At 44.9% G+C, this 131,847-nt stretch overlaps 1 protein-coding gene across 3 annotated transcripts; it reads right to left on the bottom strand.

The window, feature by feature from the left end:
• Nucleotides 1–12,089: 12,089 nt before the first annotated feature.
• ZFYVE27 (zinc finger FYVE-type containing 27) lies at nt 12,090–99,561 on the bottom strand. 3 transcript variants are annotated; one of them, XM_066601090.1, is made up of 13 exons: nt 99,502–99,561; nt 90,344–90,556; nt 86,841–86,911; nt 83,234–83,420; nt 82,379–82,474; nt 81,329–81,441; nt 61,790–61,929; nt 52,860–52,931; nt 50,639–50,755; nt 48,568–48,712; nt 23,393–23,439; nt 14,970–15,051; nt 12,090–13,839 (listed from the first exon to the last, which is right to left on the bottom strand). In XM_066601090.1, the coding sequence occupies exons 2-13, from the start codon at nt 90,553–90,555 to the stop codon at nt 13,775–13,777; spliced, it is 1,347 nt and encodes a 448-aa protein (XP_066457187.1). In that variant the 5' UTR covers nt 90,556; nt 99,502–99,561; the 3' UTR covers nt 12,090–13,774. The 3 variants fall into 3 exon arrangements, with proteins under 3 accessions (XP_066457187.1, XP_066457186.1, XP_066457188.1); XM_066601089.1 differs by lacking the exon at nt 99,502–99,561 and adding an exon at nt 90,658–90,747; XM_066601091.1 differs by lacking the exons at nt 50,639–50,755; nt 99,502–99,561 and adding an exon at nt 90,658–90,747.
• Between the last annotated feature and the right edge of the window lie 32,286 nt (nt 99,562–131,847).

Below are 131,847 nucleotides of genomic sequence, written 5' to 3'. Positions count from 1 at the left end.
ATCTTGTATCCCTAATAACAGAGAGGAATCCTGCAGTCATTTCTTTGTTGGCTACAAGCAGGTAGGAGATTGGCAGAAGAGCAGAAATTACACAAGTGCTTAGATGTGGCAAAAAAAGAAAGCAAAAACATTATATAAACTGATATTATTACAGAAAGAGGACAATTTTAAAGGGGCAGCCTGCCTAATGTTTTAAAGTTAGAAAAAGGAGTTTATTTTCCCCCCCCCCCAGAAACAGCGCCACTCTTGTTCACAGGCTGTGTATGGTATTGCAGCTCGGGCTCAAAACTTGAATGCTGCAATACCACTTAAAGCCTATGGGTAATAATGGCGCTGTTTCTGATTTAAACTATAGGCTATAGCATCAGGAGCCTGTACGGTTTCTTTAGTATGAAGCAGTACAGCCCCTACTGGGTAATGCTGTACATTTCCATCGGGCATCCCATAGAGGCAGGGTTAAGCATACCTCCACCCATAGGAGCCGGAAAGAACATGCCCACATCTGATTCCTAGGAGTCTTGCAGGAGCACTGGCAGGAAGGCCAGGCAATGCATGTGCCTAACACATGGCAGCCAATCAGAATGAAGTGTGCTGTATTTAACACGGTAATGCACTGGTCTCCCTACCAGTTGGAGTTGGTATTCATTCCAGTTTGGTTGGTGCCTAAAGGGAACATTCACATCTATGATGGAGGTTCCGTTTGGAGCCTGCGGTGCAGAACCAGCAGAAACTCCCAGGCACAATAGCACAGCATGCTGTGCCACTTTGTCTGCTAAAGATGCCAGCAGCTGGACAGACCCCATTATAGTCAATGGGGTCTGTTCAGCCGCACAGACCTGCTGTGTGCCAGACTTAGTAGGTCCAATATTTTCACTGTTCACTCAGATGGAGTCAAACAACAGAAATCACCCAAAGCCCTGGCGCAGATGGGGCATGAGTCTCTTGTTGCTTATTTGAACTTGAACTACCGTTGGGACTCGGCTTTCTTGACTATACTCTTGACCTCCTTACTGTACTCGATATCTTTGGTTTAACCAAGAACGCTCGCTCTTACATCCCCCTCAGGTCTTCCCGACTTGTTACGCACTACTGGACTGTTTGTGCTACCTTTTTCTAGTACATTTTTGTGACTTTTAGCTTTCTCATTGGCCATAGGAATAGCTAGAGGTAATGTTGCTAACTCGTCTGGCTTCACATCTATTAGACATTTGTCCAATCAGCCAACCAACCTGCTAGCGGTACAAAAGTCCTGGGGCCAGCTGAGTACCTCGACTCTAAAATTATGGGGAGTTGCTATGTGTGAAATTGCGTTTGTCTGCTTGATTATTTTCCTGACCATCATAGGCACCTGATCATTACAGTTAAAAGCTGATTGGTTTGTCGTGTGATATTGCCGTTACAATGAAGTACTAATTTGAAGTTCCAACCCTTAGAGATAGATACATGCCTTTAGACTCTGTCATGATTAATTTTTTTAGTTTTTTTTTTGTAACGTCAACTAGTGTTAAGCAAACCGAACCAGTAGAAGCTTTTATGGCTCTTAGTATTATATACCAGTTTTAGGTGTTTTGGTGAACTTCCAGTTTAGTTCAAACTAATTTGGACCAAACCAAAACTTTTTGCTAAAGTTTTCAGAAACTTCACCCATCCCTATTGTCAACATTACAGGTTTAGAAATAGACGCCAAGAAGTGAATTAAAAGAGTGACAACCAATATGGCTGCATTTTCTGTTGTCCCTTTTCTAAAATAGTCACCACATAAAAAATAAATCTCTGCAAGTAAATGAAACATTGTAGTGGCCCAGCATTAGAGTCTCTCTCTGTGACGTTTGTCCTTTTCTGGTGTATAGTAATGTCATCTGTGTACATGTCTGTCTGTGTTTGGTGTTGGTTCAGCCTATGTTTGGTTGTGTGTTTTGTCTCCCTAACCTGCTGGATGTGTGACATGTGTGGTTGGGCAGGAACGTTGGGGGAGGAGTTTTTAGTGAGGGCGAGTAGTAGTCAGGACTCGTAGGAGAAAGGAGGTTTGATGATGCGGTGGTGCAATAGCCAATGTTCCCGTATAAGAAAGTGGAGATGGTAGTCGGTAGAGGAGGACATGTGAGGAGGAGACAGATGATCTGGTGCTGGTACCCAAACCGAGTCTCAGGCCTATCTCTGTGGAGAGCAGATCCTGCTTTCCTGGGAGACGGCGGTGGCGAGCGCATAATCTCGCCGCTAAACTACTTCAATGTTGAGAGCGAATGAGGACTGAGTAACCAAGTTGTTAAGTGTGACTTGAACGGTGAAAAAAAAAACGTAATAGGAAAATGGAGGAGTATGTGGTGTGTTCCCTTCAAGTAACAGAAGCACCCCCCTCAGGGATCATCCATCAGATAACTTACACTGTGGATGTTCAGAGGTTGGGTATGAGAAGAGTGACTTCTGGATACAAAATTGTTGAGGTGAAGAATAGTACTAATGTGCTTGAAATGTCATGCCTAAGACTGTTGTAACACTTTGTCATGGAAGAAACTAAATTGTCTGCACAAGTAATAGAAAACAGTTTGCCTCCAGTTTAAAACTGTTCTGTGGACTCTGTTATTCAGTTTGCATACTGGAAAAAGGGGCACTGGCGTCACGAGAACAAACAGGTAATAAAATTATCCAGCACAGTTGCTGTTACCGAGTCTTATGCACGGCTGGGCCGACTACGCTTTGGATTTCTTGGGGGGGGGGGGGGGGGGGGATGGTAGACCCACCCGTGACATCAACAGGTTTTACCCCACCATCTTCCCTGGCCAAAATTACGGACCCTGTCCGCTGCAATATCATTACCAAACACTCTCTAATTATCTAACTTGTGATGGACAAATATACAGAAAACTGTACATCTTAGGTGGAAATCCACTTTAATGATACCAGGTTGGGAAGTAATTGACAGACAAATAGTTGAACTGGTGATATATTTATTGATCCACATGTAAAGCAGAACAGAAAGAACAAAAACAATGAACTTTTGCAAGATAAAATTATAAAAAAAATGGTACATTTGCATGAAGAACACAGAAAAAACATAATAAGTCTCAGATTCGGCGACAATGATCTTTTTCACCTTGTGTAAAGAATAAAGTGTATTATTGATGACCTATACTCCCCATAAGTCAGCAATACTCGATTGGCTGGGGTCTTCCGCTCGGGATCCCTGCCGATCAGCTGATATCGGGCACTTGACACTGTACATAGAGCCAGAACAGACTGCTCTGTCCATAGTTAAGCGACCCGGCTTGGTAATGCATGAATAGCTCCCATTGAATCTAGTGGAGCTGCGTCTGCAATAATAGTCTGGGCCACTGCACTACAGACAGAGCTGTTTGCTTCTGCCCCTGTCCACAATGACAGTAGGACCAGTGAACAGCTTATTGGCAGGGATCTCGAGCGATGGACCCTCAGCAATCAAATATTGATGCCTTATCCTGTGGATTGGACATCAATAGTAAAGGCCTGGAAAATCCTTTCAACAAAAGGCAGCAATACAAAAAGTTACTTGGCTGGATGCTCAATGTAGGCCATGTACATGATATCAAATGAAGGCTTTACTAGTGTGAAAATATGTAGTTGCCTGCTGACACCACTAGGCGGAGCTTACTGTATATAGAGTTCAGTATAGAACCAGAATGCAGCAAGCTCCTGAGAGCTCCCTCTTGTGGTGGCAACAGGCAGACAGAATTTTATCTTTTAATATAGTCTACACATGGCATTTGAAGCTCTGTACTAGAAGAAGGGAGCTCCAACACCTATAAAGATACATTAAGAGATGATATAGCAGGAAATATTTGACTTGTTAAGGTTATAAAACCAAAATGGAATTTAAGGGTGGAAATAATAGTGACCCTCTGGTCCCAGTACAAAATGTTATCTTATTTATTATCACATAGCTGTCAATTTGCCAAGTCCTGGGGCCCTGTTCTGGTGCTCCATGATAGCCATGCTGTTTCTTACAGCACCCAATGCCTACTGTACATCTGTAGTGCATCGGTAGTCTAAGACACTGCACGTTGCTCTGATTGGCCAGTGCTGCGCATGTGAACAGCCCTGGACAATTAGCAGCATGTAGTGGCTGATCACCAATGCACAGTGTGCATTTATCAGCAACCACAGAGCCCCCAGGAAGACTTGGGGAGGGGGGGGGGGGGGGCGCTTTAACCTTATAGAGGAAGGAGAGGGCACACTAGTTCAGCTTTGTTAAGGCATGTGATACATACCCTGAATCCAATCATAGGAGTTGTAGTTTGTATTTATGTCAAGCAGCCCCAATTATCATCTCTCTTTAAAGGGGTTGTGTTATAACCTTATCAGTGGGGGTCCAACTACTGAAACTCTTACCTATTCCAAGAACGTGGAACTGGTCTGTCCCCAAGTGAATGGAGCAGGAGTTGCGCAGGCTTCATTGGCAGAGCTGAAGATTACCAAGTTCAAGCGCTTCGCCAATTTCAGGGACTGTCATTCAAGTGAGTGGAGCAGAGGTGCACCTGCGCACACCCTACACTCAATTCTCTCGTGGACTGACCAGAACACAGTTCTCAGGATCGGTGAGGTTTCCAGTAGTTGGACCCCTAACAATAATAAAGCTATCTTCTATTGAGTCGATAGGGAATTCCTCAATTTTGCACAACCCCTTTAACCCTTTCCAATCCAATTTTGGATTTAGGGTTTCCTAAAAGGCTTTCTCTTTTTGCTTTTATACAACGGTGCCATCTGATGGCTAAAGCCAGTGTGTGTGCACCAGTGTGTGTGCACCAGATAGGCTCAGACAGCGGAGTGGCTGGCAATAGACGGTAAGAATACCCTGTCAGACGTCTTCTGACTTTGGAGCTGTACAAGCTTCAATCAGAATGTAAGAAGACGTCAGACAGTGGATTGGAAAGGGTTAAATCCAGTGAAGAATTTCCCTATCTTAGTGTATATGTATATATATTAGAGACTATTTCCTCTCAAGGGTAAATGGGAGGTAATATAGACAAAAAGGCAGGTTGCGTTGCTTTAAACAAGGCATAAAGAACAACAAATCCAATAATACTACGTTGCAACAGTACAGTATGTATGATTCCTGGTTACATAATAGGAAGCTGCGCCGACAGACATGTAGAGTAATATCCCACTCCTCCATTGGAATGCACACGTAATGGTTGAGGGAAAAAAACACAGATTTTGTCTTTTGTGCGGATAATGCCCATGTTTAGAGAGGTTGTCTAGTGTGGATGACCCCTTTTTAAATTGGTGGGCCACTGCAGGGTAACTAGAGAATTACATGGTACGCAGTTATATCAGGGGGCAGTCATTGATTACAATGGACGCTGCATTCTGCTTTGGGTAACAGACAGGGCCGCTAGGTCATATTAAAAGGACTTAGCTCAATAAAACAACCCCATCCATGTGCCATAAGATATACAGGGTTAGCAAAATTAAAACTTGCCCAATTTAGAGGCCATTGTTTACTAATTTTTTTTTTTCCATAAAGGCGAGCACATCGTCTGAATTGTCCGTTGTCCAAATTTTGTCTCATTGGGGGAAGCAGGACGCCATCCAGAGGCCTCGGAGTTGGGGAAGTTTAGTTCCACTACCCTTGTATATAGATGTTATAGAGGGGTCCTAGCGCTTTTGGACCCAGCCTGTCCATGCACCAGTATTACATGGTTGGTCATTGATTTAAAGCAACCCTGCAGTCCCGGGACAAAATTCTGTCCGTATACCGGAGGGGGGAATTATATCATATTACCTGCTGTTGATTTTCTGTGCCCTTGTCCTGAAGATCTGCTGGTTCCAAGACCCGTTTTTTGGTCGTCCAATATAGCCGTCGCAGTCTTCTGACTACCTAATCCAACAGAGCATTGTAGTGTGTTGGACTACTGATGCACTACACCTGTTCTCCAACAGGCCAGTGCTGCTCACGTGATCAGCGCTGCCCAAAAATACCGCAGCACAAAGATGCAGTGTGCATTAGGTAGTTAGAAGATTGCAGGCATCCTGGACACCTAAAAAATGAGGCCCAGAGCCGATAGATCAAAGGGACAGAACAAATTGCAGGGTCACTTTAAATGGTGGCATGCAATACTTGATTGCTCCCAGCAGGGGCAGCTGCAAGGAAAACATGCAACCAGCTGCAACACGTGATTCCCTGAGCAGCTTCAATTCTAAAAGGGGTTGTCATAATGAGAAGGCGTATAAGAAGGAATGAGGACCACTGAGACTAATAACACATGACAGTAATGACTCTACATACACCAATACCAAGGCTGCTTTCACACCTGCGTTAGGGTCAGTTCAGGGTTTCAGTCTCTCTGCTCCGTTTTTGGAAACAGAGCAGAAAGATGGAAGCCCTGAACTGACCCTAACGCAGGTGCGAAATCAGCCTAAATTAATTATTAACAATAAATATAATAAATAAAACATCAAATTTGTAACAAAGAAACATTAGGGCAACAAGTGGCTAAAACATAACAAAAAGGCATAGTAGACATAAAAAAGAGAATATAATGGTACACGATCCTCCTCCTCCACGCATTACAAACATCTGAGTAGTAGAGGGCACCGTAATGGACACCTACCCCACCACCACCATCTAGACAAGGACAGGGGATAACTTGCTTTCCTCAGCCAACCCCTTTAAAGGGATTGTTCAGGGTTAGAAAAACACAGCTGCTTCCTTCCAAACATAGCGCCACCCTTGTCCATGAGGTGGGCTGTGTATTGCAGCTCCATTCTCATTCATTTTAATGGAGCTGAACTGCAATACCATGAAGAACCCTATGGCGCTGTGTTTCAAAGAAAGCAGACATGTTTTTCTGACCCTAGACAACCCTTTTATTACCAAATATAGCAGGGATAAATATTTATAAATGTAGCAGAGCCGAATTTGTTATTTGGCACCACTGACCATGATGTGCTACCTTTGGCTTTCCATAGGACTGTAGGTAACACCTAGTTGTGATGTGAGCTATAAGGGAGGTACAAAGACTGTTTGAAGACAAATTCAGCTCTGCTACATGGCAACTGGCGTCCCACGTAAACACAGGGCCCGACAGGACAAGTGTCGAGCATCTATGAACTACTGCCTGTTCACAGTGAATGGACATGGGGTCGGGAGAGATCTCCGACGCGCTCCGCCTCCAGAGTGCGATAATCATTGGGACGGCTGTTGGGCGCCTGGCAGTCACCCTGTGTATGAGTACCATGACTTGCAGGGTGACAGCGCCCAAACAAAGATCTACATCTGCCAACCAGCTGGCAAAATGGATCTTAAATGTGTCTTGCTTATGCAAATGTACCCCAAAATGGGCATTCCTGATATCTTTGGGGCTCTTTCTACACTGGTCTTGGCGCGGTTTAAGATGGGATTCAAAGTTTTGGTGGTATTGAAGACTGTCTGTGTAATACAATGGTGAAGCAAGGAAATATAAAATAGCTGTATCCCAAGTAGAAGATCCAGACACCAAAGGAAAGGTGGTACCAAAATGATGACCCCCTAAGACCATCCACAGTACATCTGAGTAGTAGAGGGTACTATGATGGATACCAACCAATGATGCCCCCCTAAGACCATCCACAGTACAGCCCCCAAGTCAAGGTTTGGGATGAAGGTGTGTCTCACTTCCAGATGGCAGAGTGATGTACCCGTTTAGGGGGCAGTAAAGTGGGTACTATTAGTGCTCATTAATTTAAATGATCACTTCAGCCAAATCTGAAGCCCTGTCAAAGAGGGTGGAGGATAGGGGACAGTGTCATGCTCCGCCCCCTCAGGCCTCGCCCGACCTAACACAATGTATCGGTTTTGCCTGGAGTGTTTAGCAAGTTATCCCCTATCTTGTGGAACAACCCCTTTAACTCTCCGTAAGTGCCAAGGCTTAGAGTGCCCCTACCTCATGAATGGCGCATTGTAATGCAGATACAGTTTGCTTACAGACATGGGACCTCATTTACCAAAAGTGTCTAATTATACGAATGTCCTTGTTGACCATCACAACCAATCGGGAGCTCAGCTTTAGTTTCAGAAACTGCTGTGGTAAATTGGAAGCTGCGCTGTGATTGGTTGATACGGGCTACAAGGACAGTCTTAGTTTTAGACAATTTTGATAAAAGAGGCCCAGAGTAACTACAGTGTTATGTATACAGATATATATCTATACGAACAAAGTATATACATGTGCAAAGACAAAACAACAAGACGGGCCTCATTTATCAGAACAGGAAGTTTGTTCTTGTTGCCCATCGCGACCAATCAGAGCTCAGCTTCCATTTGACCACAGCAGTATAAGACATGAAAGGTGTTTTCTGATTGGTTGCTATGGGGAACAAGGACAGATTTACTTTTAGACAGTCTTGATAAATAGGGGCCCATTGTTTTACCTACCAAGCTTGTTTTATGTGTTTCCTATGATCTTTCTGCAGCTATTACAGTCCAGTGTAGCGTTTATAATACATCTTATACTCCTAAATCTATAACTCTGCCTTAATAGACACAACAGTCACCCCCGTACAGGTAACCAGCACCTCCAATCATAGAGGGGTGTCATGGCATTATATGAGCGACGCTCAATAACTCAGTCTATTACAAGGCAATAGAATAATGTAGCATCAATGTATCCCACAAACCATTGCACATAAGCCCAGTACACGTCCACAAGGACATGACTTGGTCTTAAAAAAATGTAAATTATATTTTTATTCAGATTGGTGGGGGCGGGGCGTCGCTCGAGACCCCCACCAATCAACTGCAACCTCTTCTCTGGCGAATGGCGTCATGCTCATTTGTTACATGGCTTATATGCAACTTAGTCCCAGAATGTGTCTAGTATGTAATAAGGAGGCTGTAGCGCCTGTGGCCTCTTCAATCAGCTGATCCATGGGGGTACTGAGCAGTGGACCCCCACCAATCAGATATTCAGGACCTACCCTAGGGAAAGGTTATTAATATCTTAGTTCTGGAAGACCCCTTTAAATCTGTTTTTGTTTATTTAACCATTTCACTGCTCTGATGCATCTTAAACAAACAATTAAGCAACTTTGCAAACAGTCTTGGTTAAAGAACAAAAAAAAAAAAATCTACCGTTTGGGGTCTACAGCTCCTATGCAGATCTATGTGTCTACCACCTTTCCTACAATCTGTAGATTAATAAACGGTTGGGAGTAAGTCAAGGCTGCAGGATCTACACAGGCTTTGCTTGTAGTCTGTTATCATGGAGACACATACAATCTCCTATCAAAAGTAATTTGACACCTGAGCAAGTATCAAAAGTGTTTAGTTCCATCTGTTAATACTTAGTGGGGCTACTTTGGTCCTAATGACATTGGATACTCTCTGTGACATACTTTTTACTAACATCTGGTACATTTCAACTGGAATTTCCCTCAATTCATCCTGCAAACATCCGGTGAGTTCTCTCAAAGAAGATGCATCAGCCTGTCTACATTGGTGCAAGGAGTATTGTCATAGGACAGTTGAGCAATGGAAGAACATTCTATGGAGTGATGAATCACACAGCTCCATCTTCATATCAGATGGAGGTACCCGAGTGTGGAGTATCCTGGGGAACATCTTCTGCCCAAGTGTGCTCTGCCAATAGTATGGTGGAGGTTATGGGGATGTGTTACATGGCACGGTCTGGGTTCATTGGTTGTAATGGCAAGACACCTGAACATGAAGGTGTACCCCGACATACTAGTCAATAATGTGCTGACAATATGGTAATACTCTGGGAATGGTCGGCCATATTTACAACCAGACAACGCGCCTCGTTACAAATCAACATTGTTTTACATTGGTTTGAGGATATGGATGTTCCACGATTAGACTGGCCTGTACAGAGTCCCGACCTGATCCCTACTGAACATCTTTGGGATGAACTAAAACGTGTTGGGAAATATGGGCATCATTCATCTTCTTAGAGAACTCACCAGGCATTTGCAGGATGAATGGAGGGAAATACCAGTTGAAGCGTATCAGCTGTTAATAGAAAATGTGCCACAGAGGGTATCTGATGTCATTAGGGCCAAAGGAGCCCCACTATGTGATAACATATGGAAATAAATACTACTTCTGATTCTTGCTCAGGTGTCCAATTACTTTTGGTAGGATCGTGTCAGTCGGCATAGGGAGCTGTATATACAGAATGGTAGTTTTTTTTCTATTTTAGACACACTGGGGCAATAACGTGAACATATCCATTACTGGAAGTCTTTCCTAAGTTTCTCCCCATCTATGTATTCTATCCATAGGATAAGATTCATTGATGGTGAAAATGGGTGACATTCTTCATTTAAGTTGCCATTCCACTGAAAGCCAAAATTAATGCTATACAATATGACCGCCATAATGTGCTCAGAGACATCATTACTTCCCTTCTCTCACCAGGCATTATGAGCAGGAAGAGGAACATGAAGGCTATAACGTAGCACTTGCCACGATGCATCATAATCCAGAACCTCAGGACATAAAAATGCATACCTTAAAATCTTCTTTTCCTATATTTACTTCTATACAGACGAGGATTGTATCCGCATATAACTAAAACATGGGTGTAAAATGCTCTGTGCTGGTATGAGAAAGTTTACTTCATTCTGGAGGACAGCTAATTTGCATATTCTTTTCCCCATGGAGCATTGCCTGTAAATTGGTCTCCATAAGCTAGTTGTGTGTCTACTACGAGAATTAACTCCTCCTCCCCCTGAAATCATAAAAGGGTTAACATTGAGCGTATTTTGTGCCGCTGATCTAACACTTTGTGCCCTGCTCAGCTAAATATCAGCCCGGCAGCCGGCAGACAGGTGACAGCCACCGAAATAATTGCAGGTCACCGCTGCGCTCATAAGAGCCTCCATTCATCCTGAAGCTTTCTGCATACTCGGCACTTCCAGCACATGGCTATTAGCGGCCTAACAATGATGTATTAAGGGTACGGACGCAGCAACTGAGGGCGCATGGTGGCAAATTAGCAAAAAAAAAGGAAGCTGTTCAATTCACAAGGTTGCAGACACGACTGACACCAGCAGCTGCTGAGGACTGAACTCAGAAGGAGCTAGAACTTAGAGAGGACCCGTCATCGCTTCTGTCGGGGTTGTTTAACCAATACTTGTATTGCTTATAAATTAATTCTGGAGCATCTAAGAACTCTGTATTGTGTCGGTCCTCTGTTATTCCTCCTGGAAACGTATGAATAAAGCTACATGGCAACTTTGGCCGTAACACTTTGCTATTGCTTTGCTACACCCAAACCAAATATAAATGAATGCGGTTGCATTGTGACTTGCAAGTTGCTGTGACCCTACAATTGCAAGAAGTCCAAACCTGCTGGGCGTCTTGTGATTGTTGGGTCTCAAATTCTACAACTTGTGAGTCTCAATGTAACCACATTCATGTAATTAGGTTCTAATGTAGAACGCCAATACTGCGGAGTCTATGGTGACTAAAATCATCATGTACCCTTAAGCCTTAAAGGGGTTGTGACAAGAGATAAAGTTATCCCCCATCCACAGGAGGCTCTGACCGCTGGGACCTCTGCCAAGGAGGAGAACAGGGGACCTTAAAGGGGTTGTCTTGCGCCAAAACGGGTTTTTTTTTTTCAATAGGCCCCCCGTTCGGCGCAGGACAACCCCAAAGGATGTGTTAAAAAAAAAAAATTTTTATTACTTACCCAAATCCCCGCTCTGCGACATCTTCCTTCTTCCTTCTTCTTCCTTCACCAAGATGGCCGCCGGGATCTTCACCCACGATGCACCGCGGGTCTTCTCCCATGGTGCACCGTGGGCTCTGTGCGGTCCATTGCCGATTCCAGCCTCCTGATTGGCTGGAATCGGCACACGTGACAGGGCGGAGCTACGATGACGACGTTGGACCAGCTCTCCGGCACGAGCGGCCCCATTCACCAGGCAGAAGACCGGACTGCGCAAGCGCGTCTAAAAATGCCAGAAGACAGCGAATTTAGACGGATCCATGGCGACGGGGACGCCAGCAACGGAGCAGGTAAGTGAATAACTTCTGTATGGCTCATAATTAATGCACGATGTACATTACAAAGTGCATTAATATGGCCATACAGAAGTGCTGAACCCCACTTGCTTTCGCGAGACAACCCCTTTAATGAATGGAGCAAAGGTCGTGCATGCATGCTGCCACTCCTTTTATTTCAGTGGGAGTGCTCAGCAATCTCTGATGCTCCCATTGAACTGAATGGAGCTACAGCGCACATGTGCGATCTTTGCTCCACTCATGCAGGGACATTTGGGGATCCTTCCAGGGGTCAGACTGCACCAATCAAAGTTATCCCCTATATGTGTACTAGCACTTGCGATCTCCAGCACTCTCACTGAAGTGAATGGAGCTGCATCACGCATGCAAAACCTCTTCTCCATTCATGCCGGCACCATTGCGATCCCTATTCTCAGGATCATTTGGGGGTCCTAGTGGTTGAAATTCCACCAATCAAAGTTATCTCGTATCCTGCGGATAGGGAATAATCTTATATCTTGGCAGAACCCCTTTCAGTTGCCAACTGGCTTTTAGGATTCCACCTATGAATGGCATATATCTCTTCCCATTCTGACATGAACTAATCAATACTGACAAAGTCAGATTACGTAGTGACGCCCCCTATTGACAAAGGGGAAAGGTCAATTTGTCAGATCTCGATTTATTCATACATTTCCAGGAGGAGTAACAGAGGGGCAACAAGTGAATAGTTCCAAGAAAAGACTGAAAAACATTGTTATTTCATGGGTAATAAAAGCATTATACCCACACTTATTAGGAGAGCGGACAGGTCCTCTTTAAGACCAGGTCTTGTTAATAAAGGCCATTGCGTTATTGGTGCTTTTATTTTTGCAATCCTGTTAATCGAGTTGTTTGCTTCATTTACGATTTAATTTAAAGGGGTTAAACCATCTAAATGGATTGGTCATAGATATATGTGAGAAAATAACATTGGTGTGGTCTGTGATCTCAGCGCTTCGTAGAATAAAAGGCCTTTATAGAGTGCAGGCCCCTTTAACACGACTCAGAGACTTCTGTTACCTTGATACATTTCTAAGCAAAGGACCAATGACAGTAGGTATAGGAAAGATGGAAGTTGATTGGCTGCTATGGACTTTTCCATTAGGCAGTTTTGATCATTCAGGAGCAACAGGTCTACATCTTTCCAATAACAGACAGCTCTGAGCAGTGTCAAAGGGGTTTAATTGCTTTTAGGCAACCTTGCATCCTGCAAATCATTAGTTGGTCAGAGATTTCACCAGTGTCACCTTCCTGCCTTTATCTATCACATATCAGAAGACCATTTTGATTGTGATTTCCCCTTTAAATTCAATCGCCACCATCATCATCATCACCCTCAGTCTATTGTAGCAGCACTATTGTTACATCCGCTTATACAGCACTACCTGAAATAAATAGTTAAGAGGATCATTCCAAGGAAACCACAGTCTGCATATTAGGTCACGACCGCCCTTATCAGGGCGAAGAGTTGGTGATCCTTGGATTCTTCTTCGCCTATGCAGATGAAGGTCCCTGGAGGGAACATTATGGAGCCCCTATTGTACATACCTCTTGAATAAAGCTTTGAGTCTATACAGTAATAGCTAGTAGTTGTCTTCTGAGCAGTTGTAAGGGCTTCGGAGTATACAGAGATCTACAAGCTGTGTACAGGACATATACTACCATAGCTACAGCTGTACAGATATGTCCGAGATCCTCTTCATATGTAGAAGACATTCCTATCCCACGTCCATAGCAAGTAGTCCGATCTTATTTGCACAACGCTTGGTTGCAAAGGGCGCAGACAAATACAGTTTCTCTTTGTGCATCCGGAGCTGAAATGACATAAATATACAGGATGCGTAACGTTACTTGCGTCTACGTGACAGCGTTTACCGGCAACCGGCGTATATTACATAGGATGGCATTGGCCATAGACAATAGCACTTATAGAAACATCGCATTTGGCGCTCTGAACCGGATGATAACACAGAGATAAGCGGCGCTACATGTACCGCTTTTCTAGCCTGTTACAGATCGCTTTTGTGAGATGTTCCGTCTCCTGCGCCGACCACTGTAATAGGCGACATCTAGCTATGCTATGATCCACAGGATAGGTCATCAATGGTGGATCAGTGGGATCAGCGGCTACAGACTCCCAGCAATCAGCTTCCGTCAAGCCATTGTAAGTGTGTATGAAGCCAACAGCAGCCAGCTCCATACACATTGCGCTGGCCGGCCTGGTGTTCCAGGCACAGTTTCTATTGAGAGCAAATTGGTCACCAAATTTTTGCAAATCTGGGTATTAAAGGGGTTTTTGGTTTTACGTTAACCCATTTATGACCTACGATGAATATATCTGTTATGGGTCACAAGGGAAAGTGTGAAACCAGCTTGGGAGAAGATCGGATGTTTCTGACAGCTGTCCACAACGGCACAGTTGGAGATAGCTATGATCATGGCCGTTTAACTGCTTAAGTGCTGCAGCCAATGCTGACCGCAGCATCTAAGCTGCTGGCTGGAGGGGGTTGTCCCCCTCTGGCATCCCATCAGCTGCACTATGGTGCAACTACAGGGTGCCGATACATTGCCGTGGTAGCCTCGGGGTCTTGTGAAGGCTCGCAGGCTTGCCATGGATTACAGCCTTTTCAGCCCTGCCTGTGGACTTAATAAGTTGCAGGTAACAGAGATCAGAAGATCATAGGTTCAAGTCTCTTATGAGGACTAAAAAGAATAAAAAAGGTAAAAAAAACATATTATAAATGCCAGAATTGGGTTTTTTTTGCCACCCTGCCACTGAAAAGAAAACAGAATAAATAGATCAGAATGTCTTTAGATGTCAGACAATGGACTGCAAAGGGTTAAAGGTCAAAGAAAATAGCGCTGTGTGTGTTAATGCAAATATGATGATCAAGATGAGACTTCCTACGTTTTTCCTGTATGTAATCACAGAGATAGGACTTACCTGTGGCCCCCATCACCGACTTAGGGACTTTGTAAGAACAGCACCGTGAACAGAAGCTATTGCCGCAGTTACTACAGCTTCTCTGCAAGACAAAACAAAAAGCTGCTCACAATGACCTGATTATCTCAGGAGGACAACTGCTATGTGATTAACCCCTCAGTAGTACCAAAATTACAAGCTATCCCTGTCCACAGGATAGGGGATAACTTGCTGATAGGTGATGGCTTCACTGATGAGACTCCTGTGGTTCTCGAGAACGGACGGGGGTTCATGTCCCCCATTCTCCTCACTGCAGGGTTACTGCACCCCTGAAAGGGTCACCAGAGCTCAGTCACCAGAACTTAATAAATGATGAAATTACATGGACTGTACCACACAGATTTTTCACCGGGATGGGAGGAGGGGGGGGGGGGGGGGGGGGTACTATCAAAGTTACTGTTGATGATTATAGACTCCTGTCATAAAGTTATACCAGAGAGAACAGTTGATCCTCCTGACTGTATTCTGGTGGTCTTGAACTTTTTTAGATAAATGTAGGGGTTAATTATAATCACACTGTTCTCCCAGCAGGCAGAGATGGTATTGACTCTAGCTGGTGACATGATATTATGTTGATGCATCGTGGGATTGATGGCATAGCACAGAGAAACCAGGGAGAAATCTAAATCCCAAGACGGTGATTGATAAGAATCAGACAGGAGGCTGCACTTCATGGAAGGGACTTTGTGATATGAAGAAGTTGCAGAAGCAAAGCGGTGCAACATTTTTAATAAAACCCTATTAAAAAAAGGTTGCCAGCCCAAAATACATGCAAGTAAAAAAACAACCTGTTCCAACCCTAGTAAAGAGAGGAGTCCCAAGTATTCAGGAGGCAACGCTCATCTCGCTCACCCATCGGCAGCTCCGCAGCTACTAACACCTTGCCCCATAAGTGACAGACAGCTGTCTTCAGAAAGGGTAGCATACAATACCTGACACATTCCCTTTAAAGTGACCCTCCGGTCCGGGACTAGCAAAGCTGGCCGCACCGCTTCTTGACTACCTGATGCCCACTGTGTAATAGTATGTAGCATTAGTCTAAGACACGGCATGCTGCTCTGACTGTAGCACACTGCTGATATGAGCAGCACTGACCAATCAAAGCAGAGTGTAGCGTCTTAGACTAATGATACATACTAATACACAGTGTACATCTGGTAGTCAGAGAAGAAGATGTAACCATCTTTGTTTGTGCAGGACTGGAGGATTGCTTTAAAGCAGTTGTCCAGCTGTAAACTATTAACAGCCTATCCACAGGTCATGAATAGTAGATCGTTGGGGGCCAGGTGCCCAGGACCCCTGCTGAACAGCTGCTCGCTGGGTCGGTGCTCTTGTGCACTAAGCTACTTTCTGCAGGAAGCAGACAGCTCCATTCTTACTGCAATGGCCAAGTTTGGTATTGCCGACCAAGTTCCATTCACTTCAATGCCTGCAATATCAAGCCTGGTCACTGCAGTCTACAGAATGCAGCTCAGTGCACAAGTGCAGCACCCCAGCAAATGGCGGATCAGCGAGGTTCTTGGGTGATGGACCGACAACAATCTGCTATTAGTGACCTATCCTGAGGATAGGTTATAAGTAGTTTACAACCAGACAACCCCTTCCAGTCAGCCCCAGAGATCGTATTGCCACCAAATGCATACATGTACAGCATGGTTCATTAAAAGGGGTTATCCCAGGGTCATGTTTTATCACTAGAGATGAGCGAACCTACTCGGCCACGCCCCTTTTTCACCCGAGCACCGCGATTTTCGAGTACTTCCGTACTCGGGCGAAAAGATTCGGGGGGCGCTGTGGGGGGTTGCAGCGGGGAGTGGGGGGGGAAGAGGGAGAGAGAGAGGGCTCCCCCCTGTTCCCCGCTGCTACCCCCCACTCCGCCACGCCTCCCCCCGCCCCCCGAATCTTTTCACCCAAGTACGGAAGTACTCGAAAATCGCGGTGCTTGATCAAGTAATTACTCGAAACGAGTAGGTTCGCTCATCTCTATTTATTACCTATACACAGGATAGATGATAAAAGTCGGATCGGTCGTGGGGTCTTACAGCTGAGAACACATTAAATCTGATAAGAGTTGTCTTGTGCCCTCCTCTCCTCCTCACTGTACCCCTTATAGTGAGAAAGAACTTGAATAGAGTGGTGGCTGAGCTTGCCTTCAGGTAGTTTTGACAGCCCCATTGATATCAATAGAGTGGCACCATGGATGATCAGATGTGGCTCCATTCAAGCTCCGCCTTACTGTGGGTGGAGCAGCAAAGAGCAGAGGGGGACACGGGACCCCTGTTCTTGGAACAGGCGGAGATCCAAGGAGTGAGACCCCCCAGATCAAAGTCTTATCAGGTGATAAAATAGGATTTTGGGAATACCCCTTTAAGGATTTAAAGGGGTGCTCCGCTTTAGAAAACTATTTAAAAATACCCTTTCAGGACATAAAAAACGGAATCCTCAGTTTATAACTATAAGCCAGTGAGGAAAGCATTGAGGATAAGTCAATCCTCAAAGTTGATCGGTGGGGAACTGTTGCTCGGAATCCCCACCGATCAGCTGATCTCCTGACCCAATACTAGTGCTGAGAGAAAGGAAGTCCGCATCAGTGGTCAGGGTCATAAATGTAATAGATAGCTTTACTCACAATAATTTTAATGGGAATGAAGCCATCTATTAGCCTTCCGGCCCTGTTGACTGATAGCAGCATCTGGCGCTGCTGCATGGATTGCAGGCCGCAACAATGACTGATCTGTGGGGATCCCAAGAAGCGGATACCCGCAGATCAACTACTGCTGACCTATTCTGAGGATAGGTCATTCATAGTAACAGCCAGGAATACCCCTTTAATTTTAACTAGAGCTGTGTAATGCTTCATTTCTCCTGTGGTGGTGCTGCAGAAAAAAATGAAAACTTAATGCCCGGTTGCCCCACAGATTACAGTAGATTGCTGGTGGTCTTAGCAACTGGACAAAGTGTGATCAGTATATGGTCAGGGGACCAAAGTAACAAAAAGGGATTATCCACAGCAGAAAACCCCTTTAGTACATCCAGTAAATTCCTTCAGTCTTGAACAGATGAGATTTCATGGCGGGATTTATATGTAAGAACCCATTCTTGTCATAATCTACAGCAGTCTCCTTTATAACATTTCCTAAACAAAACTCCATTAACCTGTATGACATGTCATTATTTCATAGCATCACCCCATGCTATAATGCCAATTTTGGCTCTGGTTTTGTGCTGCAGATAAAGACGGAGCGCTGTGGCAGTGATCAATGAATGCAGAACAGTCAGGAACACACGGGCTGCCAGCCATCATATTTTCCAGGTTGGTTCTGAGTGGACTGGAGTTAATATAACTTACAATATGTATTGTTAGCCTTTCTTTAAACAGAGGTCACAGGGCTCTATTCAAGCCAAAGACCCCCCCTCCCCCCACACTTCATCTTCATCAATGTCAGTCTCTTATATACAATGACGTATTTACAAAACCTACATAAAGCAGCACCGCCCGTCCATAAAAGCCCATTGGATGTTATATTAGCAGCTATATCCTTGTACATAGAGGGCAGTATTATAGTAGTTATATTCTTGTACATAGGGGGCAGTATTATAGTAGTTATATCCTTGTACATAGAGGGCAGTATTATAGTAGTTATATTCTTGTACATAGCGGGCAGTGTTATAGTAGTTATATTCTTGTACATAGGGGGCAGTATTATAGTAGTTATATTCTTGTACATCGGGGGCAGTATTATAGTAGTTATATTCTTGTACAGAGGGGGCAGTATTATAGTTATTATATTCTTGTAAAGAGGGGGCAGTATTATAGTAGTTATATTCTTGTACATAGGGGGCAGTATTATAGTAGTTATATTCTTGTACATAGGGGGCAGTATTATAGTAGTTATAATCTTGTACATAGGGGGCAGTATTATAGTAGTTATATTCTTGTACATAGGGGGGGCAGTATTCTAGTAGTTATATTCATGTACAGAGGGGGCAGTATTATAGTAGTTATATTCTTGTACATAGCGGCAGTATTATAGTAGTTATATTCTTGTACATAGGAGCACTATTATAGTAGCTATATTCTTGTACATAGGAGGCAGTATTATAGCAGTTATATTCTTGTACATAGGATCAGTATTATAGTAGTTATATTCTTGAACATAGGGAGCAGTCTTATAGTAGTTATATTCTTGTACATAGGGAGCAGTCTTATAGTAGTTATATTCTTGTACATAGGAGCAGTCTTATAGTAGTTATATTCTTGTACATAGGGAGCAGTATTATAGTAGTTATATTCTTGTACATAGAGGGGCAGTATTATAGTAGTTATATTCTTGTATATAGGGGGCAGTATTATAGTAGCTATATTCTTGTACATAGGAGGCAGTATTATAGCAGTTATATTCTTGTACATAGGATCAGTATTATAGTAGTTATATTCTTGTACATAGGGGGGCAGTATTGTAGTAGTTATATTCATGTACATAGGGGGCAGTATTATAGTAGTTATATTCTTGCATATATGGGGCAGTATTATAGTAGTTATATTCTTGCATATATGGGGCAGTATTATAGTAGTTATATTCATGTACAGACAGGGCAGTATTATAGTAGTTATATTCATGTACAGACAGGGCAGTATTATAGTAGTTATATTCTTGTACATCGGGGCAGAATTATAGTAGTTATATTCTTGTGAATAGGGGGCAGTATTATAGTAGTTATATTATTGTACATGGGAGCAGTATTATAGTAGTTATATTATTGTACATGGGAGCAGTATTATAGTAGTTATATTATTGTACATGGGAGCAGTATTATAGTAGTTATATTCTTGTACATAGGAGCAGTATTATAGTAGCTATATTGTTGTACATAGGAGGCAGTATTATAGTAGTTATATTCTTGTACATAGGGGGTAGTATTATAGTAGTTATAGTCTTGTGCATAGGGGCAGTATTATAGTAGTTACATTCTTGTACATAGGGGGTAGTATTATAGTAGTTATATACTTGTACATAGGGGGCAGTATTATAGTAGTTATATTCTTGTACATATGGGGCAGAATTATAGTAGTTATATTCTTGTGAATAGGGGGCAGTATTATAGTAGTTATATTATTGTACATGGGAGCAGTATTATAGTAGTTCTTGTACATAGCGAGCAGTATTATAGTAGTTATATTCTTGTACATAGGGGGCAGTATTATTGTAGTTATATTTTTGTACATAGGGGGCAGTATTATTGTAGTTATATTCTTGTACATAGGGGGCAGTATTATAGTAGTTATATTCTTGTATATGGGGAGCAGTATTATAGTAGTTCTATTCTTGTACATAGGAGGGCAGTATTATAGTAGTTATATTCATGTACACAGAGGGCAGTATTATAGTAGTTATATTCATGTACACAGAGGGCAGTATTATAGTAATATTCTTGTACATAGGGGGCAGTATTATAGTAGTTATATTCTTGTACATAGGGGGCAGTATTATAGTAGTTAGATTCTTGTACATAGGGGGCAGTATTATAGTAGTTATATTCTTGTACATGGGGAGCAGTATTATAGTAGTTATATTCTTGTACATGGGGAGCAGTATTATAGTAGTTCTATTCTTGTACATAGGAGGGCAGTATTATAGTAGTTATATTCATGTACACAGAGGGCAGTATTATAGTAGTTATATTCATGTACACAGAGGGCAGTATTAGAGTAATATTCTTGTACATAGGGGGCAGTATTATAGTAGTTATATTCTTGTACATAGGGGGCAGTATTATAGTAGTTATATTCTTGTACATAGGGGGCAGTATTATAGTAGTTATATTCTTGTACATAGGGGGCAGTATTATAGTAGTTATATTCTTGTACATAGGGGGCAGTATTATAGTAGTTATATTCTTGTACATAGGGGGTAGTATTATAGAAGTTATATTCTTGTACATGGGGAGCAGTATTATAGTAGTTCTATTCTTGTACATAGGAGGGCAGTATTATAGTAGTTATATTCATGTACACAGAGGGCAGTATTATAGTAGTTATATTCATGTACACAGAGGGCAGTATTATAGTAATATTCTTGTACATAGGGGGCAGTATTATAGTAGTTATATTCTTGTACATAGGGGGCAGTATTATAGTAGTTATATTCTTGTACATAGGGGGCAGTATTATAGTAGTTATATTCTTGTACATAGGGGGCAGTATTATAGTAGTTATATTCTTGTACATAGGGGGCAGTATTATAGTAGTTATATTCTTGTACATAGGGGGCAGTATTATAGTAGTTATATTCTTGTACATAGGGGGCAGTATTATAGTAGTTATATTCTTGTACATAGGGGGTAGTATTATAGAAGTTATATTCTTGTACATAGGGGGCAGTATTATAGTAGTTATATTCTTGTACATAGGGGGTAGTATTATAGAAGTTATATTCTTGTACATAGGGGGCAGTATTATAGTAGTTATATTCTTGTACATAGGGGACAATATTATAGTAGTTATATCCTTGTACATAGGGGGCAATATTATAGTAGTTATATTCTTGTACATAGGGGGCAGTATTATAGTAGTTATATTCTTGTACATAGGGGGCAGTATTATAGTAGTTATATTCTTGTGAATAGGGGGCAGTATTATAGTAGTTATATTCTTGTGAATAGGGGGCAGTATTATAGTAGTTATATTATTGTACATGGGAGCAGTATTATAGTAGTTCTTGTACATAGCGAGCAGTATTATAGTAGTTATATTCTTGTACATAGGGGGCAGTATTATTGTAGTTATATTTTTGTACATAGGGGGCAGTATTATTGTAGTTATATTCTTGTACATAGGGGGCAGTATTATAGTAGTTATATTCTTGTACATGGGGAGCAGTATTATAGTAGTTCTATTCTTGTACATAGGAGGGCAGTATTATAGTAGTTATATTCATGTACACAGAGGGCAGTATTATAGTAGTTATATTCATGTACACAGAGGGCAGTATTATAGTAATATTCTTGTACATAGGGGGCAGTATTATAGTAGTTATATTCTTGTACATAGGGGGCAGTATTATAGTAGTTAGATTCTTGTACATAGGGGGCAGTATTATAGTAGTTATATTCTTGTACATGGGGAGCAGTATTATAGTAGTTATATTCTTGTACATGGGAGCAGTATTATAGTAGTTCTATTCTTGTACATAGGAGGGCAGTATTATAGTAGTTATATTCATGTACACAGAGGGCAGTATTATAGTAGTTATATTCATGTACACAGAGGGCAGTATTATAGTAATATTCTTGTACATAGGGGGCAGTATTATAGTAGTTATATTCTTGTACATAGGGGGCAGTATTATAGTAGTTATATTCTTGTACATAGGGGGCAGTATTATAGTAGTTATATTCTTGTACATAGGGGGCAGTATTATAGTAGTTATATTCTTGTACATAGGGGGCAGTATTATAGTAGTTATATTCTTGTACATAGGGGGTAGTATTATAGAAGTTATATTCTTGTACATAGGGGGCAGTATTATAGTAGTTATATTCTTGTACATGGGGAGCAGTATTATAGTAGTTCTATTCTTGTACATAGGAGGGCAGTATTATAGTAGTTATATTCATGTACACAGAGGGCAGTATTATAGTAGTTATATTCATGTACACAGAGGGCAGTATTATAGTAATATTCTTGTACATAGGGGGCAGTATTATAGTAGTTATATTCTTGTACATAGGGGGCAGTATTATAGTAGTTATATTCTTGTACATAGGGGGCAGTATTATAGAAGTTATATTCTTGTACATAGGGGGCAGTATTATAGAAGTTATATTCTTGTACATAGGGGGCAGTATTATAGTAGTTATATTCTTGTACATAGGGGGTAGTATTATAGTAGTTATATTCTTGTACATAGGGGGCAGTATTATAGTAGTTATATTCTTGTACATAGGGGGCAGTATTATAGTAGTTATATTCTTGTACATAGGGGGTAGTATTATAGAAGTTATATTCTTGTACATAGGGGGCAGTATTATAGTAGTTATATTCTTGTACATAGGGGGTAGTATTATAGAAGTTATATTCTTGTACATAGGGGGCAGTATTATAGTAGTTATATTCTTGTACATAGGGGACAATATTATAGTAGTTATATCCTTGTACATAGGGGGCAATATTATAGTAGTTATATTCTTGTACATAGGGGGCAGTATTATAGTAGTTATATTCTTGTACATAGGGGGCAGTATTATAGTAGTTATATTCTTGTACATAGGGGGCAGTATTATAGAAGTTAAATTGTTGTACAAAGGAGACAATTTCACATATACAATAAATGCAAAAAAGTTAAAGAAAAGCTCAATATTTCCACTTGGTTAATGACACATACCCTCTTCTTCAGTACTGAAAATGTTGCACTGCATCCAGTACATGTACCTGCAAAATGGAAACAAAACAGAAGACTTGTAAGATTATAAAAAAGGAATAAGATGTAATAAATGTTGGAAACAACCCTTTGGTCAGTATTCATTATCCTACATATACCAGAACATTATCTCTTTTCACATCATACAGACAGGTCTCATGCGTACTGGACCTTTTTGCTATATACAGAACAGGAGGGTCCCACATTATAGTTATAGGGGAAAACCATTGTAACTTCTGTAGCCCTCTATGACCTGGGGGCCCGGCTAAAAGGCATCCCATGAATTCAATATGAGCTCTGTGGGGGGGATTCCAGGTTATAGAAATTTCATGCCGTCCAACAAGTTTGGGTTGTGATATCAGGGCGACTTCCACCAGTACTCTGAAAAGAATTTAACCTTTACCTTCCTTCTGTCACGTCCTACAAAGCAAAAACTGTTTAAAGAAAAGGAATGCAACTTTTTAATTCGTGTTGCTTTCAATTTCACACCATTTTCAAGATCTCTACTTGCTGTCAGAGAATATGAACATAATATTTCTCATGGCAGAGTATGTGCATTGCGCTCCATTTATTTCAATGGGACTGACGGAAATACCCGAGTACAAGCCGGAACTCTCATTGAAGATGAATGATGTGGCATCGCAAGTGCTTCACCGCCACTCCATTCAGGCTACTTCTCATGGCAGGGGATTCAGTGAGGAGGAGAGGGGGTCATGGGACCCCCGCTCTCACAAATGAGTGGGAGTCTCAGCGGTGATGCCCCCACCGATCAGACTTTTGTCACCTATCCTACGGGTCACTGATAAAGGTCAATCTTAGACTTATTTAAACTGTGATATTAGTCTGAAAACCCGCGATTTTGCCTGTGAGCGCGATGTGTTTTGCGTGAAAACTGCATGGCACCGCAGCACACGGCGTCTCCTCACGTTGTTTCAATAAAAACATGTAAAAATCGCAGGACATTTGCAGAAATGTCACATTTACACGGGAGTGCGATATGAGAGCGATGTGGGGTTTTAACCCTTTCCAATCCACTGTCTGACCTCTGAAGACATTATGATTTAAGGCTGTACAGCTCCGATGTTGGAAGACATCTATCGGGGTTCTCTTACTGTATATTGCCAGCCTCTCTGCTGTCCGAGCCTATCCAACGTGTCACCTCATGCAGTACTGGCTTTAGCCAGCAGATAGTGCTGTTGTATAACGGCAGAAAAAGAGTAAGCCTTATAGGAAAACCAGGATACAAATTGGATTGGAAAGGGTTAAAATAAAAATAATGGGCGAGTTTTCTGCGGAATTACAGAAAATCAAGAAATGCCTTTATTTTTGTATCTTGAGTTTTATGTGCCTCGTAACGCAAAAACTCGAATAGGAAAATCGCCCGTGTAAATGCAGCTTTATAATAACATTAACAAGTTTGGCGCATCTTACTCCAGCGCACATCAGATTAAGGCTTCCTACACACGGGCGAACCAGATAGCAGGCCGTGAAATTCGGCCAGATATCACACTCGCCAGTGTGCTGGGTACCCGCGGATGCAAGGCATTTTTGTGTCAAACACCTCCTATCACTTCAGTACAGTCGCGATCCTCTGGCGCAGCTTTCAGTTGCGCCGGAGGATTGACACGTGCTTCCTATTGCTTTCAATGAAAAACCTTGCATCGTGCGCAATGCAATGTGTTTTCCGGCCTCATTGAGAACAATGGATGAGGGTTTCCCAAACATAGGACATGCTGCGATAACCCCCCCCCCCCCCCCCCCAAAAAAAAAATATTCGAGATTTGTGTATCTCGCATTGCACAAATCTTGTGCAATCTTCGCTGCCTAAATCTACATTTACACCGGCGAGTGCGATATTGATCTGAGATATCGCACTTTTAAACCCGCAATATTGCCTGTGCATGCAATGTATTTTGCGAGAAAAACGGATCCTGTCACACGCCATTTTCACGTGCATGAAAATTGCATATTGTTTTAATGGGAAGATTTGAAAATTTGCATTTAATTCGAATAAAACTCACATGCGAGCGCGATATCGATATGCTTTTTTTTTTAACTCGTCCATTGGAAAGAATGGGCAAGTTTTCTGAAAAAAAACATGCTGCCATTGCTGCGAGAAAAAAAGAAAAAAATTACACATGTGAATGGACCCATTGAAAATAATGGGTTCCATTTTTATACGCCTCGCAACGCACAGTCCTCGTACAAGCGAATCGCCCACGTAAATACAACCTCAGACCAGCATATAAAATGCCCGTCTTCGTAAGATCCCCGAAGTCTACTAGCAAGTTAGAGTCCATAAGCTAAAACAGGATAAGTAGCTGAAGATGGCTCGCATTCAAACTGCATGATCCGCGCAGTACGTGAATTATGCTTTCAGGTAGCATGGCAGTTATAATCCAGCATTATGCGTAGGCTGTACCCTACATGACGGGGACCAAAACCCATTACTATGCAGACCAGGGGCGTAACTATAGAGGGTGCAGGGGATGTGGTTGCACCCGGGCCCAGGAGCCTTAGGGGGCCCATAAGGTCTCTCCTCTCCATATAGGGAACCCAGTACTATGAGTAAAGCATTATAGTTGGGGGCCCTGTTACAGGTTTTGCATTGGGGCCCAGAAGCTTCAAGTTATGCCTCTGTGCAGCATGGTTTAGGTATGGGTACGGGTACAGCTACAGACAGAGGAGGGGCCCCAGCTCACCTTTTGCATCAGAGCCCCTGAGCCTTTAGTTACGTCCCTGATGCAGAGTACTCATGGCGCAGCTCCGACAGCTGAAAGGCTCCAACTACGCCGCTACATTCCTATCATTAGCCGGGGGAACTGAGAACAGCAAGTGTCAAGACGCCTTGGCAAGGAATTTCAAGGAAACCCATGTAATGCAGTCTGTGTCATTCAAGGAATCCGCGGCCCCTCCTGGTATTCCTCATGCTTACGGACAGCTTGACAAGCCGATGTATTATGTGTTCGATGACAACCCAAGACTGTGTTCTCTACCGGAGACACTACACAGGCCTCTGCGCACAACGGCGGTCATTTAGCAGAGAGGCCGGCGCACCCATGCTGGTCGTATGGTGATGGGTAGGTAACCGGCAACCCTCGCCTACATTACATACTAACGCGTGATGGAAGCCAATGACAGGTCCGTACGCACTTTGGGTTAAGTAGACACATTCCTCCGTGTTATTTCAGGTGTATAACAATGCTCAGTTCTGTATAAACGGGGAAGCAAAGTATTCAATCAATGTTGGAAATGGTAGAAAATCAGGCAAGGTTTAACCCCTTAGCGACGCGGCTATTTTGGCTATAAGAATGAGACGATTTTTAATTTTTTTTATTTTCATCTCGCAGCGGAATAAGACCCGGCGCCCCCCAGAGACCCTATACTCGCCTCTCCGGATCCTTGGTGAGAGTCTCGGCGAGCGAGCATGCGCAGTGCAGGACACGCCGGCGCTGGAAGGTGACCCGATTTCCAGCGATATTTCCGCTGTGTTCACAGAGGAAGTATCATGGAACGAACGGCTTCCATTGACTATAATGGAAGCCGTTCATGCGATTTTCCACACAAATTAGAACATGCTGCAATTCTCCCCCGCGAGCGGAAAATCACAGTTGATGTCCGCTCATGGGCAGGGGACATTGATTACCACAGCATGTCTATGGACGGTTATTGCTGTGGAATTCGCAGCAGGCGTCTGGCCGTGAAGTCCGCAGCGATAATCCATCCGTGGGCATTAGGCTATAATCATGCAACATGAACGACACGATTATATATGTTTTTTAGGTTTTTCCACTTTTGCACCATTAAAAAAAACCAAAACTTTTTCTGGAGTTATTTTTTATTCTTTTGCATTGCTGCATTCAAATGTTTCTTTTTTTTTTCATGAACTGAGCATTGCGAGAGCTTGGTTTTTGTGAGGAGCTGTATTTTTTTGTGGTTACCATTTTGGGGTACATATAGCTTTTTTGATCACTTTTATTGCGGTTCAGACAAAATGAACAAAAAAAAAACAAACAACTTTTGCTTTGTTTTCTTAAACGTTTTTTGCTGTGCAAGATAGAAAGTGTTTTCAACTTATTATCAATATGGATGTGACGATACCAAATATGTGTGTGTGTGGGGGGGGGGGGGGTTCTGCCCCAATTTTTTTTTTTCACTTTTAAAACCTTATTTTTTTTTGTCCCTATAGGGGACTTGAACCTGCGATGCTATGATTCCTTTGATAATACACTGTAGTACTTCAATGAATTATCGCTTACAATAGCGATCACAGAACATGGCAGACCCCGACATTCAATTACAAGGGAAAGCCATGGTCTCTTCGCCATTACATGGTATGTAAGGGGTTAAAAGCAGGGATCGATGTTCTCGCCGATCCCTGCTGTTGCGGTGGGAGGCCGGCTGTCAATCACAGCAAACAAACACATTGAATTAAATGGCTAATTAGTTCCAGACTAATTCTTTTTCCAGGACTATAATGCAGTGTTTCCCGCATCTCCTTGCCTATTGTGCGCATTTGCTCATCCCCGTTGACTTCTATGGGGAACTTTTATGTGCAGATATAGTAAAAAGAAATTAGAACGTGTTCCATTTTTCTGTGTAAGACCGAAATATGCGCACAAAATACGGAAATGTAAATCAACCCATTGACATCAACGAGTTATGTATTGTGTGCAGCCTGCCCGTGGCTTACACTTACAGGTGGAGGTTCTCTTTAGGAGGCGGCCGGCTATAATCTGGCTCTAGTTTTATAGCTTTAGAGTGGAGTGATAATTCTGTACATCCCAGACGGTAACACTCTTCCCATAATGCAGTGCGACGGCGCGCCAGTGATTGGATTAGGGTTTATAAACCAGAAAATAGTCGGAGAACATCTTTTTTCCATTACGCCCCGCGCTGCTGTAAACAGCTCGTACCTGAGACCTCCCGCCTTCCCTCTCCAGCAATCGTTACATCTATAAATTTTCATGTTTTACTTCTACGGTATTATTTTGATTTACTGTTGGGCCGCGCGCATCAGGCCAAACAGCAAATGTAATCTCTGGATGCAGGCCTGCGGGTGGTCGCTTTATGGCTTTTTACATTTGCCTTGGAAACCAAAAGTTACAAAACTTTCTTCATTTGGAATCTCGTTGTGCTGCTATCTCACGGGCGCCGTAAAGTGAAGCTGTAGACTAAGAGAAAGAAGTGATAAAAGGTCTATATATAACGAAGGGGCATCCGGTTATGTAACAATTCACAACATTCCAAATTTGGGACCCCCACGTGAGGTTCCTTGAATGCCATTGTGCAAGTTGAGATGTTCTGCCAAAGACGATGGGAGTTAAGGAACCTAAACCGCCATTAACACTACAGGCTTCAACCTACTGCTTAACTCCTTCACTCCCAAGCCATTTTTCATATTTTCACATTTGTTTATTGTCCCATTTAGCATGCCATAGAATGTACTGAAAAACTTAAAAAAAAAAATCTAAGTAGGGTGAAATTGAAAAAAGAAAAACAACTTATTTTGTTATTTTTTGGAGGGCTTGTTTTCATGACGTACACGGTGCAGCCAAAATGAAATGATAAGTTTATTTTTTGGGTCAGTACGATTACGATGATCCCAAATTTATAGGATGTAGTTTTTTTTGTAGATTTTTTTTTTTTTAATTGCCTTCTGTCACAGTCTTCGGATCCATATAACCATTTTATTCCCTTGCCGATAGGACTGTGCCACAGGCAGAGCTTAATAGGCAGAGATACACAAGGCCCTAGACTGCCATGACACCTGAATGACACACAACAATCTCAATATGAGGGTGCCGTTTGGGACTCAGAGGAGCGCCTTTACCTCCATTTATATAGAGATTAAAAAGAGAACCCGTTACGTCCTACAAGCACCATAAACTAAGTTTGTGCTGTAATGAGCTCAGTTATTGTTCCTATAGTTATGTAATTGAATGGTATAAGGGCGACCTCTACTGGCCATCACACGATACTCCAGTTTGTGCATTTCTTTAAGGAATATTGTATGTGACATACCATTGGTTGCAGAGGTCAGGTGGGGGATCTAGAGGACTTGAGATCATAGAGAGCTGCAAGCTGGAGAGCAATTCTACTGGTGCTGAGCCTTAAGAGAGACTGTATTGCCAGAAGAGAGAGCTGCCAAAGAAATGAGGAGTTGGCTTGGAGAGCCGTGAGAGACACGTCCTGGAGAGCGAGACAGTAGCACAAGAAAGGAGGCAGCTGGTGTTCAAGAGGTGCTGCTACATAACACACCAGAACTGATGTCGCTGAGAAAACAAAACTGCTACAAAGGATTCCCATCATCCTGCATCCGAGTGAATCTGGATATCCCAACAGAAGTCCAAGGACACATCAGCTGCATTACAGTGGTTCCAACATGTGCACACAGGTAGTAACTTAAATCCAGGCCTGCCAGTTAAAATACGCAAGCTCAAGCGACACCAGAGGAACACAGTCATCCGCCAGTTACATACAAGTCATTGGACAACACTTGCGTTACTTTCGGACTGCGTGTGTGCGACCGCCATTGCTGGGTTGAAACGTTGGGTGGTCCTACCACGTGTTCTACAGCTGAAGTGTGATGCTGATCTTTGTGATTTATGACAGATTGTTACCCACTCACATTGGAGATAAGCATACTCTTAGTTAGAGTCAGATTGTCTAAATTTCGGAATAACCGCATATAGTTTATCTATTAACAGAAACTTCTCCTGCCAACTTCATCGCCAAGTTTACGTCTTAAAATAAAAAAATATATATATTTCTGTAAGCCTGGTGTCCAAATTGTACCCAATTCCTGCCCCTATTGCAACACTTATGTAAAAGGGAGTACCCCCACATTTCCTATATTTTTTATTCCGATTACTGTTGTGCACGGGGTGGAGGTGCGCAGCGTTCCTCTTGAAAGAAGAGATGTCCAGGGTTCTGGTTCCAGTGTAAGAGGCCAGAGGCCAGTCAGAGAGTAAATGCAGGAGGAGTTTGACACCTAAGCCGATTCTTTGAGGACGTAGTCCACACAGATATTCAGCACCACATATTGCCTGCGGTATATGATATCCGGGCTCGGCACCTATCAGGGGGACGCAGACACCTCCTAGAGGGGGGCTTTTTACTGAATCAGTGGTGACACAAAGAATGCTGGTGGAAACGCTGAACATCTCCGCCTTGCTGCTCCTCAAACCGTTACCATGCCTCAGCTGAGTTCTCTCTGCAGCTTTGTTGGGACTGTTTTGTTGGTATTACATTGCGAATGTTGTTTAACTCATATACTAGGCTGTATTATTAACTGCATTACTACTGGGACTCCCTCCTTCATTCTATCATCTCCATGAAACGTTTCATGCAAGTATCTTCACTCCCCCAAATGTGGTCTTCACCGGAATGCCCAATAACCAGTGTTCTGCACATTCCCTATCTAGGATCATCTTGGGGACAGAATAGGCGATGTGAACAGGTAACCCTAGTACTCTGTCCTGCAGCCTGCTGCCCACATTTACATCCCCACCTGGCTGGCCCAAGCTCACCTACACTTATAGGACAGGGAATGTGGAGTCCAGGCGTATACTTACCCAGCTCCCCAAGCCGTGGAAGTTGGTACTTGGTCTGTCAGCTTGACTCCTTTCTTCAGTCAGTGTGCGCGCACTCCCATAGAGAAGACATGAGTCTAATGAGAAGAAAAGTTGACGAACCAAGGGTCAACTTCTTTGGGTGACAGCATAGGTTCGGGGAGTCGGGCGAGTATAAGAAGCACATCCCTGAGCTCCTCGTTCCTTGTCCTATAACCACCATAACTTAGTTTACGGTACTTCTAGGACGTGACAGGATCCCTTTAAGTCTAAAATAGGAAAACCTCATTGATGTAGTAGATGTCGCGTGTCTTTGTTGTAGTAGCAATGCAGCCAACAGCTGGTGAACACTATAGTCAGTGACCAGTCGTTTCATTAGCAGTCGAGTTGTCCCACTACAGGGACTGTACAGGTCTTTAGTGCAAAGACTTCCCAGAATGCAAATCACCAATGCCATCTCTATAAAGACTGCACTTATATAAAACCAGAAACCCCTTAATGCTTTAGGCGAGACGGCCACAAATGTACAGTTCCTCCTTATAGACACCTGCTTTCCAGATGTCATCCCTGCTTTACTATGTAATAGACATTATTTGCTTAGAGAAGCCTACAAAGAGGCTAATTTGCAGAGATCTCCTGTTCCTCGGCCGCAGTATTTAACCAGGTGCAAATCATTTTCATCTCTGATAGAATCCACAATGTTTACACCAACCATTCATTACAAAGTAATTACAACTGCGTAACACAGAACAGCCATCCATTCAGACAGTGCTTCATGTAACATGCAACCGACAGAGGCACCCTACACAGTGAGGTACAGTAAGAAACACTGCCCATTCACATACAGAGGCACCCTACACAGTGAGGTACAGTAAGAAACACTGCTCATTCACATACAGAGGCACCCTACACAGTGAGGTACAGTAAGAAACCCTACCCCTTCACATACAGAGGCACCCTACACAGTGAGGTACAATAAGAAACCCTGCCCATTCACATACAGAGGCACCCTACACAGTGAGGTACTGTAAGAAACCCTGCCCATTCACATACAGAGGCACCCTACACAGTGAGGTACAGTAAGAAACCCTGCCCATTCACATACAGAGGCACCCTACACAGTGAGGTACAGTAGGAAACCCTGCCCATTCACATACAGAGGCACCCTACACAGTGAGGTACTGTAAGAAACCCTGCCCATTCACATACAGAGGCACCCTACACAGTGAGGTACTGTAAGAAACCCTGCCCATTCACATACAGAGGCACCCTACACAGTGAGGTACTATAAGAAACCCTGCCCATTCACATATGGAGGCACCCTACACAGTGAGGTACAGTAAGAAACACTGCCCATTCACATACAGAGGCACCCTACACAGTGAGGTACTGTAAGAAACCCTACCCATTCACAGAGGCACACTACACAGTGAGGTACAGTAAGAAACCCTACCCATTCACATACAGAGGCACCCTACACAGTGAGGTACAGTAAGAAACACTGCCCATTCACATACAGAGGCACCCTACACAGTGAGGTACAGTAAGAAACTCTGCCCATTCACATACAGAGGCACCCTACACAGTGAGGTACAGTAAGAAACCCTGCCCATTCACATACAGAGGCACTCTACACAGTGAGGTACAGTAACAAACACTGTCTATTCACCTACAGAGGCACCCTACACAGGGTTATTTGTAATCTGTAACCATAGAGATCATAGAATCATAGAATGGTAGAGTTGGAAGGGACCTCCAGGGTCATCGGGTCCAACCCCCTGCTCAGTGCAGGATTCAGTAAATCACCCCAGACAGATGTCTGCCCAGCCAGATACATGAGTCTAAATAATTTAAAGTAATCCTCTGGTTTCGGGATAAAATACTGTCAAGAAAGGAAGAGGGGGTATTTTAACTGAGTTCTCTGCCACGCCTCTGATGGTTCCAGGCCTCATGTTTGGCTGTCCAAGATGGTTGCAACAATTTTCTAACTACGTAATGCAGACGGCGCACTGCTTTCTGATTGGCTAGTGCTGATACCATGAGCAGCTATGGCCAATCAGAGAACCGATACATTGGATTGGTAGTCTAGCACTACTAATGCGATGTGGGAATTAAATAGTCTAAAGATTGCATTACACATCTTGGACAAGCAAAAGCAGGATCTGGAACTAGCAAATCAGAGGGACTTCAGAAAAGAACAACTGCGGGTCCCAAAATCAGAGAGTTACTTTGACCGCTTTAAAGACCAGACACTTTTTAGGGATTTTATCCATATGGCGTTTTTTTTTTTTTTTTTTCGTTCTTCAGCTACCAGAATTATTTTTGCTGCATTTTTTTCTGTAAACTATGGGGCTATTTGTATATCCTATTTCAGTCTTTTTTTCCTGTTTTTTTATAATTTTACTGGGGGTAAGCGTTAAAAAAAAAAAGTTTTTTTTTTTTTTAAATTGGTTTTTCACGCTAAAATAAAGTACAGGAATGGGTTCGTCATTTTGTTCGATGTTTTGATATATAATTTGTATAGTCCTGTATTAAAGGGTGCATATGTCAACGGTTTGGGTAGGCCCCCATGATGTCATATATGATCTTAGGATACGATGTATCACAGACTCAACGTACCTTAGTCATCAAAATTGGCAACCCAAAAAACTGGTCTGGTCAGTCATTGCAACCAATGTAATGCAGTATTCAATTCTCCAAAGGCGCTGACATGGACAACAAGGCAAGTGTTATGTTTAAATCTCGTTAGACTGCCTGCAGCCCTCACCTCCCAGGTTCTATGTATGCCCTATAAAGTAACCACCTTTTTTATATATCCTGTTCCATCTCTGCCCATTTTCCATTGTGTGCACAGGGATATTAAATAATTGTAATGGAGTTATACGGCTAATATACGCGGCTTTCTCTGGCGGCTTCAAAGCCTTTCCTTCCCGCATCTCAGTGGACATTTATAATACATGCTACTACTGTTGGAGAAGTCACAAATCCCTGGGTCATTAATAAAGCGCAGTAAAGGTCTGTCACCACCATGTTCTACAGCGCAGTCGGCGGGTCATCAAAGATCACTCCGCAGCCCGGGGCAAGGTTCAGCGCAGCAGCCTCTTGGGGTATTCGCTTTGCGACAAAAGCACATTTGGATCACATAATTCTGTTAAGCCTGTTTATTTAGAGCTCAGAGATGTCACCTCTACAGCCCCGCTAGAAATACAGCACCGGCTCACCGCTAAGTAGCGAAACAGAGTGATGGGAAGTTACAGGATGGGTGGTGACAGAGGCTTTATAACCCAGCATGTCATCACAAATTGATACACCAAGAGAAAGAGATCGGGTGGTGGGTTGTTGGAAATGAGGAAAGGAAAGTGAAAAAATAGAAAAAGTGTCATACAGAGAGAAATAGAGAGAAAAAAGTGATAGAAATAGAGAAAGAGAAAAAATAATAGAAAGGAAGACAAAACAACAAAGAAAGAGAAAAAAAAAAAAAGGAAAAAAAAGTAATAGAAATAGAGAGAAAGAGAGCGAAGGTAAAAAAAAAAGAGCGATAGAAGGGAAAGGAATGGAGAAAGGGGGAGAAAAGGAAAAAGTCATAGAAAGAAGGAAAAAGTAAGGAGAAAAAAAAAAAGAAGGAAGGGCAGAAAGACAAAAACAGTAAAGGAAAGCGTGATAGAAAGGAGAAAGTATGGAGAAAGAAAGAGAATGAAAGACAAAGACCAAACGACAGAGAAAGAGAGAGGGGTATATACATGTACGATTTTCACACATGATATCTGTATGTTGCGAGATGCAAAGTAACCCCATGTGAAAAGAAACCATCGTTTTAAAGGGGCTAATTTACATAGGCAGGGGCGGAACTCTGGACTCCATTGCTGTCATGAACAGGACAGCACAACCACCACCTCCTGTACACTGCTGCAAATCCACATGTGGGACTAACAATTATTCCGTACAATTAGAACCCAGCTACTAACAGGGTGGGACCTATAATTCAACACACAATGTCAAGCTGACGAACAGAATGCAAGAAGTTTGGTAACTACTGACTCACAATGCAGTAAGGCAGAACACCATGGAACTTGTGACATTTTCTTTTGCACTTCAGTTGCAAATTAAGCAGTTATTGCAACTTATGTTACAAATTATACCATTGCAAAAAAAAAAAAAAAAAGGGCGCCATGAAGCGGTTTCTATTAGACATGTCTTCTGTAAAATATGGCCTGTCGAGTACAAAGAGAAAAAAAATATTTGAGGTCTGTTAGTATAATGAGAAAAGCAAAGGGCATGTCAGCGGAGGATTTATGTCGGCGCTCCCCACTCCATGCACAGCTGCTTTACATAGAGACCGTAAATTCCTCATTCCGCAGCTCCTGGGGTTACTGCGCCAAACATTGTGCACCATCCTCCCGTTGCATCGCTTTCTTCATGAGATGGTAACGCCGATAGTAAAGCAATGGCAGCCATTACGGCAGAATACGTTTATCACGCGCGTAATAAAGCTGTGATTGCCTGGGAGTGATGCTAACGGAGATAGATGCTTTCTGTAACGAGATCAGCGGCGCTCCATGAATATCTGACAAGGGAGTTAATCAAAATGTTTTTAGTCCCATCACAGGGATGGCTTTTAATACAGCGGCATGGCGGAGGTTTATAGGGCGCTGGAGCAAACTTTACTGCCGCCTGCGAATGTAACTTCTAGGGAAGCATAAACCTTCCTTATATATAATAAAGCACGTTTATGGAAAAGTCTTTTTGCTTTGTTTTTATTCCGCTTTTATTGACTAGTTTATAGGCCGCGCTCCACACAGCGGATGAACCGCGGGACACCGGCTTACAGGATATTACTACCTTGGCTTCGGTGGATCTTGTAGGCTCTTGGTGAAAGGGGTTGCTTCACTGAAACAAGCTTTTCCGCAAGTCCAATTAGGGTATATGAATGTCATTGGATCTGCACTAGCAGATCCGACCAATCATCTGCAGCGACAGCGGCTTTCCCGGATGGCGCCAGCTGATTGCTGAGGGGTTGCTGAAGCTACATGGGTTATCTGCAGCAATCTCATGGAGATGAATGAAGCGGAGGCGCACATGCTCAATCACTGCGTCAATCACATGGGGAGATGCGGGTACCTTGTAGGATTTACATGATGACCAATGGTGTGCAGTTTCCATGTCAAATCTGCCTCCAGTTTTCCACTTTATGAATAGACCCTTAGGGAAAATCCACATGCAGCAGATTTGTTACAGCATTTCTGCAACCCCCCTTCAGATGTATGGGGCAGTTGCTGAAATTTCTGCAACCAATCTCTCTCATGCAAAATGACAACGTCCAAAGTCTAACTTTGCATATACACATTGCATTGCATTACTTATGCAGTACTGATCCTGAGTTATATCCCATATTATACTCCAGAGCTGAACTCACTATTGTGCTGGTGGAGTCACTGTGCGCATACATTACTTATCCTGTACTGATCCGGAGTTATATCCAGTATTCTACTCCAGAGCTGCACTCACTATTCTGCTGGTAGAGTCACTGTGTACATACATTACTCTCCCTGTACTGATCCGGAGTTATATCCAGTATTATACTCCAGAGCTGCACTCACTATTCTGCTGGTGGAGTCACTGTGTACATACATTACTTATCCTGTACTGATCCGCAGTTATATCCAGTATTATACTCCAGAGCTGCACTCACTATTCTGCTGGTAGTCACTGTGTACATACATTACTGATCCTGCACTGACCCTGAGTTTCACCATGTATTATACTTCAGAGCTGCACTCACTATTCTGCTGGTGGAGTCACTGTGTACATACATTACTTATCCTGTACTGATCCTGAGTTACATCCTGTATTATACCCCAGAGCTGCACTCACTATTCTGCTGGTGGAGTCACTGTGTACATACATTACTTATCCTGTACTGATCCAGAGTTATATCCAGTATTATACTCCAGAGCTGCACTCACTATTCTGCTGGTAGTCACTTTTCACATACATTACTGATCCTGCACTGACCCTGAGTTCCATCATGTATTATACTTCAGAGCTGCACTCACTATTCTGCTGGTGGAGTCACTATGTACATACATTACTTATCCTGTACTGATCCCCAGTTACATCCTGTATTATACTCCAGAGCTGCACTCACTATTCTGCTGGTGGAGTCACTGTGTACATACATTACTTATCCTGTACTGATCCTGAGTTACATCCTGTATTATACTGCAGAACTGCACTCACTATTCTGCAGGTGGAGTCACTGTGTACATATATTACTTATCCTGTACTGATCCAGAGTTATATCCAGTATTATACTCCAGAGCTGCACTCACTATTCTGCTGGTAGTCACTTTTCACATACATTACTGATCCTGCACTGACCCTGAGTTCCATCATGTATTATACTTCAGAGCTGCACTCACTATTCTGCTGGTGGAGTCACTATGTACATACATTACTTATCCTGTACTGATCCCCAGTTACATCCTGTATTATACTCCAGAGCTGCACTCACTATTCTGCTGGTGGAGTCACTGTGTACATACATTACTTATCCTGTACTGATCCTGAGTTACATCCTGTATTATACTGCAGAACTGCACTCACTATTCTGCTGGTGGAGTCACTGTGTACATATATTACTTATCCTGTACTGATCCTGAGTTACATCCAGTATTATACTCCAGAGCTGCACTCACTATTCTGCTGCTGGAGTCACTGTGTACATACATTACTTATCTTGTACGGATACTGAGTTACATTTTGTAACATAACAGCACTCTGAACCAATGAGGAGACAGGAGGTGTGTCTCAGACTCTCTGCAGTGACTGTAGTCAAGCAGCAGTCACAGATTGCACAGCTCTGTTGTAATGGAAGTGAGCTAAAAAAAAGCCATGAGCCAAAGAGCAAGATCTAAGAAAAATATAATAGTGGGTAACCATCCCCTGCAGGTACCAACTTACCTGTCATTTATGAGCTCCTGGCTGGACAGTCACTTTAATAGTTCAGCCATTTGGGAGCCAAGTGTTAGTATGTGTGAGGGCTGTAATGCCAATTATATGGGGGAGAAGAGGATAAGTGCCTGGTTTATCATCTATACCAGAGGTACTCAACAGGCGGCCCGGGGTCCAAATGTGACCATGGTCACCAGCTATCCAGACCATGAGAAGGGGCTGCCGACAGTTCCCCTCCACTAACTCCTTACAGTGTGATCATACTGACAGTACATGATGCTGCAGAGCTTCGCTCCTCCCTCGGCTATGGACTCTCGGTGATCTTGGGAACAGGAGCCGAGGGAGGAGGAGTGAAGCTACGCTGAGGCTCATAGTAGGATGCAGCACAGCGCTGATCTACATGTGTGCACTGGTGAAAGGAGGGGAGGGAGAGTTTTACATGGGATCTGTATGTTGGATGGGGTAGAGGATAACAGATGTGTTTTACCTGGGACTGTACATTACAGCTTTGGAAAAAGAGGGGGAGTGATCAGGGGCGTAACTAAAGGCTATGGGGCCCTGATGCAAAACGTGAGCTGGGGCCCCCCCTCTATCTGTACCCGTACCCATACCCATACCTAAACCATGCTGCACAGAGGCATAACTTGAAGCTTCTGGGCCCCAATGCAAAACCTGTAACAGGGCCCCCAACTATAATGCTATATTCATAGTACTGGGCTCCCTATATGGAGAAGAGAGGCCTTATGGGCCCCCTAAGGCTTATGGGCCCGGGTGCAACCGCATCCCTTGCACCCTCTATAGTTACGCCCCTGGGAGCGATGTTTGACATGGGACTGTATGTTGAGGATCGGAAAATAAGGGGAGTGTTGATTGTTTGACATAGGACTGTAGGAGGAGATGATAGGAAGGAGAGTGTGGTGTTTACATGGGACAATATTTTGGGGTGAAGACAGGGTGAGGTTTCTTTGCATCGGACTGTATGATGAAGGGAGGGAAAATGTGCTTTTTACATGGGACTGTATGATAGAGAAGTTAGTAGAGGGGGGCACTATAACCAAATTGGTCAGAGAGAGGGATAGTATAACTAGGGAAGGCCACAAAGAAGTAGTATAACTAAGAGGGGCCAAAAAAGGACACTATTACTTTGTGGGGCCACAGAGGAGGCACTATTTGATAAGGGATAAGTTACAGAGAGGGGTGTTGGGGTATCAATAGAATGGGAAGAGAGCAGAGATGAGTTGTAGCTGGTCATGGTATTCTGGGCTTAGGTAGTGAAGCAGAACAAAAAGAAAAACCCAAAACACAAGACATCGCCAGTTAGAGAAGACGTCACCTGTGATCACTGGAGGTAACTGCACTGTAATCACTATCACTGCATAGAACTGGTATCCTGGCTCATAAGCGTTCAATCAGTAGTTTGTATCCCAATATGGTATATGTGAGAACCAACTCATTCTGCAAAACACAAGCCCACAGCTCAGCAGAGGAGAAAATGAAGTTATGTCTCTCAGAATATGGCGTGTTAAGTATCTATAAGTAGTAAGGAACTAGAACCCATACATAGTTGGTATAGTCGGAATCGTGCTGCAATCTATATATAATTACGTGCCTTGTTTTCACCCTCATTACCTGGGGGTGCCGGTCCTTCACCTGACGGCTGACCCAGGTAAGTGGCCCTTACAACAACTGTAGGTCCATACATCAGGATGACATCCCGGTCCGCTGTGCTGTTTGTACATCTTCTCTCTGCAGTAGGTCTGTACAGCATAGAAAATAATCAAACCCCAGGCACATGCTATAAGCGGAAGCCTCCGGGGGCAGGACGGGGCCGGGAGTGACAGACTTCACAGTAAAACATAAAGCAAGCAGCCATCCTTGGGAAAACATATCCATCCAATAACATTTTACGCCTCACACAGGAAAACTGGATGTTGTTGTAGAGACTACTGGACGTTAGTGCAATAAACACAGCGCTGCCACCCTGTATGATGGTATATAGGGAACCCACACAGCCACACGCCGCAGACTGTTCACATAGAAACAGGGATTTCTGTCATTCCAGGCATCTCCACTTTATCTCTGTTTTTCTACAGCTGTCAGTCTTACGGGCATGAGTGATGAAATAATCCTCCATGGCGCCACCTACTGGAAGCTAGCTACCCTATGAGTTAATATCAGGCCTTGCAACATGACTAAAACATGTAAGCCAAACCAGAATATCCATGCCTGAGGTTAGATGGCACTGAGGAATTTTATGCCACTTCCCCATCATACAAAAAAAAAACCAGCACTTTTTGATGTGGTCCCCAAGCCGCTGATACTCCAGCCTTGTGAACGCACCCATGCCCGCTAGTACCCACACAGAAGCCAGTCAATAGTGACACCTCCGGTTCCCAGGATATTTGAGTCAGCTGAGAGAACTAAAGTCCAACTTAACAGCAGTGTGACCAATGCCACTACTGCAAAACCTCCGGTAAGCTCCCTCGTCCCCACCACTATGGCGACTTCTCCGGCAGGTCCCCTATACTCGTTTATGCCTGTGGCCCCGGACGTCCATGAGGACCCGTAAACAGGATCCCTGTTCTTGTGATCAGTGGAAGGGTTAGTAGTTGGACCCCATCAATTAGACGTTTACCCACTATTCTGTGGATAGGCATTGTATGGCACTTTTAGTAAGGGGTGGTCTCAGGATATAAACCTACACACTGTGCTCAAATATTACCGCACAGTGTGATAAACTAATAATGCTACACAAAGTCTAAATAACACCAATATCGTTAATCTTTAGTTGGGGCGCAAGGCTGTTTAAGACGCCCCCTTCAGTAGGGGCAGCTGATGTGCCCCGTATGACTGCACAGCTCTACGGCCAGCCCAGATTCATACAACTTACATGCCTAGAACAGAAGGGGAGAAACGGGCTGAACATTCTGCTGTCAGTCTGCACTGAAGTCTACGAAGAGGGATGGATTCTGCCAAACACGCTACACGCATGTAACTAGGCTGGTATTCTCTCTCTGCAGCTATGAAATATAACACAGAATGCAACTCAGGATCAGTACAGGATAAGTAATGTATGTACACAGTGACTCCACCAGCAGAATAGAGAGTGCAGCTCTGGAGTATACTACAGGATGTGACTGGGGATCAGTACAGGATAAGTAATGTATGTACACAGTGACTCCACCAGCAGAATAGTGAGTGCAGCTCTGGAGTATAATACAGGATGTGACTGGGGATCAGTACAGGATAAGTAATGTATGTACACAGTGACTCCACCGGCAGAATAGTGAATGCAGCTCTGGGGTATAATACAGCATGTAACTCAGGATCAGTACAGGATAAGTAATGTATGTACACAGTGACTCCACCAGCAGAATAGTGAGTGCAGCTCTGGAGTATATATACATGATGTACATCAGGATCAGTACAGGATAAGTAATGTATGTACACAGTGACTCCACCAGCAGAATAGTGAGTGGAGCTCTGGAGTATAATACAGGATGTAACTCAGGATCAGTACAGGATAAGTAATATATATACACAGTGACTCCACCAGCAGAATAGGGAGTGCAGCTCTGGAGTATAATACAGGATGTAACTCAGGATCAGTACAGGATAAGTAATGTATGTACACAGTGACTCCACCAGCAGAATAGTGAGTGCAGCTCTGGAGTATATAATACAGGATGTAACTAGGGATCAGTACAGGATAAGTAATGTATGTACACAGTGACTCCACCAGCAGAATAGTGAGTGCAGCTCTGGAGTATAATACTGGATGTAACTCAGGATCAGTACAAAATGGGTTGTGAAATATATTTACAAACGTTACTCAACAGTTTGTGCTGAATATACCAGCAGATTAACTACAAGAGGAGCAACATGTTATATCATGACCCAAATACATTTATCCGTACTGCCAAAGAACAGTCGTGCATCAGATCAGAGAATCTATGCCCTTCCTCCATGCAGGCTCATGGTGTATACACAGTGATGGAAAGTTAACCATTTCAGGGAAGAGTTCACAGTCTCTCGTCATTTCTGGAAACAGAGGCATCAGGGTATTTGTACAGGAAGCGGTCGTTCCTGCGCTAGTCTGGGCAGGCGTTGGATGGTATGGAGTGGCAGCACACAGCATTGAGGGAGGAGGTATAATTTATCCTCCTGCCATTAGCAGGGAGCTTTCCCAGATGGTATCACTGTGTATTCAGCTCCACAATGACAGCAACTTCCTCCCAGGTCAGGGAAATCTTCCAACTCGAATTATAGGAGACAGGTAATTATCACCATCTCAGAACCAAAATCGTACCAGAACTGAGTGATTGGTCCGAATGCATGTCAACATGAAGATTATTACCTCTGTAGCGGAGCTATGGGGGCTCAACCCCCAATTATTAACATGGCGTCTACTTAAAGGAACATTACTGTTAATCAGCAGCCTATACAAGTGCAGAACTGCTAATAGTCCCACATACATGTATGGAAAGAGGTCGAGAGGCTCTCAGGACCGGAGAGGTGGGGGATAAAGCAGTGATTATTTAGTGATTGTTATAAAACTTAACCTTTTCATGACCAAGGGTCATTGATGCGCTTGCGTCCGAGTCACATTCTGCAGTTCTGGTATCGCCATTTTAAAAAAACCCGAAAGAACTCATTTCGAATGCCATATTTACGTGAGGGCTTGTTTTTCTCCTGGGATGATTGTACTATGTGGAAAAAAAACAAACAATCTAGCGTACCAAAAAATGTATCAAAAGGGTTTTAAAAATTGGTAAGTAGCACAAAATGGGGTAAATAGGAAAAACGCGACTGCACTGTTTTTGGTGGGTGGGAAGGGTTACGATGTTCATGGTGCAGTGAGAATGACAGGCTGCCTTTATTCTGCAGGTCAGTACAAATATAATGATGCCAAGTTTATATATGGTAATGCAAAAAAATAAATCGCTTTCTGTTACCAGCTTTTCACTTTCATAGCTTTTTAAAAAAAATTTTTGATGCCTGTGCTGTTTGAGGGCTCCTTTGTTCATGGGGCGACCTGTAGTGTTTGAGGGATCTGTGACTTTTAGGGCTTATTCACACGTCCGTATATCGGCTGGGTTTTCACGCCCGGCCGATATACCGTGTCCCTCTCTGCAGGGGGAGGAGCCGGGCCGGGAGCAGTGCACTGAGCTCCTGCCCCCTCTTTGCCTCCTCTCCACCCCCTCACCACTGTTTGCAATAGGAGGGACAGGGCGGAGCCAAGTTCCGCCCCATCCTGCCCCTCCCATTGCAAATAGTGGCGAGAGGCGGAAGCTCAGTGCACTGCTCCCGGCCCGGTCCGCCTCCTCCCCCTACAGAGAGGGACATCGTATATAGGCCGGGGGTGAAAACCTTGCCGATATACGGACGTCTGAATAAGCCCTTAGATTGCTTTTTATTCAATTTCTTCTTGGGGGTGAAGTGAACAAAAGAGCAGAATTCTGCCATCACTAACCTCACATGGTTATTTTAATAAATTGGAAGTTTTGGGATACAACAATATTAATTTTTAGCTTTTTTTAAATTTTTTTATGTGACTAGGAAACTTTTTTTTTAGCATAATATTTATTTTTAAAATTAAAAAAAATCTTTACTTATTTTTTAGCTTTTAACTCATAGGGGACTAGAACTTGTAATCACTCATGCAGTACAATGCAATACTATGGTATTGCATGATACCATGTTTTAAACAGGCATCCTATTAAAGATGTGTTACAGGCCAATATTATAGTGACCCTCCGAGCCTGGAGAAACAAGATGTCCGAGCCAATGCTCTGACCACCTGATACACACTATACATCAGTAGGCATCAGTAATCTAAGACACGACATGCTGATATGATTGGCCAGCATCGGTTAATCAAAGCAGATGTGTATCAGGTAGTCAAAAAAGCAGAGCGGCCATCTATGTTGCTCCATTGTCGCATTCACTTGGGCGACAAAATGGCACGATTTTGATGCGATGCGATAGCACGAGAAAACACATGTATGTGAAGCCCATGCTTTTCAATGGGTTCCTTCACATTAGCGATGTTTTCTCTAATGCTATCTTGCAAGCTTGTGTTTTGACATTCCTCTGTTATTCCGCCTGGAAATGTATTGCCCTTGTCAGCAGAGTGCGTTACTAAGGCTTTCCGTTCAGCGTCAGACTATGCGTGGACTCGTCCTATTGACAAAGGGGATTGGTAACATCCAGTTGTCAATTCAGTCATATTTCCAGGAGGAATTGCAGAGGAATAACAGAACCTTGATGTGTCCAGTGACTATGGGAGTTCAATTAAAGGGATATTTCCACCTCAGACATTATGAGATTAGATACTTTTTTTTCAGTTACGATATACTTTTATTAACTTTGGTATTAATTATCGCCTTCGACGTTATGAGAGCGCAACGACAGCAAGAGCGTTACATAGAGCGAGACAGCTACAAACAGCCAGAGCGATCTGTCAGAGATGTGACAGTTTTTTTATAATGTAACCCACCCATATTTTCTGCGCCATTACTATATTTCTTCCCCGCGGTTCGTATTATCTCGTTTACGAGAATTCCCTGTCAATAAATTTCTTATCTTCAGCCCGATTGCCTCCATTTTGCAGATTTGCGAACAGCAAGGGGTTAATCCAGTAAGTAGGCTGCTACCAATTATTCCCAATCTTGGTAAACCCGGCTTACTCCATGTTTATTTTACATTCTTTACCCCGTCCAACATGGAAATGCACAGCAGTCGGCTCAGGTTTCCAGCGAGCAGGCTAAGCCTAAACTAAACTCCTAATCCACAGCCACCCGAGTAAAAGGAAGGTTTGTCTGCCGTGGAGCTATCTGACATGCGTGGCCCAGCGGTGTAACGTTACACGTCTCGAGGGATGGCAAGTATGTACGGCCCATGTAGCGGGTTCGACTTGCTGAGCTGGAAGCAGATTTGTTCTGCTCCATTACAGTTAACAAAGTGGAGTTTGTTCCAAAAACTTCCTGGAGACCAAAAATATCCGAGATTCCCAAACAATCTGGACGGTCGTGTATCATTAGCGTTGTGCGCCGGATACTAAGGTTTCCGTTGCAAAACCACCATAAATGTCTTTGGATAGTGCCGCCATAGCGCCATATAGTCCATAGACAGCACCCAGATAAACTGTATACTCATTACCAAGAGATAGGATGTCTAGTTAGCGCCACTCACCCCTAAGGGGCTTCTATGAACATGGGAAATCTTGGGTTGCAGTGACCTCTAGTGGCCATTTAAAGAAAAATCTGCACCAAGGCTGTGCTTTGATTGGAGCTCAAGCGGTCACATGTGGTGAAGGTCCTAGAACTTTCTAGTAGAAGGATGCCAGCACTATGAAAGGGCGACGTCCGGCTGCATCACAGGAAAGAGGTCAGGGAAGTGTGCAAAAATCTGCAAGGAGACTGCTGCTGCTAAAGAGGAAGGTGGTAGGAGTCTAAAGCACCCAATGAGAGAGGGGCTGTCTGAAGAAGGTAGAGCATATTACACACACAGCTCTGCTACATTGTACATCTGTTTTTTATATGCTGTAGGACCTGTGATGATGTCACCAGGGGCGAAGCCATGTCATCACTATGGGCGGAGCATTAGAAGCACTCACATACATACTGACAAGTGGTTGTTAGTAGTTTGATTCATGCTCATTTCTTTGTTTGCAAACAAATACTGTATATTGTTCATATAGTATTATCTAGTTGCAACACCCGGCATCCACATGGTGCCATACGATAGCATACTTTGCCGATGTAGTGCCATACAATACTCACATAGAAAATGCCATACCTTGGTCATATAAATAGGAAACCTGTATTACTGGTGAATGCAGGCACTATTTAAGAGTTGCCAAAACTTAAAGTGACCAAAACTTAAAGTATGTGCACACCGATATGGGACGGATCTTTTCACATGGATCCTGCATCTAAAAACCACAGCAAAAATCGGCCACGGCTATGCAAGAGTATGGCTGTGAATCCCCATGTGGATTTAGCCCTTTTTAAATCGGCAAATCTGTATATGGAATTTATAATGCAGATTCCACTGTGGAATCCGAATCAAGAAGTGACATGCTTTTTTTTCTGCATGCGGGTTTGAAATATGACGCAGATTCCCACTGAAAGTAATGAGGTGCGGATTTGTCACAGATCTGATGTTGAATCGTTGAGTGAATTCTGCGTCAAATCTGTAGCAAAATCTGCCATGGGAACATATCCTTACACTAGCTGTTGCCATTCTCACCGTTCCACCAATGACCCATTACACCAGGTATTGCCATTCTCACCGTTCCACCAATGACCCATTACACCAGGTGTTGCCATTCTCACCGTTCCACCAATGACCCACTTCTATCTGAGCCCCTTTTCCTTATACCAACATGGCCGGGGCGCTGCTGTCAGTTGTCAGCCACTGTGCGTCAGTAGTCAGCCACTGAATGCTGCATTCAGATTGGCCGGTGCTACTCATGAGCACCACTGGCCAATCAGAGTACCCTGTGTTGAACAAGTGTACCAATGCACCAGTTTGCATGGGGTAATCTGAGATCCACCATGGAACGTGTTAGAAGATTGAAGAGGGGTTCAAAAAGAAGCGGATTGGTGGCAGACCTGGGAGAATGTATTTGACCTTCTATGATCCTTGGACTGATCTTGCCCCAGAACCGCAGGGTAGCTTTAAAAGAGATATTTCCATTTTATGCATTTATGGCACAACCACTGGTAGCTGAGGCATTAAGGTGGCTATTCCCATAGCTGTCCCACTTGTTCTGGTGCCCATGATAAGCACTTCTGCACACTATGTGAATTATGCCATCCACTGGTAGCAGCCGCTGTTAAAGCTAGTAATCTCTCATTAATCATACTAGCTTTGCTTTAAAGAAGGTTTTCGAGTTCTGAAGGTTCTCCCATTTGTAGGGACTTTAGGAACTGGAAAGAGCACACAAAGCAAGGCATCTAAAATCCAGGACTATCCTGCTGGATCTGGATAACTCTGGAGGTTTGCATTAAAGGGGTATTCCGGTTACATGAATGGGTGAAAACTGATAGATTGGGAGTCCAACCACTGGGACCCAAACCAATCCTGAGAACGGGGGTGGTCCCCTTTTCCCCCCATCCTCTTCATTTTTGGATGGCTTCTCTACTCCGTAGTGTAGTCACTAGAGATGACTGAGCACACTCGGTAAGGTGAGTTACTCGTGCGAGCATCGCTCTTCTCGAGTAACTGCCTTTCCATCTGAGCGTGCTCGAGGGGGGCGGCGGGGGAGAGTGTGGGGGAAGAGAGATCTCTCTCTCTCTACCCCCCGCCGCCCATCCGAGCATGCTCGGACGAGAAGGCAGTTACTCGAGAAGAGCGATGCTCACTCGAGTAACTCACCTTACCGAGCGTGCTCGCTCATCTCTAGAAGGCACTGAACGGTGCACAGGTCAAGCATGCACAGCCACCGCTTTATTAATTTCAGTGGAGCTTACAGGAATAGCTGAGTGCTTTGTACTTGGCCATCTCTGACAGCCCCAGTGAAAATGGGACCTCTGTTCTCGGAAGCAGTGGGGGTCCCAGGAGTCAGACCCCCACAATCTATCAGTTTCTAAAAAAAAAAACAAAAACATGAAATGTGAGGGGACATTTAAGAAGGCTTTGCAGCTTTGCACCAGAAAACGGACTAGCAAAAGTTGTGAAATTCGGTGCAAGGACCGCTTGCGCAAAAATGTTGCAACTTTTCCTTTCGCTGCGACAACGTTGTCACTTTCTGGGAAAGTGGGTGTGTCTGTTGAAGGGGTGTGGTCGACCCAGAATGACAGATGTATAATTTATGTCAGAGAGTGACGTAAATTATACCAGAAATGTACGCCTGGTCGGGACTAAGCGTATATTTCTGTGAAGGCGCACGGAGCTCCATTTAATACATGAAGAGGCGTCTATTGTGCACTGGGGGAAACTATACAAAGACCGGCATTGGGGATACTTGGCTTATAGGACACCATGGGGGGAAGCACAAGTTGATGCTGTTAGACCCCTGGAGACTGATAGCTGAGCAACTTAAACTTAAAGGGGTTGTCCCGCGAAACAAAGTTGGGGTATACACTTCTGTATGGCCATATTAATGCACTTTGTAATGTACATTGTGCATTAATTATGAGCCATACAGAAGTTATTCACTTACCTGTTCCGTTGCTGGCGTCCTCGTCTCCATGGTGCCGTCTAATTTTCAGCGTCTAATCGCCCGATTAGACGCGCTTGCGCAGTCCGGTCTTCTTTCTTCTGAATGGGGCCGCTCGTGCCGGAGAGCTGCTCCTCGTAGCTCCGCCCCGTCACGTGTGCCGATTCCAGCCAATCAGGAGGCTGGAATCGGCAATGGACCGCACAGAAGACCTGCGGTCCACCGAGGGTGAAGATCCCGGCGGCCATCTTCACAAGGTAAGTAAGAAGTCACCGGAGCGCGGGGATTCGGGTAAGCACTATCCGTTTTTTTTTTTCAACACATGCATCGGGTTTGTCTCGCGCCGAACGGGGGGGCTATTGAAAAAAAAAAAAAAACCGTTTCGGCGCGGGACAACCCCTTTAAGTTGGCCTTAGTCGTGCTACAGAATGAAGACAAGGACCTACCCAGATTATTGGCGGGATATCTTTTGCGCAGTCGCTCGGTCAATTTGGATACTTTACTTTTGATCGCATCATTTCTGCTGAGGAAGCCGTTGTCCTGCATGTTCAGTTCATACTCAGACGGGCACTGGGACACATCATCATCCTCCTGGAAAAGTGACACGGACCCGGTTATAAATCCAATCATTGTGATATATTAAATGGGCCTCATTTGTCAAAACTGTCTCAACAGTGAAGACCGTCCTTGTTGCCCACAACGTCCAATCAGAGCTCAGCTTTCATTTTACTTGAGAAGTTTGAGATAAATGAAAGCTAAACTCTAATTGGTTGTTGTGGGCAACAAGGACAGTCTCCATTGTTGACCGTTTTAATAAATGAGGCCCATTGTCTTTAGGTTACTTTTGTTTCATGCTGTACTGAAGGAAGTGCAGCCACCAATTAATTGGTCCATAATTACAGTTTGAGAAGTTAAAATAGTGCATTATGATACATTTTTAAAGGGGCTCTCCACTTTGAAAATCTCTACTTGTTAGGAGGGTCCCTTGATGATAATCTGATCATAAAAAGGCCCACTTTCCCCTGCTGGTACCGTCAGCGATCGGATGTAATCTGTAGGGAAAACTGACAGTAACTGTTTAATTTCTCTGCAGCACCACTACAGGGGAAGTTATGTATTACACAATGCCCATTCATACCAATGGGTTGTCAGTGTAATACAGGACAAGACAGGTCCTCCGCAGCGAGAGATGCTCTTTATAGCAGTTCTTGCCAGGAAATGAGAATTCTGAGCAGAGGAGCCATCTATTAAAGGGGCTTTCTGATTAACACATTAATACCTTATTCCCAGTATAGAGAATAAATGTCTGATCACTCGGCATCCGACTGCTGGGACCTCAGTGATCCCGGGTCCGGTGTACTCAGATGACCCATGTGAATGGTGTGGTAGTGCACATGCATAAGCATCATTACTATTGCCTTCTATGGATGGAGGATGATTGCTGAGTGCATCGATCTCTGCCTGTGTCACAGAAGTGAATGGAGCTACAGATGAGCATACACACTGGAGCATTTGGGGTGCGCCAGTCTCAGGATCAGTGGGGTCTCAGCAGTCAGACCACCAGTAATCAGACTTTTATCTTCTATCCGATGGATAGGGGATAAGAGTATTGAATGGAAAAACCCTTTCGCTCAAAATTCCTTAAAGAGGTTGTACCAAAATATATATTTATCACCTATGGAAAGGTAATAAACAAGTCTGATTAGTGAGGGTCTCACCGCTGAGACCCAATCGGTGGACATCGACTGCACATTGAGTGGAGAAGCGGATGCACATGCGTGGTGCTGCTCCATTCATCTGCTACGAGACTGCCGAAGACAGCTAAGTACATGTCTTTGGCTATTTCTGTCAGCCCCAATGAAATGAATGGAGCGGTGCAGTGCATGTGCATTCCTTGCTCCCCTCAATCTCCACATCACTGGAGGTAAATTCAGTGAGCCCACAGTGAGAAGAAATAGGACCCTTTTTTCAGGATCGGAAGGAGTCTCATCAGTGAGATCTCCACCAATTAGACTTTATCCACTATACTATGGATAAGTTATAAAAGTCTACTTTGGTACAAAACCTTTAAGAAAGTATCTGAAAATTGATTTGCTATACTAAACTTAGATACTCAATCTGACAATTCTTCTATTAGCATTCTTGTTTGGTATCTGCTTATGGAGCTCCACCCTCCATAGACATTACTGGGCATATTCGGCTGAACCGAACACTTGGCATCCTTCATATTGGGGAAAGCTACAGAAGAATCAGCGGAAGGGTTTGTTTGGCCACCATTAGCTATTCTGGCATAGATACTCTTTGCAGCCTTTGGTCCTATTTTTGGGGAATATTAAAAGTTCTTGAATACAGTTGAGCAAAAACATTGTCTCAAATTCAGATCTTTACAATGACAATAGTCTCAGGTTACCAATTAGACAGCAACATTTCAAGATGGCATCTTTGCCATTTCTCCCCCAGCTATCAGTTCAAGAAAAGCACTTGCACAACATGCATCAGGTCTGATAGTGACATCACCTGAGGAAGAGAATGAGAAAAGTCTTTGGGGAGGAGACCGTGTAACAGATCGGCTGTCTCGGCAAGTTCTCTCTGTGCTACATGTCCACCACTCACCATGCTCATCAGCTGTTGCTCCTTTCTCAAGCAGCATGGACAAAAGAGAAGATAATTAAGAACCAACCCTTCTGGAGAGAAATCTCATAAAAATGAACCCGTTGGAGAAACTCAGACCCGGTATCTACCCATTTTTTCTCCTCTCAGTGCAAATAAATAGCAAGACATTTGCACCAGATTCTCCTTGCTAAGATCTAGTTGGTAGGGTGTCTTTAGGATAATGCTATTGGGTGGGGATTCAAAACTGTTCTCCTCTTGAAGGAAGAAATCTTCTGCCTAGTGCCACCTATAGGTAGCTACCCTGCGAATCAATGCCAAACTTTCCGAAAGCCAGTCTACAATGTGCCTCATACAGCAGACTAAATCTTTACTGTATACTGATGAGGAGCAATGACTCGAAAACCATGTGGTCTACATCTGGAGGTCTCTGGTTTGACTGATAAGGAGCCTTTAAACATGACTTGGGTTAGGGATATGTTCCCTCGTGTTAGATTCACTGCAGACCTACAGCGTAGCCACCTATAGTGGGCACTGGAGAGATGATTTTCCCTCTACTGGAGCATTATTTTGCAGATTTTCCCTCCCAGGGATCATGGTCCCTACCAGCTAGATCTCCACAAGCAGAACAGTATCTTCCAAGCACCACCATTTTAAACATCTCCCTCTATCTTGAAGCTTCTTTTCACATCACACAATCATCCACATTACAGTCCATGGTAGTAGCTGCTATCAAAATGTAAGGATTTTGCTTTGCCAAATATCAACTGTGTGAATGCAGAAGGAGTGGAAGAAGAATGTCCAATTTTCATTCATGATGCTGAACCTACACTACATCACACCTTATTGGAGAAAGATGGCCTTCAATGACCATTCTAAGGCTGCAACAAGATGCAACTGGTGAAACCTTTCATTTCAATATGTTATTGTTATTATGTGCCATCGAGTTGACTTTGACCTTTGAGACTACATCAAAGAGTGTCTCGAAGATTCTGGTCTTCGGTTTGATTCTTCAGGTTTCTCAATGGGGTAATTACAGTTTCAATACAATGCTACAGATCTTCCAAATATATTGGTCTTCTCTAATGATCTGGGTTTTCTTCTTAGAAGTCCTTGAAAGGGGTTCATCTGGGACTACAATACTGATGGCCTATCCTTAGACCATCAATATCAGATTGGTGGAGGGAACAATCAGCTGACTAAAGAGGCCATGGCACTCTAGATACTATTAAAAGTGCAGAGCTTTCCTGGTAAACAATGAGGAGAACATGGCCCCTTCAGTCAGTTGTTTGGTCAGTGGTGCTAGGAATCGAACCCTCAGAGATCTGTAATTGATGGGCTTTCCTAAGCATTGGCCATCAATACTGTAATCCCAGACAACTCATTTGAAGCCTCTGTTTGGTGATCTGTGCTCTAAAATGTTGCTTCATTTGGTCAAGAATATAGCTGGTTTCTGCCAAGGTTGAAAGACATCAGTACTTCTGGGTGGATTTTTTCTTGTCCAACTTCCACATACATAAAAACGATTCAACACAAACACAACGACCTGAAGAAATCAGATCTTCTCGGTCTAAAGCTCTTGTAGGTCCTTCATCATTGCTCATCCAGACAATTTTTGTTGTACGCTTTGATGACTGGGTCCTAAATTTAAAAATTGGGGTAAACAAAAGCTTCTACTAAAGAAGCTGGCCATAAGTCGGAGAGAGCGGTTTGCCAAATGCTCATTCAGCTTACTATTATTTCTCTAACTCCACCGTCAACATGTACTCTTGGCCAAGTGTTAATGTTTGTTTCTATGAAGAGGTGGACAAAGAATTTCAACATATCCAATCCTTTTCTCTACCTAGTATTTGCCACTGGAGTCAGTCAGGAAACTCCATACAGCTGGAATCGTTGGCCGATATGAGCAGATTTGAACAACTTTTACCTCAGGTGTATGGTTAACTTACGGGAAGGCTTTATCCTTACCATTAAGCTTAAATGTACCTCAGGTATTACTAAATACTTCAAAAAGGTACAAGCAAAGCATTAATGACTTCAAAAAGTTCCCCACAAAATAAATATCAGAGAAGAAAATACAAAAAAGAAGAGAAATCTTGATTTCCTCCACATTGCCTCTTGCACCCACCTCTATTGCATCTTTGAATTCCTCATCAGGTTCTGCTTCTTCGGCTTCTTCCACACTCCCCGGAGAGAGATCCTGTCACACACAAGACCATTTTTAGACACTTAATATTTTCTACAAATTTAGAAAAATGTTGTTTTTAGAAACATACAGAATACTGTAGAAAAACCCGATGTAGGAAAACCCCAAACCTCCCTAATAATGAATGAAACAGCCAATGATCAAATGTGTCTTCCAGAATGATGGTGGTTAGTCATGTTAAATTTTTTTATCAGCTAGTTGTCAACTAAAACAGTGTGTATTTATTAGCATGATGGACCAATAGTTCACCAATTCGCATAAGTACATTTTGTTTTTTTAATCATTTTTATGATAAAGCTGGTCTTTGTTTTGTTTTTCAGTCGTGCTAGTTAATTGAAATGTTCATATGAATAATCTGACGTACGATTGACCAGCCATACGATAGCCAATCTGAAAAAAAAGGTTGTCTCATCACAGGTAATGCCCGTGAAGAGGTTAGCCGTACAAAGCTCAAATCTGTTAAAATAACAAAAGCACGGGTACTTACCAATCCACTGCCCCGACGATCCAGTGCTGCGGCCCCACAGTCATCCTAATCTTTGTCGTGGAATGGAAACCACCTGACCACTGTAGCCAATCAGAGGTTGCAGAGATCAGGTGTTGTTCTCCTGGCATTATTGCTCTCAGCTGCTGAGTAGTATGGCAGGAGAATGGCACCTGACCACTGCTGCTCTGATTGGCTGCAGCAGCCGCCAGGTGGTAGTCATTCCACAACAGAGACCGGGGAAAACTGTAGGACTGCAGCGCTGAATCGCTGGGTCAGAGGACAAGTACCCACCCCTGCTTTTGTCATTTTAACACATTTGGGCCTATACTTAAACAAAATTGCCTGTCAACCGGACAACCCGTTCAAAATAAAAAATTTAAAAAAAATCACTGGAGCCGAATGCAATCAACGTCAGCTGGCGTACCGTCTCAGAAGGGGTCCGCAGACATTCATCTAGAACAGAAGTCTGTACTAGTAAAGTCCCACCCACCAGAAAAAGATTCCTGTTTCTCGTGGATACCCCCCTCGTAAATATGTTATTCTATTAGTAGACAACGCCGCTAAGCATTTTTCTGCCTTTCCATAGCACTGACCACTAAAGGCTTCGGAGAGGCCCACGGCTCGGGTGATTGGAGGGATATTACGTGCTTCAGGTGATCTCTTCAATAAAGTCATAAGAAAACTCAAACTCATCGTTCATGGAGAAAAATATCGGAGCTCCAATATCATTATAAAGTCTAATCTTCATCTAATCTGCTCATATATACTGCATCAGCAAAACGGGAACTTGGCTGCAAAGAGCCGACTAGTTTTGAGAGAGATGAATGCTGGACACAGAAGGAAATAAAATGCTCAGGTGTTTAAAGGGAAACATCAGCTAACATTTCCCTGACTGTATTTTGCAAGAGAGAATCGCTTCTGTGCAACAGTAACATAAAGATGGGAGAAACAGTCCTAAATCAGGGACTCTCCAATGAATGACTGGCAAAGTGGCACTCCAGCTGGGGCATTCCTTAGCAATGGAAGGACCAGTTAGCGGGGTCCCTCCATAATATTAAATTTTGTCTTGTGCTATTGTATGGTCAGTGTCTTACATATAGTGTGCATTTGATGTGTGTTGCACCTTTGCAGCACTGAATGAGTTAACGTCTGGGTTATGTCTGGAAAATGTATCTTGTTGTGTGTCATGTCTTATATATGTATGTGTGTTGCAAGGAATGTGAGGGGAACAGTATGACTAGCCTAAGAGTTACCAGGCTGGAATCTTCGGTCAGTGAGTGAACCCCACAGATAGTTGATCGGTCTGCGTGTGGAGAAAATGGAGGAAGCTGAGTAATTCCCCTTCTGCTTGGCCTGGAACAAGTCTACCCGGGATGCGCCAATGCTACCTTAAGTACTGAGTGAGAAAAGGACTATATGGCTAAAGCACAAGACAAGAAGTGTAAGTGTTGACTGGTAGAGAGTTGGAGGGAGATAGTCGCCGGGAGCGGGATCACACAGATGACTAGGACTGTGGATTGTCTGGAATACCCCAAGTATCCTCCCTGTCACATCACCTTCTCTGGTTGTAACTGTGCTACTCCAGTGTTGTAAAGTGGACTGTGTTAAATTTCAAGTAAACGGACATTATCCACCGTTCCCATTTTTTCCAAAAAGTTATCCCTTTGTGTGGACTATTTTATTACATCGTCCAGATTCACCGCAGAGGACGGAACGGTGGCGTCACGAGTGACAATGAACTTTAAGGTAACCGCTAGTTACCCTTTCCCTGTGACCTCCCCCATCAGTAACTTGGTCAGGTACTCTCAGGGGGGGGAGATGGTAGAGCCACTGTGACAGAAATCCTAATCTACCCCGCCATCTCCTCGGCTGTGGGCCCGTTCCTCAGACGCTGCAGTAGGAGTCTAGGGTGCTCTGCGAGTTTACAGCAAGCGGCATCCAGAATTGAACTTCAGATAAGTTAACACGCTTACTAGTTTGAATGCCCTCCTTGCTGGGGCGCTCACTCACGTGGGCACTATTCCTGCTGTGGCCGCTATTTTTTCACTGAGCTGTTCTGGTTTGCTATCTTGCTGCTTTCAGCACAAGCAGAACACAGGCAGACTGCTTATCAGTGCAACATATATCTTTTTTTCCATGATGGGGGCTTCCATGATATTTCACCTGAAGACTGGGGACACCCGCATACACATTAGATGGTCGGCCAATCATGCCGAAACCCCGCATTCGCCCAATATTTATTAACAGTGTTTGTGAACAGTCAGGAATATGCCAAGAGTAGTTATCACTTCCCTTTCAGCAGAGGGCAGCAGTGAGCACAGAAGAAAGCTCATCCAAGGCTAAAAAAAAAAACTAAATAAATAAAATATATTTGTACTGGGGCACAATGGGGAGTTGGAAATAAAAGTATTTAGCAATTTTTAGTAATGTCTCTGCCATGTAATCTAATCATGTGCTCTGCATAGTGACAGGGGCTGTTGTATAGAGTAGAACGCAGTATGGGTCTTTTACATATCCAAGCCTCATTAAGTCAAGAATGTCTCAGCAGGTCACTAACAATGTACTTAATACTGCAAACTGAGAACATATGGTGTACGAGGGTGTAAAACTCATTTATACCCCCCGCCGCTACCCTTCTCTCTAGTAGAACCGTATCCGTATAGCTTTTCTATTTCCAGGAACGGTAGAAGAAAAATTAATTGTGTTCCCAAAATGCAGTGAGATGTTACTGGATGGAAGCCGTTCACAGCACATATATGTAACGATGGACGGAGTGGCTGATCACTGGGGGGCTGACGTCTGGGCCCTCCCTAAAGGTCCTGTGACACAGCCCAAAGATTTGTCAGATCATAACTAGAGATGAGCGAGCATACTCTTTTCGCGTGTTTTTGCACTCGAGCACCGCTTTTTCCGAGTAACTGACTACTCGGACGAAAAGATTCGGGGGGCGCCGGGGGGTTGCAGAGGGGAGTGGGGGGGGGGGGGGAGAGAGTTCCTCACTGCTACCCCCCGCTCCACCACGCCGCCCCCCCGAATCTTTTCGTCTGAGTAGTCAGTCACTCGGAAAAAGCGGTGCTCGAGTGCAAAAACACCCAAACCGAGTACGCGCGCTCATCTCTAATCGTAACCCCTTAAGGACCAGGGTGTTTTGGCCCTGAAGCACCAGACACTTGTGGGTTTTGCTGCCCTATCTTTTTCTTCAGCTACCAGAATTAAATGTTGCTGCATTTTTTCCCCATGACATTTGAGCTATTAATTTATATCTTTCTTTACTGACTTTTTTTTCCTTAGTTTCATTGGTAGCAAAAAAGTTTTAAAAAATTATTATTTTTTAAATTTAGAGTTGTATATTTTTCAAAGAGTACATTTGCGCTCAAATAAAGTACAGGAATGGGTTCCACAATTTGTTTTGGACTATATAATTTGTATAGTGCACACTGATGAAGGACAAACACCCCGAAACAGCTGTCTGTGTATGGATTCTGGCTTGGCTTTCAATTCCCAGTCATTGTTACAAGGCTTGTATAAAGAGTCTAACATTGACTTGCAGAAATGCTGCCTTCCAATAGGTGGCGTTGCAGAGGTATTGTTTCATCTCCCTTATTTGTACAGTAGTGAACATGCATCGATAGACAAGGTTTGTGGATCAGAGCTTGTTACCATGGTCGGTCTAAAAGGACCATTCGGCCCCATGTCCATGAGCGTATATGGGATCTATTCTGTATGGTGCCCTTGTATTCTGTGACAAGAATTTATCCATAGGTACAGATATATTTTTCTATACCTATGGGAGTCTACAGGAGACACAGAAAATAGTCAAGCACTATTTGCCGTTTCCATACCTCTGATTGACCATAATGGACAGGCACAGGTCATATGCGCTCAATTCTCCACCAGGAACGGCGTTTCTGTACGTGAGATGGGGCTCAGCAGGCATACCCCTATAATAAGCCATCGGTGGTACAAGGAAAGACCCTTTTTAAAAGGGGGTATTCGGGTGGCATTAACTTATTCGCTATCTGCAGGATAGGATAGAGAAGAACTAGCTTATTGGATGGGGGATGCATCCGCCAGAAAAGGGGTCATTTTAACGAGCCGGAGATTGCCAAGCGCTTATAATCCGATTCTCGCATTGAGACAGATAGAACAACTGTAAGCGACAGCTGTAGACATGGCCACCATCAAGTTGGCTAGCCAGAAGTCGTTCACTAGTTCCTTTGTTTCAGCTCACCTAAAAATAGTCGTTGGTTGATTAATTATCGTCTCTGTAAGCAGGTAATTATTGATCAACGACTAGCCAACAACTTTGCAGGGAGGTGCGCGCTTGTTCGTTGTGCGCCTCCCACTGAACACCGATTGGCTCCCACCTATTTTTTGAACATTTTGCCCTCCCAATTAATGCTCATTGGTTTCCAAAAACCCATAAATACATGCGAGGATCCTTGACTGAACAGTCCATGAAAGAATCCTCGCTGCTGCCGCCTCTGGCCGGTTTTGGTCTTCAAAGATACGCTCGCTGCACTAACACTGACTGCTCAGTCGAACCAGTGGAAGACCGCTCGCACGTATTTATGTGTTCAGTGGACTCGAAATGCCAAACATATGCCTGCCAAAGAAATTCACTGCTTCCTCTCCAGCTGGTTGCACTGCCGGATGTATAATCGACTGGCAGTGCGACCAGCTGGCCGATTACCCAGCCAACCCGCACAATCAGCCGGCAGTGCGACCAGCCGGCCGATTATCTGGCCAACCCGCACCAATTATGCAGCCGACAGTGCGACCAGCCGGCCGATTATCTGGCCAACCCGCACCAATTATGCAGCCGACAGTGCGACCAGCTAGCCGATTATCTGGCCATCCCGCACCAATTATGCAGCCGATAGTGCGACCAGCCAGCCAATTATCTGGCCATCCCGCACCAATTATGCAGCCGACAGTGCGACCAGCCAGCTGATTACCCGGCCATCCCGCACCAATTATACGTCCGACAGTGCGACCAGCCAGCCGATTATCCGGCCAACCCGCACCAATTATGCAGCCGAAAGTGCGACCAGCCGGCCGATTACCCGGCCAACCCGCACCAATTATACGTCCGACAGTGCGACCAGCCAGCCGATTATCCGGCCAACCCGCACCAATTATGCAGCCGAAAGTGCGACCAGCCGGCCGATTACCCGGCCAACCCGCACCAATTATGCAGCCGACAGTGCGACCAGCCAGACGATTATCTGGCCAACCTGCACCAATTATGCAGCCGACAGTGCGACCAGCCAGACGATTATCTGGCCAACCTGCACCAATTATGCAGCCGATAGTGCGACCAGCCGTTAATGCACTAACAATTGGTTAAGCAATTGCAAAAAAACGGAATGAGTAGTAAACAACAAGTCGCTCCGTGTAAAAGCGCATAAACAGCGGTCATTCAGACGCTTCGTGACCGTTTTGAGATACTATCCAAGTGATCGTTGTCCTGTGTAAAGCCAACCTGCGCGCACATTCACAGCGCCATTGTCTTTTTCCGTCCTTAAGAAAATAAATAAATAATCGGTAGATCTTTTGTGCGATTTTCACACTTTTTATCCGTTTCTGTGATTTTTCTGTACGATTTTCATCCATTTTGCAGCCAATTTTTATTTGCGTTAAAAAAAAAAATTGCATAATGGGCCAAATGATGTAATTAAAGGTTTGACACATTTTTTTTAAAAAAATGGTTACTATGGTGACATGGAATACAAACAGATTGCAATCACATCAAACAAGTGTGACCAGTTTTTTTTTTTTTTTATTGCGCCCGCAGGCTGCAGTGGCTGATTTTCGTCCGAAAATTTCAACAAAAAGAGGACAAGCTGCAGTTTTTTGTTCATCCGATTATAAAAAAAAAAAAAAAAATCTCACACGTGAATAAAACCCTTTTTAGTAGTTTTATTTCTGATCGATTTCGGTCCAATTTTTTCGGTCTGAAAATCGGATAACCGCAACACAGGACGCTGCTGGAGACGCAGCGGAGGCCATTTTGGTCGTCACCCAGCTTTCCCAGCCAGACCCCCGGCCGGTACAAGCAACCAGAACAGGGAAAAAGGGAATAATTTGTCTAAAAACACATTCATCATAGAAACACAAAGTCGTGTGGCGGCCCACGAAGGACGGGCGGGCGGAGGGCCAGGCTCGGACGTGGCGCGCAGGCTCTGCCAGGCTGATTTAGGACGTTCCATCCAGAGCAGGAATACAACTCGGTGGGATCCCAGAATCGCTGGCCAAGAAACCAGATGGGCAGTCGAAGGATTCCTCAGAAGGACGAACACATTTCTTGCATCGTCCAGGGAGTCATGAAGGAATGTGAGGAATCGCGTAACCATAATATTAGGAATATTCTAATGACCATCAGATGAGGGAAGTCGTTTCCCCCGAGCGCAAGATGAATTATGGCGAATGGGAACGATCAAAAGGGGATTGAATGGACGGCTTTTTCTTAATGAAAGACACATTGGCCTCGGCTGCAAACATCACAAGAAAAGACATGAAGAAAACAAGAGAGTTTATTTATTCCGGAGAAGAAAATGTGCAATGGCTGATAACAGGGAGCAGTAGCTTGGTGCCTCCTTGTACAGGGTCGGCCACGGAAAAGTAGGCTGGCACCCCACTGCTATGAAGGCTGTCTGTAAGGAAATCTGTCTTTGCTGTCCATAGCAACCAATCACTACGCAGCGTTCATTTTACTTCAGCAGTATAAGGAATGAAATCTGCGCTGTGATTGGTTGCTATTTCTTATACTGCCGAGGTAAAATGAAAGCTGCGCTGTGATTGGTTGCTATTCCTTATACTGCTGAGGAAAAATGAAAGCTGCACTGTGATTGATTGCCATTTCCTATACTGCTGAGGTAAAATGAAAGCTGCGCTGTGATTGGTTGCCATTTCTTATACTGCTGAGGTTAAACAAAAGCCGCGCTGTGATTGGTTGCTATTCCTTACACTGCTGAGGTAAAATGAAAGCTGCGCTGTGATGGGTTGCTATTCCTTATACTGCTGAGGAAAAATGAAAGCTGCGCTGTGATTGGTTGCCATTTTTTATACTGCTGAGGTAAAATGAAAGCTGTGCTGTGATTGGTTGCTATTCCTTATACTGCTGAGGTAAAATGAAAGCTGCACTGTGATTGGTTGCTATTCCTTATACTGTTGAGGAAAAATGAAAGCTGCACTGTGATTGGTTGCCATTTCTTATACTGCTAAGGTAAAATGAAAGCTGTGCTGTGTTTGGTTGCTATTTCTTACACTGCTGAGGTAAAATGAAAGCTGCGCTGTGATTGATTGCCATTTCTTATACTGCTGAGGTTAAACAAAAGCTGCGCTGTGATTGGTTGCTATTCCTTATACTGCTGAGGTTAAACAAAAGCTGCGCTGTGATTGGTTGCTATTCCTTATACTGCTGAGGTAAAATGAAAGCTGCGCTGTGATTCGTTGCTAGGGGCAACGCAGACAGATTTTCTTTTAGGCAGCTTTCATAACAGCATGGTGTCAGATACTTGTCCGTGTCCCACCCCGTACAATAAAACAGTTCTGCAGCTTCCTTATATGCCATATAGGGGGAAGATCTATGAAGCCATCTTGGTTGCCCATAGCAACTAATTAGAGAGCAGCTTCCATTTCATACCCGGCTTTTGAATAATATAAGCTGCGCTGTGATTGGTTGCTACTTGATAACATTGAGTACCGATTTAGCAAAATCTGCACACAGACGCTTTGACGCATTTCCGTGCAGATTGGCGTACGGCGACATATAACCTCTTCATGAGGATCTGCAGTGAAATTGCAGCCCACAGATTTTGCGCCTTGACAGGGATAAACCTGCATGCATATTTCTACGCAACATCAGAGGTGAAATCCATACTGTAAGACGCAGTATGCAGAGAATAGAAGCCATTAAATTCAATGCGTTCGTTCACATGCGCATATTTTTTTGCGCACATTTCAGCTGCAAAATAGAAATTGAGCGTGTTCTCTTTTTCTGCGTATGTGCGCACCCGATGGAAGTCAATGTGGGGAGCGCAAATACATTGTCTAATTAACAAAGCCTCAGCTGTGCGAGCAGAACTTGCCATGTATGCGTTTTCAGGCTTCTAATGTAAACAATGTTTCCACTCACTGACAACGAGCAGAGTTTGTGACGCAGTCTTAAAAATTATTTTCTAATTAGCAAAAGAAAAATAGCGCCGCACTTGCCCGCAGGATGTGTGTGGTATTGCGACTGAGCTCCATTCACTTCAATACCACAACCAACCCGTGGACAGATGTGGCGCTGTTTATCGAAGTATGCATTGACATATTTGTCAAATCCTAGTATCGCCTCTAGTAAATGGGCATTACTCACTTCTGAGGTGGTAAGTACTGGGGTGGGCGTTCGATCCACAACTGTTACGTTTTCGACCTCTGGCGCCGCTTTAGTTGGTTCCAATGATGCCGCCTCGCTGCTCCCTCTTAGCTGCAAAGATGCTTTACATTCTGCAACAACTGAAAAGAAAAAAAAGAAGAGTTAGGAAACAGCTGTAGGCGCCGGGCGGACCTATAGACACCTATAGACCGGGCCACATACTACAAGTCAACGATTGTTCCTTCCAAGATGGCCAACGTACAAATGACCCTTCTACAAAGCTGCCAGAAACAAGATACAAACTGAAATGTACGAATGTAGCGAATGTTAACTTGACACAAGGCATAATAACCACAAGATAGAGAACAACATATCTAACGGTGGGGGTCCGACCACTGGGACCCCCACCAATCCAGAGAAAGGACACCTGGAGTAGTGGCCGTGCTTGCTCACCTCAGTGGGACCACCAGAGATTGCCGAGTTCAAGTGTTCAGCCATCACGGGAGGTCCTACTGAAGTGAACTAGACCGCCGGAGATTGTTGAGTGCTTGAACTTGGCCATCTTCGGCAGTTCCCTTTGAAGTGAATGGCACGCTGGCATGCATGTGTGGCCGCCACTGTAAAAACTTCAAGAACATACAGGATGCAATATCTCTGGATTGGTGGGGGTACCAATGCTTGAAAGCCTGCCAATCGGTAGGTTATCGTTATCCCCCAGTCTGTGCATAAGTGAGAACTTGCCAAGGTGGCAATATCCCTTTGAGGACGAACGGACATATTGGTTTTCGACTCCTACATCCGTAGGTCTAAAATGTTATGATGTCCTATCATAAGCCAAGGAGCTGGGCAGTCAACGAGCCTAGACATTGGCTACTGGCAGAAGCTTTTCAACTCCAAAATCAAGAAGTAATTCCTACTGAGGTCGGAGAGAGTTATTATCCCTGTGCTCCTTAAAATGTATAAGTGTGTGGTGGAAGTGGTCTACTTGGGTCATGAGGTCTACGGCAGGGCTTCTTGACCCTCTGGGCTCTCAGTCTGAAGTCTCAGCCGAAATGAAAAAAGTTCACTGCTTGGTGCAACCAAAGGAAGGACTGCTCAGTATATGATCAGGTCCATCATAACTGCCCCCCGAACTACTCCAATAACTTGGGGGCGTCTCACAGTGAGGTCCGCCTCACAGTCAGAGCAGTACTGCCAATTTGCCCCTCAGATACCACCTTGAGTCATGCGCACAAACGTTTTTCTTGGGTTATACCCTTACAGTCCGGACAGTTCTCGGTTTGCACCCTTTTACTGATATTTGTGGAGCTTCTCTGATGGACAGGAGCTCTTAAAGCAACACAATTGTGTCCCAGGAACGAAGGGTGGGGAGGTATATTACTTGATCTTCTTGGCAGTCTCTCCATTTTCAGACAGTCAGGATGGCCACGGCTATTTTTGAAACCTATTCACTACTCTGTGATTGACCAGCACTGATCACATGGGTAGCACCGGCCAATCACAAAGCAGATATAGTGCATTGGTAGTCATAACACTACTAATGCACTAAAAGTGATTAGGTAGTCCAAAGTTCATGGTGGCCATATTGGAAACCAAAACCGGCAAAAAAGGGGGGATGGGCAAGAAAATCAAGTACAGATAATATAGCCCTTCCACTCTTCTGTTCCAGGACAGAATTTACTGCAAAACATAAGGGTTGCTTTAAAATTAAAGGGAATGTCAACAGAAAATGACCACTTGCATAAATCAGGTTTTCGTGTTAAACATATTTAAACATTTTTGGTAATTTTATTCAATTGTCAGTGTCACAATCTATATTTTAAAAACATAGTGAACATATTGCAGTTCTCACACCGACCACTAGGCCTAATAATAGTCTGACACTTCCTGTTCAGTAGAGAAAACGTCTCAGCCATCATCTCATTAGCATCATAGGGAGGATTACACTGAGAGGTGACAACTACCAGATAATACAGGAGCCACCATTAGCAATGGGTGATGGTCACAGCTCACCTCCTCTCCCTCTCTGCATAGGTCACAGAGCATGGTCACAACACTCTCCCACAAAAGTCAAGAAGTCATTTCCTGACCGTTGTGTCTATAGTTCATGTGGCTACTGTAAACTGCAGCTCAGGCATTATGGCTGCCCCCATAGTCATGTGCAGACATTTGAATGCAACTGAAGGGGTGAAGTCTTCTGTGGATCCACAAATTCTGCTGTGGCTTTTACTGAGGATTTTACTGTGGAAAATCTGCACAATTTCCGCTACATGTGAGCGCCCCCTAGAGGTCCCCATACACATTAGAAGTTGTCCAAGCAACCGCGGAGATGGACGACTCTCTAATGTGTAGAGTGATGTGTAGCCTAAGTGGTGTAGAGGAGCGATTAGAAAATCCCATCTGTGACAATCAAAATAATTGCCCCCATCAGCTACCCCCCCTATGCAGCCCATTGTGTTTCATGACCATCAAAAACTTTTTGCAAAACTCTTTAGATAAATCCCCATTTTAAACAGCACCTTTATATTATTCTGTACTCTACAATTGATCTATATCCAAGGCACGGCTCTGCCAAGAGCCATTAAAGATCCTGGCAGGCGATGTTCTATAACATTCTTCAGGATCCTTATCACTCGTCTAAATTTGTATAAACCCCAAAGATGACTCAGACTTTAAATAGGGGGGAAAAAAAATCCTTCTGACCCTTTTACATTGGTATGACATACTCCAAGTCGAATGAGCACCTTGTCAGCACCCCTCAAAATATTTACTCATGTTATCACAGTGATCAACAAATACAGGGACTTATCATGAAAAAAGTGTGTCTTCGGAACAGTGTAAGAAAATTAGGGCATCCCTCCCCTTCTCTTTCTTCTCCAAAGTCCTTGATACTTTGCTTCTCGCCTTACATCCAAACCAGAGGCGTAACTTGAAGCTCCCGGGCCCCGATGCAAAACTATAATGCTTTATTTATAGTACTGGGTTCCCTATATGGAGAAGAGAGGCCTTATGGGCCCCCTAAGGTTCCTGGGCCCGGGTGCAGCCGCATCCCCTGCATCCTCTATAGTTACGCCCCTGATCCAAATGTCTACTCTGCCGAACATATAGACGCAAGAACTTTCCTTCCATTCTAGCTGATAAAATGCACTCAAAATGTGCTCTAAAAAGATGGTCAACCATAGAATATCATGCAGGTCATCAGAGCTGGCTTAGAAGGACCCGTCACATGTCCTCATGTCACCAGAGCTGGAGATTGGTGACCCGCCCCTGCTGACTCCAAAATTGTATTTTTTTTTTGTGTATCTTCTCCTTCATTACCAGCTCTCCTGGATCCATCTTCCAGTGCAGAGAATGTGTCAAGTGGGCGGTGCCACCACTCCCTGTCAATCAAGTCCGACATCAATCATTGATATATAGTTCAGTGGTGGGCATCATGACTGCAAAACTAAGCTACCAGTCCCACTGACACGAGGACATGACCGTTTTCTTCAACCCCTTCCCAACACATACGGCTATACACAGCCTCATTGCACATACCCCATGCAGTTAAAACATATATAGATGTCCACAGCATATGCTGTGTATGCAGCATGCTCAGGAGACGAGCCTACTCCATACATAGTGAGTTTGGCTGCCTTTACCAGCCGGCACCGGAGATGACCCTTTGTCGATTCTGCCAGTGGCATTTAGATGTCCCAATCAGACCTACTCACTGGGTTACCATGCAGGTGTCATGGCAGCCTGCCGATGACTGCCATTATGATTTGCCTATTAAAATATGCCTGTGGCATGTCTTTAGTAGGCAGTCTGTAATTCAGCATAATGCAACACCATAGAAGTGAATTATACCGTATAAACCCCAAAGTGGTACCATACCAATGAAAACTACAGGTCGCCCTGCAAAAAAAAGAGCCCTCACACATCCCCTATGGACGGAACAATAAAATTCAGGATTTTTGATAGTAAGAGTACCAGAACTGCAAAATGTGACCTGGACACAGGAGCATCAATGATGCTTGGTCGTGAAAGGGTTAAGCTGGATGGAAAATTTTTGAAAAACTGAGGAGGCTTGGTTCACACGGGGCGAAATTGCCACAGAATGTTTGCGCAGACTTCCCGCACAGAAATTCTGCGAGCATTTTTAAACCTGAGACTAAGCAGCAAAGAGGATGAGAGTCGCACAAATCTCATTCACAGGCTGCTGACAGTCCGCTGCGGACAAGCCGTGTGGAAACGGACATGCGGTGCGGGATTCTAATCCGTGACGTGTCAATTTTGGCGCAGTTTCCACTGCGGACTCGCAGTGGAATACAAGCTGTAAAGCCGCTTCAAAACTCGCACCAAACGGCTTTGGTTTTGAAGCAACCTTTCCGCTGTGGAAATCTTGCAGAATTTCTGTGCGGTCCCGCCTGCGAACATTCTGCGAGATTTGTATCCCGTGTGAACCCAGCCCAACAGTGCCATACAGTTCCCAATATAAAACCACCATAAAACACAACACCTATGTTAGGCCTTTCTCACACGGGCGAAATTAGCTGCGCAACGCGAGTGAGAATGCGGCAATGATGTTCCTGAATTCCGCAACAAAATCTACTGCCGATTTTGTTGCAAATTTGCCGGCAGAATTCTGCTGGTTTCAATTCAGCACCAAAATCTTCATGTTAGCAGTCCAGATTTTGGGGCTGAATATTCCGTCCTGTGTAAAAATTACATTAATCTTCGTGAGATCACAAAATTTGCTTATAAGGTTGGTTCAGCGCCCCCTACAGTGACCCTGGACGTGGGGAGTACATTGAGGAGCAGGGAGGGTAAGATGCTGGCTTGTCATGGCAGCAGTTACCACCTCCCGGAGGGACGCACGTAGCCTCGGCCAGGGCAGCACTGGGCTTCTTCTAGACACCCCTAGGAGAGGGATGCCCAATAAACGTAGTAGTTGTCACGGGTGACGTCACTGTTCCGTCACACACCAGAATGACCTTCGGTGGGGAATAAATGAGCCGAAGACAGATATAATGTACCTCAGGTCCCTGGGAACGGTCAGGGCCCGGAACAACATTACTTAAACTTCAGCAGTACAAGGCAAAGTAAACAATCTTCCAAATGCAGGCATTTAGACAGACTTGATTAGGAGGACCTCCACACGGCACTCCCAGGCTTCTGGATGCCGGTATGTGAACAATTGAAGACACATACCTCCACCCGGCGGTCGCAGACTTCAGGACGCTTGGGCGTGAACAACTGAAGAAGAGTACCTCCACCCGGCGATCCCAGACTTCAGGACGCTTGGGCGTGAACAACCGAAGAAGAGTACCTCCACCCGGTGGTCCCAGACTTCAGGACACTCAACTGTGAACAATTGATAAGAGTACCTCTGCACTGGGCCTCCACTTACTTCTCTCTCTCCAATTGGGGCTCACTCCTCTCTCATACTAGATCAGGCAATCCAGGTAACCTTTCCTCCTCTTCCATTCTTCACTACATGAGGATTAAACATACCCCCATATAGCTGCCCCACTTTATCAGGAACCCAGAAGACATAGACCCCTTCCAGCTCTTAAACACTCCTTTTTTACTCTGACTCATACCACGTGACAGGACATTGATTGATACATTTACAGTCTCCAGGCTTTGCAAACACTTAGGCCACCTGCAGACAGGCAGGTCGGATCTGGCGGCGAGGATTCTCGCCGCTGGACCCGACCCGAGCGCCTGCAGAGAGCGGCGCGTACTTACCCGCGGCTCTGGCTGTTTGATGTGCCGGCTTGCCGGGCAGCCGGCGCATGCGCAAACCGGAGTCGGAGGCGGGTGAGTGACGTTTGTTTGCCGCGCGAGATTTTGCGCGCCCAAACCGCGGCCGTCTGCATAGGATTGCGTTTGTTAACGCAATCCTATGCAGGCTTCCAGTAGTGGAAATCCCGTGGGAAATGCCGCCGCGGAATTTCCACTCGTGTGCAGGCGCCCTTAACCTCTCACTTGCCGCAGCTGTGCAATACACAACAGAATGACAAGACACATCTGGACAGCGCACCAACATAAGACATGACATGTCCATCATGAAGGGGGCCAGGAAAGCATGTACCCCACTCCCAATTGGCACTTCCATGAATGGAAATGATCCCAGTGACCCTGGAGTGCAGCTTAAAGTCATATGACAAGTTTTTTTTATAGATCAGTTTCAGTGTGAATCCACATTAAATGGGAAAATCCAGCAATCTGAGAGACTTCCAACGAGGCCCGGTCATCGGTGCTTGACTAGCCAGGGCCAGGATCTCACTGCCAACCACATGGCGTTGTCTCATGTAACAGTGTGGAGAGTATACCGAGAATGTCATGATTGAGGAAAAACATCCAGCGAAAGGGGATCTTAGGGATAGAAAAAAACTGGTCACCGAACGGGGTCAGAGGAGGATGTCAGGAATCGTTCTGATGACCAGATGATGCACAGCCAAGCAAGCTGTAGGCAAATACAACACTGGTTCTCCAACTAACAAGTCCGAACACACAACTTGTCGCTCCTTAGCATGAATGGGCTATAATAGCAGACGACCATTTGCAGAGCCATGGTTTCTAAGAGAAACAGAAAGACGAGACTCCAGGAGGCAGAAGAGCGCAAAATTGTACCATGAGTAGTGGAAAAACATCTGCTGATCCTCCACTTGCAAAGACACTTGTGGGCTCCCTGCTGCCGAGGCCGCTCACTGCTTCACCACTGATGCCCGCCGGTGCAGTCATGGTAGTGTCCCGATCTCTGGAGTCTGCGGACGCCGGCTGTGAGTGTCTGGTTTGAGTGAAATTTTGCATGAGCGTTCTTCAGCACCGGGCGACGGATATTGGCGTAATTAAAAATCAAAAACTCACCGACTTCCCCTGTAATTTTTGTTGCCAATAGCAACCAATCACAGCTCCGCTTTCATTTTTTATACTGATTAGTTGCTTTTTCTTATACTGCTAAGCTAAAATAAAAGCTGCGCAGATTTTCTTTTGGAACGCTTTCATGCGAATGCGGTGCTGGACTAATTTTGGTGGTCCACTTTGTATATTCCAGGACTGCTATTCATAAAATCGCCGTGCAACGCAGGGGTATATCGCCTAGTACCCTATAATACCCACAAGTATAGGCTATGGAGATTCAACATATGCAGCAAATATGCATGTTACATGCCCAACAGCTATCAGAGTCTCATACAGCTGACTGCCGCTATCTGATTGTTGCAGTTAACTCATGATGCTCAAAGCTGATCATGTGTCTAAACATTCAGTGGGAGGGGGTGGGTGGGAGTCCCGCACGCCATCAGCACCCCCACACACGATCGGGGGGATGCCAGTGGCCTAGCATTACAGCCCGGAGCCTACTGAAGGCATCAAAAATCATAAATATATATTTAAAAAGAAAAAGAAAAAAAAGAAAAAAAATTGCTATATAATGCAATATTGCAGTGTAAGGGTGAAGTCAGATGAGCTTTTTTTTGTGCGCACATATGTGCACAAAAAAAAGTGCATCTATTAGAACCATTGGTTTCTGATGCAGTGTTCACATGTCCGGGTTTTTTTTGTTTTTTTTTTACAGGTGCAAAATCTTTGCACCTGCAAAATATAGGACATGCTTGCACCGGTAAAGTCCATGCTGCGCATAGAGATTCCTCCGAGGAGTCTCCTTATTACTGAACACTGTAACAGCACTGTCACAGTGTTCAGTGATGATGGGACTCCCCGCGAGGACGAAAAAAATCCCCTGTCACAGCTGTGGCAGAAGATTGCAATGTTCTCCCATTGCTTTCAACGTAGCCAGCGCTACCTCTAATTGAATTTAATGAATGGCTGTGTGCTGCCTGATTGGCTGAGCACTGAGACCAATCACAGGCAGTGCTCAGTTGTCATTCAATGAATGGCTGAGCCCTGCCTGTGATTGGCTGAGTGCTCAGCCAATCAGACCCAGCACTTTCAGGAGGCGGGGATTTTTAAATCCCCGGCAGGAGAAAGTGCTTCAGAACAGTGTCGGGGAGCCAGCGAGAAGACGCGCCGCAGCCCTGACAGCGGCAGAGAGGTGATGTATATATATTTTTTACAGCAGCTAGGGATAATTTTCAGGGAAGGGTTTATATTTCACCGAAAATCACTGCGGGAGTAGCCTGAATCCCATTGCTTTCAATGGGGCGGCTGTAGCGCTGGCCCCATCGAAAGCAATAGACACGTAGCTGCGGTCACATGCCTTTTCAACGTGTGGAGCACTTTTTTTTTCTATACATAGGCGTGAAAAAAATAAATAAATAAAAAACCCTACTTTTCCCCATAAAAAGTCTAAATAATTAAAAAAAACAAAAACACATATTTGGTATCGCTGTGTACGCAAAAGTCTGAACTATTAAAATATCACAATATATACATCGTGGTGATGGCTGTGGGGGAAAAAAATAGAATGCCAGAATTGTAAAGGTAGGTGCTACCCCGGCTCCCAAAAGCTTTGAATAAAAAGTTATCAAATAGACATACCCAATATGGTTTCCCAATATGGTACCGATAAAAACTACAACTCAGCCCACAAAAAAAACAATTCCTCACACAGCCCAATGGATGAAAGAAAAAAAAGAAAAAAAAGGAGTTATGGCTCTCAGAATCCAGCAATTTTTAGTTAAGAAAAAAAAACAAACATTTACTTTTAAAAATCTAAAAAAAAAACCACAAATATTTGCCATCACGGTGATCACACTGACCCGCAGAACAAAGTTTATAGGTTAATTTTAGTGCGCTGTGAACGCTGTCAAGTAAACCCACCAAAAATGGTGCAAGTGCATTTATTTTTCTTAAATTTTTCCCCATTTAAAGATTTTTAAAAGTTTTTTCCATACGTTACACGGTACATTAAATGGTACCATTAACACTACACCCTGTCCCACATAAAACAAGCCCTTTTACAGCCATGTCAATGGAAAAAAAATAAAGTTATTTCTTTTGGAAGGAGAATACAAAAAAAACACTGGGGAAAAAAAAAAAAACTCTGGTCCTGAAGGGGTAAAGTATTTTTTTTTGTTGTTATTTATGTGTATTTTTAAAAAATTTTTTGTTATAGTCTCCATTTCTAAACTGGTTACGATACTAATATCTTTTTTGCTTCTTCGCTGTGGGCCAATTCAATATTTGCTACCAATTAAGAAGAGCAACCGTCTCGAACTGACCAGATGCAAAGAGACAAAGTCCTTCTGCAGATAGACAAATCTGCCTCCCCCGCCATGTGAGCCGCAGCCACCAGACATCTGCTGTCCCCCCAGATCTAGATCAGGAAATTCTGTAAGATGCATAAATATTCACGGTAAACATAATCGCCCGTGTTCCCGTCTGTCCTTAACGCTCTCACCCACATTAAAGTGACATTTGGACAAATTGCACAAGGTCCCATCAAGCGTTGCCGCTCCAGCCAGATGGAACCGTGCACAAAGCTTCTAATTACCAGCACACATGAACACCACGATTGCCTCCAGACCCCGGACTCCATCCAAAACCTGATACTCCAACCGGGTCCAGGATGCAAGCGGGTTGCATGCACGCATTTGTAAGACACATCCTTCTATTCACACCCGGGGGCGGTGTGGCCGGCTCAGGGACATCGGGGTGCCAGAATTAAAATGGATGAAATTTGTGCTCCAGCAATCCAAATGCAAACATCTGTCTCTCCTTTTTGCCTGGAAAGACTGAAAAGAGGAAGTTATAAAAAAAAAAGGAGCGAAGTCATGGGAATACCAGGAGGTCTGTGTCCAAGCAAGACAACACAAGGAAGGGACCGAGTTGCATTCCATTTTGCTCCTAGCAACAAGAGAGCCAACATCTGTCTTATGTCTATTTACTGTATATTAGAACAAAGCTATTGCTCCCTGTTATCAGCCACTTTCATGCCCTCCTATGATCGTCACATATTGCACACATCCATGTTTCTCTTCATATGAAGCTGCATTATAACATTCTATACCCCTTCCCATAGACTGTTGCTACCCTTTATCGACCTGCAGGCTTGGCCAAGCAGATATGCAGTTTAGTGCAACACAGATCCACAGCGACTTATATTACAACACATGCAAATGGGGGATTAATAATGGGACTGCGGATTTCACCCCTTTAATGTATACATTTAATCCTTTCCAATCCACTGTCTGACCTCTGAAGACATTATGATTTAAGGCTGTACAGCTCCGATGTTGGTAGACATCCGTCGGGGTTCTCTTACTGTATATTGCCAGCCTCTCTGCTGTCGGAGCCTGTCCAACGTGTCACCTCATGCAGTACTGGCTTTAGCCAGCAGATAGCGCCGTTGTATAACAGCAGAAAAAGAGTAAGCCCCCTAGGAAAACCAGGATATAAATTGGATTTGAAAGGGTTAAGAGGGGAAAGCGTCGCCCTGCTCCCCTCTTACTAATGACAGCACCTACTGGCTGCTCCGTGTTAAGATCTACCCTGCTGTCAGGCGAGACAGGTGAAAGCCCCCAGAGAACGAGTATCTGCTGCACCACAAGGAAGAGAACGCAGGGGACAGTGACAGTGGATGCTGCTGCTGGAACACTATCAGAAAGAGGTCATCAGTAGTTAATCTGCAGGGGTCTGCTGCATGGGATCCACGATAATCAACTAATCCCTTGGCCAGCTGTCAGTGCGGACACTCTGGAAGCAGATAGTGCTGTCCTCATTGCAGTGGACCAAGTTTGTTAGTGCATTCAATGGGAGCTGTGATTGCAGTACCAAACCAGGCCACTGCAATATGGCCAGCACTATCTGCTTCCAGCGCTGTCCGCACTGACAGCAGTGCTAGCAAGCAGCTGATCATAGGGATCCCCAGTGGCTGGCCCCTGTTGATCTACTATTGTTGACCTATCCTTAGGACAGGTCATCAATAGTAAAAGCCTGGACACCCCTTTCAAGAGATTGTGCCAAGTTTTAAACTTATTCTCTATACATGTGACAGGGAATGAATCCCTGCTGATCACAAAAATGGAGACTCCATGTACACCCGAATGAATGGACAAATTGCATATCAGTTGCTACTCTAGAGATAGCTGAACGATGTAACCAGCCATCCTTCAGAGTCCCAAAAAGATGAATGGGGCAGCAGCTGATATGCATGACCACCGATCCATTCATGGACAGCCGATCATCTGCAGTGGTAGCATCCTGCCAATGGTACCAGCTGATCATCGTGCAGCTTCTGAAGCAATCCATTGGAGAAGCAAAACGCATGACCAACTGCCGACATTTATACGGCGGCACAAAAAGACCTCCTGTTCTTATGATCAGCCGGGGTCCCAGCAGTCGAATCCCCAACCAATCAGAGTTTAAAACTTATCACAACCTCTCTAATGCTCAGATACCTCCTCCGTCAGCAATAAGGGCCCTTTTACACGGAACAATCATCAGTCAGATTCTCACATTCTCGCAGGAATCTCAATGATAATCGTTCAGTGTAAATGGCAGCAATGACTGAATGACGAGCGGTAGTCATTCATGTAAGCAATGACGACCCCGCTCCACCTCCATTCACAGAGCGATCCTGAGCGCCTGACAATCGTTCCTTGTAAAAGGACGCCAAATCCATCTAGTATAATACAGTGAATAGAAAACAAAGAGAGGGGCAGGAGGGGGATGCAGCTGCAGTTGTTTACGTTTCTCTAAAGGCCCCCTTTTACACAGAACGATCATCGAACCTTGAAGGATAATTGTTCACTTCACTCTCTGCTACCGACAGGTAAGTTTTAAATAATCTTGCAATATTTATATTGGCCACTAGATGTCAGTAAAACAGGTGACTGTAAAGAAGCATCTCATTTTACAGCATGCTGTGAAATTTCACCTATCATCGCATTCTCAGTTATGTTGGGATCCCCATCCGCCATTTTTTTCCGCATTTATAAAAATGGCATTAATGGAAAAATGTCATGAAATTCCATCAACTGCCATTCCCAATCTTCATATGCATTTATCTACAACCGTATAAAATATAGAAGCCTTTTAGCAGATATTTAAACTGGAGCATTGAAACCCTGGAGAAATCTGCAGCTTTGGTCTGTGACCTTTTCTCATATTTTATACTTCAAGAGCAATCAGTGACTTGCTGTTCTGACATGGGGAGATACAAAGGGTCGCTCCCTGTATGTGTTCAATGCTCACACGCAACCCAGGCTGGAAGCTTACACCTAACCTCTCTGCTATGCGGTGGAGGTCCTGATCACGGTTTACTGGAATATTCACAGAAATAAGATATTAGCAAGGAGAAAAGAAAAAAAAAAGTTTGTCAAAAAGGAAAATCCTGCCATCTAGTGGAAACTTTTTGTATTACAGTTTTTTTTTCTTCTACCCTAATTTTTAGTACTAAATACAAACACCAGTCCCTTCAAGTTGGAACTGTAGGTTATCTCAACTGCTCCAGAGCATGACTTCTCAGTCTTTTTCTGCTGGGTCTTCATCAGTCAGAGAATGGTAAAGCCAAGCTCTCTCCATCCGTGGTTGAAATGCATGGCAAAAATTAAAATCTTGCAAATTTTCTTGCTTACCACATGGATATGTCTATGATAATTGCCTCCCCAGCTGTATCTCACCAACAACTAGGAGGCATGCTACTGTTTGAAAAGTGTTGATCTACAGTAGTATTCCCCAAACTTGAGTCCTCATGACCCCCTAACAGGTCAGATCTTCAGGACTTCCATAATATTGCACAGGTAATTATTGTCAATGGCTCAGACAGTGCCATAGGTGTTCTCTTTGTAGGGTATCCTCATACCGTGACCCATTGGGGGGTTGTGAGGACTCATGCTTGGAAAACACTGATCTAGAACATCAATTCACACCTTCCTCCTTGAGCAGACACTTACTTGAAAAAGTCTAACTTTTCAGGCAAGGTCTGCTCATCTACTAGCTTCTGTTAGTCTCATAATTTCTGTAATATACTTGCATTAAAAATTCTGTTGCTTTACCACTGTAAATAACGTTTGAAGTTGCTGCCACTAGGGGTCTCCCTTCCAGCTTCTTTGCATTCCACTCTATGTTAGGTGCAGAGTTTATGTAGTAACAAGGACATTTCAATAACAGGGGAGGAGCAAACTTCACAGGCACTCAGAGGCTGCAGGCTGACAGATCAGCAGACACTGTGATAATCTCCACAGGCTCTGTATCATTGTTACAGTGTGTGTGCGTACATTTTATACACACACACACAAACACAATTATAATAAGTGTCAAAACGTCTGATAGTCCAGGGAAAGCAGAGGAACGGCACGTTCAGATACCGCCTCCCTTCTGAATGGACCAGAGACCGTGCAGTGAAGCATGGGAAGTGAGGGAAACGAAGTCTAGGACAAAGAACTACTGGCAGAATGCCAGGCTTCTTACATGCACTCTCCATGAAAGTGAATTGCAAACAGCAAAAGCAACAGAAAAATGTGGAAGACCATCAGAAAATCAGAACTTACAGATATGAAACAGGGTGCAAACAGCAGCAAATGAGGGTAAGCAGAGCCTGGTGTATTCTGGAAAAGTAGTTGAAAACTCAGGCACGCTTTTAAAGTCCAGAAACGCCACTAGGGGGACTGCCCCAAACCAATCAGCTATCACAATAACTGCTAATAACCAACCGTGTTTTTGATTGCCACATTCCGAGAACTATAGATTTCTGTCGGCATAACCGTATGGGTGCTTGTGGTTTTGTAGGATGGGTTGTATTTTCTAAGGAATTACTTAATGTGCCATGAAGTGAATTTAAAAATACTCAAAGATATCTTAGTGGGGGGAAAAACGCAATTGTACCATCTTTTTGGGGGGCGGAGAAGGGAAAGGGGAGAATCCTGTTTTTACTGCGTCCGCGGTGCAGTTAAAATGAAACGGTAAATTTATTTTGTGACCACATAGAGAAAAATCCTGGATTTCCTAATACAGGGCTGGGCATATTATCCATTATATATAAATGTCCCTCATAGTAACAATGTCCAACACAAAAACAAAGAAGGGGCCATAATTAACCGTGTGCCGCCAATTCCGATACACTATCAATTTGAGGGTGTTACTACTACTGTGGGCACTATTTCTATCAGAGCCACTACTGGAGGCACTATTACTATTGAGGCCACAACTGGTGGGACCATTACTGGGGGCACTATTTGTATTGGAGCGACTACTGCAGGCACTATTATTATATAGAGGCTGAATTCGGGTGATAATCATAAGTACCCTTTAGGGCTCATGTCCACGGGAAAAAGAAGAATTAAAATCCGCAGCGGATTTTAACTCTTCTCCCGCGTGCGGATCCGCACCCCATAGGGATGCATTGACCACCCGCGGGGTAGATAAATACCCGCGGATCGTCAATAAAAGTGATTTTAAAAAAAATGGAGCATGAAAAAATCTGGACCATGCTCCATTTTCATGCGGGTCTCCCGCGGGGACGGCTCCCGCGGGCTTCTATTGAAGCCTATGGAAGCCGTCCGGATCCGCGGGACACAAAAATCATATTTTACTCACCCGCTCCGGTTCTTCTCTTCTCCGCGACGCCATCTTCTCTCAGCCGCGGCCGGATCATTTTGCTTCGGCCCGGCGCATGCGCGGGGCACGTCACCGACGTCATCGTGCACATCCGCCGAGCCGAAGAATGAAGATCCGGCCGCGACGAGAGAAGATGACGCCGCCGCGAAGAGAAGAAACGGAGCGGATCGGAGGTAAGTTTATTCTCATTTATTTGCATTTTCAGCCCTCATGTCCGCGGGGCAGGAGGGACCCGCTGCAGATTCTACATGTAGAATCTGCAGCGGATCTGATTTTCCCCGTGGACATGAGGCCTTAAACTGTAGGGCGGGGATGGGTTAACCCTTTCCAATCCACTGTCTGACGCCTAAACACATTTTGATTGAAGGCTGTACAGCTCCAATGTCGGAAGACGTCCGGCAGGGTATTCTTACTGTAGATTACTGGCTGCTCTGTTGTCGGGGGACTCTCCAGCATGTCCCATACTGCAGTACTGGCTCTAGCCAGCAGATGGCGCCATTGTATAATGGCAGAAAGAGAAAGCCCCCTAGAAAACCCTGAATCCAAAATTGGATTGCAAAGGGTTAAAGCCTGAATTAAGATAGGCAGCTTTCACAAGCTGACAATAGCAAATGCAACATTGACACACATTTGGCAGCTGAGTAAAAAAATAGGGGTTTCTGGCCAAGGCTTGTGAAGTTCAGGATACAATGTATACAGGGTGCCAACACTCTTAGCAAGGAAGATGGTCATGGTTGTACAATAGGAATGGCGGAGGGCAGGGGGATCCCGCACAATCCAAGGCTTTCCTTCAATTATAGGGTGTGGCAAGTGCAGAAAGCAGCTTACGTACTAAATTCAAGTGTACAAGACAACATGCGCCTGACAGTAGGTGATATTTTAAAGCGACAGTGCACTTTAAAAAAGTTTGGTGCAACTAGAAGCCTGGATAGTTTAGAGTTTGCAGTCTTCATCCAATCTAAGGGTTAAACGAAGCCCTTTGGCTGCTCACCTAGCGTAATCTCTTCTGACACCGTAATTCATATTGCTGTAAACTGATGACTACAAGATAATTAAAAGTTAGTGGAAACACAGAATCGCTAATTATATTAGTAAAATAAATCTAATGACTACAGTGACGGCGAAATGAAATCTACCGGTGCAGATTACTTAATATTGATTGAGGAGTTCTACATCCAGAAACGGGAAAAATCTTCCATTCATCTTACTTATTGCTTTCAAAATACATAATGCGATATATAATGATTATGTGTCTGTAAAGGGATCTATAGAGGACGGGAAATCCGCGGTGCACACTGCCCTCTAGTGGACAGCAAGGAACACACAGCTGCTTGTACATTTATCATATGATTTACTGGGGAGATTTGTGTTTTTGCAGCTGCCCCTTTATGGATTTCTTCGGTACCCTGGCGTCCTCAGCCCTCCGCTGTACAGGGGGCTACAACACAGCCATATTCACCTAAATAGGGTTGGGTCGCGGTTCCATGTAAGGCTATATCCGCACGGGCGATTTGGTTGCGATGCGACAGTGCTACAAAAATCGCATGTATGTAGAGCCCACGCTTTCCGATGGGTTCATCCACACCAGCGATGTTTTGTAGCCTCCGACAGTGCGAGACTAAAAAATCGTGACATGCCCAATACAGCTGCGATTTGCTATATTTCGTAGCCCATGTTTCCCTATGGAGCCTCCTTGTTTATCGCACGAATTTGTGATTTTCATACTATGTAATGCGATTTTATCATTAGAAAGTCCTATTAACTTTCTTGCTACAAAATTGCGCGATTTTATCCTATGAGAAAATCGTATGTAGCAGCAATGCAATGATACATTTTTACCAAATTACGCGGAGGTAGCAGCGATATCGCTGTCGCCTGTGCGGATAGAGCCTAAGGCTGCCTGCCCACAGCCGGGATGGAATATCGCTAGCTGGGAGGAGGGGGGAGCACTGACAGGTCTCCATGATGAGCCCATCTAATAGATAGGCAAACTGCGGAGAATCGCAGCATGCCACGATTTCAATCCCGCGAGCATAGAATCGCTATGATTCTCCGCTCATGGACGTCGGGCTGCGCTCCCCATAGTTAGCCTATGGAAAGCTTTTCATAGCGTGATCCACGGGCGATTTATTGCAAGCGGATCATCGCCCGTGTACAGGCAGCCTAAGGCCCAATGTCCACGGGCGGATTTTAATTATAAAATCCGCATGAGGCCCCTGCACAGGAAATCCACAGCTCTTGCTGCCCATAAGGATGCATTAGTATTAGCATCCGCAGGCCAACTTAATGCATGTGGATGCAATTTTTTTCCCGGCGCGCGGGTCGCACGCACAGGAAAAAAAAGCGGGCACTGCATATGCGCTGGGCACGTTGGCCGGCGCTCCCGGACGCATCTGCCATGCTGAAGAAAGAAAATCCGGCTGGCACGGAGGAGACCCACGCTGGATCCGGAAAGGTAAAAAACAGTCTTTTCCTCTCCATGTCCACGGGCACGCACGGATACCACTGCGGGATTTAGCAGTGGACACAAGGCCTAACACTGCGGCTAGGATTAGCACTATAGGCACCTCTGTCCTAGACCCCAGAACAGGCCCTAAAACCAGATTCCCTATATGCAGGCCACCTTTAATAAAGGACTCAGATCAGAAACCACTAGATTACTTCGTAAGACAGACCTCCCACCCCCACCCACCCCATTTATACAGATCCCAGATCAGACCACTCCTCATTTATTCAAACCCCAGACAAGATGCCCCATCTATTCAGATCCTTGGGGTAGATTATCCATTAAGATAAGTCACCCCCCCTCCCACCACCTCCATTTATACAGACCAAAGATCAGAAACCTTCCTACTTATTCAGAACCCAGACCAATTCTCCCATCTATTCAGACACCACACCACACCCATCCCATTTATTATGACCCTAGACAAGACACCCCACCCCCACCCCATTTATTCAGATCCAGACCAGAACCTCCCAATTTATTCAGAACCCAGAGAAGAAGGCTCCTATTTATTCAGACTTCAGACCAAATTCCCCATCTATTCAGATCCTTTAGGTAGATTATCCATTAAGATAGACCCCCTCCCCCATTTATTCAGACCCCAGACCAGCCCCCCTCAGTTATTCTGACCCCAGTACAGATCCATCCAATTTATTCAGACCCAGAACACAGCCCCCCTACCTAATCAGACTTCAAACCAGACCCACCCCATTTATTCAGAACCCATACAAGATGACCACCATTTATTCAGATACTAGACCCTCCATTTATTCAAAAGGCCCTGCTTTATTCAGACCCCACCCAGACATCCCCCATTTATGCAGACCCCAGACAAGAGCAGCCACATTTATTCAGACCCCAGATCAAACAGAGTTACCTCTTGTTCTCCTTGCACCCCTCTTTACCCCTGAGCACCGCGGCACACCAAGGCCAGCGTCAGGTTGATGTCCGCGACAGTGCCTGGGAGAGAAGAGGACTGCAATAAATGAGAGATGGCATCTGATTGGTTGCTTTGCCCAACTCCTCAACTTTACTCCTTCGCACCAGTTTTTATACATCTGCCCTGTTCTCTTCCTGGGTGTGATGCAAAAGTTCACAGACTACAATCTACCTGTAAAGGGTGAAAAATATGCCAGTGTAGTATATGTGGTCCATTGTCTGTGCCAACAGGTACCTCTCATACAGAACACCACTGCATATATGACAAACCCAACCAGTATATCTTTACAGGGAAGGAACACAGACTATCTAATTAAAGTGTCGCTCCAACTATGATCATCAACCCAAGATCAGAGCGACTGATGGAGAACCAAGGTAGCCCACTCCCTCTGTAAACCACTTAGATGCCACGGTAAGCATTGACAGTGGCATCTAAAAGGGGTTAAATAGCCAAGATAGGTGGAGCCTGAGTCTTATTAAACAGCCAAGGTCCTACTATACCTGGAATGAGCACCGGTGCCAGGCTTAGGCTTTATTCAGACGGCCGTATTTTATGTCTGTGTATTTCACGAACAGCCCATGGTCACTATTTTTTCCCCTACAATTTTTTTTTTACTTTTGTTTAAGTTCCTTAGGGAAATTGAAAGTGCAATCTGATGGTCCCACAGATAATACACTGCAATACTTCTGTACTACAGTGTATTACTAGTAGAGATGAGCGAACGTACTCGTTTAGGGCAATTACTCGATCGAGCATCGCTTTTTTCGAGTAACTGCCTAATCAGGCAAAACGATTCGGGGGGACGCCGGGGGTGAGCGGGGGGTTGCAGAGGGGAGGGGGGGGGGGGGGGGGAAGAGAGAGAGAGCTCCCCCCTGTTCCCCACTGCTACCCCCCGCCGCCCCCCAAATCTTTTCGCCCGAGTAGGCAGTTACTCGAAAAAAGCGGTGCTCGATCGAGTAATTCCTTTAAAAGAGCACGTTCGCTCATCTCTAATTACTACATTATATCTGTATAGGACATGCTGTGGCAGACCCGGATGCTACTGACTGGCATCCAGTTGCTATGGCAATCCATCACTCCTCTGCGACTTCAATGCAGAGGGTTGATAAAGTCACAGAGTGTGTGCCCATCTTCTGTAAACCTTGTAAATGCTGCAATGAACATTAAATTGTGGCATGTAAGGGGTTAACAGCAGAGTCCAATAGTCTCGCCAATCCCTGCAGTTGTAGCTGGAGGCCGGCTGTTAGTCACAGCTAGTTCCCACTGCGGATGGTGCAGGATCATTTTTTTTTTTCACATATACACACCCTGGGGTGAGGATGGGGTGAGCAAGTAACACAAATTTGGTATATTAGAAGGAAGCAAAGTACTAAAGTACAGATACAGGAGATTACTACTGCAGGACTACAAATGGGTTGTTTGTAGTCTGTAACCACGGAGACACACAGAACTATTAAAGGGCTGTAGACATAAAACGGAAGATTCTTAATGAGGCAAAGTTGCTTCACTTTTTTTATTGTTAGATACATTGGAACAAAAAAAAAGGGCTGCAAAGATGCATCCAGCCTTTAAAGATTCCTACCTCTGTAGAAGTCAGAATTTCTCAAGAACACAGCACTGTTCACAAGCGCCAGAACCCAACACAAGGGCAGGAGATAGAGAATGCAGACGGAGCCCAGTAATAATCCATACAACCTGAGAAAATACAGGAAAACGGTTAATCCCACACCAAAGGCACAAGAACATCTATCCCATGCAGCACCACATCTGTCCACAGGTTGTATCTAGTACTGCAGCTCATCTCAATTTTAAGCAATCTTCTGATACATTAGGGAGGGGGGGGTAGTATTACCCAGCGCCCCCTGTTTGCACCATTCTGAAGCAGATCCATCAGGTCCCAAGCCTCTCTTCTAGACTGTTGCAGTATCTCCCCGACTTCTCAATGTATACCGTGCATCGCTAGTCTAAGACACTACACGCTGCTCTCCTAATGGGTCGCAGGCCAATCAGAATACAATATTTAGGGTCTTAAAAGTCAATTGACATACAAGCCCTTTACTACCCATCTATAGGATTTGTGATAAAAGTCTGATTGGTGGGGGTCTCAACACTGAGACTCCTCCTGAGGACAATGGTCTCATGCACCCCCTGCAGCAAGGAGGAGATTGAATGGAGCAGTGGACATACATGCAGTGGTCATACATGCGTGGCTCCACTCCATTCATTTCAATGGACCTAATGGAAATAGTACAAGCGCTCAACTATCTCTGCCAGCCCCACTGAAGATGACGGGACCAGCACCAAGCTTGCACGACTCCTGCTCCATTCAATCTCCTCCTCACTGCAGGGGATCCCAAGATAGCCTGTTCCAGGTTCACCCTGCCCATGGTTTGCACACCACGAACCTGCTGACAGACTCCCTTTCATTCTATGCATATGTAACACTAGAGAATAGCATCAGAAACATTCTGCAACCTATAGCTGATGTAAAACTACAACTCCCAGCACGGCCTGTTGAAAGCTGTGGATCTGAAAAAGCTGGAGGGGTCATGTTGGGAATTGCAGCTTTGCAGCAGCTAGAGAGCTGCAGGTTGGAGAGCGCTGCAAGAGAGATATCTGCTGAGCTACTTACTGAATGGAGGCGGAAGGATTCTGCCAGTACACGACCTGGTAGGCTCTCTCACAGGTGCCACAGATGAGGTTAAGGATGCCCTCCAGGTGGATTAAGCTGCAATGTACAAGGTGGCATTTAGTGGAAGGTGTACAGTAGATAGTCATGCTACAAGTTAACCTACTAAACCCCTTAATGCCCTTTTATACAGAATGATCATTCAAAAAAGTTAAACAACCGAAAATGAAAGATAAATCGCTCGTGCGAATAACAAAATTTTTTTAAAAAGTGCTTTACACATAGCGATTTATTTTTTTAATCTAAAGAAGGGAAAAAGTGCAAAAAAAAGTTTTTTTCGTTACCATTTTTAATTTTTTTAAAATATTTTTTATTACACTTGTTATACCCCCTGTAGGGGACTTGAACCAGAATAGCCATGTTCACTATGATAATGTATTGCAGTACTTCTATACTGCATCGCATTATTGCTCACATTATTAGCGATCCCAGACCATGGCAGGCCCATGATTACCTAGCAGAAAGCTGATGAGGTCACAGGTGGAGCGAGCCCTCTCTGCGAATCTTTTACATGCCACGATCTACATTGATTGCAACATATAAGGGGGGGGGGGGGGAGATTAAGTGTTCTCACTGATCCCCACTGTTGTAGCTTCTGAGCCCGTGCCATCAATAGGACATAAGTTTACATCCCGTTACGTCGAGGGGTTAAAAGATACAGTTCTTGTTAACCAGCAGCCATTCAGAACAAAGGAAGAGAAACCATATTTCATGCTATTTCTGCTTTCATTGTCTTGAGGATGTAAGATCTAATCTTGGAAGGAGCAGTTAGTATCCCAGGAATGAGGAAGCACTTACAAGCTCCTGAACTCTGCCACCGCTTCTTGACGAGTGAGTTTCACTTTCTTGAGTTCCTCCCGTCGTACGCTGTAGTATTTCCTTCTGGCCAGCTCAGGTTCGGGGAGATCCATGTGTGACAACTCCTGGAGGTAGCCGATGAGGGCAGGTATGGAGACAAGCAGAGCGCCCAATGAGAACCAGGCAACTGGGAGAAGAAGAAAAAAATTAAATAAAGACCTTAGCATATATCATATACAGGACATATAATATCCAGCCTGTCATACACTGAGGAAGCTCTTTTTGTTAGACGACACCCTTGACAATAAGACGATCAAACAGAGTCCAACTGCTGTGACCACCAGCAATCAGCTCTGATGGGTAGGAGGGAACCTTGCAACAAGTGTTCGATATCCCTGCAGCACCTCTAGAGGGAAAATGAAGCATTACACAGTCCTCACTAAAATCAACAGGCTGTCTGTGTAGCGCACATCTTTGTGGCCATTCACAGCTCAGGCTAATACATGATGGGAAGCAACTATTAGGCTTCTATCACACGGGCGGAAGCGATATAAATGCTACAAAATCGCTGCAATATCGCTGCTATGTATCGAAGATTTTGTAGCGTCAGTGATGCTTTCTTCTCGGGAAAAATGTAGCATTGCGTTGCTGCTTGCATCGCACGAAAGTCGCAAGTTCGTGCTATGTGATGCGATAACCAAGGGGGCTCCATAGGGAAACATGGGCTACAAAACATAGCAAATCTCAGCCGTATAGAGCATGCCGCGATATTGGAGTCTCACAATGTAGCAGCTTACTAAACATTGGGCTTCACATACATGTAGCAATGGTGCAACGCTAGAAAAGTCGTGCGATTTTGTAGCCGCGTGAAACAGGTCGTAAACACAGAATTAAGTAATAGTATATTGAAAAATAGGCTTTAACCCTTTCAGGATGCGGCCCAGTTTGGTACTTAAGAACACAATGATTTTTTTGGGATTTTTATCTCCACTTATCAAATAGGGGGGGTGGGGGCACAGGATAAAAGAACACATCAATTCTGCAATTCTTTTAGGGGTATTTTATTTCAGGATTCACTATGGTATAACTTTCTGCGGGTCGGTAGAGTTATGTCTATACCACAATTATTTTATTTTTTTGGCTTTTCAACAATAAAACCCCCCTTTTAAAAAAAAAAACCCTTGTTTTTTGACATTGATGCATTCAAAGTTCCAGAACTCTTGATTCTTGCATGGACCAAGCTCTGTGAGGGCTCTGTGAAGGCATACAGACATCCGCTGTCCCCACTTGCCAAAGACAACAAGCCCATTGAGTAGGAGACCTTGGATGAATGTTTCACGTTGCACAGATCATCAAGTATTCATCGATCAGACGTGTTTTACATGAGACCGCACATATGACGGTGATGCTGCAGCTGCCGGCAGCAACGGAACAAACCTCTCATCATCACCTGTCACCTAATCCCCTGACTTATCAGATAGACGAGCGTTATTGTGCTGCATGTACCCACCAACGTAGGTAAACATGCTCCAAGTCACGCTGTGCGGTGTATAACAATGGAGGCTTTTATACGCTAGATCTTACCTAAGGCTGACGTGTGTATCCAGGAATATTACTTTATACTAGAGTAAAGGGCGACGCCTTAAAGGTAAATAAAAAAGAAATTCAAAAGTAATAGAAGGTGTCCCTAATTAGAGAGGGAAAAAATGACTTTTTTGGTATTGCAGCTCATTCTGATTCATTTGACTGGTACTGAGCTGCAATACCAGACAAATCCTGTAGACAAAAGTGGTGCTGTTTCTGGGGCCTTATAGTCAAAGTCTCGACATACCTTTAAATTGTACACTTCTGTGGAATTAAAGAGGTTGTCCCACAAATCAAGTGCATCTAAAAGGTTTCAGAAAGCTATTATTCCTTATTAGGAACTACTTTACACTGTTTCCACACTCAACATACTGCATACTTAAGTCATTGCCTTTCTTCATCTGTGTCAACATCATCATCAGTATTAATCTGTGCTACTGTGGGGCTGCTGGGTAGTGTCACATGACTTAATTCTAGGTTTTCTGCCTAAAACCCCCAAAACCCTCTCCATGCGCTCTACGGGTCTTTTTCTCTGCTGCTCCAAAATGCCAGTCAGTCTTCATCTCCCTCTGGTAGCTGTAAATATTGTCCCCAGCAAGTGCCCTAGTCAGACTCTTCCCTTCTTTGACAGTTATAAATATATCCCTTAGTAAGTTCCCTGGTCAGTCTCCTTCCTCCTCTGGCAGTTGTAAATACAATAAATAGTAAGTTAATCAATCAGCGTCTTTTCCCCTTCAGCAGACTTAAAAACCATTCATAGTATGTTATCCAGTCAGCCTCCTTCCCCCTCTGGCAGCTATACAGTCTATAGTATATTACCCAGTCAGCCTTCTTCCCCCTCTGGCAGATAACGGTTCTGCCATTTTAATGTACACTTCCTTTGCTCTGTAATTTTTGCAAAATTCCAGACCCTAATAGGTAAATCATGTAGCAAAATTAATACAGACCAGACCCCTAAAAGTAATTTAGAATCCAGATGCAAAAATAAATGCAGTCACCCACACCAAAAGCAAAAATTGTAGGGGGTTGTCCAAAAGTTTAGGAAAAAGTACTCTAACCAATCCTTAGCAACCATGTGCCAAGCATGATAGCATCACTGCAGAAGCCAGTGATTCGCTGTGGGGGGTATGTGCATGTACAACACGACTCTGGCCTTGGGTGGAGAGGGGGGGGGGGGAGACACACTAGCGCATTGGCATTGGAGAGGTGAGGAATGAACAGGTAAATAAAGTTTGTTGTTTTACTTTATAACATTTTCTGCAGCTACTGTGATCTCCAAACTCTCAGAAATCTATTTAATCCAGACCCTAAAGTCAATTCCGACCCCAGACCAGATCCCAAAATTAACCTGCCGCTCCTCCCTCCTGGGCTGTGTGTTCTTCAACTCTAGGTGCCACTGCACTGAGTCCTGATGGCTTTGGTTGTATGTACCATCAAAAAGGACCCAGTCCTTCTGGGATATGTATGCCAACCTTAAGTTAGAGGTCACCCTGTGTGGAATTTTTTTTAGCACACACCCTCCCTTGTCAAATGAAAAAAAAATTATCTATCTATATAACTGATGGGCAGCCTGCCTGTACTCTGCTTATTCAGAAACCAGCAAGATAGCAACATTCCCAAATTAGAACAGCTGCTAACAAAAATATGGCACCAGAACAAAGCTCATCATAACATAAATCCGGCACCAGAACCAAGCTCATTAAAAAAAAACAAAGAGCAGAACTAAGTGATTGTGTTGTGGGGGTGCTGATGGACAGCAGGAGGATGATTCATGTAGCTCCACAAGACTCTGCTGCATGGAGGAAGAACGTCATTTGACCAGGCAGACCTAAAAAGGGATTATATTCCCCAGCCAACATCCACATGGTGCCCTACAAGCAGGAGGCCGGTGCTATGCATGACCTGTCACACATAGCTAAGGCCAGCCGTGCCCGGATCTATGCCACCTATACAATGCGATGCCAACAAAGTAATAATAGGTCACTGACAAGACCGGAATGTCAGTGAGATAATTAGCACTTACCTTCATTTAATGTGAGCAGCAAGAGATTCACCAGAAAACAGGTGAGAAGTGAAACTATTGGCGTCTGCCATCTGTGGGGAAAAACAGGACATAATGAAACAAAAAGAGACAACATAATAGTACATAATAGTGCAAAACGAGAGGGTTCGCTGCACCAACGTGACCCGAGAGGCGCTGAATTATTCGCCTTCCTGAATGATCGGACAGTCAGTCCCTTACACGTGCGTTTAGAAAGACAGCGCAAAATAAGATATTAAAAGGTCGTCAGAGATTAACGATACATCACTAATGAATGATCGTTTGGGTTCTCACAGGATCGCGGGAATACGAACAATATAATCATTCACGGTAAATGCCGGCAGCGACCGAACGATGAATCATAATTTGTTCACATTTTTTGACGATCGGCCCGTGCAAACATGCAGTCGTTCATCATGAATGGAGGTAGGCGGCCCGAACGATCTCCAACCAGCTCCGCCTCCATTCGCTGGAACGACTGCTAGGCGCTGGACGATTGCTTCTACAAAAGAAAAAGAGAACAAAAATTAAATGGGAGCGAACATAACAGTGAAGCTCAGAAGATCCAGCTGAAATCAATGGGACTTAAAAAGGATTTTTTTTCTTCCGTTGTGCAGCAGTTCTAATAAAAACGCAAAACAGAAATCAAAAACAGTGATGTGAACGAGCCGACATGTACAGCAGGAAAACGGAAATAATGTGGGTGCGCTCCAAGGAATAATTGGTTCTTTAGTAAGAAGGGAATGGATAAGAGGCGGGGGGCACGATGGAGGACACCTCTTGTCCAGGAGCGCCTTCCTATAGGATACTGCTACATAGTCCAGGGAGAGCGTGTTGGAATAACCACGAGTTCAGGACCTCATCGTGAAGAGAAGTACAATGGAGTGTAGAAACAATTCCCTAGGTGTCAGTAGCCCTAAAAAAAAACCAATGACTGACGTGGGAGGAGACCACAATGTCCGGCGGGTCTCCTCAGAGGTCCAGGCCGGCCTTGTAGGCAGAGGCGTAACTTGAATCTTCTGGGCCCCAATGCAAAACCTGTAACAAGGCCCCCAACTATAATGCTTTATTCATAGTACTGGGTTCCCTATATGGAGAGGAGAGGCCTTATGGGCCCACTAGGGCTCCTGGACCCGGGTGCAACCGCATCCTCTATAGTTATGCCCCTGCTTGTAGGTCATCCTCGGGGAGATGTTTTATAAGACTTTTATGGTATACACAATGGAAGCAGCCGAGGTTGGACAACGCGTTTCGGAGCCTCCTTTATCAAGAATTATCACAACGAAGCAACATTTGCAGTTTATTGTTTACACCACATTTGAAAGCGCCATAGGGGCAATCTCCACAGAAGTCTAATGATGCCCAGTAGGGATTCTTCTGAGGCCTCCCAGGTCATAAGGGGGCTAACGTGTTTCTAAAGCTACATTCCCATGGACAAGAATCTTGCATAAGTTTTGTGTGACGCACGAATAGGAACTCCAATCTTTTGAATGGACTTGAACAAGTTCGACTTTCCCCCCCTACAGCGATGCTGCGAGAATTTAAAAAAAAACAAAAAAAAAAAAAACACAGCATGTTTTATCCTTTGGCGCCTCGCCAACGGGACCTTTAAAGATATCCCATGGCGCTCGCATGCCATATGATGTGATGTTTTCCATTGAAACCAACGGAAAACACTTGTGATCCTCTGACGCGGGTGAAACACACGGCTAAGGATCGCTAGCGTGATATCAGGATTAGGAACTCAGCCTGATATCATGTTTGGCCACGTGTGTTTCACGCACTTCAGAGGATCGCAAGGGTTTGCAATTGATTTGAATGGGAAACATCATGTCGCACAACATGTGACTGCCATGAGATATTTTTAAAGGTTCCATTGAGAACAATCGGCAAGGCATTCTGAGGGAACGCCCAAAGATAGAACATGCAGCCATTTTTATCCTCGCAGCGTCGCGGTGAAAGGAAAAAAATAGGGAGCAAGAAAACAAATAAATCGCTTAAGTGAATGAGTCCAATCAGAAGAATGGAGTTCATTTTCGTGTGAGTTTTCTGTGTCTCGCAAGGCACAAAATTCACGAGATTCTCGCCTGTTTCAATGTAGCCTGAAGCTGCCTACACAAGGATGAGAAAGTCGCGCGAGGTTTGTGTGTTGCGAGACGCACAAATACGAACCCTATTCTTTTGAATGGGGTCATACACATGAGCGATGTTTACCAGCATGGCACCGCGATACGACACTATGTCGAAAACCAATCGCAGCACGTCCTATCTTCCTGCGTGGTCTCACATCGCAGCGCCCATTGTTTTCAACAGGGCTGGCGGCAGCATCGGGCCACGTGCTAGGTGCATGCAATGCGAGGTCTCCCAGCGAAAATAATGGGAGAAACTCTGCCATCCTACATCCCTGAAGTGATGAGAGGCTGTTTTGACATGGAAACGCCTCACATAGGCAGAAATTCACATGGTGGGGAGTACAATATGGGGGTGGGATGCACGGCTTTCATGTCTTATACTGCTGAGGTAAAATGAAAGCTGCGATTTGATTGGTTGCCATTTCTCATACTGCTGAGGTAAAATGAAAGTTGCGCTGTGATTGGTTGCTATTTGGTTGATAATCAAATTTTGATTTGATTTGATTTGATGAACGAATGATTTGGGACCGCTGCAAAATGGCGTAGAAATATCAGTTATGTAGAAGAAGGTAACTTTAAAAGCCCAATTGTCAATAACCAATCTCTGCACATATAGTGCTGTGCAATCCACAGGTATATCCCCTATTGCTTGATAAAGGAGGCTCAGACCTCCATCTTCCATCTTACCGTGGATCACCTACAAGGCCGGCCTGGATGCCCGGCCTGGATGCCTCTGAGGAGACCCGGCGGGCCTCTGAGGAGACCCGGCGGGCCTCTGAGGAGACCCGGCGGGCCTCTGAGGAGACCCGGCGGGCCTCTGAGGAGACCCGGCGGGCCTCTGAGGAGACCCGGCGGGCCTCTGAGGAGACCCGGCGGGCCTCTGAGGAGACCCGGCGGGCCTCTGAGGAGACCCGGCGGGCCTCTGAGGAGACCCGGCGGGCCTCTGAGGAGACCCGGCGGACCTCTGAGGAGACCCGGCGGACATCATGGTCTCCTCCCAGGTCAGTCATTAGTGTTTTACACCAGCACCACTACTGCCAACTATTGCCGCACAGAAATGGTTTCTACACTCCATTTACGTACAATAGGAAGGCTACGCAAAGTACTAGATCTGCTTCTTGTAGATTGTCTAATTCTGTATGTATACAAGAAGGTTACAATTCCCTGACTGCAAGCAGAGATCTTGAAAACAGGAGTTAAAATACAAATCATAACAGAAAGCTGCAAAACTTCATTCTAGAATAATTTACATTTCCCTTCAAACACCCTTAGAAAGTTGCTCCATGCAACATGACATAAACACGTTACTAACTCGGCTCTGCTACATCCAGGAGTAACATTTGGTAAGGTTACCTCAGCAGGTATCTGACTGTATCCCAGCCGTCCCGCACCGGCTCCAGGTAAATCTCAATCCTCTTGTAGGAGACGACCAGGTTGAAGAGATCAAAGGCTTGTGACTTGCTTGTGACTTGCGGAGATCCGGGCCGCGACTCCGTCATTGTGGGAATGCCATCCGACCAGCTCATGTCCCCGACAGAAGCGCCATCTCTCTCCGTCGCCTGCATGCTGCAACAAGCAAGAAAGTTACCGGATTACACAGCAGCCAAGGGGAAACCGAAAAACTTCCTGGCAGAGGAAATTGCTTGGATTTTACGAGGAGCGCAGACCTCCGCTTCCCTGCCGGGCGTCTCAGGTGCCTCCAGTGCATGGCTGTACTCGCTGCCAGGACGCACGGAAGGTACTGGCATCGATCACCAGGAAGTCAAGAGCTAAATATCAAAAAAAATGTGCAAAGGTCATAAAAAAACTGAAGAGGATCCGAACACCAGATAAACAGGTTGCTCGCTCATTAGCTGCCGCAGCGCCAGTGTGGGACGGGCTGCAGGGTAATTACTTGTGTGTCACAGGAGCCTGACTGCAAGCTCCCAGCTGTCACCTCCTGCAACGGGTCTTCTATGCAGGTGCTTCATATACAGAAATAAGCATCTTTACAGGAGTTTTATCATTTTAGGTAACTTCAGCTTCATCTGTAATATAGCTTTAAATGTCAAGATCTCTGTTTGCTGGCAGTGGATGAAATAGTCTAGTTTGCATTGAGAGGGTTCCACAAGGATAGAGCCAGTTCTGCTTTGTGCAGACATCGAAGGAGTATTCCCCCATCTAGGCAAGTTATCCCCTATCCATAAAATTGGGGATACCCCTGGCAAGTTTAGACTACTGATCCAGGGAAGTCACCCTGGCATTTCCCAAAATTTTGATGCATGCAGGGCCACCAGTTAGTCATCGTACCATTCACTTCAATGGGACCACTGAATTCAAGAGCTCAGCAAACATGGCGGTACTATTTAAGTGAATGGGACTATGGGAAATTCCAGAGTGCTTGAACTCAGTGGTGGGAAATGCACGTCCACTGCTGTCAAATTTCGGAGATGCACCGTGGTCAGACCCCTAACGATTGGTAAATTATGCCCTATCCTGTGGCTATAGAGGAGGTAACTTGCTGAGATAGGAATACCTCTTTAAACTGGCAAGGATTTCAGCTCTGAAGCCAAAAAAATTTGTGAATGCATTAGTGAGGTAGTATTTAAGTCCCAGATCCTCTCAGCTTTTCTTCCCTACAGCGACTGACTGAAGAGTCAGATGAAGCCCCCTTTTCATCATAAAAGGGGGTTGGTTCCAGATATAGGACTCTCAAGGATCAAACATTAATACAAGTACAGTGAAATTCCTTTAATCTGGCACTAAGTAATCAGGAAAAGCTGTAATGTAATAGTCGCTTGAAAATGTGCGCCATTTTCATCCACCTTCCTGAACAAGTCTTCATTTCCTTTACTACTGAGATAAAGACCGGTCTCACACAAGAATATTACTGGGGTATTTCTGCACCCGTAATACAGGGAGATGTCCCGACCCAACCACAGGTCTTCTCAACTGATTTATGATGCTGTGGGTTTGGGTCACTAGACCCGTGGTCCGGCCACAACACTTCACTTGTCCATAATAGGTTTGTGGTAATCTGGGCATACACTAAACAGCCACTTTATTAGAGCCCCAAACCCTTTCATGAAATTATCCCCGTGACCCCGGAGTGCGGCATAATATCACATGACAAGTTTTCCATGGACCAGTTTCAGTGTGACTCCACAGTAGGTGGGGAAATCGAGCAATCTGAGTGACTTCCAACGAGGCCGGGTCATCGGTGCTAGACTAGCCGGGCCAGGATTTCACTGACAACCTTGTGGGGTGGTCTCGGGCAGTGGTGTGGAGAATATACTGAAAATGGCGTGATCAAGGCAAACATTCTACGAAAGGGGATCTTGTGGATGGAAACTCACCACCAAAAGGGGTCTTAGGAGGATGTCAGGAATTGTTCTAATGAACAAGTGCAGCATGGTCAAGCTAATTGCAGCCAAATACAAAGCTGATGCTGGAACTACCATGTCTGAACGCACAACTCTGTGTTCCTTACCACGGATGGGCTATAACAGCAGACAACCAGTTTCAGCGCCGTTGTGTCCAAATGAAACAGAAAGGCGAAACTCCAGGGGACAAAAATAAGTGCAAAAATGTGATCACCAAGCAGCGAAAAAACATCACCTGGTTGTTTGGATCCAGATTTCTGTCGTATTATGCTGAAGGGAAATCAGAATTTGCCGCAAGCTGTATGAATTAAGGACGCTTCCGGTCAGTTGGTCAGAACATGTAAGCACTTATACGTAATTTGCGACAGCTACGGGAAGCTTCCTGTCCGCAGGGGCCGGTATTCCTTTCAGCATGTAGCGGAATCTACACTGCGCCAAATTGCTGCGGTTCTGAAGACCAAAAAAGGTCCAAAACGCTACTAGATGGGTCTCTAATGAATTGGCCATTCAGTGTATTGTACGCTTGTATGGCAGTCCAATGAACCAGAACATCTGATAATCTGCAGCCTCCCATTCCCACCGATGCCGGATTAAAGGAATTTTACTGGATTTAGAAACACTCTTCTCACACGGCCGAGAAAGTCGAGCGAGAGTTAAGCATTACGAGATGCCCGAATATGAATCTTGTACTTTTGAATGGGGTCATATACATGAGCCATTTTTTTCCGTATCGCAACGCAGTGGGAAACAAAATGTGATGTGCATGCGAGATCTTCCATTGAAAACAATGGGAAACACCTGACAATCCTGCGGCGCAGCTGAAAGCCGCACTGGAGGACCGCTACTTTACCAAAAGTGATGGGGGACATTTTTAAAGAAAAACACCTCACATTCCTGGGCAAGTCAAACGCTCCTAAACGCGATATCGGGCTGCGTTTCATGGTCCGATATCATTCTCACCCGTGTGACATTACCCTAAGGGGACTGAGAAGATGCAATCAGCTGGGTAGTCGTCATATTGTGGTCTTTACCACCAAATGAAAGTGCAGACTCAGAAGATTCCAAGCGGTCAAAGTGAGGTTAATGGGGATTCCAGAAATTCCTCGCTATGACAAACATTCATTTTCTGACCTCTTCGTAGGGATGACATTACACAAATATTTACTGATCACATAGACGTGGGGGTACGGCCGCCCCACAATAGACGCCAGCAGTAAGGGTACTTTTACAGGGGAGTGATAGGCGTTCAGTGAATGTAGGCGAAGAGCGCCAAAGATCTCTTTCGGCTGCCCGCCTCTATTCACTGTGAAAAAGCAGCCATTTATATTGCCCAAGAAGCCGCTCACTACTCACTAGTCATTCTGTTTTAGCTCACCATAACGAAGCGATCAATGAGCGATTTCTCGCTCAGTCCTCGGTCGGGTCCCGCGTTTACATGGGACTACTGTTGCTAAAGATGGCTCGTTTGAGTAATTTTTTGGATGATCATTGGTCGGTGTAAAAGTACCGTTATAGGGTTTTATGGCTACTTGACAACATGCCCCTTTTAGTGCCCCTTGAAGAGCAGCAGTACTTATCTTTGCCCTGCTGCCACGATCCAGGGCTGCACACCGGCTGTGGTGCCAACATTTGCTGTGACAGTTGTCATCACCAGAAGTCAGGTGCCCGGTGCAGTGCCACCGCTTTATCCTCTGGCATCAGCGCTCACATCCTGAGTGCCATGATGCCAGGAGTTCAGGAATGTGATGTGGCAGCCCTTTGATTGGCTGCAGCAGTCACCCGACTTCGGGTGATGACAACTGTCACAACAAACACCGGGACCACAGCGGGGCTGCAGCCCTGGATCGCGGCACCAGGGTACGGACAAGTACTGTTCCTCTTTTTATTTACCCACAGAGGGCACTAAAGGATGCATGTTGTGTAGTAACCAGTAAACCCCTTTAAAAGGGGGTTTTCCGGCACTGAACTATTGATAGCCCGTTCTCAGTATATTGACTATGCCTGGTATCGTAGCTCCATCCCATTCACTTCAATGGGACAGAGCTGCACTGTGGCATTGTAACGATTGAAAGTGACATCACTGGCCTAGGAAGGCACCGTGGCGCTCACTGAAGAACCGCAGCCTCTTCAATCAGGTGATCAGCGAGGATACCAAGTGGTGGACCCCCACTAATCAACTATTCATGACTTATCTTGAGGATAGGATTGCATATGAGATAGGGATTTACTATACGGGTTATATACAGGGCAATAACTAGTATCCATCTGCCTGGAAGATGCATTGTGGTGATAATAGCAGACAGTACGAGAACATTCGCACATGGGATCAGATCCATATTGTGATGTCTACGGTCATCTTATGGCCACATTACATCTGTATATACTACTTTCATAAGTGGGACTGAATCTCATCAGAATAAGGAAGTGGCAGTTTGGGGGGAAAACGCTGTACAGTACATTGTGCAACATCTTCTGGTGTCTTGATGTTACAATAGTTGGATGTTGCAACATAGAAAGCTCTGTAATGATAGATGTTCCATATCCAACGCCCAGTATACTGAGACCTGCTCTGTAGAAGAGTCCCGTATACTGAGATCAGCTCTGTAGAAGAGCCCCGTATACTGAGACCTGCTCTGTAGAAGAGCCCCGTATACTGAGACCTGCTCTGTAGAAGAGCCCCGTATACTGAGACCTGCTCTGTAGAAGAGCCCCGTATACTGAGACCTGCTCTGTAGAAGAGCCCCGTATACTGAGACCTGCTCTGTAGAAGAGCCCCGTATACTGAGACCTGCTCTGTAGAAGAGCCCCGTATACTGAGACCTGCTCTGTAGAAGAGCCCCGTATACTGAGACCTGCTCTGTAGAAGAGCCCCGTATACTGAGACCTGCTCTGTAGAAGAGCCCCGTATACTGAGACCTGCTCTGTAGAAGAGCCCCGTATACTGAGACCTGCTCTGTAGAAGAGCCCCGTATACTGAGACCTGCTCTGTAGAAGAGCCCCGTATACTGAGACCTGCTCTGTAGAAGAGCCCCGTATACTGAGACCTGCTCTGTAGAAGAGCCCCGTATACTGAGACCTGCTCTGTAGAAGAGCCCCGTATACTGAGACCTGCTCTGTAGAAGAGCCCCGTATACTGAGACCTGCTCTGTAGAAGAGCCCCGTATACTGAGACCTGCTCTGTAGAAGAGCCCCGTATACTGAGACCAGCTCTGTAGAAGAGCCCCGTATACTGAGACCAGCTCTGTAGAAGAGCCCCGTATACTGAGACCAGCTCTGTAGAAGAGCCCCGTATACTGAGACCAGCTCTGTAGAAGAGCCCCGTATACTGAGACCAGCTCTGTAGAAGAGCCCCGTATACTGAGACCAGCTCTGTAGAAGAGCCCCGTATACTGAGACCAGCTCTGTAGAAGAGCCCCGTATACTGAGACCTGCTCTGTAGAAGAGCCCCGTATACTGAGACCTGCTCTGTAGAAGAGCCCCGTATACTGAGACCTGCTCTGTAGAAGAGCCCCGTATACTGAGACCAGCTCTGTAGAAGAGCCCCGTATACTGAGACCAGCTCTGTAGAAGAGCCCCGTATACTGAGACCAGCTCTGTAGAAGAGCCCCGTATACTGAGACCAGCTCTGTAGAAGAGCCCCGTATACTGAGACCAGCTCTGTAGAAGAGCCCCGTATACTGAGACCTGCTCTGTAGAAGAGCCCCGTATACTGAGACCTGCTCTGTAGAAGAGCCCCGTATACTGAGACCTGCTCTGTAGAAGAGCCCCGTATACTGAGACCTGCTCTGTAGAAGAGCCCCGTATACTGAGACCTGCTCTGTAGAAGAGCCCCGTATACTGAGACCTGCTCTGTAGAAGAGCCCCGTATACTGAGACCTGCTCTGTAGAAGAGCCCCGTATACTGAGACCTGCTCTGTAGAAGAGCCCCGTATACTGAGACCTGCTCTGTAGAAGAGCCCCGTATACTGAGACCTGCTCTGTAGAAGAGCCCCGTATACTGAGACCTGCTCTGTAGAAGAGCCCCGTATACTGAGACCAGCTCTGTAGAAGAGCCCCGTATACTGAGACCTGCTCTGTAGAAGAGCCCCGTATACTGAGACCTGCTCTGTAGAAGAGCCCCGTATACTGAGACCTGCTCTGTAGAAGAGCCCCGTATACTGAGACCTGCTCTGTAGAAGAGCCCCGTATACTGAGACCTGCTCTGTAGAAGAGCCCCGTATACTGAGACCTGCTCTGTAGAAGAGCCCCGTATACTGAGACCTGCTCTGTAGAAGAGCCCCGTATACTGAGACCTGCTCTGTAGAAGAGCCCCGTATACTGAGACCTGCTCTGTAGAAGAGCCCCGTATACTGAGACCTGCTCTGTAGAAGAGCCCCGTATACTGAGACCAGCTCTGTAGAAGAGCCCCGTATACTGAGACCTGCTCTGTAGAAGAGCCCCGTATACTGAGACCTGCTCTGTAGAAGAGCCCCGTATACTGAGACCTGCTCTGTAGAAGAGCCCCGTATACTGAGACCTGCTCTGTAGAAGAGCCCCGTATACTGAGACCTGCTCTGTAGAAGAGCCCCGTATACTGAGACCTGCTCTGTAGAAGAGCCCCGTATACTGAGACCTGCTCTGTAGAAGAGCCCCGTATACTGAGACCTGCTCTGTAGAAGAGCCCCGTATACTGAGACCTGCTCTGTAGAAGAGCCCCGTATACTGAGACCTGCTCTGTAGAAGAGCCCCGTATACTGAGACCTGCTCTGTAGAAGAGCCCCGTATACTGAGACCTGCTCTGTAGAAGAGCCCCGTATACTGAGACCTGCTCTGTAGAAGAGCCCCGTATACTGAGACCTGCTCTGTAGAAGAGCCCCGTATACTGAGACCTGCTCTGTAGAAGAGCCCCGTATACTGAGACCAGCTCTGTAGAAGAGCCCCGTATACTGAGACCAGCTCTGTAGAAGAGCCCCGTATACTGAGACCAGCTCTGTAGAAGAGCCCCGTATACTGAGACCAGCTCTGTAGAAGAGCCCCGTATACTGAGACCAGCTCTGTAGAAGAGCCCCGTATACTGAGACCAGCTCTGTAGAAGAGCCCCGTATACTGAGACCTGCTCTGTAGAAGAGCCCCGTATACTGAGACCTGCTCTGTAGAAGAGCCCCGTATACTGAGACCTGCTCTGTAGAAGAGCCCCGTATACTGAGACCTGCTCTGTAGAAGAGCCCCGTATACTGAGACCTGCTCTGTAGAAGAGCCCCGTATACTGAGACCTGCTCTGTAGAAGAGCCCCGTATACTGAGACCTGCTCTGTAGAAGAGCCCCGTATACTGAGACCTGCTCTGTAGAAGAGCCCCGTATACTGAGACCTGCTCTGTAGAAGAGCCCCGTATACTGAGACCTGCTCTGTAGAAGAGCCCCGTATACTGAGACCTGCTCTGTAGAAGAGCCCCGTATACTGAGACCTGCTCTGTAGAAGAGCCCCGTATACTGAGACCTGCTCTGTAGAAGAGCCCCGTATACTGAGACCTGCTCTGCAGAAGAGTACAGTGCAGAAGAGCAAGTGTGATGACACAAAGCAAAAAACATGTGTAATTAACTGTTCTGTGTGTAATGATACAGTGGGGACATTTTATTAAAGGGGTTGAACCAAGATTTAAAGTCACCTCCTAGCCACAGGATAGGGGATAACTTGCTGATCGGTGGAAGTCTCACCACTTAGACCCCCCACGCTCTGCAGAACAGGGCTCCCATGTCCTGCTCTCATCACTGCATCCTGAACGGAACAGCATGCACGATTGGCGCACCATTCATTTCAATGGGACTGATGGAAATAACTGAGTGGCACCCGCAAGAGTATCTAGGCAGTCCCACTGAAAGTGCACAGAGCACTAGTGAATTTGCTTCACCAGCGCTCCACTCAGTCTCCTCCTCACTGAGGTGGTTGAAATTACCCCACAGTAAGGACAGGGGGACTTGGGACCCCCATTCATTGGATTGGTAGGGGTCTCAGTGGTGACCCCCAGTGATGAGCAATTCATCCCTTATTCTACCCCCATTGACTTCAACAACTATCGTTCCCGTGTAAGCACAGGAGCGATAGCTGGGCAGCAGTCCGTAGGATGGCTATCGGGTCCTTATGCACCCAACAGTCATCTGATGTAAAAAGAGACCAAAAAGAGCTGCTGGACACTGTAAATCACTTACTATGTGGGCACAGCAGCTTGTGCCCTTATGGTCCTGTATAGCATATACACTATACCAGAGCAATAACATGGAGCCATCTCACCCGGTATCTAATGGAGCAGCTCATCCTGGCACAGGTAACGAGCAGGACAGGAGATGTAGTACCACACTGTACTGTAAAGAGGCACTACTAGACATCCATTCAATGCATGCACCTCAGTAATACAGGAGTTTTACCATGAAACGGCCATGCTGATTGGCTGGATGTTCCAGCATAGTGAATGTGCGTCAGATCCGGACTGTCTGTGACATTGTGTGCTGAATCTGGTTTCAAGTTACAATCGCCAGGAGAGACCGCTATATGCTGAAAATATTGTATCCCAAGGACACTGTAACCTGAGAGACCAAGTGTGTGATAGGACAATGCAACAACTGTGTGTCAGATACAAAGTAACAACTGTGTATTGTATGAGGTCACAACGCAACAACTGTGTGTCAGATACAAAGTAACAACTGTGTATTGTATGAGGTCACAACGCAACAACTGTGTGTCAGATACAAAGTAACAACTGTGTATTGTATGAGGTCACAACGCAACAACTGTGTGTGAGATACAAAGTAACAATGTGTGTGATGATACAATATAACTGTATTGTATGAGGTTATAACGCAACAACTGTGTGTGTGATGATACAGAGTAACACCTCTGTGTGTTGTGTGATGACATGCGCAACAACTGTGTGCAGGGCTGTGATGTTACACATAATACACAGTTGTCACACTGCATCATCACACAGACAGTTGTTACATTGTATCATCGCAGAGTGGCTACATTGTATTAACTGTTTGATGGCAGGCTGTGACAGCTGTGTTTACTGTGTGAGGTTACACTGTAACAGCTGTGTGTGTGATATGGATGACCTGTGTGTGGCTGTGATGTTACATTGTATCAGCTGTGTGGAGCCCAGAGGACACATCTCTTACCTTCCTCTACAGGCACATTATTCTGCTCCTCCACTTCCTATGTTGCTATATTCACCAGCATTTCCTGTTTGGAGTCATTGTGACGTCATGGGGGAGGATTTAGCTGATGCCACTGGGTGTGATGTAACAGGAGGCGTGTCTGGGGAACGAGGCTGGATAATTAACTCCACTACTCTGGAAGGAGAGGACAGAGCAGAGTTGGTATATCCGATGTAGCAGAGCTGATAGGGATATATTAGATGTAGCAGAGTTGAAAGGAGTGTATTAGATGTAGCAGAACAAAGAGGGGTATATTAGATATAGCAGCACGGATAGGTATAAATGAGATGTAGCAGGGCTGAGAGGGGTATTTTACATGTAACAGAGCTGAGAGGGGAATATTAGATGTAGCAGAGCGGATAGGGGTATATTAGATGTAGCAGAGCGGAGAGGGGTATATTAAATGTAGCAGAGCTGAGTGGTGTATATTAGATGTAGCAGAGCGGATAGGGGAATATTAGATGTAGCAGAGCGGATAGGGGAATATTAGATGTAGCAGAGCTGAGGGGGGAATATTAGATGTAGCAGAGCTGAGAGGGGAATATTAGATGTAGCAGAGCGCATAGGGGAATATTAGATGTAGCAGAGCTGAGGGGGGAATATTAGATGTAGCAGAGCTGAGAGGGGTATATTAGATGTAGCAGAGCTTAGAGGGGAATATTAGATATAGCAGAGCTGAGTGGTGTATATTAGATGTAGCAGAGCGGATAGGGGAATATTAGATGTAGCAGAGCTGAGGGGGGAATATTAGATGTAGCAGAGCTGAGAGGGGTATATTACATGTAGCAGAGCTTAGAGGGGTATATTAGATGTAGCAGTGCGGATAGGGGCATATTATATATAGCAGAGCGGATAGGGGTATATTAGATGTAGCAGAGCGGATAGGGGTATATTAGATGTAGCAGAGCAGATAGGAGTATATTAGTAGCAGTGCTGATAGGAGTATATTAGATGTAGCAGAACTGATTGCTGCAGTAAGTGGACATTTTGTGTGCTTATTGTCAAGGGATCCTTCTAACAAATGGGTAATATACCAAAAGTGAAGGGGATAACGGTAATACACCTGGTGGTGTAGGACAGTTGGAGAGTCAATAGAGTTGTCCAGGATTAGAAAAAGGCATCTCTATAAATGCAGCCTGAAGCGTCTGGGCCTACATATGAGCCTGATAGAGCTGGAGGGACTGGTCAGGTTATGTAAGAGAACAGATGACGGATAGACACGTCTCTCCCATACATTTTTCATCAGTGTGATGGCGCTTTGTATTCATCTCATTGGATTTGCATAATTAAAGAACCCATAAAAAAAAAGTTAATCTACAGTAATGGATTTTATGGATGCCCTCTGGGTGGAGACGCCACTTTTAGGGACTGAAAGAATAGCTATAAATGTTATGTACAGACTACAGCTCTACTTTCCCCTCTGCTGTTCAGATAACCCAAACTTAGATGACTATGGGCCGGTTGCACCAAAGTTTTGATCTAAGATCAAGTAGAAAAATGTAGCCCATGATCTTGGTTCAATTTGATCCCCTGAATTTACTGGATCAACTAGTTGAACTCAGTATAGCAATCAAAATCCAAGATGGTGTACTTGGCTGATGGCCTGATAGGCTCTTCCTGTGGCATAGCTTCATAGACTGCCTGTTACAATGCGGTATAATGCAATACTGTGATATTGCATTATACTCTAGGAGTGATCAAACCATCTTCATGTTTAAGTCCCCTGAACATCATCAGAAAATAATAACCACAACGCCAGAATTGAGCTTTTTTGGTCACCCTGTCTCCAATAAAAAATTTAATAAAAAATCAATCCAAAAGTCGTATGTACTCCTAACTTGTACCAATAGAAATTACAGGATGTCCTGCAAAAAGTGAGCTTTCATGCAACTGTGTTGATAGAAAATATTTTTTTAAAGGAAGTACAGCTTAAAAAAAAAAACTTTATAAATTTAGTATCATTGAAATCTTTTTTACCTATAGAATACAGATATCCTGTCATTTTTGCTGAAGTGTGTAAACCGTAGAAACAAGACCCTCCCAAAGATGACAGAATTGCGTTTTTTTCCTCATTTCATTCCACTTAGTATTTTTTTAATGTTTTTCAGTATATTATCTGGTACATTAAATAAGACTAATGAAAAATACAACTTGTCCCATAAAAAACAAACCCTCAGACAGCTACAGTGATGAATAAATAAAAAAGTTATGTTTTTTTTTTGTTTTTTTTTAAAGTGGGGAGGAAAAAACAAAAATGGAAAAAAGGGGCCACATCTGTAAGAGGTTAGCAAATACAGAACCAGAGCCAGAAAGTATATTTCTTTTCTATATGGTCAGTTTTTGATGAGTGTCCAAGCTGCAGGAACTTAGCAAAACTCAAAATTTGCTCCTCACCCCCAAAAAAGTCTATATATGTACCACAAGGTTCTGTCCTGGGCCCAGTGTTGTTCAACATTTTTGTGAAAGATCTGCAGAAGGGAGTGGAGGGGAAACTGATCAAATTTGCCAACGACACAAAGCTAGGAGGGATAGCTAGCACTTGAGAAGCGAGAAAGGGGATTCAAAAAGATCTAGACAAGCTTGAACAGTGAGCAGTGACTAACAGAATGGTATTTATTTAACAAGTAGAAATGCAAAGTCCTACATCTGGGCAAGAAAAATGAAAAAAAAAATTGGGCTAAGCAGTGCATATGAAAAAGACTTGGGTATACTAATAGATCAAAGATTGAACATGAGTCAACAATGTGATGCAGCAGCAAAAAAAGCAAACACAATTCTGGAAAGTATTAAGAGAAGCATAGAGTCTAGATCACGTGAGTTCGTTATCGCCTCTACTCTTCCTTAGTCAGACCTCATCTGGAATACTGTGTCGAGTTCTGGGCACCCCGATTTAAAAAAGGCAGACAAACTCGAGCAAGTTCAGAAAGACTTACCAAGATGGTGAGCGGTCTGCAAAACATGTCCAATGAGGAACGGTTAAAGGATCTGGGAATGTTTAGCTTGCAAAAAAGAAGGCTGAGAGGAGACTTAATAGCTGTCTACAAATATCTGAAGGGCTGTCACACTGCAGAGGGATCAGGCCTATTCGCATTTGCACAAGGAAAGACTAGAAGTAATGGGGTGAAACTGACACAGATTAGATATTAGAAAAAAATTTCTGTCAGTGAGGGTGATCAATGAGTGGAACAGGTTACCACAGGAGGTGGTGAGTTCTTTTTCAATGGAAGCGTGCAAACAAAGGCTGGACAAATATCTGTCTGGGATGATTTAGTGAATCCTGCACTGAGCAGGGGGTTGGACCCGATGACCCTGGAGGTCCCTTCCAACTCTACCATTCTATGATGTATTATATATACATATGACAGGTAGACAGTGGTTCAGCTCTAGTATACCTCTAAATACTACAGTTATCATATACCGTATTCAAATACTGGCTCTGCATAGTGATTGCAGTGCAGTTACCTCCAGTGATCACAGGTGATGTCATCTCTGTTTGAAGTCATCCACCTTTGGTTTTCCTCTCTGTGGGTTCAGACCGCCAGTGAGATTACCTCCAGCCGTGATATATTTATGGTTCAAAATATTTTTATTGGTTTTATCTTGTATACAATAACTTCTTTTATCAAATAAATCAAAATTGTTACTAAGAGAACTGTTGTTGAGCTCTAGTCTTTGATTCTCCTCGAGTGTCCATGTATCTTCTGTGAACTTCTCCCCGATTACCGGGGTGAGAACCATCGCCTGCGGTTATATACGTAAATCACTCAATCTCTCAAAACCGGAGGGTGGGGGAACATATTAATAGCATAACTGCTTATCGTACATTTTCACTCTAATTGTACTTAATATAAACCAGCTCAATAGTATATACTTTGGAGAAAGAGAAAAATTTCAATAAAGAACGGAGGTGGAAATAAAAGAGAGTTGGGGAAAGAAAGAAAAAGAAAAAGGAGAGGGGGGGGGTGACGTATAGGAGGATATAAGGAATATGTATAGGAGGGGGGGGGGAGGGACCGACCTAGTCAGCTTCTGTTTGTGTACATGTGGCTCCCCTACTCTTGGGAGCCCGTGGCAACCAGTTGTTGGCGTACCCGAGGTGGCGGGGTGGTTCCATTCGCCACCCATGTGATCACCTCCTGTGAGTCTCGGCGCTGATTCCATTTGAACCAGACTGATAGATACTTATTATATCTCAACTCATCTCTAGCACATATTTCTTCTAGATGCCTTATGTTGTCTAGGGCTTCCAGCCACATTATCCGGGAGGGAGGGGATGTAGACTTCCATTTTCTGGGTATTACCTGACGTACTGCTAGGATGAAAAATCTTAATAATGAGTTCTTGGCCTGCGCCAATGATCCAGGAAACATTGACAGTAGTGTAAGTTCCGGAGTCAGATGTATCTGGTTGCCACCGACCCAAGCATATAGGGTACCCACCTCCTGCCATAGAGGGCCTATCAGCGTACATGACCACCATATATGGGTAAGCGTACCTTTTTCTGAGTTACATCTCCAGCAGACATCCGAATGTTGGGGGCAGAATCTGGCCAAACTCTCCGGTGTCCTATACCATCTCGTCAGGACTTTATAGTTTAGTTCTTGTAATTTGCTTGATATGTTTATTTTAAATGTCAGTATGTATGCTTTCCTCCATGATTCTTCCGTGAGTGTGGTACCCAGCTCTTGCTCCCATCTCCTTTCTAGGTTCCTCCCCCTATCTTTTGTTTCCTCATCTAGCAAAAATTTGTATAGATCTGAGATTTTTTTGTTCTTCGCCTGATTAAAGACGAATTGATTCTCGAATGGTGTCAATGGGGTGTTTATGTCCTCTAGCTTTCCCAGGGATCTTATGTAGTGGCACAATTGGTGGTATTGATACCATGCTCCGGTCGGGGGCCCCCCTTCTCCTGACACCTCTCCCAAAGGCCTAAGGCCCTCCGTCCCCAGCATGTCCTTGACCCTCGGGATCTCTGTAGGGTGTGTGGCTGTCATTAAATCCGTGAGAGGTGAACCTTTGAAAAATAATGGGATGTCCTTGTTGCCTACCAAGGGTGTCATGGGGCCCGGTCTTGCTATTAGTTTTGCTTTCGAAGCCGGCCCTATCCATGCCGCTAAGATATTTTCTGTGAATGGTGACAGTCCCATGTTTCTAAAGCCTGAATGTCCCGGTAGCCATAGTAGTCCCTGTCCCTTATATGGTATCTCCCCCTGCTCCATCGTCACCCACCGTTTCTGAGGGTTCCTTTGTGTTAGATCTAGTACGCGTCTTGCTAAGGTGGCCTTGTAATACAGTGCTATATTCGGGATTCCCATCCCACCCCGCTCCCGGGGGCCGGTGAGAACCCTCCAGTTGCGTCTAGGTTGCCTGCCGCCCCAGATGAAACGCATCATTGTCTTCCTGATCTGATTAAGGAAAGTCCCCGGTAATCGTATCGGTACGGTTTGAAGGGCATACAAGAGCCTGGGAAGGATGTTCATTTTGACCGTGCTAGTTCTACCGAACCAGGAAAGGGGCACTGTACGCCATTTTTCCATGTCTTCTTCTAGTTTCGTTAGGAGGGGTTTATAGTTTTTCTGAAAGAGGTCAGCTATGTCAGGTGTGATTATGATTCCCAGATATTTGATACTGTGCTTGTTCCAGGAGAATGGGAACGCTGGTCTAATGGCTTCTACTTCCTCCTCTGGGATGTTTATATTGAGAATCTCAGATTTACTCAGATTTACTTTAAAGTTTGAGAGTCGGCTAAATTGATGGAATTCTTTTAGGATGTTAGGAAGGGTTATTCTAGGATTAGTTATGTACATTAGCAAATCATCAGCGTATAATGCAGTTTTTTGCTCCTCACTATTTGTCTGAACTCCCTGAATATTCTTGTTTGCCCGAAGGGCGTTTGCCAATGTCTCCATAACAATAATATATAGAAAAGGGGACAACGGGCAACCCTGACGGGTACCATTTTTAATCTTGAGCTGCTGGGATAGTCTGCCATTAACCCTAATTCTCGCGGATGGGTGTGTGTACAGTGCCATTACCCACCCAAGAAATCTCGGACCTAACCCGATTTGCTCCAGGGCCGCCTCCAGGAACCCCCATCCCACCCTGTCAAACGCTTTTTCCGCGTCGACCGTTAGGAGACAAAGTTGTTCTCTCGAGCTCTGAGCTCTGGACAGGAGTGATAATGTTCTTATTGTATTATCTCCCGCTTCCCTGCCAGGTACGAATCCCACCTGATCTCCATGTATCAGGGTGGGGATGAGGGGCTGGAGGCGAGCCGCAAGCATCTTGGAGAATAATTTCGTATCGACATTCAATAACGAAATTGGCCTATAGCTTCCACATTGAGTAGGGTCTTTCCCGGGTTTGGGTAGGACCGTGATGACCGCCTGTAGGGCTTGTTGCGGGAAAGAGCATTCCCTGGTGATGGCATTAAAGGCATCTAGTATTGTGGGGGCCAGTTGGTCGCTAAGTGTTTTAAAAAAGCGAGGCGTAAAGCCATCCGGGCCCGGGCTCTTGCCTATCTTTAGTGAAGATATCGCCTCTTTTAGTTCCTGCAGTGTGAAATCGCCTTCGAGGGCCTGTTGATCAGAGTCCGATACCGAGTTAGGGGTGTGTGCTGCAATGTATGTTTTCCTCTCTTCATTTAGTTCTTGCCCCTGTGCTCCCTTGCCTTCCTCCAAATTATATAAATCTTGATAGAACTTTTGAAAGCTCTCCAAGATGCCGGTGTTATGATGTATTAGCCCCTCTCCTGGTTTGTTGATTGCAAATATGTGCGATTGTTGCGTTCTGGGATTTAGGGCCCTCGCTAGTCCCCTGCCGCACTTGTCTCCGAATTCATAGAATCTTCCCCGTAGTTTATCCCGTTGACAAAGTGAGGCCTGATCTAGTACCCTGAGTATTTCTGTCCGTTTGGAAGATATTTCTGCCGCTATATTATCTGCCGGGTTCGATTTATTTGCTGTCTCTAGTCTGTCTAGATTTGCTAGTAGTTCTTCTATCTTAGCTGTTCTGATTTTTTTAAGCCTAGCCCCATGCGCGATAAATATGCCTCGTAGGACACACTTGAGTGCCTCCCATTTAATGGGGGCTGGTGTGGGGTCTGTTTCGTGATTTGCTCTGAAGTCTTCTATTGTCTGTTGTATCTCTTGTTTGCATACCACGTCCTCCAACAGGTTATCATTCAGTCGCCAATCGAGGGACGTACTATCTCTTCTGTCTGCCCTCAGAGACCCCCAGACCGGAGCATGGTCCGACCAAATAAACTTGCCTATTGTTGAGGAAGGGGACCTGTCTAGTAGCCCATGTGTTATGTATAGATAGTCCAGTCTGTGATAACTGTTGTGTGCGTATGAGTGATAGCTGTAGTCTTTCTCCCTTGGGTGTAGTGTTCTCCATAGGTCTATGAGCCTGAGGTTTGCTAGTTCTGATTTGAGTTTGCGTGTGGTTGAGGGGGAGACCCCCGACTTACCCCCTGACGAATCATGTGCTGGATCCATGCTTAGATTAAAGTCGCCTCCGAGGATGATGTTAGATCCGTCTGCGAACTTCGCCAGTGCCCCCAACACTCGGATGCCAAACGGCAACTGACCCTGGTTAGGAAAATAAGCATTCGCCACAGTTAAAACTTCGTTATTCACCAAGATCTTTATAAATATAAATCTTCCTTTTTTATCTATTTCAGAGGATATCAATTTGTGGGGCAGGCTTTTATGGATGGCAATTGAGGTGCCACACGCTTTTTTATTTGGGTGCGGGCTATGGAGCCAGGTGGTGTAGTGACGATGTTTGCATCTGGGTATTTTCGTGTCTTGAAAATGCGTTTCCTGAAAGAGGACTATCATGGTTCTTTTTTTGTGTAGGTGGTCGAGAATTTGTCCTCTCTTAGCTGGCTTGTTCAGCCCCCTTATATTATAGGAGCAGAAAGTTATGTCAGCCATCTGGTTTTGATTTTGAAAGGCTCGCTTATGGGTCGGTCTGTGGGAGGATGAGGCCTGTTCAGGCTCCCGGAGGCGGGGTAGGGTAGAGGGGTTGGGAAGGAGAATGAGGTTAGGTAGAGAGATAAGAAAAAGAGGAGGTCCGTCTCGCGGACCCTGTGCAGCATTAAGCCGCTGCACGTGCTGAACAGGTGAGCTACTGGCCTGTTAGCTGCCAGTCTTTGCACGAAGTGCATTTGGTCACCTGAGGTGGGAGGCGTGAAGGAATGACAGTAGCAAGCTTTGTCTTCCCGCGTCCCCCCCCCAGGCCTGAGAAGAACTTCTTCTCCAAATATGCAATAGGCCACTATCATGGGCCTTGAGTGCTACCTCTCGAGGCACCAACATCCACTTTAACTTCAATATGAACTATAACATTAACATAAATGCAACCCGGACTCTTTCTTTTTGTCCACGAACTAACAGCGGGGATGCATGATCCACATGGGGCTGCCATCATTAAACTGTAACATGTAAAGAGTGTTATGTAACCAAAGGTAGGAAGCTGTAGTATTCGCTCCCTGTGTCCTTTTTGTTAGGGGTTATTCCTTCAGGGTCATGGCTTCCAGAGTCAAGTAGCCTCCTCCGCTGGCCTCCTTCTCTCGCTTCTGGATTTTGGTTGTACTGTCTGCCATTGTTCCTGGGCGGTGGGGGCCACTACTGTCGGCGTTTCTGGCCAGTCTGGCAGGGATATCATAGGTAAGTTTAAAGTGCCTAGGAAGTTTGGCAGGTCCCCCAGGGTGCGGAACGTGGCCGACTTCCCGTTCCTCCTGGCCGTTAGCGAGAAGGGGAATCCCCATCTGTATGGGACTCCCTGATTCTGTAGGGTTGTTAGGAGCGGTCTCAGGGCCCCCCTCAGCCACAGGGTATGTCGAGCTAGATCCTGTAAAAGCATTAATGGTCTGCCTTTGTGTTGTAAGCCCCCTTTTTCTCTAGCTTTGCGGAGTATTATGTCCTTTTCTCTGAAATAGTGGATCCTGCAAATAACATCCCTGGGTCTGTTGGGATCCGCTGATTTAGGACCTAGTGCTCTGTGAATACGATCGATCTCAATAGTGCGCTCGGGAGGGTAGTCTATTAACTGTTGAAAAAACGATTGCGCCCATGCCTCTAGGTGTTGCCCTTCTACTTCTTCTGACAGGCCGCGTATGCGCAGATTATTTCTACGGTTCCTGTTTTCCAGGTCGTCAACATGCATTATAATACTTGTGATTTGATCGGCTTGTGCTTGTATTGCCTGACGATGTGTTTCTAGGATGGCCGCCGTGTTCTCCTGTGTCTCCTCCACCTGTAGGATTCTATGGCCTAAGTGCTGCATGTCTGCATGTATCTGCTCCATGACCTGCTTATTAGATGTTTCAAGTCTCTGGAACAGACTGTCCAGCTCTGATTTTGTGGGAATGGCCATTATATGGCTCTTCCATGCCTCCTCTTTATCTTCTGCCTGCTGGGTTTGTGTCCCTTTTTTCTTTTTAATTGCAGAGCTCACAGTGTGGGGTTCAGGGGTCTGTGGCCATATATGTGGGCTGCCGTTTCCACCTTCTGTGGGGTCTATTGCTGAGGGGGAGAGTGTTTTGTGCGGGGTGCATGGGCTGCTGCCCTCACTACTCACGGTTCCCCTGCCTGGGGGGGTTGCCGGCTCTTCCCCCTCCATGTCAGACCCGCTCCTGGAATTTTCCTTCTCCTCCTCTCCTCTGTCACTCCGCTGGTCCTGTCCCCTTTTCTCTGTTTGCTGCGCTCTGTGACGCTGCTCCTCGCATGCAGGAGCCGGTGCTGGGGCGTCTGTCACCGGCGCTGGGACCTCTGCCTTCGGCGCCCGAACTCTCGCGAGAGCGGGCGCCATTTTGGATTTTACCGGCGCTTCTGCCGGGGCGCCGAGAAACTTCTCCATTGCGCCTTTTCTTCCACTCGTCGCGGGGCCCGGTGGGCGCGACTGCCTCCTGCTCATGTTGCTGCGTCCGGGGGTAGGTTTTTGCTGCCGCTGGGTGCCTCGGAGCTGCTGGTCGGGTGGATGGCGCGGGAGCTCGCTCTAAGTGCGGCTTACTCCGCCATTAGCCGGACACGCCCCCCCGTGATATATTTATGAACACTCTCTCTATCCTGCTGCAATCCCTAATGGACTTCCCTACTCCTACTGAAAATGTTTTAAAAAATGTACACATGACAGCTAAAAGTAATTTATAGACTGAAGAAGTGGCAGCATCACCGTTGATGCTTCCACTTCTTCACTCTATATTGGATTCACTTTGGAACTGAAGGTTCATGGTTCCTGCACTGTGGCTTTGCAGCTGATAACCTCATCCATTTCCTGGAATTTGTGAATTATTGTGTGCTGCTGGATAAATACTCTATTTTTCATCAGCTAAATGTAATTTATGACTTTTTAGTTATTGTTAGCTGCTCACACCTCAATTTTACAGTACGTAAACCCCTTAAGAAGCAAGCTCGCTAAATATACGGCGCTTGGTTCTGGACTTTAATCACGGCCAACAGCAGACATACAGTGTGGGATTAAAGCCTCTGCTGCTACAAGCAGCAGCAGGTCGGGTCCTTGGGTGTTAGTGTCCGCATCTCCCTTCTCCTTTCCAGGCTATACAGCGCTGACGGAGAGCTATGTACTAAAGAGTGAAAGTGGATGGATTACTTCCACTGTGCAACAGCAATCACGTGACCGCTGGGTGGGCCCGGTTCAGCTGGGCTGCAGGGGCCTACCAGATTCACTGCCCTTCTCTCACTTTCCAAACTGCAATGTACAAGTCTCACTGCCCTTCTCCTGCTCCCCAAACTGCAATATACAGGTCCCACTGCCATTATCCCACTTCCCAAACTGCAATATATGGATCTCACTGCCCTTCTCCCACTCCCCAAACTGCAATGTAGAGGCCTCACTGCCCTTCTCCCACACAGTGAATATTCCAGAGTTTTTCTTTCCAGGGTTTTACTCAACTTCCATTTTAGAGAACCATCTGCACAATGATGGAGTGTGCAAGGTGAAACATGTAAACACATACTCCACCTTTGGTTACTACTTAGAGTTTACCTATCCCGGGGTACTCACACTACCTAAGATGTCACTTTCCATGTAAAGCATTAATATATGACAACGTGTATGTAGAAGTGGCATGGCCATAACCACCGAACAAGACTGTTACGGTGGACGGAATCCAGGATTCACTAACATTGCTATAGGGCACTTACATAATTCTTTTCCCCAAAGACTAAAGACAGAAAGAGAAATACATCACTAGCTATACTAAGGAATAGAAAAGGGCGACTGCCAGGATTTAGAATAAGTGGAATGACCATCACTTCTCTGGAGACTGGTGAAGAGTGGTAGCTAGAAGTCAATACCACCAACCAAGCTGACTAATCAAAAATGATAATGAGGCTGTATCTTCTGGAACAGTCAAGATAACAGGCAGACACTGGCACACTTAAGTGGATTAGTAGGGTGGAAGGTCTAGACCTCCTGACTCCTACATTCACTTCACTCACATACAAGCAATCACCTCAGTGCAAGCAAATTTTTTTTATTTTAACCCCTTCTTCACTTTCCTGCACAATATTTAAACATTTGAAGTGTTACTTATAAACATTTGTAATACATTGTGCAATTGAATTATACATCAGCATTTTGGAATATTTGCATTGTAGAACTATGCAAAGGGAACATAATGACTTCAGAGTCCTTTTGGACATAACAGAGAAACAAAGTACAGTCTCTGGAAAAGAGTCCAATAACCACTGGAGTTTTTCAACACCAGGTCCCTTTTGTATAGTGAACAGTGGGCTCTTCAGACTTGGATCCCGTACTGAAACCTGTTGGTGTAGCGTTTGTGCTCCATGACCGGACTCCTGCAGAAGAGCACAGGGACGGACTTTTGTTCAGCAAGACTCTTACCTCAGAATCTTCTGCAGTACTGTCCTCTGGGTCCATTGCTGGCTCAGAACGGTCAGCCCCTGATTGCCGCCGCAATGCAGATAAGTCCTCCGGAGAAGCGTTTTTCTCTGTGGATCCAACCCGGGGTAGCAAAGCAGGAACGACGTATGGTGGCCCTCTGGAACGCTCCATCTGCTCCTCCACAAATGTAAAGGAAAAGTTGGAGTCCCCATATTCTTGGATGAAGGGTAGAAGGTGTGCGGGCAGGACATCCTTGAACTCCTGATTGTCATGGTGAATCAGGATCCATGGGGGGTACCGGCTTTCCACAAATCCATCCCCCACTCGGTATCTCTGAAGACTCCAGAGCCTTTCTCTCATCGGAGGAGTAGCAGAAGAAGTACTCTGAGGAGCAACAGGGTCCTGATTGGATGGCTCTTTCAGGCAGTCCTCAAAAGGGGGTGAAGCAGGAGAAGGTGGGGGTACCAATCCCACTAGTTCGGGCTCATTACCCCAATAGAAGTGGGGTCTTGGCAGTAGGTAACCAGCTGGGACTCCCCTTAGAACTCTAGCCGCCATCTTGCCTGTAGGGTGGTTCACGCTGATCTGCTGAGACAAGTCCAAAGGCCCACTCACCAGCAGGGGCGACTCCTTCCCTAGGGAGTCTTTAGCCTACTGCCACTGCTCCAAGGTAGGGGTGACCCCCCCCCTACTTTTTCCTCAGTCACGGTGGGAAACTGGTGGCGGGAAATTTTCGCAGGTTCTTTCACGATGAAGTAAGAAGAAGACTGGGCGCCATCTTGTGTGTTCATACAGTCTTCCCCGATTTGTGGCACAAAGTGCGGGGCAGGCAACTCCACTTTGTCCAACAACATAACACGTCCTTATCTCAGGGTATAGCGCATTCTGGACACATAAGAATGAGGTTTAAATAAAGAGTACTTACTTTTTTCTGCATTTTTGCAGGTAGCTCAGCCTTTCTTTCTTCTCAGAGGGCTGGAAAACCGGACAGCCGCTCCCCAAATCCATTTGAAGCTCAGACATGGGTATACAACTTTTCCCTGTGTCTGGGAAGATGAAGGAGGCACTGTTTTTAGATGCAGGCACAGAGGGATCATCCTGTTCGTGATGCCTTTACTCCACTCTGCAGTGTCTGAGGAGCGGGCCCACAACCATCTCCTTTCCTGAGGGTAGTTTGGGACTCGACCAAGTTACTGCTGGGGGAGGTCACAGGGAAGGGCAACTGAAAATTGCCTTGAGTTTGTTTTGGCACTCATGACACCACTGTTCCGTCCTCTTTGGTGAAGCTGGATGTTGTAATAAAAGAGTCCACACACAGAGTAACTTTTCATGGACAAACCGAGAATGGTCAGTAGTGTCCATTTACTTCAACTTCAGGACAGTTTCAATAAATACTAGGGTACTGACACAAATTACCCTTCCAGAAGTTGGTCTGACAGGGAGGACTTCTTGGGATGACTCCAGACAATCCACGGGCTAGTTATCTGTGAGATCCCGCTCCTGGCAACTGCTTCTTTCCCTCCTACTCTCTACCAGTGAACACTCAGTCCTCAGGTGCCTTTTGTCTCTCTCTCCCTCAGTGCTTAGTGGTAACACTGGCACATCCTGGGTAGTGTGGGCCCAGGGCAGGCTTCGTTCCTTCGCTCGGCCTCTTCCTTTCTGGGCCACACAGACCAGAAAGTGTCTGTGCAGCTCAATCCAGCTCACTTCCTTACAGACTTCTCTTAGACTGACTCCAACCAACTTACATACTCCTTGCAAACACGTAAACTTTTATATAGCATGATCACATGATATACAACATGATACATTTCTCAGACATAACCCAGACCATAACTCATTCAGTGCTGCAAAGGTGCAATACACGTCAAATGCATACAACACAAAAGACACTGACAATATCATTGCACAAGACAAGTACATTCAACACTTATGGAGAGGCCCCGCTAACTTATATATAGCATGATCACATGACATACAACATGATACATTTCTCAGACAAAACCCAGACGTTAACTCATTCAGTGCTGCAAAGGTGCAATACACGTCAAATGCATACAACTCAAAAGACACTGACAATACCATTGCACAAGACAAACACATTCAACACTTATGGAGGGGCCCTGCTAACTCTGGGCCACTACAATCCCACTCCCCAAACTGCAATGTAGGAGCCTCACTGCCCTTCTTCCACTGCTCAAACTACAATGACAGGGCTCACTGCGCTTCCCCCACTTCCCAAACTGCAATGTTCGAGCCTCATTGCCCTTGTCCCACTTCCCAAACTACAATCTACGAGCCTCGCCACCCTTCTCCCACTCCCCAAGCTGCAGTATACAGGTCTCAGTACTCTTTTCCCACTCCCCAAATTGCAGTATATGAGCCTCACTGCCCTTCTCCCACCCCCAAACTGCAATGTAGGAGCCTCACTGCCCTTCTCCCACCCCCAAACTGCAATGTACGAGCCTCGCCTTCCTTCTCCCACTCCCCAAACTGCAATTTACGAGTCTCACTGCCCCGCTCCCACTCCCCAAACTACAATGCATAAGCCTCACTGCCCTTCTCCCACTCCCCAAACTGCAATGTACGAGCCTCTCTGCCCTTCGCCCACTCCCCAAACTACAATGCATAAGCCTCACTGCCCTTCTCCCACTCCCCAAACTACAATGCACGAGCCTAACTGCCCTTCTCCCACTCCCCAAACTACAATGCATGAGCCTAACTGCCCTTCTCCCACTCCCCAAACTGCAATGTACGAGCCTCACTGCCCTTCGCCCACTCCCCAAACTACAATGTACGAGCCTCACTACCCCACTCCCACACAAATTCTACATCAAATCCCATTCAATTAATTAGGAATCTGTAGTCAAATTGACATGTGGAAAAGAAAAAACTGACATTGTAGTGGCCCGAAGCGTCCTACAGGATGGTTGCACAATCAGGAGTCCTGGAATACATCCTCCTGCAGAGACATAGAAGGTATCACATGGGAGGGAGACCCTGTCTTTCTTCTATTTCATGGGCTAAATCTATTCTGCCAGCTTGCTGGTGATTGGCTGCTTGCCATAGAATTCCCTCATTCCTAGACGGGGGAGGAGTTGAGGTAAGCCCGGGAAAGTGAGCAGGGCGAGGCAGGATGTGAGGCTGGGAGAAGGGAAAGTGCAGGAAAGCAGCAGGAAGTGAAGGAGGAGTTAGGGGGTGGTTGTTGTCGGAAGGTGGTCGAGCAAGAAGGTGAATCTCAGTGCTGCAGAGATCAACGTGCCCCGACTGGAGAGTGGGTTTACACACACTACCAAAACAAGTACAGAGTGGAGGAGAACAGTTCTGGGAACCGTCTACACAAAATCAGGGAAAGTGAAAGCGGCCCTATTTCAGTTACTCAATCTTCCACTAAGTAATCTTCTGGAAAACAACACTCAGATAACTAGGACTGGTGGGATCCTTTTCTGTGTAACCTTCAAATAGAGAGAGCGTTGAAGAAAACTGTTTGTGGTATTCTTATGACCGGAGCAATGTTTATCTTGAATGCAACCCAAGTCTGCAAAACTGTGAATTGTAACCTTCTAAGTTAGTTTAAAAAGTGCTAAGTAAACTGTGTACCTTCGGTTTACAACAAAGCTACATAGACTCGCCTCAGTTATTTCTTTACCAACAACACGAGTTCACCCCACAAAGGTACTGGCGTCACGTGACAAAACCATTAAGCGTAGTTGTTATCGTTATTTTGCCTGTTCCACTGCGCGCGACCGAGCTAGCTCCCTTTCTGCCGTTGTCAGGAGAGATCACAGAGCCACCCGTGACATATATCTTGTTTCCCCCATGATCCCTCCACAACAGCTCACTTCTGCTTGGGTGCCGCAACATATTACTTCTTGATTCAGATTCCGTGGAGAGAATACCGCATGTGAATTTGCCAAATGTGTGCACAAAAATTGCAGAATGTGAGAAAACCCATTGAAATCAACGGGTCCTAGTCTCTGCGTATTCTGCACACAAATATGTCCGTGTGAGGCCGCCCTTAGGGTTCTTTCACACAGAGAGAATAGAACCCATGGATTTCATTTAGGCGCAACTAAACTCCATGCTGGGGGGGCATAGCTGTACCCACGCTCGTTTGGATAAGCCCCTGCACAGAAGCATGCGCAGTTGCGCATACGGCCGTGTGGAAGGGCCCTTGCAGTAATCTTTCAGACTTCTTCTCGCTCTCCATAGAAGACTGTTATGTGACGTCTGAGCAGCAGAGGGCAGTAAGACCTCACACTTGCCGCCCTTGTTGCCGGTTGGTGGTTTTTACGGCCGGCGCCATAAGGCGCTGTGTGACTTATTTCTTTTTAAACAACACCCTGTCCCTAACTAATGGCACCGTCATAAATCTGCTGATGGCTTATTAAAGAAAATCTGCACGCAGCGATGCCAAAAGGACAATCTGTTACTTGCTGCGACAGCGCCATTTAATAGATGTTTGCTGAATAACTTGTAAATCGCCCCATTCGTGGCGTCATGTTAGAAATGTGGCGCTGATTCCTGGCCGAGCGTTATGTGTCGGGAATTGAATTGGAAAGTATTAAACAACATGTCAACTTTTTCTGCAACTCGGAATGCAGATTATGCAAATTCGCATGGACGCGACTTACGGACGGATCTGCGTTTTGGGGCGTACACATTTCGTTTCATGGTGGCAAGACTTACAAAATAGACAAAATCCGCCATGGAAGTTCATTGCTCTGCCATGACGGATTGAAAATCTGCAGCATGACTATTTTCCGCTTTTGATTCTGTTCACTTACATTGTTCTGTACTATGGCACGCATTCCGCCATCGAAATTCCGCTACAATTCTGCTATATGTGAACTCACTGTCAAAGCGTTCTTCTTAGCTTTTCTGACATGTCTGTTTAAGGCAATACTTGTATTCCCCATGTCATAACAATTCTGGACTGTTTTGTCTTGTACTATCCCTCTGTTATTCCTCATGGAAATGTGAATAAATGGACAAGGGGGTGTTGCTATTCCCCTCATCAGAGGCATAAATCCCTGCACACTCTGATACTGTCTGATCAGGGCTGACTGTTTTAGACTAAGGATAAACTTTATTCATAAGAGAAACAATAATTTCCAGTTGCCAATTTATTCACATTTCCATGAGGAATAACTGAGGGATGGCATAAGACAAGATGCTCCAGCATTGTTACTTCATGAGGAATATATCTGTTTTAGTAACTACTTATACTCTCTATGTAGTAACATTGCTGGAGCATCTTTTCTTATGCCATTCCTCAGTTACTCCTCAGGTAAATGTGGATGAATTGACAACTGAAATTTACTATTCCTCTAGTCAGTAAATTTTGTCCTTTAGTCTGAAACTGTCAGCCCTGATCAGACAAAGGACAAACCTTATTGACAAGAGCAACAGTAGTTTTCAGTTGTCAATTTATTCCCATTTCCATGAGGATTAACTGGGGGAACGACACAAAACAAGATGCTTCAGCATTGTTACTGCATGGGAATATGCCTGTTTTATCAAATACATATATTCCCTATGTAGTAAAATTGCTGAAGCATCTTGTCTTATACCATCCCTCAGTTACTACTCATGGAAATGACTGTTCCTCTTGTCAATATGTTTTGTCCTTCATCTAAAACTGTCAACCCTGATCAGGCAAAGGACAAACCTTATTGACAAGAGCAACAGCATTTCCCAGATGTGAATGTATTAACATTTCCATGAGGAATAACTGAAGGATGGCATTACACAAGATGCTCTAGTGTTGTAAGTACAAGCCTTTACTAAAACATACATATTTCCCAGGTGATAATAATTCTGGATCATCTTGTCTTATGCCATCCCTCTGTTATTCTTCATGGAAAGCTGAATAAATTGACAATTGGAAATTCCTTTTCCTCTTGTCAATATGGTCTACAGTCGGACATTGTCAGCCCTGAGCGAACAGTATCAGAGTCCGCAGGGACCCACGCCTTTGACCATGGGAATAGTAATGTCTAGTTGTCAAACTACTTAGATTTCCATGAGGAATAACTGAGGAATGTAAGAAAACAAGATGTTCCAGCATTGTTAGTGCATGGGGAGTACAAGTATTTACTAAAACAGAAATGTTCCCCAATAATAATGCTGGAGCATCTGCTCCTACGCTATCCCTCTGTTACTCTTCATGGAAATCTGAATAAATTGACAACAGGGAATTACGGTTCGTTTGGTCAATAGGGTTTTTAACTTTACAAAGTCTGGCACTGTCAGCCCTGAACGGACAGTGTCAGAGATTACAGGAATCCACACCATGGGAATAGTAATGTCTAGTTGTTAATTAAGTCGCAGGTTCCTGCGTATTGCACAAAATATGCCCCATATGGAGCCGCCATTAGGAGGTTTGGGTGGCAAAGTCGGCCCCATTGAAAACAGTGGGAGAACATCCCAATCTCTGTCACAGCCGCGGCGGGGATGAAAGGAATCATGCGAAAATGCCTCACATCCAGGGGATTTCGGAAGGATTGCGAGGGCGATATCAGTTCGTGAATCACATGGACAGGGGGTCGCGTCATGAAACAAATCACTCTGTAATGTACAACCTGGTAAAAGCTTGCCATCACAGAGATATAGCAGTAGTCGCTGAAGTAGCAATTGTTAACTAACTCCAAGACCTTGGAGGAAATCCAGAATTCTGAGAAGATGGTACAATGATGCTAGATGGCGCCATCCTACTACATAAGTGAATATACACCGAGTCGTCACTTTATCAGAGACCCCGACCCTTTCATGATTGGAGCTTCTTGTATAAAAATAATTCTCGGAGTGCAGCATAGTCACGTGACAATTTTTCTGTGGATCAGTGTGAATCCACATTAGATGGGGAAATCCAGAGATCAGAGTGACTTCCAACGAGGCCCGGTCATCAGTGCCAGACTAGTCGGGCCAGGATTTCACCGCCAACCTTGTTGGGTTTTCTAATGTAACGGTGCAGAGAGTATATTGAAAATGATGTGATAGAGGAAAAACATCCAGCGAAAGGGGATCCTGTGGAAATAACTTATTGGTGAAAGGGGTCAGAGGAGGATGTCAAGAATGGTTCTGACAAAAAGGCACTGCACAGTCAAGAAAATGGCAGCTGAGTACAACACTGATGCTCCAATTATGGTGTCTGAATGCACAGCTCCTCATTCCTTAGAACGGATAGGCTAAGACAGCAGAAGACCTCTTTCAGTGCCATTGTGCCAACAAGAAACAGAAGGTTGAGACGCCAGCAGACAAAGGACCATGAGTATCGGCCCATGCGGACAGGAAGCTTCTTCTAGTTGTCACAGATTAGACGGAAGTGCTGACATGTTCTGACCAGGTGACAAGAAGGGGTCATCGATTCATGCTGCTTGTGTCAAATTCTGACCTCCCATCAGCACGGAGCAACAGAAACCTGCATCCATCTGAGCAGGGGATGTTTTTCCACTGTTCAGTGATCACATTTTTATGCTCTTTTGCCCGCTGGCGTCTTGTTTTACTGTTTCTCACAATGGTGCTGAAACTGGTCATCTGCTGTTAAAGCCCATCCAGGCTAATGGCCCTTTAAGACCGGTCTCATATGACCGGATTTGTATTGCGGATTCCGCGATCGGTGTCCGCACGGACTTTCCATGGAAAAATGCGAGCCTTGAAAGGTATGTAGTTTTGATTTTTCCTTCACACTCGCAGATACTGAATTGCGCATTCCGCGAGCGAAGAAAAATCATAGCATGCTCTATTCTGCCACGGAATCCGCGAGGACGGCCTTCATTGATATCAATGGAGGCATCCGACGCGCTGCTCATAAGCAATTAACATTGTGTATGGGCTGTGGGTTCCCACGCCACTGCTAAGCAACAGTGCGGGAAATACAAACAAAACTATACTGCGCATGACCGCCTGCGAGTCTCTATTGTTATCTGCTGAACAGGTATGGGTGGTAAGCAGGGTCACTGGTGGGGGTCACAGCCGGAATCCACAGCAGGCCTCTCTTATGCTGAATCCGACCTGTTCGTCTCCTGTGCCTGAGTGAACGAGCTGATGACGTCATCACCAGAGCTCGGGCAGCGTGTTTAGACTGCACAACTCTCATTGACTATCGTGTAGTTCTTGTTCACTAATTGGACATTGTATCACATTCCTATGAACGATCATATAAATGGCACGATCTGCTGCTGATTTTTATGCCGGCCGAAACTGAATGACGAATGAGAAGCGCACAATTCTCATTCATCATTCAGTCATTGGCCCACATTAAACTGAGCGATATTGTTCAAGTCTGTTCATTTGAAGTATTTCCACAATTATAATTGCTCTGTGTAAACGCAGCTTAAGGAAGGACGATGTCATGTCCGCTGGGCGCACCACGCCTCAGCACGGACGCAAGGATAGTATCGCATCTAAATAGGTCGCGCTGGAGCAGGTTGGAGACTAAAGATACTACACCAATGAACACCAGAACATCAAGGGGAAGAACTGCATACTGGACTCACAGGCAGACATAACATAAGGACTGAACTGATGACAAAACACTCACCATGCAGACCTGCATACATAGCCAGATGCAATAACTATAAAAGTACCAGGTATTAGTTTGTGAATTGGCCAAGTCACTTAAAGGGGTTGTCCCGCGCCGAAACGTTTTTTTTTTTTTTCAACCCCCCCCCCCCGTTCGGCGCGAGACAACCCCGATGCAGGGACCTAAAGAAAGCTTACCGGGGCGCTTACCTTAATCCCCGCGCTCCGGTGACTTCTATACTTACCGGTGAAGATGGCCGCCGGGATCCTCTTCCTCCGTGGACCGCAGCTCTTCTGTGCTGTCCATTGCCGATTCCAGCCTCCTGATTGGCTGGAATCGGCACGTGACGGGGCGGAGCTACACGGAGCCGGCATTCTGCACGAGCGGCTCCATTGAAGAGAGCAGAAGACCCGGACTGCGCAAGCGCGGCTAATTTGGCCATCGGAGGGCGAAAATTAGTCGGCTCCATGGGAACGAGGACGCTAGCAACGGAACAGGTAAGTGAAAAACTTTTGATAACTTCTGCATGGCTCATAATTAATGCACAATGTACATTACAAAGTGCATTAATATGGCCATACAGAAGTGTATAACCCCACTTGCTGCCGCGGGACAACCCCTTTAAGCCCGTGAGCCTACGTCAAGGATCCTCGTTGTCTTGTGGGTCCCTACTCTAAACGTGACAACTTCCACATGAAATCTGCCTGCATGCAGAGACATCATCCCGACAAGGACGGCCCCGTACTAGAACCAAGGCACCTACCTCGCCCCAGATGCTAAACGATCCACAGCAGGACAAAACACAGCACACACCAAGATGTCAGGGATTTCCATACCACATAGAAAACTGTTCACACCTAAACACATTGAACATGCCTGTTCACACCTGATGTCCGGCCACCTGCACAGACACGCAGAACATGACACTATTAACACCTGTACACACATGCATGCAAGCAAAACCCTAGGGTGGCGGGAAACCAGCCTCCTCCAGTAGAGGAGCTGGTATATATGAGCAGCAGACCAGGGGGATTGGCTGGCTGGAGAAATCCACACCCAGCCAGCCCAATCAACTACACCTGTGGAGCTGTGCTGCTGCAAATCCATATAAAACAACAGATCCCAGCAGCACAAGCTGACATATGAGTTGCACATTCTGGCACATTAGTTGGAGCACCAAAGATGTATTCAGCTGCTCTTGATGTTGCAGCACCCGTTCATCAGAATGATTCCTGACATCCTCCTCTGACCCCTTTCAGTGATGAGTTGTTTCCATCCACAGGATCCTCTTTCATGTTTTTCCTCGATCATGTTTTTTCTCGATCACACCATTCTCGGTATACTCAGCTGCATGAGAAAACCCCGCAAAACTGATCCACGGAAAACTTGTCATGTGAGTTTATACTGCAGTCCGGGGTCACAGCTCTAATTTCCATACAAGGAAGCTCTAATTGTTAAAGGGCCAGCGCTCTAATAAAGGGGCCATTCAGTATATATTGACTGTCCAACATGACAGTTGGCAATAATGTCTCCCTGTTATTAGTTCTGTCCAGAAACACCTACAGCTACGTCGTAGGGTAAAGCGGCATGCACTCCCGTCGTCTTCTACATTTGCAGCCAGTATGAAGCATGCATCTCCCTCTCCCATCACTGCAATGCGGACAGTATAGGAAATCTGATTATCTTATAAATTATTAAGTAAACTGGAAAATCAAATGACATCGATTACTTTGATTATTCAGCCCCAAGCATACTTCATTTCCAAACTCGTACCATAACTTTCCTGAAATGTATGCTCTGCGTCCCCGCTCGCTTTTACAAATGTGCGCTCTGTGACAATCGTCTTGTATACTGGCTGCTTAAGAATGCAAAGAACCGAATTAGGAAACGTTCCGTTCCAAATGTCATCCTCCTTCAGTTTGATTGGACTGGATGAGCCTTTTTTTTTCTCCTTTTGTTGTTTTTTTATGCTAAATCGACTCCATTAATGGTGCTTTATTTTATAATTAATTTGTTTATTCTACTGAGAAACTTCCTGACTCTCCAAAAATCTTCCAAATGAGGCGTAGCATCGGCACTCTACTAATAGAACAATATGTGCTGCCCTAGGAGACGACTAATGAAGTACATTGTGGCTCAGTCACGTCGCTGCCGGTCTAAAGGAATCCTGATAATGAAGAAATGCAAGAGAAGAAGAAATGAATCCAACCAGACGTACCGCACTTGGCATGGGACTTAGGTCTTACCGAGACAATGAGGGTCCTTAGTGATGGGGCGCATAGGGTACTTGCCAGCAGTCCTGAATTTGCGGGAACTGTTCCTATTTTCTTTAAAGGGTTTTCTGGGAATTTACCTCATTGATTATCCTCAAGATAGGTCATCAATAGTTGATCGGCCGGGGTTCACTGCTCAGGGTCCTTACCAGTCAGCTGATCCTCTAATCCACTGTCAGTGTTGCTGAGCTGGACATCCACATTAACATAGTAGCATAGTTTGTAAGGCCGAATGAAGACAATGTCCATCTACTCCAGCCTGTCTATCCTTCTGTGTTGTTGATCCAGAGGAAGGCAAAAAAAACCCCCCTAAGAGCAGAAGCCAATTAGCCCTTTTGGGGGGAAAATTCCCTCCCGACTCCCTAAAGGCAATCAGACTGTTCCCTGGATCAACCCCTAATAGTTCCTACCTGCCTGTATACCCGGATTAACAATTAACCTAAGATTTATATCCTGTAATATCCTTCAACTTTAGAAAGACATCAAGTCCCCTTTTAAACTCCTCTATCGATTTTGCCATCACCACTTCCTCCGGCAGAGAGTTCCACAGTCTAACTGCTCTTACAGTATGGAACCCTTTTCTGTGTTGGTGATGAAACCTGCTTTCCTCTAAACGTAGCGGATGCCCTCTCATTACCGTCACAGTCCTATAAACAGATCCTGGGAGAGATCCTTGTATTGTCCCCTCATGTATTTATACATAGTTATTTGATCCCCCCTTAGCCATCTTTTTTCTAGAGTAAATAGAGTAAACATTGGTGTCAGAGCTGGAAGTCTAATAGAAGGCATCACTCCCACTGAAATCAATGGGAGTGATGCCTTCTATTTGACTTTCAGCCTTTACGCTCCGACCCCAATGCTGACATCTGATTTGGCAGTAGTGACAGTGGGCCATAGGGTCAGATAGTGGGGATCCCGACAGGCAGACTTTTTGCCGATCAACTATTGATGACCTATCCCGAGGCAATCTCTGCTAATATTTGCTCCGGGCATTGTCTTGCAAAATATGGGCAGCATTTATTTTCTTAACAGTCCATTACCTATTGGAATAATCATTCTTGACTTGATCCTGACTCTGACCTTGATTTTGACTTCTGCTCCATTCTTGCCCCTTGCTTTTGTCACCCATTGCCCTTATCCTGATTCTGACTCCTGGCTTGTTCTCTGACCACGTTCTTGTCTTGTGCTCTTGCTCGTTGCATGCTGACTTCTCTCCTGGAAACCATTCTTGGCTTCATTGCTGATTTCTCTACTGCTTGAATGATGTCATTTAATGAATGCCTGTGATTGGTAATCGAGCACCGGCTTTCATTGGCTGACGCGGCACTCGATTAACCAAAGCATTAGCTTGCTGGAGGCGGGTTATTCAAGCTCCTCTAACATGAAGAACTGCTCTGTTGGCATGGTAGAGGACACGGAAGCCTGCAGCAGCGCGACAGCCCAGCTCGAGGGACCCGAACACCTGCTGCTGGGTAAGTATTATAACCCCCCCCTCCCCGAAAATAAGACATTGTGCCTCTTTTGGGGCAAAAATTAATGTAAGACAGTGTCTTATTTTCAGGGAAACATGGTAGTACGTTGGTATTAATTACTATGTGGGGGTAATATGTGACCATGGTGTGGCAGGATTATTTGCCCTTTATATAGTGTTATTATTGGTAATGTTGGTCTTCATATAGAGGGATTTGTTTAGTGACAGTATGGAAGTAATTATATGGGCCGTGATGATTACTATGATACCAAGTATTTATTTTTCTTCACCTCTGCAAAATAAAAAAAAGTTTTGTTTTTTTCTCAAACTGTGTACATTTTTCATAAACTTTATTAACATTTCTTCCGTTATGTATTTAGGCCCACCAGGGATCTCACAATGTGATCTTTGCTATACTTAGTATAGTAAAGAATTATTCCTATGTGTATATAAAACTGCAAAGCAGTCTGTCAGGCGGTGCTGAAGGCTCAGCCTAATAGGCATCCAGCTGTGCCCTGCCTAGGGGTCTCTCCTAGGTCTCTGGCTGCCGCAGTAATCCATCGGCACCCAGCAACTGCATTTGTGGAGAGGCTGATGAGGACAGAGGGAGCCCCCTACCGCTGTCTAATTAGCTAGATATCATGGCCGCTCTTGACCGCGGCATCTAGGGAGTTAAATGACAGGGATCAGAGTCTTTCTGATCCCGGCCATTACAGCGAGAGCTCGAATGTCAGTCAACACAGAGATTGTGCAACGCAGAATACATGACATGAATGTCTCTCATAGAAGCTAAAGACAGTCTATGATATTCATTTATGTCATGGAGGCTTAATGGGTTCGAAATAGGAGGCACCTTGATGTTCTGCGCTTCATGCAGTGAGCGATGAACGCCACATAGGCTTCTGCCCTCCTACCACCTTCGTGGCTGCGCCAGGCAACTTGCTGACTTCTGCCTACTTGTATTTGCCCCACTTACCACTGGTTTGGTCCCACCTACACTATGGGGCCACTTTGTAGTTTTTTTCCAGGACCACTTTGGTTTCCCAATCCGCCCCTGGGACGAGGTGTTAATTTGTTGAAATTTCCCGAGGTATCCCGCTAGCAATAAATCTACTGTGTTCATCCACTTCTCGAAGAATTAGTTGCATTTCAATTAACTGCCACCGTCAAGGTTTGCATCGTAATAAATTAGACTTTGGTGGAGAAAATGCAGAAAATTGAATGCTCCCTTATCTTGTGCTTCCTCTGCCTGGAGCTACTGGACCAGGGTGAATAATGAAGCAACAGACCTTTGATTACTTGTTCTCTAACCGCATTTCAATCATGGTTATTTCTAGGCATTAATGCGTTTGTCTTCAAGACTGGTTTCAGATATCAGCCTTTCGGGCGCAATTTCCCGTGGTGCTTTTTTTTTTTCTTTTAATGTTGAGGCCAGACATTACTTTTAAAGTGTGTAGTAAGATATTAAAGGGCCACTCCAGTGAAAATACATCCCTACCCCTTCACCTTCACACTCCATAGGTCTCCTTTGTGTCATTCAGTCACTTCCCTGCAGTGCAGCCTCCTGTCTGATGCTTATCCGCCACCATCTTGAGGCTAAGATTTTTTACTTTCACTTTCACATCATTCCCATGATGCATCAGCACAGCATTAGCTGAGGCTATACCATTTTTGGCTGCAAGGGGGACAGTTTAATTATCATTACTAGGGATGAGCGAGTATACTCGCTAAAGCACTACTTATCCGAGTAATGTGCTTTAGACGAGTATCTCCCTGCTCGTCCCTGAAGATTCGGGGGCTGCCGCGGAGCGGAGAGCGGCGGGGAAGAGCAGGGAGGAACGGAGGGGAGATATCTCTCTCCCTCTCTCCCGCCCGCTCTCTCCTGCTCCCCTCCGCAACTCACCTGTCAGCTGCAGCGGCTCCCGAATCTTCAGGGACGAGCAGGGAGATACTCGTCTAAAGCACATTACTCAGACGAGTAGTGCTTTAGCGAGTATACTCGCTCATCCCTAATCCTTACCTTGTATACCCACCTAAATAAACTACATTCCATGAGTACACAGGAGGATGAGCTGTGATCTCCTCTATTATAATTCTGTGACAGGAGATGCGTGATCATCATCAGTAACTATGGCAGGAGGGCGTTTATCCTCATTGAGGCAGTTTCTGGGGTAGGGTTTATACAACATCATCACAAAAACTGAGAATCTCATTTGTTTAGAGATCATAACCCCTAAGTAAGTCTGAGATGCTCAGAATTGAGATCACATGACCATCTGAGGAAAAAGAGGCCAGGAGTTTCAGACAGAAAGAAATAGCTAAGCAAGGTAACACTAGCTGACTTATGAATGCTGGGGGATAGCTGAATAATGAATGAATTAAAATAAATCACATACCCATGTGTGCTATGCAGCGAGTGTGGACCCACTGTATCACACGACTGACTGAACTTTGACTTAGGGCTACTCCTGGGGGCAGCTCTAAAAGGTCGCTTGTATTTACCCTTTAACCCCTTTTTAGAGGGATCTGGTCTTCACTGCAGGGAACTTTCTAGGCATTACCTCAGATGAAAAGTTTAATTACAGTGATAACTGATCCAAGTGAGTCCAAAGATACAGAGGGATTAGGCTACGATGGTATCAGATAAGAGGCCAAAGTTGGGACAGGTAGAGTTCATTCAATACAGTGAACAAACAGGAAGTCAGGACAGGTGAAAATCAAGCAAAATAGAGTCAGAAAACTGGCCGAGGTCAGGACAAGCAGAGTCTGGGAAAGCTGCAGAATTAGGCAAAGATTTACAATTGTGAAACAAGCAGCTTAAAGAAGCATCTCCACTGGAACACTAGGAATCTATTGCACATGCACCTTCCAGTGTGGGGTGGGCAGTGTGCCTTAAGTAACCTGGGAAGGGCTCAGGAAAGCTGGGAACAAGAGATCTGAGTGCACTGTTGACTCTTTAAGAGGCAGGCTGAGTGCATACTCTTGCTTTATGGATCTGGGTGGTGGTAGGAGGAATGACGTAGTACTGGCAGCGAGGAAATGGGAAGATAGAGGATGCCACTGACAGTGAGCAATACAGAGATAGGTAAGAGGAGGCACTGCTGGTGAAAGCCATCACAATTTTGTTTCTTGGCATTTTTTCCAGCTCTACCTAAAATATGACAAGTCGTTTTTTTCAATGTTTTAGGCCCAATCCACACGTGCGGATTTGATTTGCAGAACCCGTGGCGTGGGAGATCTGCAAATCAAGCTGCCCATAGGGATGCATGGGCGCCTGCAGAGCAGTTAGAAGCATGCTGATGTGATTTTTTTTCTCCGGCGCGCGGATTGCACACGCAGGAAGAAATTTGAGCATGCTATATTTTCCTGCGGATCTCACAGGGATGGCTTCCATTGAAGTCAAAAAGCACTGCGCATGCGCTGCATCTGCCGTGCTGAAGAAAAGAGATCCGGCCACGACGGAAGAGATCCACGCTGGATCCGGAGAGGTAGGAAAATGTTTTTTATGCCCATGTCTGCGGGCACGGCTGGATTTCGCTGCGGGATTTAGCAGCCTATTGACTCTTTGGTAAATTGGCAATGGGGTTTAGGGCTCATGTAGATTACCCTAGATCAGTGTTACTTACCTGTGGCTATTAAAAAAGCTACAACTCCCATCATGATAAGGCCCATAGGAGCAACTAGGGACACATTTGTTTCACATTATCATTGTGCCAACATAGGCTTATATTTTTGGGTGCTGGTAATTGTGTTTTTCCCCTTTGCGTTTCATGGAGGGGCTTTGTCATCTGGAGTTCAGCTCTGGATTCCATCCACAGGTGTGATCAGGAGCATCCCGACTAACCAGTTAATTCAGCTGTGGTGGGACTCCAGTCTATATACACACTGGTGTACTGGGTAGTCCGTGGCCACTGAAGAAAACAGGATTGCAAAGCACTGTCCACCCCCTTTCATACCTGTCCTAAAGGAACCCCAAAAGCTCATTTCTTGAAAAATTCCCATGAACAAGATGTTCCAATTATTATTTTATTAATTGAATCCCCTGTGTATAGTCAATCCCTTAAAGGGGGTTGTCCAACTTTGAACTATTGGATAGGCTATCAATAGTAGATCAGTGGAGGTCTGCTATATAGGAACCTCAGAGATCAACTGTGCACTGGACTGGTGCGGTACTGACCACAACTGATTTCTTCTGGAAGCAGACAGCATCAATCCTATTGTAGTGGTCTGGATTGGTATTACATACAAAGTTCCCATTCACTTCTGGCAAAAATCAGCTTTGGTCAGAAGCACATCGACCCATGAACAGCTGATCACCAAGTACCCAGGCAGTAGACCGCACTGATCTACTATTGATCAATAGTTTAAAGCTGGACAACCCATTTAAGCAGATTTTGGGCCTTAGGGCCCCTTCATGTAAGTGATTTGGCATGCAGTTTTGTGTACAGAATTTCGACAGCAGTGTTGTTTTTATAAATTCGTACAATTTTGGACTACATATGACTTATTGATCAACTGTGATCCTTTTTTGGGGAAAAGGATGAACAAAAAGCTGAATTTTTTTTATTTCTTTGTGGTAATCAACATGCAGGATATATAATGTGATAATTTTATAGTAGAAGCAGTACTGAAAATCACTTTAAAGGGGTTTTCCTACTACTTAAAAATTGTTTTACAACCACTACGTACTTTCCGGTTGCTGCTAACCACGACCTATGACTACTGCAGCCAATCACTGGCCGTAGAAGGTAACTGCTGGGACAAGGATTGGCTACAGCAGTCACATGTCCTGGTTAGCAGCAACCGGGAAGTACCTAGTGGTTGTAAAGCAATTTTAAGTTGTGGGAAAACCCCTTTAAAGTACTGGCCACAAGATGGGTTAGTTGAGGAGGGTGATGACTCATGCTGCCCATAGTAGTCTGTGGAGAGAAGATGGGAAAGGAAATCTACTCATACACAGATGCTAGAGCAGCTAACTAGTAACTCTTAGTTACTGAAATCACATCTACACTGCTTAGTACTGCTGTATAATGTCCTCCATGATGCTGTTATTTGTGAGGGTGTGCAATAGATAGAGAAGACAATATTTATAGACAGCTTATAGCAACTAGTCTACATCCACTAGCTCGAGACTGGAAGTTAGAGATGGAGCCTATAGAGGGGAAAACTGGTGATAAATGCTGAAAGGTGAAATAAGTCATATAATGGGCAGATGTAGTGTTTTTCCCCATGAGCACACAGGGCAGCCAGTTCTGAAATGTCATTTGAAAAGTACAGGTACAATCTAAACTAAAAACACAGAATGGAGCGTTTGCTTAATAATTGATGTGCTATTATAATAAAAGATCAGACTTAACAGGCTGCAGGACTCGAACACAAGAAGCTGAATTTAGAAAACATTACACTGGTAATGCACTAATGCTGTACTCTGAGCAACAGCGGCTCCTCTTTATCTAAAATTGGATATAACGAAGGCTTTTAAGGCACTTACAAACCTGGTCTGTACTTTATAGTAGCATCTTGGGATAGTAATAAGGAAGAAGGAAACAAAATTATATCTCATACTTATAAAAGAGAAGGCTATTTCCTTTACTACAAGGCAGGTTTAGAGACTATTTCTGGTTCACCACTAATCTGTTGACAGGATAGAAACTAGGTGAAAAGTCCCAAACTTCCATGTGCTGACTTCGCCGGGGGACACCGCAAGAACTGGGACCAAGTGGGTATGAAAAGAGGCTCCCTGGACTCCACATTACCTAAACTATAAGCACCGTAACATAGTTTATGATGACAGGTTCCCTTTAAATATTACTGTCATCATATGTTTATGAAAATGATGTTGTTGTTGTTTGCCTTTTAGTTGCTCACGACCCTCGGAAACCCTAAGGCCTTAATCACACTGGTGTTTGTAACGGGCGTTTTTCAGCAGTAGATAGAACCAATGCTTTTCAATAGCAGCGGTCACATGCCTGGGGCGAAAATTATAGGACACCGGTTCGCAGAACGCATGTAACTGCGTTCTCTGGAAAACGGTGTTCTGTCGCATCCAGGGGTTTCACCTTGCGCTCAATGGGGCTGGCAGCAGCAGCGCCAACCCCATTGAGAACATATATCACGATCCTCTGCCACAGCTGTGACAGCTGTGGCAGAGGAGAGCGATGTTCTCCCATTGAATTCAATGGAGCTGGCATCCGGCTCCATTGAAAGCAATAGGCTGCCGGCCAGTGCTGCAGTGATCTTCGTCTGCCTCTGATTGGCTGAGCACTTTGACCAATCAGAGGCAGCTCTCAGCTATTGAATGACAGCTGAGAGCTGCCTCTGATCTGTCACAGTACTAAGCCAATCAGAGGCAGCACTCACCTATTCATGAATTCAATAAAAGGGTGAGTGCTGCCTCTGATTGGCTGAGCGCCGAGACCAATCAGAGGCAGCTCTCAGCTGTCATTTAATTGCTGAGAGCTGCCTCTGATTGGTCAAAGTGCTCAGCCAATCAGAGGCAGCTCTTTCAGCAGGCGGGGTTTTTAAATCCCCTCCTGCTGAATACTACTCAGAACAGTGCAGGAGAGGAGCCGACTGGACACGGCTGAGCCCCAACGGCTGCAGAGAGGTAAGTATACATTTTTTTTACACATATTTGGATTGATTTTCAGGAAAGGGCTTATATTTGAAGCCCTTCTCCGAAAATAGCTGCATAGCTTGCCGGCAGCCCATTGTTTTTAATGGAGACGGCTGTATTGCTGACTCCATTGAATTCAATGTGAGAACATCGCTCTCCTCTACCACAGCTGTGAGAACTGTGGCAGAGGATTTCTTCATCTTCCCGGGGAGTCCCATTTTCACTAGACACTGTGACAATGCTGTAGCAGAGGATCGCGATGTTCTCTGAATGTCAATGGGGCCCCCGCAGCTGCCGCCAGCCCCATTGACCACAGGTAAAACCCCTGGATGTGACAGCATCCAGGGGTTTCACATCCAAGGAATCCCCTGCTGCAACTGTCATAGCCGCAGCAGGGTATAGCGGGCAGCGCACATTTTGAGTGGATAAACGCTGCTAGCAGTGTTTTTTCCGCCATGATGCCCGCTTCGGCCATGCGAATTTTTAAACGCGTAACTGATGCATTCAAAAATTTGTGTGGCAAAACGCCTGTGTGACTGAGGCCCAAAGGCAAATTTTTCGGTTTTGCACTGCTTCTTTCAGTTGTGTGATACCCATGCCAGTATCAGCCATCGTGTTTTTTGGCGGCCGGGTCTTCTTTTGCTATACCATATCTGACTCATTTGAGAGCTCTTTCATAGGGTTTCCAATGCGAAATTATTACTGGGTAGGTCGCCAGGTCTTTCCCTAACCCTCCCTATTTATCCGGGACCAGTGTATATGGGTGACTCCTACTTGCTTGGGTTATGACAATGCCTATTAGTAATGCCCATACTGTTAAAGGGAATGTCTCGTATGTAATTTTAGTTGAATTTATTAGATGTAAATCTGCAGAAGACAAAAAAAAAGAGTTAATTATTATTTTCAAAGTTGTAGCTACAGATTTTGTTTTATGTTTAAATCCTTTCCCGGGGGCGGCCATATTGGAGACACAGACTTTCTTCCTGTACAGACTGTACTGCAGAGTGATAAAGGACTTACGGTATACTGCAATGACTGAAAGTAATGGGCAGAAAAGTATGAATATGCTAAGTCTCCAGGGAGTGATGAAGTGCTGTCCCCTCCTCCTCAGTAGAGCTGCATGCGGAACTTTTATCTTTGTATGCACTGAATGGCCACTTTATTAGTGCCTTTGGCCCTTTCATGATTGGCGCTTTTCTGTGGCTCGGTTTCAGCCTGAATCCACATTAAATGGGAAAATCCTGAAATCTGTGCAACTTCCAATGAGGCCCGGTCATTGGTGCTAGACTAGCCGGACCAGGATTTTACTAATAGAGCTGTGGGGCTTTCTTTTGTACACAGATAATGGTGTGATTGAGAAAAAACATCCAGTGAACAGGAATACTGAGGACAGAAATAACTGATTGATAAAAGGGGTCAAAGGAGAACTTCAAGAATAGTTCCAATGAATAGGTGCTGCAGTCAAGTAAATTGCAGAATAATACAACGCTGGTGCTCCAACTAACAAGCTAAAAAAATGGTTTGGTACCGTGTTAGCCAGTAG

Source organism: Eleutherodactylus coqui, chromosome 4 (genome assembly GCF_035609145.1).
Source record: "Eleutherodactylus coqui strain aEleCoq1 chromosome 4, aEleCoq1.hap1, whole genome shotgun sequence".
Taxonomy (NCBI): domain Eukaryota; kingdom Metazoa; phylum Chordata; class Amphibia; order Anura; family Eleutherodactylidae; genus Eleutherodactylus; species Eleutherodactylus coqui.
The sequence above is the reverse complement of the archived record's forward strand: the minus strand, read 5'-3'. Positions and strand labels throughout refer to the sequence as shown.

Bases quoted from the DNA above. Each gene is read 5' to 3' on its own strand.
- ZFYVE27 (XM_066601089.1), bottom strand. From the start codon at position 90,698: ATGCACTGGAGGCACCTGAGACGCCCGGCAGGGAAGCGGAG. The intron at 82,475-83,233 runs GTAAGTGCTTCC...TGTACATTGCAG, and splicing joins GTGGCAGAGTTCAGGAGCTT to CTTAATCCACCTGGAGGGCA. The intron at 52,932-61,789 runs GTGAGTAATGCC...TGTGTGTGACAG, and splicing joins CAGTACTTACCACCTCAGAA to GATCTCTCTCCGGGGAGTGT.